Genomic DNA, 135057 nt, shown 5'->3' on the forward strand with positions numbered 1-135057 from the left:
ATTTATGGGGAAGATTCATTGTGATAATAGTTTATAAAAACTATTTTAATAGTCAAAGTCTACAAGATTAAACTTTAGATATATCAGCAAGTTATCTTCATTTTCCTACCCCTTATTGAAGGAATCAGTGTCAGCAGACCTTTAATTTTCTTCAAATATAACCCCCAAAATTCACTTATTTTTCACTGATGACTGATCCAAGATGTAACTAAAACTCCAGTTCTGTTTAACGTTAAGAATAATTTAGCTTTTAGCACCATGTCAGTGATTTTAGCATCCAGCAGTGTTTTTAATGTTTTAACTGAACTGCCTCGTCTGCCAAATATTGTCTTTATTTGTTCTGTGTGAATCTGTACTGAGAGAAAAATGTGTTTGACTTATGAGGATTTTATTGTGTAAAATCATAACCGAATATTTAAGTGACTTAAGGATGTCTGGGTGGAGATATATATAAAGCAACAAGCCTGATTTGATAACCACCTAAGTTATTTTTCATTATCCCGTGAACCACTGTATATTTTGTAAATTGTGCAGTTTACTCTTGATTTTTGTCTTGTGTTATCTGCCGCCTGTTTGTCGAAATAAATGTTAATTTCAGCTTGAATATGATTGTGAATCAGGAAGATCAGATGAGACAGATAAGTTTTGTTGTGCCACATTATTCAGATTATTTAGTGTGAGAGTAGCATGAACTGAGAGATGAAAATGAGAGGTACAGACAATGTTATGATGAAAACTGTATTGATATTTTGACAGATTTGGTACTTTTGAGGACATACAACAGTATATGCTTTTAACACCTAAATTAATACTATTGTTGGTTGCAATTTGCCAACATCCATGCGTGTCATTTATTGCCTAAAACTTCTCTCAGTTGGTCTTAAAGTGTTGTTTCCTGAATGTGGTAGAATGAATTATGCTTTTAATATTGGTGTTTCTTTGTGAATGCTAACTGTCTGAAAACCTTTTTTTATTTAGTATAAAATTTATTTAATATTTATTTATTTATTTCATTTTCTCATTCAGATGCTGCTTTGTCTGTAAAGCTGATATTTATATTTTGTGGCCGGTTCTAAATGTTTATTGTAAAACAATCAAATTCTATACTAAGAGTTCATATATAAGATATATATATTAAATGGTATATGTTCTTATAATAAAATAATAAAATTGGAATCATTGTTATTTTTCCAAAACGTCTTGCAATGTGTAAATTACTCCATTGTATTAAACTGCTGTGAAGAGTCAGAAATACATCATGAAAGTGATAAACGTCAAGAGATCACCAGAGATGACTGTGTCGGTCAGTCCATCTTTTTAATCAAGACAAGCTATCTCAACAACTGATTGCTGTTTCCCCAGGAGATTATTCCCTACTTCAGTGGATTTATACTGCATCACTACAATGCCTGGATAGATCATCATGAAATTTGGTACAAACATCTGTCCCGCACATGATGAACTGGAATTATTTTGTTAATCTCTTATTTTTCCCCCCATAATCCGTGGAGGGTGATGAATTACTTAAGTATCAATATATAAATAACTATATATAAATATTAAAGCGGCTATTTGTCTGCAAAATCTAAGTGAAATTTAAAAAATCAAAGGGCCACACCGAGGCACCATGGGCAAGTGATGTATACAGGCAAAAGAAGTCCAATGTCTATTTAAACTTCTTGTGGTGCTTTTGATTTATTAAGCCCAAAGCAAGCAAGCAAACAAAAGAACAAAGGAATCATGGCTCCTGCTGACTCTCTTATGCTGGTAAAAAAAACCCATTTTGCACACCAAGGTGCACATGCTGGTCCTACCTGCCTACCTGTCTTTATAACCACGGGTGCCCCATATTACTCAATTCACTGAACCCCCCCTCCCCAAAAAAAGTATTTATGTAATGCTGGGAGTAAATATGCTGAACAAAACTACAAAAAAAACTAATTATAAAATAAACAAATAACTGGCAAAAGAAAACTATCAAAACAAACAAAAAGTTAGAACACTAAAACATTACTTATCTTGAGCAAACAAACAACAAAATACTACCAACAAATAGTGCCAACATATACTACATAAATATATGAAATACATTTATTCGCATCCTGTTTAATCACCAACTTTTATATATTTTTCTCTAATTTTTCAGGATTTAGTCTTTGTTAATTAATTCCTTTGTTTATACAAACTTACTTGATAATACTAGACAGTTTGTTCCAACCAAGCAATTTGATTGGCTGAGAGGTATTCCGCGAGTGTTGATTATATACAACGCAACAGCGGTGGGACTTTTAACTCTTCGTGTATCACTCCGCGTCACCGCTGTCTTAATTAGCCCTACATTAACGGTATCTACTGTACGCTACAGAGTAACAAACTGCTCTGAAAGCCGACTTTGAGTCCCTCTGGAGTTGCTCTACATTAGGAAAACAAGTGGTGTGGGAACTTCCAGTCTTTTTGGGGCTCATTGGTGGCAGCGTTGTTTTTCAACAACTTTCAACTTTTTGAGGAATTTTCTGTGGTTGTGTGGAGCCGTTACTCCTGCTGCTGTTTTTAGTTTAGCTGCCTCAGTATAGCTAGCTGGCTAACTACCGCATTGTGCTAGATTAGGAAAATGTGGCGCAGAGACCAGGACCCTTTTAAACCAGGCACCAGGATGTTTGACAGCCCGTCGCTCGGCAGGTACTCCACGGTTGACCTGCCCTCTCCTTTCACTGGAGACTGGAGCCAGAGTTTCCTCAGCTGGTGGCGGCGGAGGATGCAGGTGTGAGCCGGAGAGGTTATTCTTTGTCGCATCGGTAAGTCAAGAGAGACACACAACTAATTTAACTGGAAACACGCAGATAATTGTACATGCTACTGAACAGACCTAACCAGCAGAGAGTAGCTAGCTAGTTTGCAAGAAAAAGTTTTGTGTTGCCAGGTAACAGCTGCCACTTCCAGCAGTTGCGGAACTATTTGCGTCGGCAGGGCCAAAAAAATGAGTTATCTAATTAATGGTGCTTTTGAACCTGTTGTATGAATGTATTACCGCACTCGAGGTCGTGCTGTTTTACTGTACAAAACCACAGCTGCGATTGTCTTGAGTTATCATTACACCTGCGACACAACAGCAAGCCGCGCGAGCAACGCGACATCTGCTGTTTATCGGCGCTCATCGCTGGCACTTGCACTGTGGTCAGCGTCTGCAGTACCTGCAGTACACATCCAGGGAGCAGCAAAGTTTTTAAAACTGCTATCGCCCGAACAGGGACTTGAACCCTGGACCCTCAGATTAAAAGTCTGATGCTCTACCGACTGAGCTATCCGGGCTCACGTGTGTGATCAGAGCGAAGCAACGACTGGAGAGTTCAATTCCCGGATGGGACCTGTCTCTTGTAACTTTTATTACCGGTTGACAGTGTGTCAAATATCACTTAAATCTGACTAAAATTAGGAAAACAATTATTTCGTAGATTAAAAAAAACATTTTCACAGATACATTCTTTCTTTAAATCAGTTGAGGTGATATTTATTGAAAGTACTGCAACAATCTAACTGTCGGAATATACTGCATTCATTTCTTGTAGTAAAAATAGTTTGCGGTTTGTTGATGACTTTTCCGAGATACTTAGGCATGAATCAAAAGTCAAAGAGTGCTGTTATAGAAAAACAGAGATTTACTGCAAGACATAGGATACGTATGAGAAATACACTCACACATCCACCTTACTTCAGTTTTCTCAGACACATAATGTTGCATTTGTGCCTGAAACAAATTGGTTTGGTCCTGGCTGTGAATTCTGGAGAAAGATGTGAATGATTAAATATGATTTGATGGCTGCCATCCAGCTCACAAAGGAGAAGGTCTGTCGATCAAAACATTGTGAGTTTGATCCCCGAGTAAAATATGTCTTTAATACAACCAGCTGTTGAGAAAACATCACTTAATATATAATAAAATGTGATTGTTAATAATGATTAAGTACAATAAAATAGAATTACAAGATAAGGATTATTTTTACTAATTTAAGAAACATCTGTAACATTCACTAAACATGTAACCTTTATGTTTGTAATTTTCAATGTATCAAAGAAAAAACATTTTATAATTCATGTCTTTTACATTTGACATGCAAATATGATGTAATTAGCAATGAATGGGAAAGGTGGAGTATTGACAGTACTGCAACAATGTAATTGTCTTGTTTGAATATATTTGCATGCTTTCACGCAATGTGGTAGTGTTTGTAATCTGTTGATGTCCATTTACGAGAACAAAATCTGATCATTTCATTCTTATCCAAGTTATCTGAGTTTTCATTAAGTCAGAGATTGCTTGAACCTTGCTTCTACAATATATATGGTAGCTAAAAAAACAAAAATACTGTATAGATATACAAAAATAACACACCAATACAAAAATAAATAAAACATCAGCATTTGAGCAGTTTCAAAACATATTAGTATGCTTTCATTATGCATATGTGTGTTAACATTTACGGAGCCGCTAACTTGGCCCAACGCTATTGAAAGATGCCACTGACATCGCTGTAGGCGCCATACAGAAAAAAAAAAAAGATATTATTTGAGGATGGTGTTAAAACCTCAGCCCTCAGATTAAAAATCTGATGCTTTATGAACTGCTGATTTAGGTAACTAATATTAACATAAACAGAAAAAAATATATACAAAACTCAGTTGTTGAAGAGACAGAAACAGTGAGCTTACCAACCTAAAGTGACCTCATACAACACATTTTTATATACTTGCCTTTATGTGATGTTGTCTTTTTATCTATTTTATATTATTTTGTATTTATTTTACCTGATTCAGTTTCCTTTTTGTCATTTGTGGTTTTAGTACTTCAATTGCCGCCTGCCTATTTGTTGTTTGGGTTTTTTATCTTAAAAGGGCATTTTGTGTCCTGTATCTTGCATTATTTGTCCTTGTTTAATTTTGTCTTAACTCTACCTTAGTTTCATACGTCTGGCTTTTGTTTAGTAGGATTCTTTGGCTTTCGATTGTTGTGTATGCTTATATGTATCCCGTTTCTGCATTTGCTTTGTTTGTCAAAGCACTTTGTAAACTTTGTGTACAGGTGCTGTATAGGTACATTTATTAATATTATTAGAAGAGTACCAACAAACTAAAACACAACATGAGATCCCTGTAATATTCGTTTCTTCTCTACAATAATTAAGCTTTAGCTAGATAACTACTTAGCCAGATAACTAAAATAAAAGTCTGAACTCTAACATGTTATCTCAGCTAGTTAGACAACAAACTTTCTGTGCCTCCAGGTGGGTGAGCGACAGTTAACCTAGCAGGCCTGTTAAAGATGGAGAAGTTTAATGCTGTCAATTTTGGAGAAACATCGAAAGAACAAATTTGATGCCAGCCCATAGATAAACGTGATCATCCAGGTTTTATGACTGCTGTGTTTCCAGGCTTGAAAATTGTAACGCCCGAACAGGGACTTGAACCCTGGACCCTCAGATTAAAAGTCTGATGCTCTACCGACTGAGCTATCCGGGCGCTCTGTTGAGCATATGACCATCATACATTATATAGTGACAAGAAAAAATGGTAACGCGATTTTTTTTTCATAGTGATTAGTGCCATAGAAAAATAGAAGAAGTCACTAGTAGCGATGCCTGAGCTAACGTTACATTGTATCGGCTACTACTGCCAAATATGTAACTGCTGTCACGCATTAAGATAACACGCATACCTCAAAGGCAGCATTCAACACAGGAAACGCTGGTTTCGCGATAAAATAACATTTGAAATAAAGTGTAACTCAAATGCTTTAGAACGTTACTCGGTGTTTTTTTCTGAGGAGGGTTAAACGTTGAATGTATCAAACATTGCTTCACATTTATGACGCTACTACTGCATTTCAGCTAAAACGAGTCAGTCGGTTACCCTGCACCGGCGAAACAGGAAGGAAGTGGAAGTGAAGTCTCTCGCTGCCACTTCCTCCTCTAGGCTAGTGACGACAAGGCGTTAGCTTAATCCATGCTAGGATTGACCTTCCTGTTACGTTAGTAAATATTTACAAAATGTGACACAGTTTGTGTACAATTTGGGCAAAGCTGGCGACGTAATTGTCCCGAAAATGTCGAGCCTCGCAGCCAGACGCGCATGTTGTGGCGTGTCGCTGAAAATTACTCGGCCTTCATTTAACCTGTCAAGATACGATGGATGCTCACAAACACACGTGGAGAACTTGCACAGAAGAAGAAACAGATGCCTGCAGAGCTACACAATAACTGTAACTCGTCTTTTAAGCTCTCAACCACACAATTCAAAGGTATGTTAAAGGTCAGTTATTGTTATTTTAATTTAAGTTTCAGTAGCTAAAGCAGAACATTGACTTGTCAGTCTAATACTCAATGTGTCTTTTCTAATAGGTACCACAGGCTGCAACATGGAAACCAGTACCAGAGGACCAACTTCCCCCGGTAATATCCTCATGAGCCATGACTGATAGGACGTTAACATAATACTTTGCTTGGATTGTGTGAAATGGCCTAATGCCTTGACATTCATGTTAGATGTAGTTGAAAGCCTTGTTTTCAACAATAAACAGGTTAGGTACTGCCACTGAAACAGGTTTTGCTCGCTGTAATAATTCCCTTTACTCATAATGAACATTTAGAGATCCCTTCCTACTGCTTTTTCAGTGTAATTGATTCAGCAAGGGAGAAAATCCACAGTTCTTGTGGAAACACACAAATATATTAAGAAGTTTGAGTTGGACAACTCAAGTGGATATCTGCAGAACTTAGTGTGTTTATTTCCGAATTCCCTCCGCTATAAGCAGGAACATCTTACTAAATAGACTGTTCAGTTTTTGTAAGTTTTTTTTGTTTGTTTTGATTTAAAGGAACAATAAGACAAAGTCACACAATACCGTCAACAAAACAAATGGCAGAGCTTACCAGAGGCCAAAGATTATAGTACGTGGCATGAGTCATGACTGTGTTTGCTGATTAGAAGTTTTAAAGGATGTAATGACTTTACTCAATTGTAAGTTAGAGTCAAAGGTCCAGTGTGGTGGTTTTAGGGTTGTCTACAGGAATAAATGGTGGAATGGTTTATAATATTCAGAAATCTATTTTGATAAGTTTATAGTCGCTTGAAAATAAGAATGGCTTTGTTTTCGTAACCTTAGAATGAATCATTTATATCCCTATATAGAGGGGGGTCTTCTCCAAGCCCCCAGGAAGAGCTTTACAACTGGCTAAACACAGACTTACAACTTACAGGTCTGTCACATGATGCCACGAAGCCCAAACAAACTTTTCCTATAGACTCACACGATGAAAAACACATTTGTAAATTAGTGGATACATTTTATAAACATCCTAACCCCTGTAAAATGACTAGTTGCACCCTTGGGATTTGATTCATTCAGTATAATACAATTTAGAAAATCTAGAAAATGAAACCATTTTGTCCCAATAAGATTAATGGAGGGCTAAACCAGAACTGAGCTGATGAGCTGCTGTCAGTCTCTTGTGCACTTACTTTGGGCTTTTGTGCAACGTCACCGCAAGATGCCACTAAATCCTTCACACTGGACCTTTAAAGGCATTCTTAAGTGATGGTGGAAGGAAACTGTCAAACATACATTTTTAACCAACATGCCATTAATGTTACAGCCTACCCAAATCCCTGCTGACCTGGTGGACAAACTGGAGCGACTTGCCCTGGTTGATTTCCGCACTAAACAGGGACTTGACTGTTTGGAGAAAGCTATACGGTTTGCAGACCAACTTCATGTTGTTGACACGTCAGGGGTTGAACCAATGGATTCTGTTCTGGAAGACAGGTATAGTCTATACTATATAGCATTTCACACAAAAAAGCATTAAAAAGTTATAATAGAGTATGTTGTCCAAAATAGCCAAAAAAATGTATAGTTATAGTGTGTAACCTCAATAACATCAAAAAGTCATAGTATGTTGTCCAAAACAGCATCAAAAAAGGTCAAAATATAGTATCACTAAAAACTGTATACAAATATTTATAGTATAGTCTGTCATGCAACATAGCATATAAAAGTCATGATTTAGTATGTCATCTAAAATAACCTTAATAAAGTCCTGTTTTACTGTGTTGTCTAAAGTAGCATTTATAAGGTCCTACTATAGTATGTCATGCAAAATAGCATAAAAACATCATACTATTGTATGATGCAAAAAAAAAAGCAGAAAATGTCATAGTCAAAGTCATACTATAGTATGTTGTTCAAAATAGCATGAAAAGGGTATAGTTTTGTATGCTGTCTAAAATAACCTCTTAAAAAAAGTCAGGTTTGCTTTTATCATTTAAAACAGCACAAGGTTATTTTTTTATTATGTCCTCTGAAGTAGCATGAAAAAGTCATAGTACAGTATGTCATCTACAGTCTGTGGTAGCATAGACTGTCATGGAAAGCATCTTATTTGCATGTGGAGCTTTTCATCACAGTTAGAAAGAATAGTGGAAATGAACTGTAGCACTTTTGTGAAGCCTGTTGTATGAATGAGGTTATGTTTATCCGTTCAGGTCATTACACCTGAGGGACGACGCAGTGATGGAAGGGGACTGTGCTGAAGAACTGCTTCAGCTCTCCAAAAACACAGTTGAAGAATATTTTGTGGCACCACCAGGTAAGAAGAAACCTGAAAGCATTTATTTGGAAACAGCGTTGATTTTTTTTTTTTTATTTAGACAATATATGAATAAAAAATTATTGTCTCTGCCTCACTGGTTGATGGATTACTAGTAACACACTACATACCTTTGCCTGTAGGGCACTACACATGCTCTTCCCTTACATATTCATACTGCTGTCTATATTTGTACTTAAACCTGCACGTCACAAGTAAGTCCTAAAGAAGTCATAACACGCTTCACCAACTGTTTTAAAATTTTCAAAACAGAGTAATAACATGTTAAATTTACAAAAATCATATAATGCTTTTTAAAATATTTATTTGTCAAGACATGTTTGTTGAAAGTTGTTGCATCTATGTAATTTTCTACCCACATGTTTTGCATACTGCAATTTTTCTTGACCTCTGCATAGTTTTGTACTCAAATGAAACAATGCAATAATAAAAAAAAAACCCTGAATCTTATAAAAATCAAGTCTTAAAATTTTAAAGAATCTTATTAAAAAAGATCCTAAAAATAACAGGACAGCTAATCTTAGATGCAATATTCAAAGGAAATAATCTGCCCAATTTTAATCTAATTTGCTCGTTATATACAAATTTCCTGAGGGTACTGTATCTGTCAGTCGGGGTTCGTCAGTTTACTCTGATAGAAAAGGGGTCCCTTAAGGCAAAAGGTTGGGAACTGCTGCTCCATACATAATGCTGCAGTGAGAAAGCTGAATCTAAAATTAAAGATGATGTACTTTTTTCATGCTGTTTGGTCTGTAATTATGAGGATCCTTAACTCTTATTTATTTTCTCACCACAGGAAATATTCCCCTACCAAAGAGGGAGGAGAGGGCCACCATGCTGAAGCACTCAGAGTTCTGATATTTATCCCAAATTTTCCATCTGGGAAGTTGTTTTTTCAAACAAACCAAAAAAAAAGAAAGAAAAGAACTCCATCTAACTGCTAGTCATGCATCCAGTTTTTGTATTTTTCAGTTTCATTTGACACCTGCTGTATAGTTTTCATTCTTTAGTTTCAGTTTCATGTTGTTGAAATTGTGAATGAGCAGTGTGTTGCCAACCTGTATTGCTTCTGGCAGTACATTGTTTTAATGTTATTTGTGTCTTGTTTTTATTCTAGTGTTTTTCAAAAAACAATACGTAATTTTCTCTTTCTGTTTTGTTTCCATAGAAAATGTCTTTTATGAACAGGTGGTTATCATGTCATGTGATGGAATGATTTGCATTCCTAGTTCAAACTAGACTGTCCTGATTTGACCATACATAAGATAATCCAGCCCTCTACAGTGGGAGTCCCCTGTTTGTCTTCAGTTTCCTGTCATTAATTCATACTACCTGCTCTTTCCCCACTTGTATGGCTAAACTTGATTTGAAAGTGGTAAATCTATAAACAACATAAGTATTTCATAGCCGAAAAGGAGTAGTAGGAGGTGAAAACTTATAAAATCCTACCCTTTTAAAAATAAAAAATAAAAAAACGAAACTTGTAGGCTATTAACCATACACACCTCGACCAAAACAAACAAAATTAAGCATTCAAGACAAAATAACACATCAATCTTAATAAAACACACACAAAAAATTATTTTATTGCCTTTCCTTCTCCATTCAACCAAATCAATATACCCTCAATATGTGTTTTAAACATATAAATTCCTCTCAAATCGTGTAAACTTTCTGTCATTTGAAACGACTTTTCTCACGTAAGTCAGCGTTAATGCTGATGAAAACATTGCTGCCCCCATAACACGAGTACAGCAGAGTCATGTTTGGAGAATGAAAACCGAAAGTTATGAGGGCAGAGGAGGGAAAACGAATCTTAGGTGAAGGGGAGGGAGTGTATCAGCTGAGGCAGACTATATAAACTGCGATGAGGCCAAACCACAGTCAGCTGCGGCTGAGCATCGTTTCTGTCCTGACACCGTCTGGAGACTTGAACATTTGGACGAATTTACAAAAGTCATCGTAAGGTAAGCTCTCTTTATTAACCTTTTTTTTTTCTCAGCGTATTTGCGAGGTTTTTCCCTTGAATAAGCCTGTTTTAATGATGTATTAAATAATCTTTCAGGACACTTTGATCATGGATATAACCGTGGTTAAGCTGGACGGGACTTCCCACACACTGAGGGTGCTCCCAGGGGACACAGTGGGCTCTCTGAAACAACGCATCCAGGAGAAATTTGGAGTTCCCTGTGAGAGCCAGAAGCTGATGTTTGTTAACGGGCAAAACATTCATCTCAACAACGACCTGATGCAGGTCAGCTCGTACGGTTTACACAATGGGGCCAGGGTGTCTCTGCTGGTGATCCAGCCGCCGACCATCCAGGTGTTTGTCAGAAACGAGAAGGGGAAGACAAACACCTATGATGTCAAATCCGACGAGACCGTGAACAACTTGAAGAGCAGGGTCCAGAGCAGAGAGGGGGTCCCGGTGAGCCAGCAGAGGCTCATTCACCAGAGCAGAGAGATGCTGGACGGTAAACTCTCGGATTACGGCGTCGTCGCAAACAGCACCATCGACCTGAGCCTCCGCCTGAGAGGAGGCTGAGAACAAACCTGGTTATTAGATCATAAAATATTCTGGAAATCATTGTTGTAATATTTGAAAGTTAATGTTCTCTACACGTTTTGTTTTTTAAATCAGCAAGTTATTGTTACATAGTCTTTAATAGTTTATTTAATATAAATAATGAAACTAAATTATAGCAAATACCACATTCCCTACTTGTGTTTTAATTTTTTTTTTTTTAATGCATTCCTTAATGTGTAATCCTGTCATTTCTTCAAAACCTGTTTCGGGACTGTTATTTATGAGAGGGGAAGGCGTTATCCCAAATGATGAAGGCGCAATTTTCTTGGTACTGGGGAGGAAGTTATGTTTTTTGATTTTTCTCAGGGAAGGGACATCCAGCCTTAAATTGTCATATTTTGTATTTGTTTTAAATATATTTAGAGCCCCAAAACCTGCAAGTGGGGTTTGAAAAGCGGGCTTTCTTGAAAAACTTACAAAATCACATCATTTATCATAGCCACAAACTGTGGAATTTAATTATTTTGGAAGGAGGGTTATGCATTTTCCCCAGTTACTTAGGCTCAAGGAAAAATATCAAGAGCCCTGGGTAGGGTCATGATATAAAAAGAAAAAAATCATATACTTTCCAAGCCTCTACTCTGATAAAGTACAGTCCCTTATTTTATGAAGTTATTATGAGGCTGTCTCTTTTATTTAATCTGGATGAAAATCTTAAAGTCATAAATTACATATTTCTTATTTGTATTGTCACTGGAAAAAATGATGCATTCCTTGATGTGTAATCCTGCCACATCTTAAAAACTTGTTTAATTGTTTTATTTTGGCAGTACAAATATGTTTAACTCACAACATGGCATGTTTTCATTTTATTTCAAAAAATACACAATTGGGAAATGTTAATTTGACACAGTTTTTAAAAGATAATAAAGTTTCAAATGTAATTTTGCATGTCTCCTCACATTTCCTGTCCCACTTCCTCAGCTCCAGATTAGAGCTACACCCTTTGCATTTCACAACAGCTAACCAGAAAGGCACATATAGGCACTGATTCAAAATTTACATTATTCCAATATTTAAAAGATGCTGTCTCGATCATATAATTAAATGTTTACTACTACATATTACAATACTTTGGCAGCATTCTGTAAAAAATACATTTATTATAAACTACATTTATTATGTTCTGTAATTACAGTAATTTATCCAAAATATAGCAGCATGTTATAATGGCTTCAGCTCATTGTAAAGGCTTGTTATGAATTTATCAGAGAAGCCACAGTGTGAGAAGTACTGTCCAGATCAGAAACAGGTCATCAGTAGTGCAGTAAACTGTTAAATGTTAAAGCCACTGTGAAGAAGCAGTTTCCTCCAGATTAGTTTCTCAGTGAGGACGGCTTCATTTCCTCACAGATGCAAGGTAGGCGTACCAAAATAAGGCCACCATGTTGGCAAACAGCACTCGGAACTGAAAGCACAAACACACACAGGAAACATTTAGTGTCAATATGTGACTCGTCAGTCGTTCGATGACAGGATGCCAGTGAGATGCCTACCTGAACAGGCACAAAGTTAATGTTGATGAACTGGAAGGGAGTCCACACTTTCCAGTTCATCTTTAAAGCAGTCCAGTAACTTCCTCTCATCTTATTTTCAAAGTCTCTCCAACCTTTGGCCTGAAAACAGATTGGGACAATTAAATGCTTGTTTATTCATATATAAAAACCTTAATGATGTGTTTAATACTGTAGATATAACATGAAGACAGGGAACTAAATACTGTGGTAAAAATCCAGGTTGAAACATGGATGGCAGTACATCTTATTTAAAGGGGCAGTCCACCAATTTTACACATCACACAAGTCATGAGTCCCCTTTACATGACTTGCTCAAGACAGGATGATTTGTGTTGTTATTGCGCCTCACCTGTGTAAAAGGTATGCCTACAGAATAGGGGGACAGAGTTGTCTCGCCTTTAAGGCAGCAACAGACGTAGTACGGCGCCAAAACGAGGTCTGTATAAAAGTGATGGCCGGCAGGAAGGCAGCATGTGCAAGACAGGTGTGATGTTTTGATGGCGTGTTACGGTGCGACCAATGGCTGGAGTTTTAAAAAGCAGATAACAACAACTGGCAGCTGACTCATAGAGGAGGAACAGCAGCTGAAAATGTCCGCAAATTGGGGAAATAATGAGACTTGGAAGCTCCTCACCTGCTGCGTCGAGGACAACATCAGCTACCAAATAACAGAGGTGGTAAATGACCGTTGCTACCATGTTGCCTTTGTTATTATTGAGAAAGGGTCTCCAACTCATATATGTCACAACAGAGGCAAGCGTTGTTGTGTTAAACATCACGCCTGTAACACCTCTTTTGTTTCCGCAATGGCAGCATGCTGACTTTAATCAAACACTTGATGCTGTAATTTGGTTCTGTGTGAAACTGCAAAGGCGGCATATAAAAGGGACTTTCTAGCGGTCCAAAGTGTGATCTCTGTGTAAAAAGGGCTACGGAAAGTACTATTTCATTTGTAAAATAAGAGGGGCACTAAGTTTGAAAGAAATTGTACTTCTCTGGCCTAAGGGTTTCATGAAACACTCTATCAAGTTGCATTTTGGGAAGCGAAGACAATTTTTGACCAAAAAGACTCTGGATATCTCGGCCTCTGCTGCAGCAATTTTGACCATTCTTTGTAAAATATGTCTCTTGCAAGCCCCCCAATGTTGTGTCAGTGTGAGACGTTCAGGAAGCACAGCGTGGGAGATGACCCACCTCCAGGACGTTCATAACAAAGTAGAAAAGGAGCAGAAAGCCAGGGGCAAAAATAAGGCGATCCAGTAGCAGACGTTTGACTATGCAGAGCGGGTCTGTAGTGGGCATCCACACTTCCATAAGCTGGTAGAAGTAATGGCTCACCGGTCCGGTAATAAACAACCTGAAATAGACAGCAAGGCATTATATTACTAGCAAATCACTGTCTCACAGTGTCGTCTAACTGGAACACACTATTACATTCATTTTCTTGCAGTAGATGAGCCATGAAAAGCACATCAGCCCTCAGTTTTCTTTTCTATATAATGTCTCACCCATAAATGGCATAGCGTGCAGCTCCAGCTGTGTCAATCTCACTGACCGGGGCTCCATTCTTGGCCTTTTTTCTTGCCTCCAAAGTCTGAGACAGAAGATTTCCTAAAGCGGAGAGGATGCCACTAAAAACATCAAGCACAGACAATAAACACAACTCTATCAGTGTGCATTCTCAGATCAAATAAAATCAGTGTGACAGACTTGCTGGGGGAGGTTTTCTGTGCAGATGCTGATTGGCTAAAGCCAGAGCACACACAAAGGGGCAGTTTGTGGTCAGTGCAAACAAAGTGGCCTGAAAAAATACACGTTAATGTCAACAAATCAATTCAGAACTGCTAACATATGGCGATTTGGTTACATTGTAGCAAAAAATAACTTTTAAAAATACGATGATACGACTTTAGTAGTACTCTACTGAAGGAAAACGTCTCATTTTTGACTATCAAGCTGAGAGATACGACAGAAAAGAAGCACCAGGCTGCAGGAAAGTGATAAAGCACTAACAGTCAGTGAATAACCGAAGTTACAGACCTCGTGACAGACTTAGTGAGGATCGGGTATTTCTTCAGAAGAACCAGATACTGCTGTAGTAAGCGGAACTGAACGGACGCATCCCGGATTGGCAGGCTCTCCACAGGCATTGTCAGTAATTCAACTGAGCAATCATCACCGACACACAACTGACAGGGCGAAGCTGAGAAGCAGCCGCCCAGTTCTTCCTGGTTACGTCATTGCGTCACTGGCGAAGCCACGCCTTCAAGTCGACGTCAACACCAATGTAGGGTATCATCTGGAGTTTAGGTTTAACACACAATAAGTTAAACAAACTGTATGTCATACTTTTCCTTGCACAGTGTTGGGGAGTAGCTTGTTACATGTTCTATAAACTGTGTATATATATATAATGTGTGTGTGTGTGTGTGTGTGTGTGTGTGTGTGTAGAATAATGTATGATAAAATACAGGGGTAGGCCACATGCGGCTCTTTAGCCCCTCCCCAGTGGCTCCTGTGTCTCTGACTAAAAATTATATGGAAATGAATGGCGATTACTTTTTAAAAGATTTTCATTCAGTTTTTCAATTGCAAAAATATGTAGCCTGTACACCAAATATGAAAATGTATTAGCATTTCATTAACTAAAATATGCTTCATATTTCTGTGGCCTTGGTGCCTTTTCTGCTTAATTTTGCCAAATTTCAAAAGCGGTGGATGCTCCTGAATCAAAAAAGCTTGACTAGCTATGGATTCCAAATCCAAGATAGAAGTCTCAGAGGAAAATGGAGAAGTTAATAATACATATAGATAATAATAATAATAATAGTGCATGGATAGATCTTTTAATTTTTACCACCAACACTGCAAAGTTAATGTAACAAAAATAATAAATAGTGGTAAAACATATTAATGAATGCTCATATAGACCCATCAATAATATTGATAGGCTAGTTTGACTATGTGTTGTGTTACCTGCGGCTCCAGACAGATTTTTTTTTTTTGCTTGTTTTGGGCCAGAAATGGCTCTTTTGATAGTAAAGGTTGCCCACCCCTGATATAATACAATGCAGAGGTAGATTTGAATGAAAATTAATTTAACTGTATAGCAAAGTTAACTTTTCTTAGCCTTGTGAAGCATACTACAAAGGATATTTGTTTTTTGTTTTGGCTTATCATCTGTGTTATTCTGGCCCCTCCTGGTGGCATAACACAGTGACCTCTAAAAGTATTAAACCTTTCTCAATGGCATACATTTTAGCCCTGTGTTGTAGGAAAAGCACAAGAAAAATGCCAATCTTAATAACATTTAGCCAGCTTTCTCACTAATAGTGCCCTGCTAGCAAACAGAATGCAGCCAATATTAATGCCACACAAGTAAAAATGTCCATCATGAGAAAAGTGTATGTGACACAGTAAGCCATATAAATACTAAGTGGTCATAGCACAAACACATTGTGTCTTTTAGTTCATTTCTAACTCTCCAGCAACTCCTGAGTACATTTGGAAAAAGCCACTTTCTGAAACCACTTTAATAGAACCAACCTTTTAATAAAAAAGTAAAAAAAAGAAAGAATACAAACATATTTACAATGTTGAAACAGGAGTCTGGGAGAAGTCAGAGTATAGCATGAAACACAACAGTTTAAACTGCCAACATGAACTCTTTTATAAAGAAATCTCTAAACAACAGGACAATGTGAAAGCTTATGGGTGGATTTTGGTCTGTAGTTTACCAACATACATGTTCAAAAACATGCACAACAACTTAAAGTGCTTTCCAGTTTATGGGAGTCTTCCCGGATTTCTCCAGCAGCTCGTTAGCCTTTGAGAAATGCTTGCACCCAAAAAATCCTCTATGAGCAGACAAAGGAGAAGGATGCACGGTCTGGAGGACATGGTGGCGTTTCTACAAACACAGAGAACATAATGTTAGACGCATGAACACGATGAAAAGCTTTGGTTTAAAACGACAGTGCACACGCACCCTGTTGATGGAGGCTCCTTTCTTCTGTGCGTATGATCCCCACAGCATGAAGACGAGGCCCTCCAGGTTGTTACTGAGCCACTGCACCACAGCGTCAGTGAACGTCTCCCAGCCTTGGTCTTTGTGGGAGTTGGCCTGGTGTGCTCGGACCGTCAACACAGCGTTGAGCAACAACACACCTGAAGAGCGAGGTCACAGATGGAGAGGACGGCAGGTCAGTTAATCACCAACAGCGCTCTTGTTGTGCAACTACACATAAACATTAGCCCCAGCTGAACCCGGCATCCCAAGACAGTTTCAGATTGTAGACAATGGACCTTTTTTAATTAATTTAATTTCGACTCGTCTTAATATGAAAAGCACAGGTGTTACTAATGATGGCTCTCTTCTATGGGTGTGACAGTGAGCATGCACGCACATACCAGGACCCTACAAATCAAAGCAGCTAAATGGAATTCAACCATCATTAATTTCATTATTTACACCTGTGCTTTTCCTGCTGTGACTTGTTAAAATGTCTCCTGTGAAAAAGGTCCATAACATTTCAATGTGAGCTGCACTCTTTGCACAATGAGTTTCAACTTCTCCCCTCCGGACAGGTTTTTAGACTCAAGGTGTAAAATCCAGTGCTCTAAAAACAGCTTTGTTCCTGCTGCCATCACACTGGTAAGCATTTTGAAGCCTACATTTAGGATTCATTTATTTATAGTTTTTGGATTGTTTGGTTATGTGGTTTATTGTTTTTGTTACAAATTTTACATTTTGATAAGCACTGGGGCACTTTTATCATTTTATCTTGCATCCTCTCGTCATTTTTTATCTTGTATGTTGTCTGTGGTGTCTGAAACTGTCAGTGGATGCCTTGTACTTTTTACTGCAAACCAAATCCACCCACAGGTACAAAAAAAGTCACACGAACCTTAAACAAACTGCTCATAAAAAAAAATAAAATAAAATAACAATAATAAAAATTTTAAAAAACCTTGTCTGGACCATCCTGTTAGATCTCCATGTCCAGGATGCTGAAAGCCTTCAATGTCGGACATCAGTTCTTTGTACATGTTCTCCAAACTGGAAACGTAAAGAATCGGGTGTGATAAATATGTTAAAGGATTGCACAACACTGCGCTGATTTTAAGATAGAAAACTGACTAGTTGAAAAGGTTTTAACCTGGGTGGAGGACGCACTGGTCTTTTGACACTAAAGCACAGTCCATGGGCCTGGTTAGGACCGTGATATGGATCCTGGCCAAGAATCACCACTTTGACCTGGAATTAGAGACACATCTTCAAGTTATGTAACTTCTTTTCTTTTAAACTGTGAATTGTGGTGATAACAAAACAAGTGAAAACAAGTAATATAATATAGAAACAGTCAAGGGAGACAAACTATGACACACAGATGGTGATGAAGATACCAAATAAACAAACAGAAAGTAAGCACAGACAGGGCAAAAACATGCAAGTGTGTGTGTGTGTGTGTGTGCATGCATGCACATGAGTGTGTATCTGTGCGCTCAAGAGAGGGTTTGGGGTGATGAGTCTTTGTTTGGGAGATGAGGATATGTATATATTAAAGTAAGAAAGAAAAGGAAAAAAAATATGTCATGAATCAGTTTTTATGAGATGTTGGTGTGTATGTGAAAAGAATGAGAGGATAAAAGTGTGTGTGTGTGTGTGTGTGTGTGTGTGTGTGTGTGTGTGTGTGTGTGTGTGTGTGTGTGTGTGTGTGTGTGGTGGAGGGTGAAGTTGGGTGCAGCGTACTGCCATGGTCTCAGTAGCATCATATTTGTGTTTCATTAGACGGTTGAATGCGTGAGTTGTAGATGTGATTATAATAATGATAATAACAATAGCAATAGAAGCAACAACAATAATAAATACATAAATCATGGTGTAAGTGTAATGGTGGAAATGTAATGGGTGTCCATTATGGATGAATTTGTGTATGTGTATGTATGTGGCTTGGTTTTAAGTTTACAATTTTGACAATTAATGCCAAACTAAACTTAACATATTTCAGTTTACTCCCATTTTATCCACAAAGCACAGACTCATCTGTGCCACTGACCCTAAATATGTATTATGAGGTTGTTTGTTACCTGCTAGCCACATATTAACTGTGTAAAAAAAGTTTGCAGTCTCACCAACTAACAGGGGCATTTATTGGTCCCATTTGGCACAGAGCATTCCTGTTCCTCTGTTTTCTCTATTCATGTATCATCAGTTTATCTCTCTACTACATTAAAAGCCCAGTTTTATGAAAAGACCACCTTACCAGCAGTGAAATGCTTCTATAATAGAGACACATGCTGCCATGCATTTACATACTAAATTGGCCCAAAAAGATCTAAAATGAACTTTGAAATTTTCTAACTTTATATATTTACATATCATATAGTGTCTGTTTAATTTCATTTTTCTTTATGCCATAAATGACTCTGCAACCTCTATTTTGAATAATTCTGCATAAAAAAGTGTTTGCTTGTTTCTTTCAGTATAAAAGCTTTGTACTTTGTTGTCAAGCACAATGTCACAGGTCAGGGACAGTCCCCAGTGCAGTCAAACTTACATCTCGGATGTCACACATCTGAGTCCAGCTGAAGACTTGCTCCGCAGGAGGGAACACAGTGTGGCGTTTTCTCTCTTCAGCCACATAGTTCATCAACTGTGGCAGAGAAAGTTCAGTTATTGAACACGTTAAAAAAGCAACAGAGACAGAGGCGGGTGCAGTGTGTTGACTTGTCCTCTCACCTGTTTGAAATAGGGCTTTCCAAACTCGGTCGACAGTCCCCGTCTCCAGCTCTCACCAAACCCCGGAGGTGTCTGAGCGGAAGCGAGTCTTTCCAGCGCGGCTCTCTTGTTGCGGGCGATCCGGTCCAGCAGCTCCGGAGACAGAGGAGCTGGAGACGGACTGGACGGATCCACCGACGAGGCCTTCTGCTTCTTCTGCAAAATTTTGATGTATTGAGAAGAAAAGATAGCTGGTAAGAGGCGTGCAGCCGCAGGTAAGCATGGCTTCAGAAATCGTCGACAGCGCAAAACAAACATGCTCGTGCTCTGAGCAGCACTTTTAACAACAAGCAAGAACACAGCAGTGCTTTTGAACGCAGCATGGGGTTACACTGAATTGTCGCGGGAGAGGGACAAATCCATCTGTGTTTGAAATAGTCCTACAAGTACCATGTAAATTAAGTTTTAATTTTAATAACGTAATGTTTTAACAGCGTAAGCTAGACATGTGGCTAATGTTTGCTGACAAACTGAAGTAACGTAGGGACGCTTACCGGGTCTTTGGCATCCTCCTCGGCTTCAGTTATATCCGAAGAAACTCTCTTTTTTGAGACAGGCGAAAAAAATGAATGAATAGTCTTTTGTCCTATCATTTTTCTGAAAAATACCGTGGCGCTAAGCTGCCGTAAACTAATTATCTTCACTTACTAGCTAATGTAAAAGCGCAGCGGCGGTGGGCTCCTCAGAAAACCTGAAGTTTGTGACTGGGATTAAGATGTATTTGGCGCCAACATACAGTGACGACACAGTTATGATAATGAGCTGAGCTTCGTTCAAGACAAACTGTGAATAAGTGTTGTTTAAGGTTTGTGGGAGGTGAAGCACTTAGCACTCATATGAGAGAAATACACGTCTTAACTGTAACTATTGTGTATATATACGATATACTTGTGTATGTATAGATATATATTGTCCTTTTTGTGTGATATGTTATTGTATAAAGGCATAATGTAAGGTCGTTGTTGTCTATACCGTTTCTGTAGAGCTAAAATAAACTGGTTGCTTGAGTGTTTAGGCAATCGACAAAACATAAATTGACAACTATTATGTTAAAAGACAAATCACATGAGTCGGTTTTTGGCTCTGTGTTCATAAAATATGCAGACTTGGTGCACTACTGTGTCTTCAGTGGTTGTAAATTGAATGGGACTGTGCTATAATTGTTAGTTGCAACCCTGTATTTTCTGAAAGGGTCCAGAATTCAACAAAATGTAACAAATTTTAGCACAAATTTGTGAAAATTGAAAAGTGAAAATATACTGAGACGGTTACTAAACCAGTGCAGTACCACCACAGACCCATATGGAATATGTTTGGGTTTTTTTAAACCCATATTTATTAAAATCTCAAAATCAGTATTAAATGTCTTGCGTGTAGGATTTAGGGGCATCTATTGGCAGAAATGGTATATGATATTCATAACTTGTCATGAGTTTATAGTCACCCGGAAATGACTTTTTTTGTGTGTTACCTTAGAATGAGCTGTTAATATCTACATACTAACATATTTAGGCCCCTCAGAGATCAACAGACAACAGGTTACTGTAATGGAAAAGTTTGTGAGAAAATGCACCAACGATGCCAGAAGTCCACAGAAGAAGATCAAACTGGAGAGAGATGAGCGGATGAAGCAGGAGGAGGAGGAGGATGAAGACGAGTTCTCCCATCCTGTTCCCTGGCAGAAAATAGAGTCAGAGGGACTGGACTGTGATTATGCTCTGCTGTTCTCCAAAGAGGAAGCAGACCGCCTTTTTAAACAGCTAGAGGAGGAGGTGGTCTACTCAACAGGTACGACATCCAACCTTTATCTGTAACGCTGTGACTAGGAGGTGCAGTGTTGTTGAATGATTGTTGCTGTTTGTGTTCCAGGAGAAGAAGCACAGGTGCAGATTTTTGGAAAGGTACACAATATACCGAGAAAGCAGGCCACATATGGAGATGCAGGTCTCACCTACACTTACTCTGGAGTGACGCGTTTAGCTTGCCCATGGACTCCAACTTTGGAATATATTCGGGATGCTGTCACAAAAACAACCGGACAAACGTTTAACTTTGTTCTGGTCAACAGGTGAGAAAACACTGAATACAAGTTTTAAAGGTCACAGTTTGGTGTTTGTCTCCCTGCTGAAATCGTTCTTCTCTCCTCCAGGTACAAAGACGGGCAGGATCACATGGGTGAGCATCGGGATGATGAGAAGGAGCTGGATCCCCTCTGTCCCATCGCCTCTGTCTCTCTCGGAGCGCCACGAGACTTTGTCTTCCGGCACAGGGACGCTCGAGGAAAACAGAGCCGCAGACACATTGATCCTGTGAAGCTGGAGCTCGCTCATGGAAGCCTGCTTCTCATGAACTCGCCCACCAACACTTTCTGGTACCACAGCCTCCCTGTTCGGAAGAAGATTTCCCAGCCTCGCATCAACCTCACCTTTAGACGCATCCTACTGGACAGAAAGAAATGACCAAGCATGGATTATCATCGGGGTCAGGGCGTCAGCACAGTTTCAAGGAGGGCACCAAGGTCAGTTTCACCAACCCAGTATCTGACCAAATGTCTCCCCTTTTGTTCCTCAGATGTTGAATATGGACAGAAAAGTTTTTTGCAGAACATATGATGTCACAGTGAAGTTGACATTTGAGCATTTGAACATAAAATGTCATAACTTCATTTTATCCTAGTAGACGTGTGTGTGTGTGTGCAATTCTGCGAAATTAGCAAATTAATTCTTGAGTTATGGCCAAAAAACATGCTTTGGGGGGGTCACAGTGACTGTTGATGCCCACCAAAAATATAATCAGTTCATCACTGAGTTCAAGTGCACGTCTGTGCGAGATTTGAATGAATTCCCTCCCCTGTTAACGAGACGGGGACTTACAGATGGAAAGCCCAGCACGAAGGCCTAAAAAAACTCCAAATTCCACTTTTCTTTCTTTATCTTTTTTAATACCTGAAAACAATCAAGTTTTACAGATTGCACACAAATACAAACAATTTCACATGAATATACATTAGTGCAAATCGCAAACATTAACGAGGAGTTTTGCACCAGGCCATGTCTCAATTTAGTTGGTTTGGTGGGAGCAGAATGGCAGCTACACAGAACTGAAAATATTCAGGATAACTTGCCCAAATAATCTGCAGCCATACTGTGGCTTTATTAACTGAGAGCAGATCATTAGTAATCTGTTCAACTGTTTTACATCAACACCATGCCGGACGGCTCTGATGCATCATATTGTGTGTTCACGTCAGTTGCAGCACACGTGGCTTCATGTGTTAAAAATCTCGAACGTTGAAGACAACATGGCACTTTAATCTCTACTCTGCAAATCATGACAGTGTAAGGATTACTGGACACATAGAAAAATATCAAATTCAATGTCATTAAAATATTAATTCCAATACAGTTTTACAAACACTGCGAGGAACGATTAGGCAAATTAAATGATAGAGAACCAGAGTTAAGAGAAGATTCTACCTATTGGACTTTATAATATGTAACAACTTTAAAGTAACATCTCCAAGAATTCCTAATCAGCTATTTCTGTGTCTGTAATGTGCAGGCAGAGGACAAAATAACAGAAACACCTTAACGTTTATCGTGTTCCAATTTAACACTAAATAACTACAGCATCATAACAATGCCACAGAGTTGAGTTGACAAAAGCGTTACACATGAACAGTTTTTTACAGGGCTGTTACGTCAGAGTGTACCATATTGTGTGGTGTTTCTGTTTTTTTGTCCCACTGAAGCCAGGATGTTACATGACAGAAATTGTCACACGTGTCAAAGTAGTTTACATGAAGATATTTAACGAAAAATCCTGCAGGTCCATAATCTTTGGGATCGAGAGCCTCCTCCTCTGGATCAAAGCAGCAGGCTAAGTGTCCACTCCTGAATTATTGTCTGAACTCATTCAATGACCTTTAGCATGCTGCTGTGATCCACGACGCAGAATCATCCCGACAGTAACTCTACAGTAGGATGGCTTTCCTCTCTGGTCTCATCGTCACAAAGTCGTAATCCACCTGTCGGTAACCAAGTCGTAACTGGCACATACAGGTGTGACAGTTTGACCGGAAAGGCAGATTTCAGTCAGGCTGTGAGGTGGTAAACTTCTGGTTACTCCTCTGAGCGCACAGCGAGATTCAGTCTTCGGACTCTCTCATAGAAGAGCATGTAAGCGTTGGAAGACAGCACCTCGTGCAGGCTGGCTTTTCGTACCGAGTCGTCCGACACCCAAAGCCACTGGGAGCTGAAGGGTGAAGAGGTGCGAGGTGAGGAAGGGCTGCGGCGGTACGTGACGAAATGTCCTGAGTGCATGTCACCGTGATGAACCAGCACAGCTGTGAGCTGGAAAAGGTACTCTGTAGAGCTGGAAGGAAAGACGCTATGATCAGATGGTGCCAAAAAAAAAGGAAAAGGCAGCTTTTCCAGCCAGTAGTTTCCAGTAAGGCTTAGTTTCTCCAAGTCTCTGAACTCTACAGCTTTGATTACCACAACATTGAATAGCTTTATATGCATGAACTCCTTTTAGGACTGGGTATCGTTTAAAAAAGTATTAAGCCACTACACTTAAGATATCAATACAAATAGAGTGCCTCCTTTAATACCCATACTGTGAACAAGGAGCTGAACACTTTGGTGGTATTTTGGCTCGCTGAACTGCCAGCTCTGTTAAACACACTGTGCTCGACTTCATCGCGCCACAGACTGTTTGCAGGTATCATTTGACTGGAGACATTTCATTACTACTTGGTATTGCTACCAAATACTGACACCAAGCCCTAGTTCCTTCCATTGTTGCGCCTTTGACATTAATTTACCTGTAGTCATATGCAAGGCCGAACTGTGGGTTCACACCAGGAGACTGAAGAAATACAGACGCACACGTTCCGTTGGAAAAAGGTTTGTTGTTGTTATTACGATGCTCCGCTTCTGGAAAACAAAACAACAACAAATACATGATGACAAAAACAATCTGAGCGTGAAGCAGAATGATATCACAGAGGTGACAAACCCAACACACCAGTGCCGTTAGCAGAGGGCTTCCCCATGCAGTCGTCTGAACTTTCTGCCTTTATGGGGTTCGGCGCACATTTGATCCGCTGACTTCGCTGTGTGGAGGCATTGTGTTTGTAACGGTCCATCGATAGATACTCTGTGAACTGCACGTGCTCCTGTCTTTTGATGGGGGTTCCTTCAGCCGACCACGTCAGTCTTTGTAAATGGATGCAGAGGCACTGCGGGAGCTAGCACAGGGAGGAAGACATTAGACAGCGAAAGCACAAAACAGTTCCCGAAATGTAGGAAATAAGGGTACGTTTTGATCTAGCAAACATTTTACAGTTAGATTTCTCTTCCTAAGTACACAAAAAAGCTATGGCGATATACAGATTTTGTAACTCTTGATTAACATCTTAGGCTTTTGATATTTAACTAATGACATGATAAACAATAAACAGTTACCTTTCCCAGTTTTAGCTGTTTAACAAAAGTTGTCCTCTGGCTTTCTAGAACTTGGCCATTTACTGTGCTTCCCTGTTGAAGCTGAGGAGAAATCATCCCACACAGAAGTGAAACAAAATCAGCAAAACATCTCTGTAAAGAAACATGTGGGCCTTTCTGGTGTAAAACATACCAGTCACATGAATGTAAATGAAAGTCGCATCATGCTAGTTTTTTCACGGCTTTCTGTCTATGTAAACGTACCTTGGTGCAGTTTTCACACTCCACTTCTTTGATGGTTTCTGAGGAGATGAAATGCTGAAGACACTGATCTAGAGAGATCGGTCGACCCTGAGGACAAACAGAACAACAATGTATATTTAGCAGTGATGCCATAATACCAATAACTTTTAGTATTCATGTGTTCTGACATTTCTGCTTACCCACTGAGGTAAAGGGATGGAAAGGGAGAGGCTCTCAAATGAGTCGTACCGCACTGGACTCTAAAGCAGAGCAGAGGTACAAATCACCTTGAGAAACTAGCGTTACCATCTCGGGATTGTACACAGTCAAGATGCAGTTTACGTCCATGTCTGTCCAGACTGACATACTGTCCGTACTGAAGACGTCAATAAAAGGTATTAAGTATATATTTTGGTGAAACACACATCTTCAATCCAACAGCACAGATCTATTCAATCAGCAGTTTCACCCAAGATTAGTGTCACCAATTGAGTATCAGACCAAATGTCTCCTCCTCTGTTCCTCAGTTAAAATGTCCAGAAGAGTGTTTTTTTTACTGAACATTATGATGTGATTGTGAAGCTGACCTTTAGGGTAGAAAATGTCAGCACTTCAGTTCTGTATCTTTTTAGATATTTGTGTAAGATTTTGTCAGAATTAGCACGATTTTTTGAATTATGGCCAAAAAACACTTTTTGTAAGGTCACAGTGACATTGGACCATGAAAATCTAATCCCTTCATTCTTTGTTTGATGTTTGTGTTCATTTTCAAGCAATGCCCTCAAGGCGGCATGAACAACCTGAACACACAGTGCCTCCAACCACAGCTGTCACCATCGCAGAGGCATGACAGAAAGTCAGATTACACAGACTGGCTTGCCTTTCACTTTCTTGGCAACAAACAAACAAACTCACTTGTTGTTCGCAGCGCTTGCATGACATATTGCTTGTTAAACGACCATGAAAAGGATGATGACACTTCCAAGGACTTGGTATCGGATGAAGGGGGGCTGCAAAATGAAAAATGAACACAGATTAAATATATTCCTCGGTGGTTTGATATTCTAGACTTCATAACATCTTTGTCTCCATACCTCGACTTCTGCAGGTCATAGTTTTCTCATCTTGATCAGGGAGGCTCTGGTATAAACAAACATACACAGAGAATAACTGGAAGTACAGCACCAGATTTATCATTTCTGACTCTTCTAAAACACTGGCTACAGTTCACAGACTGAGACTGACTTCGATTTTAAAGGGTGTGGGAGGCAGAGTTTGGGTCAAAATTGTGTAAAAACATCCCTCCAGACAACATGTGCTCCAAACGGCTGAGCTGAACTGTAGTGTGTACTGGAGGCGTCAGTATGCAAGAGATATTTGTGGGGATATGATAACTTGCCTCGAGGGACTGCATGTCAAATAGGTGAGCAACTTTGGGTTGACGATCCCGCTCCTCCTCCAAAGAGGATGTAAGAACATGAAAAAGTTCATGCGCATCCTGAGAGGAAATAAATCGACACAGACAGACAACTGTTAAGACTTTAATAAAACACTGCACCGTACAATATATATAGAAATATCAGAAAATACCCCTCAGCAGTATTAGTGACTAACCTGCTCTTCAAATGAACTGATGTGCCACCGATACAGTCTGAGAACATCCAGGAGGCAGCCGGCATCAAGCACATCTTCCTCCCCGGGCTCGTCACTGGACAGAGCTGTCAGTGCAGAAGTCATTCTTGTCAAAAATATAAATAAACACTTCATTTCCACTACACTCTGGTGACTTAGACTGGTTTTATCTACCTTTGAGAAGCTGAAGCAGTGTCGTAGACAGCTGGTTGTCTTTGCATGCCTGGATCACAGGCGAACCCGAGAAAGTCTCCAACCACCTGACAAAGGACGGACATGCTGCCAAACCCTGAAGCAAAGAGTTCAAGAAGCAGGTGTTGCCTAAGTTCAGCAGCCCAGGAACCATACCTGAAGGGAAACATAGGTCACTGAAAGTTGCTGCTTTACAACAAGAGCCTTACATAAATCTTTGTTGCACACTGTCACACTGATTCTTACCTCTCTTTCTCTTCTTTCTCTCTGTAATTGGGCCCCACAGAACGTATACTCCAGCTGCAATTGCAGCAGCTATCCCGCCAATGACGCCCCAGTTTTTTATCATCTTGTTCCTGAAAGACGAGTGGGAAAGCAGGATTTGTTGCAGGGACTGTTGTATTAGCTTCAGTTTTGCCTACCAAACAAACTGGCAGTTTGTTGTGTTTTTGTGGCTTTGTATTGTTATTGTGCCTTTGTGCTTTACTGCTGCTTACAACAGTTATAAAACAGTTAGTTCACACCAAGCAGTTTGATTGGAGTCAGGAGACATTTCACCAGTGCTGATATCACACAGTATGACCGCAGTGGGACTTAAAACTCTTCATGTATCACTCCGCCTCGCAGCTGTTCCTAATTATGAATTAGGCCTACATTAACAGTCCATAGTTATCTAATGTTACTGTAGACTGTAGTGTAACACACTGCTCTGGGGGGCTACCGTGTGTCCCTCCGGAGTTGCCGTAGAGTAGGAAAAAAAGATGTGGGGGGAACTTCCAGTCTTTTCGGCGCTCAGGCCTGTGTGGGGATTTTGGCTACAGAAACTTAAAGGGCAGCAGTTGCTGTTTTAGCGGTCACATGGTCTTTCTTCTCGTTTATTCTTTTATTTGTTATCCAGTTAGGTGAACCCAAGAAACTACATTGGTAGCAGCGGTCTTCTTCAACAAGCTGCTGTGAGGACTTTTCTGTGGACCTGTGGAGCCGTTAGCCGTGCTGTTGTTTTTAGCTTAGCTGCCTCAGTATAGCTAGCTGGCTAACCCCGCAGCGTGCCTCAAGACGGTGAACAAGTATATTACAGAGATGTGGCGCAGACAGGAGGACCCTTTAAAATCAGCCACGGGCATGTTTGACAGCCCCTCGCCTGACAGGGACTCTACCGGTGACCAAGCTGAAGGCGGCGGAGGATGCAGGTGTGAGCCGGAGAGGTTCTTCCTACTCGGTAAGTCAAGAGAGACACATGACTAATTCAACTGGAAACACACAGATAATTTGCAATGATACTTGGCAGCTACCCTGTGCACAGCATGAAGACATACCTAACAAAAAGTAGCCAGTTAGGTTTTTTGTTTTTTTTTTGTCCTGCTAGTTTGCAGGAAAAGTTATGTGTTGCTAAGCAACAGCTTTCACTTCCAGCGGTTGCGGAACTATTTGCATCGGCGGATAAAAAAAAAACCAAACAAATCATTTTCATAATCATGATCATTTGTTGTATAAAAGCAACATCCCAGCAGAGGGAGTGCTGTTGTGCGGCTGTGATTATCTTTGTGATTATCTAAGATCGAATAACAGCCCTGATCAAACACAGTACAACAGTACTCCGACTATCTAGTGTTATATTTTTTTAAACGAAAACGTGTTTTTCTGGGTGAAGCATGTAGAATGGGATTATAAATGGATTTGTGGTTTTTAGGCAGTGATGGCATTTCTTCTTTCATTACAAAATTTCAGGTCATTTTCGTGTACTTTTTTACAAGAAAATTCACTTTTCTTGTTAGCTTTTTGGGTAATTTCTTCTTTATTGCTCATTGCCTTCTTTATGGTAGAAATCAAGCCAGTTTGCTCGGATTCCGAAGGGTTAAGACACAGACACAACAGCACGTAATGCAAACTAAATGCATTAATAAAGTGATCCATTAACCTCTGAGCTGTTTATCTGAGGTAAAAAAAGACATGACGCGACTCTAGATCAAGCAAAGCCTCTTCCAACTTAACATATCTGGTACTGTCACAGTTAAATCTTAATAGTATTTTATTGATTATGCTATTTTCTCCACTCCATTGATATGTAATTATATGTAACCAGTTCACACTACCATTACAGTAGAGGAGCTAGCTTTAGCTTTAGTGCTAACTCACCGACAACACCGAGGTTAGGCTGTCCTCGGTGTACTATGTCGCCTCCATTGATAAATATCCAAGCTGCTATCTTGAAACAAAGGTACGATTTCTCATTGATGCGTGTCTCCGTTAGCAGGTTTAATAACCGGACTGACTCGGTGTCTGTTTGTCGTCCCGTCTGCGCACGTTACACTTTGAGTCCAACGTACGGCGGCGTCATGACCCGCTTTACCGCTGACCCCGTGCACTAAAAATAAGCTTTGGTCAGTTGTTGTTTGCCAGCGGAGAGGTTTTACCTGACAATGGATCCAGTGCCAAGGAACTCCCCAACAAGCTTATCAGAGCTCTCTGGTCTGCACCACAACATCCTGCTCTCTTTGGAGGAACTCCCGTCTGCCGGGACATGTTTCAGGACGGACCCACGGGAGAGTGGACCGGTGTGCTCATAGTTTACAGTCCGACCAGCTCAATGTTTGTTGCGCACATTTCTGAAGTCACGTGGATTATCCACAGCCAAAACCTTCTCACGGTAACATATTACAACATATGGCCAGATGTTAACTTGAATATATTGTGTTTTGCCGTCTTCTTAAATTTCTTTTTTGTTTTTTGTTTTTGTTTTTTTGCTATTGTTTTAAATGTTTAAAAACAAACAAAACAAATAGTACTCCAAAGCAACATGAGTATAAGGAACTGTTTATTATTTATTTGGATGGCTGGATATTACCTTTCTTTAATAATTCAATTTTTTATTTATTTTGAATGGTTTGGTACATGGCAGGTTAACATATCTGCAGAGACCCCCCCCCCCAAAAAAGGACAAGACAAATAAAATAGGACAAGACAAATAAAATGAATATAAAATCTAAAAGAATAGGCAGAGGAATACAACAATAGTCATATTTCAGGGTATTCAGACAGTGTAATATAATTCCAAAATCCTCCCAGATTGGTCCCTTGGCATGATTTCCATCAGTCATCCTGGCCAGCATGGATTTATACGAGGTTTTTTTTTTCATATAATTTTATTAATTGTTTCAACTTTGGGGGTTTAGTTGATTTCCAGTACCTATATTTTTTGTTGCATATACAGTTTATTTATATATATATGTGTATATATATATATACAGTATATGCGCGTGTGTGACCTTCTTGTGCCTTTTTTGGACGACATATCATACTATGACTTTTTTTGTGCTGTTTTGCACGACATACTATACACTTGCCTCTGTATTTAAATGACCTTTCTTCAAGAAAAAAAAAGTCAATTCATATTTCATTGACCGTCTCAAAACGTATTATGGATAACATTACATCATACCAACAGGGCTGGATTGCAGGTGTTCATCAATATATTATTTTTATAAGCAAAATATTACAGCACATTTGCACCATCTGGGCCCAGCTGCTGTTGGGTTCATCAAGTCTGTTTGAGTATTGGTAAGTCATGTGGAGGAGCAGCACAGTAATCAGCATTCATGTAGTGTCAGATCCTCCTGAGCTCATCCTATCCACTCTCCCTCTGTCGGCGTCTCGTGCTGTGACTCGCGCAGGGCGGCCTGTGATTGGCTGCGGGCGGACACCCCGGAGCAGGTAGCTCTCCTCGGTGCTGAAATCGCTGCTCGTCGTGATAATGTAAACGGCGATGAGGCCAAACGGAGCGTCAGTCAGTAAACACCAAAATGGACGATGATCTGTTCCAACTGAGACAGCTGCCGTGAGTAGACTACAATCTGCACATTAACGCCTCTTTGTTTCTGTTCAGCCCGTTTAAAACCGTGACAGCATGTTTGGCCGACGCGTCGCCCTCTGACAGCCTCGCATCGTCCGTGTTTGATTAGCCTGCTGGACCACAAATAGCCTGTCATTCCTTAAAAGCAGTACTCACTCAATAACAACATCTATTCAGTTTTTTTTTAACCTAGAAATGTTGTTACATTGAAGGAAAATGAAAAAAAGCAACATGGCATGTTCATACACAGCTGGTTTGTTTACAGTCGAATAGCGTTTTCCTTAGAAGGTTATTTTCTGTTTATTTATTCATAGGAGGCAGGTTTGCTGTGATTTCTAAGCTGTTTCAGCTTTCCTCCCAAACTTGTTATTGTGTCTGCTGTCATGACTCAGTACCTAACGTGATTTATTTCAACGTTTGCTGTAGATACATTAGGCTAAAGGCTGGCCCAGCCTGTCCGAGGGACATTTCTCAAAGACAAACAATAAAATAATGATATCGGTCGTTTTACGAGATTTACATGAAAAATAATGTCACAGGTGTATCCCAAATGTACTGTTATTTTTAATTAAATTAGTACCAATCAGGGACTGTTCCTTATTTTTCAAAAGAGGGTTTTTATTTTATTTTATTTTATTTTTTTCTACTCTCCTCAAAGCAACAAATATTTTTGCTTGAGCCACCCGGAGTGACTTGGAGAAAAGGCATGACTCTCCACCATGAATTAGTTGTTATATTTTTAAACTTACCCCCTGGTGTTTGTAAGTTAAACGTTGAAGAAGAAATTGTAGAGTAAAAAAACAACAACAAAAGAACAACTTGTGAATAAGTTAGTTTATTTTTAACAAAATTTGGAATGAGGAAATATCACTATTTTAAGCTTAGGTTTGGTGGGGTTTTTTTTGCCTGACAGAAGCATTTGTGCCACATAATGTGTTCAAGGACAATCAGAAATTTCAAAATCAAACAACAATTTCTAACAATAATTTCTGTTTGTTCTGATTGGGTTTTTTGTGTTTTTTAAAAACAGTTTCTGACCTTGTTAAATGGTGTAATTTTGGTGATTTTTAAAGGAAACATACATGTTTTCCTTACAAATCTTCTAAAAAATGTCTTTAAAAATCACTTGTGGGTTAAAAGGCATGCTTTATTTAAAAAACAGTGGTAAAATAAATACAAAATAAAGCCATGACAATGATAGTGGTTTATATTACAAGACAGACATTTGTGGACATCTCACAAACTCAACTGCACCACTGATACTTACCATTGCAAGTAGTCTAAGTTGTGTAATTACAGTGATTAAGACATCACTGGCACTCTCGTAGATCTCGTATAGTGTTTCATCCCAAATGAACCATCGATTATGTGCATGTGGGAGAAGATTATACCTCCCATCTGTAGACAACATGCACATCTCTGGGTATTTAAGCTTGTCGAGCAGTAAAGTGCAGAGCTGTCAGTTGTCCTGACATGGTTCCCCCACAGGACGATATTACCACCCATTCACAAAATCACAGCCAGAAAAAGCTCATATCACCTAGGCAACAGCCTCCGACTCTTGTTTGCATGCAGCTTTGCCCCAGCACTATTGTTCCAAAACTCCACTGACCAGACATACTGTACAGCTGCTGATCCGTCTGAAGACAATTGTGTTTATTGTTTTTTAATATTTTTTTTTTTGCAGTGTTGTTCGCTTCCGTCGCACTGGTGAGAGCACACGCTCTGAAGATGATGTCGAGAATAGAGAACAGGTTATCAGGATCGCAGAGCAGACTGACTTGGAGTCTGTGGCACTTGCAGACGGAGCTCCTGTTCCTCGGGAGTTTGCCAATCCAACTGATGGTACAGTGTGGCAGGGCCTCATTTTATACACCCGTAATAAACTCAGTCACCCCACAAAAGTAAAGATTTTAGTTCAATTATATCTTTTATATCCGTTTCCAAGGTCAAGAATTAATGTTCAATCGCAAAAGTGATTTTGCGGTTTTGCCAGAAAATAGCAGAGGCATATTGATTAGAGGTGCACATAGAGGTGCTAGGAGACAACAGCTAAAGTTTCTTATAGACGTAACAATTGACAATAAATATTCTTAACAGACCCTTTTTCAACATAAAATGTTCCATTATTTTCCACTAATAGTTAACTTATTTCAACCAAGAAATTGATGGTTAAAACACATTTCATATATAGTCTATTAAATTTGTCATCACGACACAAAATGTCCTTAATTTCTGAAGTATTTCCAGAAAACAGTGTGTTGAAAACCTCCTGAGATTAATATTCTGTGAACGTAATCAAAATTATGCATTATAGGCTGATTGTATTATTAGAAAATCAAATCAGAACAGTATTACCCTGTTTAAACTGTATTTCCCCAGTTCATTATCAGATCAACCATCTATTCCAAACGTTGAAGATTTTTGCAAAAATCCTGAGTAAAAGCTAAAAAACTTTCACAGGACATTTTTTATAGTATAAGTAATGTAACATCTTATGTTTACTTTAAAAACACAAATTATGTACTTTAACATGATGATTAATAGACTGACATGTGCCTTTGCCTCCTCATTTCATCACCGTCAGCCATGCTCATTAAAAGGGGCCATGTCTCTACTACAGTCCACTTCAGATGATGTAGACCTTGGTGAATGGTTTACAGACGACCCATCAAATAAGTTTGTGCATTTGGGTGTAGTCAGATGACAGTAATCATAGATATAGACTTCCTAGAAAAGTTATGTCCAGTGGAATGGACGGGGGATCAGAGTGGGTTAAATTTGTTTTCATTCCCTCAGACACATTCATGGTAGAAGATGCCGTCGAGGCCATCGGCTTTGGGACGTTTCAGTGGAAACTCTCCATCCTCACTGGTCTATCGTGGGTGAGAATTGCTCTTTACTGAAAATACACCATTTCAGATAGTGTGTGAATGTTACATCACATCGTGTGTCTCTGTGTTGCTTTCTGTTTGCTCAGATGGCTGATGCGATGGAGATGATGATCCTCAGCATCTTAGCTCCACAGCTCCACTGTGAGTGGAGGCTGCCCAGCCTCGAGGTGGCACTGCTAACATCGGTAATGGCTCTCTAATGTCTGTAAAGTGCTCTTGCATGCGGTGCTACATGACTGCCCTGATAGTTTTTGGTTAAGTGCTATGGGATATTTTAAGTGCTCGTATTGAGCAGTGACATCCATGTGGGAAACAGCAGGGTGTCTAATGTCATGCAGTTTGTATTGCAATATTATGATGTAAATGACTATCAAAAGCATATTTACTTTTCTGAGGATGATAAAAAACAACAAGCAAACAGGGGAACTATATTAGATTTTACTACAGGTATAGTAAAATGAGGCTTTGACAGGGCACATCTTAATGATGTCACTTACTTGAGATGTATTTACAGCATCAGTAACACTTCATTAGAACCATAATTAATAAATTGTACACTGGTGGGTAATTGAACTTTAGTTAATACTTTTTTTTACTATTAACAAACAATGAAATGACAAATAATGTTTACTAATTTTGAGTAATGCTATGATTTATGTTATATAAATAGTTTTTTTTTTGTCGCACACAATAACTTTTTATACGCATATTTGATTTGTTTGTAAACTGTCTATAAACATTATATGGATTTCTACTATGAAGTTGTAACTGATGATGATAATAATACCTTGTGAAATGATTAATAAATACAGTGTAGTGCATAATCAATATCTGGGAGGCTATTATGAAAATGTTAAATTTAAAGATGCACTACCCAGTATTTTTTAACCATTTAACAACGTATAATAATAATCAGTTGCAACTTTACAATAGCCTTCCAAATAATGTTTGCATATAATTTACAAAACCAATTATTTACCATTTACAAATACTTAATATAGTTTATAAAAGTTATAATGCATGTAACAATACACTGTTAAAATAACATAAATTGCATTACTCATGATTAGTAAACATATTCATCATTTCATTGTTTGTTGCTGTTAAAATAACTATTAACTTAAACTTAATGAAATAACTAAAGTTTGCTGTTTATTAAGGATGGTTATTATAAAGTGTTACTGAGCACTTGGGAGAAGATAATGAAATATATAAAACACATTCACTTCTATTGGCTCACACCAAAACAAAAAACGACAGTTCTGTCTAAACTTTGAAAATATGCATGACAGGATGTGCATAAAATCAGTGATATGTGGTGAAATTAAAGTCAAGTGCATGTTCAAGCTGCTGCAACCCCATCATTGTTTGTTTGTTTTTTTTTCATTGATCCAGGCAGTGTTTATTGGGATGATGATCAGCTCCTCTTTGTGGGGAAACATATCAGACAAATACGGCAGAAAGACAGTAAGTTCAATTAAAGCCTGTGTTTGACATGAAGATGATTTAAAATACTGTTTCATGTATAACAAACACTATAGTTGTTTAAAGTTTAGTTTTTGGGGTTTGCGGATTGAAAAAAAGTGATAGCAGACACTGTAATTTGAGCTTCGTCAGACCACCATCATTTATTTAGAAGCTTGTTATGTGTTGATTGTATGTACACACAGGGTCTCAAGATGAGCGTGCTGTGGACTATGTTTTATGGCGTGATGAGTGCATTTGCACCTATTTACGGTTGGATCCTCTTCCTCCGTGCATTGGTGGGTTTTGGCATTGGAGGAGCCCCACAGTCGTGAGTAACCCTCATTCCTTTCTCTAAAAAACAGTTCTGTGACAGTTAATAATGGGAGTTAGGAATAACTGTTAAATGTCTCTCCTCATAAGGGTGACACTGTACGCTGAGTTCCTGCCTATGAAGTCCAGAGCTACATGCATCTTACTGATCGAGGTATGGATTACCTATCATCCACCTACATGCAGCCAGAGAAATGACAAAACATGCAACTATGACTGCATCGAAATGAATGAAATGCTGTTTTCCTAGCAGGATTTTATATCATTGTGTCCTCGTCTCTCAGATATTTTGGGCACTGGGCACTGTGTTTGAGGTCCTCCTAGCGATCCTGGTGATGCCCACTCTGGGCTGGCGTTGGCTGCTTGGCCTTTCCACAATTCCTCTCTTCATCTTCGCCATACTGTGTTTTGTGAGTACAATGTTATCAGACGTTCTGCAATATTTAAGCAGAACAAACGACAGCTTTATCAACTGATGTGTCTGTTTTGGTGTGGGTGAGAACAGTGGCTGCCAGAGAGTGCTCGATATGACGTGCTGACAGGAAATCAGGAGAAAGCTCTGGCCACTTTGAAGCGCATCGCTACAGAAAACGGAGCACCCATGCCACTGGGAAAACTTATTGCTGCCAAACAAGTAAAAGCCAATTTCTGCAGAACATAAAACACACTGCATATTATTCATATGCGCTCCCTTTTATGTTGTTATTCCTCTGTTCTCTTAATTAGGAGGACCGTGGAAAGATCCGAGATTTATTTTCATCACACTTTCGCTGGACAACAGTTCTGCTGTGGTTCATTTGGTAAATGGAGTGAATAACAATGCCATCCACTCATATCCTGAGTCATGACTCACTGATTTCCTTTCCTCTCTAATGCTCCAAAATCTTAAAGGGACAGTTCACCCCATAATACATTTTCTTCCTCTCACTTTTAGTGCTGTTTATCAACCTAAGTTGTTTTGGTCTGAGTTGCAGAGTGTGGGAGAGATCGGCCGTAGAGATCTCTGACTTCTCTCTAGTGTAATGGAACCAGATGCACTCGGCTTGTGGTGCTCAAAATACATTTGAAAAACTCAACAGCAATGTCTCTTTCCAGAAATCATGACCCGGCTACTCAAGATAATCCACAGACCTTGTTGTGGACAGTTTAATGTAGGAACAATTTTCTTTTGAAAACTACACCCATCAATGGAATCACCAAGCAGAAGGAATTGTGCATCGACTCATGTACAGAGGCTCCCGCTCTTAACGGTGCAAGATGTAAGAATAATGGCGCCCTCCTCAGCTGAGCTGTTATGTTAGTTAGCTCAGCAGTGCTAGGTAAGCAAGCACTAGATACAGGCCTCCCTCTGTGTGGTGATATGGTTGGCAGGTTTAGTCTGGTAAGAAAATAGTTCCTACATGAAATTGCTCACAATAAGGTCTGTGGATTATGGAGTGACCGTGTCTTGATTTCTGAAAATAGAAATTACTGTTGAGTTTTTCAGTTTTACTAATTCATTCATTCATTCATTCACTTATTCATTTATTTATTTGTTTGTTTGTTTTTGATGCCTTGAGCGCCACAAGCCGAGCGCCACCTAGATCCATTATATTCAAGAGAAGGCAGACATCTCTACAGGCAATATCCCAAACACTTGGCAACACATACCAAAACAACCTAGACCGATAAACACCTCTTAAAGTAACAGGAAAATATGTTGTTTTTATTTTGTGTTGAACTGTCCCTCAAAGGTTCTCAAAAAGCGTGAAAACATATTAGTCTGTGTCTTTTTTAAAGTTTCACACTTTGTGTGAATCAGCATGCGTCTCTGTCACCTCAGGTTCGCCAATGCCTTCTCTTACTACGGACTGGTGCTACTCACTACAGAGCTGTTTCAGGAGGGAGGTGCTTGTGGAAGTGAGTCACTGCTCCAACACCCGACAGACGCCTTCACACACTCAAGGACGTGCACACACACTTTAATTTGCTACACTGATAAGAGACTTTGTGGTTAATTGACTTGTGTGTTGAACTTCTACAAAAACGTTTCCTCAGGAGATAAACGTACGGCATGGCTGCTTCAAGTAATCAAACAAAGTCATTACTAACGTTGTTAGTCACACCAGTGTTTTTCACCTGAGCCAAGTCTTAATGTCTGCCACGAAAGAGGTCTACATGTTTATGTCGTTGTTTGTTTGTTTTTGCAAAATTACAGGTTGAGCTGCTGGGTGTGTATACTATTCAGTTTTCTGTTGTTTTATACCTCCCTCTAGTGTCCAAAGGTAACAAGATGGAGCCCCGCTGTAGCTTGGAGTGTAAATATCTGAACTCTGATGACTACAAAGACTTGCTGTGGACCACCTTATCTGAATTCCCAGGTAGCATCAGTTCATTTGTCCTCACAAAGTCAGTCAATATATTTCTCTTCATAAAGCAACTCTAGTTACTTTTGGTGGGAAGTTTTTTTCCCACTGCACGTGGTTTAGTACTTAATATTTCCCACAGGACTGCTGGTGACACTGTGGGCTATTGATAGACTGGGAAGGAGGAAGACCATGGCGTTGTGCTTCTTCGTCTTCTCGATGTGCATCATTCCACTCTACGGCTGCGTTGGGAGGTAAGGTGAACACTAATGGGACTGTTAACCCCTTAAACCTGAATCAGCATCAGTTTTCTTGTGTTGTGTTCAGATGCCCTTCACAAGCTATTTAACCCTTTTGAAACCCGAGCAAACTGGTTTGATTTCTTTCAAAAACATGGTGGTAAATAGGCTATGACCAACTTGTTACTAAATTTCTCACTAATTGTGAGGAATTGGTAAAAGGTTACAAGAAAGTGATCTGAAAAATAGTTTTTAAAAAGATGGGAGGATTATTAGAAAACGCAAAAAGATAAAAATGCAGAGAAAACTGTGTTTATAAGTATTATATTATATACTGTGTTGTATTATAGGCTATTTAAAATTCTGTAATAAAACAAACGTGTATACGTATATCTAAATATTTTTAATTTTCATCCCTTTTTGGGGTCATTTGTTTGTTGTTTTTGTTTTTTACTTTTCTTTTTTTTATGCTTATTTCCTGGTAATTTTCTTGTACGTTTTTACTTATTTTAAAGTTTTGGGCCATGTCTCGTTAAATTGCTCATTGCCTTTTTCCCATGTTGGTGATAGAAGTCAGGCCAATTCGCCAGGTTACAAAGGGTTAATGTGAAATTATGGATCCACCATTTATTCATCAGCATTACTGGTTTCTCTGTTGCAGAGTATCCATGACAGTGTTGATATTCATCGCCAGAGCTTTCATCGCAGGGGGATTTCAGGCTGCCTATGTGTACACTCCAGAGGTCAGACATCCAACCAGAGCAGTGTTTACATTGTCATTCAAATCAATAGCCAGGTAAAGGGAGCACCAGGACAGCCTACTCAGTGTTTTCTGAAACTTTGCAGGTGTACCCAACAGCAACCAGAGCGTTAGGTCTGGGAACAAGCAGCGGAATGGCCAGAGTCGGTGCCCTCATTACACCTTTTGTTGCACAGGTTACGTCCTTCTATCAGTTTTCTCCTTTAAATACTTTCATATGGAAACCCATTTCTGCCAGTGTGATGAAAATAGGTCATCCTAATGACAAACTTTCTCAAAATAATTTGTCTAAAAATATTGACTTAATACCTTCAATAATGTGACAGCAATACTGGGTCAAACAATACTATCTCATTATTTTTGATTAGAATGTTTCTCATTTTGAATAAGTTTCTTATTATTTTAAGGTACTAAGTCATTACTTTGAGAAAGTTTCTCATTTTGAAATGAGTAAGACATTTTTTAGTAGTAATAATACAGTTATTGAGTGCTTTTCTTGGTACTCAAAGACACTACATAAACTAGAAGACACTAAAGGAAGTTTCTCATTATTTTTAGCTATTTCGCACTTTTTTTGAAAAAGTTTCTCACTAGTTGGCTTAAGTTTCTCATCATTTTTAGAAAATAAGTCATTATTTTGATTTTCATTGTGCAAGACTTTCTCATTTTTTTGAGGTACAAGTTTCTCCTTTATTTGCGAAAGCTACTCATTATTTTGAAATGATCAAGTCATTACTTGAGAAAGGCACTCATTATTTCCAGATAATTCCTCATTATTTTGAGATGTCATTGTGTCAATTTTGTCTGTTCCTGGGCTTCACCCTGCAGGTGATGTTGGAGTCATCAGTGTACCTGGCTCTGTCCGTGTACTGCTGCTGTTGCCTCCTAGCTGCCATCGCCTCCTGTGCACTGCCAATTGAGACAACAGGCCGTGGCCTGCAGGAGTCCAGCCACCGCGAGTGGGGCCAAGAGATGGTGGGCCGGGCCTCCTCCCTCAGCTCAGGGGGAATCCCTCCCTCCAGCTCCGGCTCGCAGGGCTGAGGACACGTCTGCTAGAGGACAACTGAGAGAGGTGACCACAGCGAGGAAAAGAGGCAAGGACAGGCAGAAAGAAGCTGGACCAGCTTTTTGTGTCCGTCTCCAGTCCCATCCTATGACTCCTCAATTTAGGCACCACAGTGGCTTCAGAGAGCCAGGCAGCACCATATTATATATTATATTATATAGTCTTCAACCACCATTGCTGTCACAATTTTGCCACTGAATAACTGCACACAGGGTAACTGGAAAGACCAAACGACCTACATGAGTGCAAGATTGAGAAAATAAATGGTGGATGACGTGCAAAACATTCTCGGACAAGCAAGAATTCAAACACTTCAAGTAAAGTATTTGAATCCTGCTTTTCTAATGCAAGAGTAGCAAAGGAGAGTACAGAGGATAAAAGTGCGAGCTTCAATTAACCATCCTCTTTTCAAAGAGCCTTAAAAACTACCTATTCTGTTTGTGTTTGAGAGACCCTCTCAGAAAGCTGTTTGTTAACAAAGAGCATCATCCTGTGCACAAAAATTGTCTGTTTGAACACAAAAGCTTTATAAAAAGTGCATCACTGGAGTGAGGAACAGTTCCACATCATCAAATCGACAGACAGTTAGATTAAAATAACAATAAGGTCTGGGGTTACTTCATTTAAGATTGACCTTTGTCAAGGCAGTGAAGGACATACTGCACAGTATTCACTGTGGTAAATCCTGTGTTATTTTTTTCTTGTGTCAGTATTATTTCACATTTCAGCATGGATTATATTTGTTTCCTGCTAAAGAACAGAGGATTATTAGGTGACCATTTCATTTACAACAACCTGAGAAATCTGCCGAAGCCTTTATCGGAGCATAATGACATCATCCAGTTGACGATATTTCATAATTATAGCACAACTGGAACGAGTCCACAGATTCTGAGCTGCATTTAAAGACAATATTATGTAGTTACTGTTGAAGTATTAGGAAATCTGAGTATTTTCATCACCCAAAGCTGACAAAAACTAGTAAGTAACATGAATTGAAAAAAAATGGCATTAACTCAATCCATAAATGCAGCATCTCCACTGCAGCTCCACTGCACACATAGACCTACACATACACAAGCATCTATCAGGATGCTACATTCAGTCTCTGTAAATAATGTATCAGTACCTGGTTTAGTTGTTGTCTTTGCTTTTGTTTGTAATAAAGGTGATGTGGAGACGGACTCTGCCCAGTCTGAATGACACACTGAGCAAAGTTTTGTTAAAAAAAGAGAAAGACTGACTAGTACAGATCCAGCAAGCCGACTCTTTACCGGCCAGTGTTTGAGATATAGTGCTGCGTTAAGTGTCTGTGTGCACAGATTCTTGTCAATGCACTGGATGTAAATGTGTATGATAATATAGTAAATAATCTTTCAAAAAGAGCAGTTGATTCCTGTTGTTGTTCATTTCTAAACAGACTGACTTCATCTGTTAAAATCATTATCAGTACGTTTCTACATTTACTGAGAATGTTGTCAAAGATATGTGTACTTTATATACATTTTTAAATGAACTGATCATATGGATTTAATTATGACTTTGTTACATGTTAATGAGCCAACTGTTACTGGTTGATGAACGGGAAAAGCATCTGGAGCTTCTCTTCTTTCAAGTTACAAACATTACACTGTTTCAAAGTGGTATGTTTCCCCAAAATGAATTTGGATCTGAATATACGTTTGTTTGAATGTTAGTTAAAAACAAGAATAGTGTGAGATACAAGGCACTGGAACAAATTTTGAAAAAAGGAGTGAACCAATCACATCTGCTGCACTTTACAAACGAGCTTTTGGACCTTTGCCCTTTTGTTCCACAATCTGACCGAAGAGCCTCGCCGCCTCCTGGGCGCAGCCTCGGTGAATGGTGAGTCCGAAACCTCCGTGGCCGTAGTTGTGTATCACCTGATTGAGAGCCAAAATATTATATATATTTTAGAAGTCGAATGACCAAACTTTCTATTTAAAGTACTGGCGAGGCGTCACATTTTACCTCTATTTTAGTTGCACCGGACTGTATGGTCTCTCTCTCCAGTCGCACTTTGCTGCGAACAGGCCTGAGGCCGGCCCAGTCCTCTACTATCTGGGCATGCTGAGGTAAAAGAACAAGACATAATCTGTCTCAGGCATGACTTGTAAATACTGTGTCAAATTAAATTTAAAAAAAGAGATTACAGTTTATTTGTTTAGGCCATGGCCGCACGTGTCATAAACTCCACTTCTTTCATTGAAACAAATGGGGCATGGGCCAAACTAAAAATTCAAAGACGGCCGACAAAGTCAAATCAGTTTTTCCCATAGATGGTTTCTGCCGTTTTTTTTTGTAGTTGTTATCACACTGATGTATATTCAAGTGTTTGTTTTTCTAATAGGTTTGGTTTTTATTAGTTATTTGATGCTAGAAAAAAGGGGGTTTGACATCATGATTGACAGCTCTGGGTGCCAATCGGAGTGCTTGGGATCAAAGCAATAACCTGAAGAAATGAAAATGATCTAAAAGGTGCTACAATATTTACACAATATTAGCGCATGTGTTTTATTAGCATCAATATTTTATTTGGGTTTTTTTAATATAACTGTTATCAGGAGTACCATTATATTGCAACACTCCTACTTTTGGGGCTTTTTGGAATAGGGTTCGCCTTCAGATTTAGGTATTTTGCCACCAAAATGCTCCTTGTTGCCAACATGTTTGAGGACTGAATACAGACTGCTAAATATAGTTTGCAAATGAGCAAATGTTAAATACTTTAGCACAACCGAGAACTCAATGTAAATAATTTATTACAGTTGACACAGAAAGTCTTTTTTATGGGCTGTCAGACAAACATTTTGATATCACCTTACCTTAAGACTTGGCTCGAGCTTGCAAGCATCCTCCCAAATGTGCTTATGGTCAATGGAGTTGTTCTGTTCACTCCAGTTTCCTAACTGGAAAAGCCCACCAACTGTCACCAGACGACTCCTGCAGACACAGAATAACAGCTCTGGCTTTCTGGCTACATACAAAAATCTGAAATTACAAATACTCTGACAGAAAACAACACCAACAGTAAAACCACTGCAACATTTGATGGTAACAAATGTGTATGTAATGTAATGTGTATGATACTGTAAATTTACAGTGCTCCTATCCCTCATTACAAACTCTACAGGAGAAGCAGCTGTTTGTTCATAAAGAGTGTTTTGTGTCACTAGAGCTACCCTGGAATGATGTATGGTGAATTGTAGGTTCCTTTTGTAAAATTGTGGGTAATAATCCAATGCTTTAGCCACGGTGCATCCACCTATAAAACAAAGGAGTAACACAGTTTAACCATTATTTTCATGCTGGACTTACAGCTGGTTATATAAACAATCTACAGACATTTGATGGTGTTTTCTCTCACCTTCACGATCTGACCGCGGCCTGGTTTGAGGTCAGGGTCCTGCTGGAGCTCTCCTGATCTCACCCCAGTACAGTTTATTACCACATCGGCCCCACTTTCTGCCAACTAAGCACAATGAAGCATGATCAGAGATAACAAATACGACAAGAGACAGATAACATTACAGATTCAGAATTAGAAGTATACCTAGCATACAGTGTATGCATACCCAAATTAAAAAACATAAAACATAATAATATAGAATTTAAAAAAAAAAATACATTGAAAAGCCTTTACTCACCTCCTTGAAGGACTCTATTTTCCTGTGATAAAATTTCACACCTCTTTTTTGCAACCTGAGAGTAACACAAAACCAGGCTTTTATTACAAGCTCTAAAAAAACGACTTTCTGACAAATAAACAGAACAACTTTCTGTTCAGTAATGAACAACGTGTCCAGACTGTGTCACATATGATTCACTCTTTTACTATTTGTTACACAGCTAAAGGGAAATGTGTGGCGATGACAACGTAGTGTGTCAGACGGCAACATTTACAAAACATTTCAGATACTAATCAGGTCATTCCCATCCAGCAGCTGACTAAATATACTTCTTTCCCGGCTTGCACAATCAGCCCGGTCCTCACAATAAATGTTGGCATTGCACATTTCTGCACACCATTAATATGTTAACATTTGTATGTTTCATGTGTAAGACATAGTTCAGATTACATGTATATGAGCTCATTTTGTCATCAGGAGAAGGAGACTATCAGGAATGACCTGATGGCTGGCAAGCGGGTATTTTTAACAACTCGTGACATTTCCAGGCGTGTTTGTTGTTACAAAAGGAAATATTTTTGCACATGACAGGACATTTCCAGGCATGATTGTAGTGACCAAAACTGGCATTTTTGACGAGAGTTTAGGGCATTTCCATCCGTGTTTGTAGTGAGCAAAGTGTTTATATTTTAACAACAGGTTGAGACCTTCTCTAGGCATGTTTTTAACAAATAAAGCAGGTATTTGAGGCCAAAACATGCTTTCTGAACACTAACCAATTGGTTTTTGGGCCTAAACCTAACCACACGTAAATCACGTCATTGTCACGTCATAAAACTAAAAAATGAAATGTAAAGAAATGTGAAGTTTTAACATATCTGCTGCATATGAAATGTACTATGTAACATAAACACCATAGTTTGCAGAAATGTACAATGCCAGCAATTGTTCCGGCAACCGGGTTTGCACGATGCATGGTGGTAGTTAGCTCACAGTTAGAGACCACAGGTTGTACATTACTTTTTAATTTGCACTGTGGGATCATTTTAGTACAAAAAAGATTTTAGACAGACAGACTGGCTAAACTGAGACCATGGGGTGTACTTGTAAGATAAGATAAAACTGAAGTGATCCCAGAGGAGAAAGTAGAAGCTGAAATTAATACCATTTTTATATGACTAACAATCAGGTGCTTCATATTATCTTTTTATTGTGTAATAAACTATGTTGCAAAAACAGGTACTACGCCTATTACAGGACATAGTACAAGTCAGGGCTTGTTAAATTCCAGTAAAAAATCAAAGCTGATGCAACATGGGAAGTTACCAGAGAGATAAGCTCATCATCACTCACCAATCCATCAGCCAAGGTAAGTATGCTTTTCCTTCCACCATGAGAGCCGTGTTGAACCACCCGAAACTGGACAAATAAAACACACATGTTAGAGTGTGAGAGCTGGACACACAGAGTAATCAATCCAATTATAAATATTTTTATCTTTTATTGGCAACCCTGAATATATTCTTAAAAACAGAAATAGATGCAGAGGGACTGAGTTTTCATGTATAAAACATTCAAAGGTCCTGTGTGTGGGATTCAGGTCATCTGTTGGCAGATATTTCTTATTATATTCATAAATATATCTACAGCAGATTCTCTTCCATATAGTCCATCATGTTTCTACAGCAGCCCAGAACAGACAAAACGAACACTGGCTCTAGATAGGGCCATCTGCATTTTCGCAGCAGCAACCATAGTTCACCTACACGCTTGGTACATGGGAGAAGTTTCAGTTCTGCAACATCACCGCTAAATCCTGCACACTGGGCCTTTAAGTTGCTTGTAGAAAATGAAGGAGAAGATGAGGGGGAAAAAGCCCTTTATCGGGATAAAAATGAGCACAAGAGTTTATTACAATTTTATGATTTATGTTTTCCCTTTGGCTTTCTATATGTGTTATTGAACAATGTCCTGCTGTATTCTTAATGTTTGACAGTATCTTATAATCCCACGTGGGAAGGCTCAAATGTTTGGCACATGAAAATAGATAACCACCTAAGTAACTAACTATTCGCAGCTCTGCTTTATGTTTTGTCTCTGCAGTTTCAGCAAGAAACCTACGTGTAACCAGGGAACATCTGCAGCTCTCGCTCTGTGAGCCGTCGGAAGCCCAGGACGGTATCTTTAAATGAGGGATCCTGCAATCAAAATTAAGTCAAGATCAAGTCATGTATGTCCTAAACATGTGCTGGCTGTGCTAGTTTGCTTTTACAGTAAAGAATCCCAATTAACCCCTGAGTTTGAACCCTTGATGAGGCCTCTCTGTTGTTGCAGGCATCCATCTTTGTGTGACTGAACAAAGCTCCACTTTCACTCAGCCAGGACAATAATGGACTTTTTTTTTGTCGATGTTGCACTGGGATGTAATACATTTATGAGTTACATGAGGTTATATTTTAACTATATCTACAGTTGCACAGTGCCTTTGCTCTTACTTGTAAAGGGCTTCCGACACAAGGTCGATTCTTATCTTTGCAGTCAGATTGACTGTGCGGTCTGCAAAAAAACAAAGCACTACTCACTGGGGCTGGTTCAGTGCAGAGGTTGTAGCCAGACTGAAGGAATACACCCATTTGTATAGAATCTGGTGAACTGAGGAAGCTCAGCAAGTAGTCAAATGTCTCTTTATTCCATTTTCTAAATGTGAGGACAAATGCAGCATTAAAAGTTTGACCACTTTTTTGCAGATAATGCGGAGAGTAAAAAGAGAGTTGATGCACTTACGTCTCCTGGACATTGCCCTTATCGTAGAGGTACGGCTGCCAGAAGCCAGCAGCTCCATCACTGGTGGTCAGTGGAGTGAAACGGTCTGCATACACCTCAATGGTCAGTGGGCTGACGATGGAGTGATACCGCTCATAGATGCTCTGAGCTGTTGACAGGCCGATAACTCCAGCTCCAATCACTGCCACCCTCATGTCTGGATGAACAGGAGACACAACACAATCTGATACTCACTCAGCTACAGTAAGTAAGTGTCCCTTGTATTCTAATACACGATTGGACATGATTGGATAAAACATAAGAAAATAATTATTCCAATTTTATTTCTATATCATTGAACAGCGCATTAGTCCTACTTAAAATCTGTAGTAGTAGTAGAAGTAGTAGTAGTAGTAGTAGTAGTAGTAGTAGTATAGATCTGTTGAGAAGAAAATGTTAGAAGTTTGCAAAGTTTTGATAACATGAAACCACATATTACCCAGTGTGCCTGCTGGGCAGGTCTAGCCGCATCATACATCTGAGTAAACTTTTGCAAAGTTAATTTGGGATAATTTATTATGTAACAAAGCAGGCAACATGCCGGAGCATGCATGAATAATTAATTTTAGTTTAGCAAAGCAGCAAGTCAGATCAAATCGCTGACGTGGAAAAACTTCAATACGTAAATGCTACATAACACAGCAGATCAGATACAGATACTGTTCCACTCACAACTGAATATGTATCATTTCCAAAAAGTTTCGCTTTACCTTTAGACTAACGTTGAGCCACCACTGCACGAGCTGTTGAAGTCTGCCTAAACTCACAACCGTGTCTCACCCTCTGGTCCAACTGTCACATGGGCTGCGAGGGGCGGAGACAGCAGCTGCTGCTCTGGACAAGGTATTTATTTATGTCTCCAAGTTCAAGCCAAATGTATCAGTGCCTCCTTTATAGTGCGTGTTAGTGGACATGCACATTGTTTTCTGTGTTGTCAGGGAGGCCTACTTTATTATTGTAATGGGGGAGTTTTGGGTGGATTGTGTAAGTTATAAGAATTATTATACTTCTGAAAATATTTTTATTTACCCAAATGCATATATTTATATGCAAATTATACTGCTATAACTTGGTCAAACAAGTAAAAAAATCAGTAAGTAATTAATATTATTATTATTATTATTATTATCATCATCATCATCATCATCATCATCATCATCATCATTATTATATTATTATTATTATTATTATTATTATTATATACCAATGTTACTACTACTATTACTACTACTACTAATAATAATAATATGATAATAATATCACCACTGTGCTATTATATTAGAAATTATCAACATAACTCCTTTGTAAAAGGCCACAGTATTCATTGCAGTCCACCTAATAATCTCCAGTTATATCACTACACCTCCTCATTCTACCACACAATGTTGTGGAATAACTGTTTTATATATATATATATATATATATATATATATATACACACACACACACACACATATATATATATACACATATATATATATATACATGTAAGTATATATATATATACACATTACACAATGCATCCACAAGCAGGTACACAGAAAACATAACAAATATCACAAATATATCCCCAAGGATAAATACATAATGAACAAAAAATAAATCCCTAAATCCATACACAGAAATACATCCAGACAGTGTACAAGATACTGGTGCGTCTTCTGTATTATTATTATTATTATTATTATTATTATTATTATTATTATTATTATTATTATTATTATTATTATTATTATCATCGTTGCCTTACTTTTCTATTTGCCTGCATTTATTTTATTGATATTCTCTCTTTTCATTCTTATATTTTCTATTGTATCCTATTTTTCTTCTGTATTTAATTCTTCTATCTTGTTTTATTTTGTTAAATCCTACCCATGAGTGTTTCTCCAGTAGCCTATCATGTCTTAATGGCCTTTAATGTCTTACACAAAGCAAAGGTCGCATTTAAATAAACTTGCATTGCTTTAATATTATTCAGAGATTATTATTTTATCACTTTGTAATTAGCAGGGCCATCAGGATGGACGGCGCCTTGGAGGCAGCACTTCCTGCACAGACAGCCCTGCCTGCAGGATAGCGCGGCTGCTCTCGCTCCATCCATCCATCAGTTGTATGTGTCGTTAGCTCCGCAGCTAGCCGCAGCTCAGCAGGCCCAGCGGCCGGCCGGCGCATCCACAGCTTCCAGCCATGGCGTTGGTTACTCTGCAGCGGTCCCCGACCCCGAGCGCCGCATCCACCGCCAGCACAGCCACCACGACCGCAGGGGAGGTCAGTTTGGTCTCGGGTGAACGAAAAACGGTGGTCCGGTGTGGTGAGGTGTAGAGGCGGAGGACGGGGGTAGATGTTGCCGGAGAAAGGCCCGCTGATTGAAGCTAAATTAGCACCGTTAGTTATCGTGTTATGCTAGCTAGGTCTGAAGCTAACGGTAGCAGGCTAACGTCTTCGTTACTGATAACCAGATATTGCTGGCCACTGCATTTGCAAATACGGCTTGTGGATTTGTTAGTTTTTAATTTAATTAAATTATAAAAAAAAATATCTTCAGACGTCTTTCATTTCCCGTTTATTTTACCGCGCCGGTTGAGTTTGACAAGTGCCTTATGAATGATAAAAGCTGTAGCTAACGTTAGCTGGTTATGATGTGACTGACATTGAAATTAACGTGTTTTTCATCAACATTATAATCGTTTTAACACAGCTTGTCTGGCACACCACCAGCATCACATTAAAAGGGTAGCCACGGCGCTGCTATAGTCCAAGCACTGCTAAATTTATATCATTTTGCTGATACAAAATCTGATATTTTTATCTTTTAGACTGGTGGCTGGATTTAGCTCTTATTACCAGACAACACATTACGGACAGGCAGTCAAACACTCTGAATATTTATTTCAGTTTCCAGTGTCCTGTTAGTCCTTCCAGTAAGTACAGGGAAGTGTGTGATTTCCAGTCATGTTAACAGTCATATAGGTAAAAAGACCTACCTATATGTTTTGCTTATAGTTCTTCATCGCAGTCTAGTCACAGTTTAAAGTGTTATTTTTCTGGGCTTTCATAGCAAAAACCAGTGATTGTCCATGCCTCAAAACTATAATAATTTTAAAGATAACTTCGTTTGCTACTTTCAAGTACAGATATTTTCCTGGCCTTCACTGCCAGAGGAGGGCGCTATCCTCCAGCTGTAAACAGAAAAGCTCACCTTAGCCTGCTCTGCATGACCAGATCAGAGGAAACATACATGACATCTATAACTGGGGTTATTTATACAGCCATTGATGTTTGGGCTGGAGATGGCAACTCTGCTTTTCAGAGCTTGTTCAAAGCTGCACAAAGGTCATATGTTGCTGCTACTTATTGCAAATAGATTGCTCCTTATAATGGAGTTAGTGTTGGTTTGACTGGGTTTCGTCCCTCCGTGTCTCTCTGGATGGTTGCTGTAGTCCAGCAGCAGTGGTGAGGTGTGACAGATAAAGCTGGCAGGAAGCTGTTGCAGCTATGATGTCATCTACTCGCGAGGGGTGGGTGGGGTGGTGGAGTACTACTGAAGGAGAGGGAGGTAAACAGATTTAATAGATGCTGGCATGAGGCAGTTAATGTGTGAGATTATTTCACCTAATGCACAATAATGGAAAGTTAGTCATGCAGTGTGAAATGCTCCTCTTTCAAAGTCATTTTCTCACATTGAAAGGTACTCATTTTTCTGCATGCCATAGCATTTCTCTTTTTCCCTGCAGAGTGTACTTGACTCGATGCAGCTGTACATCTGTGGCTATAGACTTTCCTTGACAGTGGCAAGTGCCAGTTTCCTGTTCCTAAATGACTGAGTCTACTTTTGTTTAAAAGCACTCATGAATTTTGACTCATAAACTGCTAATTTTGTGGTTTGTTTATTTATTTATTTTTTAAATTGTCACCTCTTTATAATTTAAACACCAAAATTAATTATAGTAAATCCTAATTGTGATTAATCAGATATGGTTTGGGGTCTCTAAAGTCTGTATCTGCTATATTTTCTGTACTAAGCCACCAGACAAAGCAAATCACTTAACATTCTCCTGCATTCTCCATCCTCCCTCATCCTCCCTAACGCTTATTCTGGCAATATGCCCTAAATTATATTAAATGTATTGTGTTCTCTTCAGGCAAAAAAACAGGTTTGTGACCAACCTAAAGTAATGCAAGTAATTTCTTGTCGTGTAATTTGTAGTGGACTGTGTTTTCCTCTAGGCAGCAATACCTACTAGTTTTAATATGCTCACCTCTTTTGATAAGGTGTTTTCCAGTTCTGTCTGCGCCCTCTGGGTCTTGCGAGCTCCTCCAGGTGGTGTGGATGCTATTCAATGCATATATGTAATGCACACCTGCATTTGCAGTGAATGTACTGGTATTTGCTCACAGCACTGAGTTTGACAGCCATGTAAGACAAGATTGATTTCGATTAGAGTGTCCTGCCAGATTTAGTTTTTCTGCTTCCCTTGATGCTAAAATCAAACTATAGTCTTCTGTGTCTAAAATCCCCACTGAGAAAAAACATTAGTCTTCACTTTATTTTCAACACATAGAGCAGTTCACTTTTTCTAAAGGTTGGGGAACAGGTGAACATTGGAGGTTTTATATTGCTGTAAAATCACAACTGTCCTACAGATTATTCAATCACAAGAGTGGCAGCTTGTGCCATTAAAAGTACACAAACATTAAAATTTAGCATTCATATTTTTGGCATCTTACTGGTACGCGTTCTTGTAATTTTTTTACCAAAGATTATGACTGGTAAAATATAGACAAGTACATAGCTTCTTTTTTTAATTGTTTGAGGCTCAAAATGTTTGTTGATAATGTCAAAATGGCTTCAATATGGTATTAATTTTTCTCTTATCTGTATTGCAGGATTTTGGGAGTGAAGATGAACGGCGAATAAATCAGAGGTAAGTTTACTCTAGAGTTTAGTTTGGCCCTTCTGTTGCATGGTACGTAGCAAAGCAGGACGAATTTTATACGCAGGTGTTGTTGACTGATTGGCTGCATCTGCCTTTGAGTCATTTGGTGAAATCTGGAGTGGCGGCAGACTAGCTGGCATCAACAAATGAGGACAACTAAGCGTCAGTGTTATAAAACACCTGTCTGTCTGTCTTGTTGGCAGAGTCATCAATCCCCCAAGAGCCAACTGTGAAACCGTGTTTTTCTCAGTAGTGTCTCTAGTAATATGTTGACAGATGTGCCTGTATTTCTTTTACCAGCTCTTCATTGACAAACTTGTTCTTGAATTGTACATAATCAGTTGAGTCACTTGGATTTTCCACAACTTTTTTAATTTAGAATGACTGGACTGCATGGGATTCATTTTGCTCAGAGTAAAAACACCAATTTTTTGCTTATTATCAACAGTGGAAAAAAGCACATCCGCACACTCAAATCCATGCACAATCATGTTTACCATGCAAGCTTTTGGTCAGAGACCTTCTTCAAGGCATGTTATGACTCATTATTATGGCTTCAAAAGTGAACATTTGCAGTTTTCTATCACCCTTCAGTCAAATCAACAAATTAAATGATTTGTCTCCCAGCAAATGATGAAATGTTGCACTGTACTGGGCCTGTTAACTGTAAAAAAAAAATAATGGACGCAGCTACTGTGACATCACCCACTGGTTTGTAGACTTTTGTTTTGAAGCCTTGAATTACAGCCATTGCCATCTTAGGTTTTTTGGAGCCAGATGTGACCATATTTTGCGAAAGGCTGGGGCTGTGTAAGGCTATTCAAAGAGGGCTTTGACACGCTATTTGACCCCATGGGTTATCACACATGCACCATGTACCCGAAGCTGCGATGTCGGAGGGTTACATCAGACGCTAGAAATAAAGGGATGGTGTCCACTCAGGTGCTCTGTGGCCACGCTCTTTTTTAGACTCCTGGGGTGTGCTCGGTCTGACAGAGCTTTTTGGGTACACTTGAATAGATGGTGGCTCGATGTAAGAGAGCTTTTCATGTTTGTTTTTGATCCTTTATTGAGGCTGTTTTCACCTATTGCAGAATTGCAACTTTCACCCATATTTTAAAAAATATATTCCAACCAAAGACTGACGGCTGAGGCCTCAGTGAAACGAGTCAGTTTTTCCCATATTCTATGATAGTGCACCAGCTATTGAGCTTTCAGAAACTTCAGACCAGGTTTTACCGTGCATGCGTTGTACCCCAGTGAAAAGACGCTGTGTCTTCTCCCTTTTCAACCTCTTTGGTGCTGTGGAGAAGCTAAGGGTGGATCTGGCCGAGAAGCAGAGGACAATATCGGCAGACAGCCTGTCACTCAAAGCGGCCAGCCCTTAAATTTGCATTGGTTTAAGCCTTATCAAAATATAAACAGGTGAGTTATATAGACCTCTCACCCCCCTTACAGTTGAAGGGGGAAATTAGCTAAAGGGATAAAAGGTTGTTGTTTTTTTTCCCAGGCTGTAAACATGTTTATTTCTGCTGTAAAGTTTGGCATTTTTTTTATGAGGGTCTGTGACGATTGCCTGGCTTCCAGAGCCAGCCTCAAGCGGTCATTCAAAGTACTGCAGTTTTTGGCTCTGCGATGTTGGCTTCATTTTTCAACACGGAGGTTGCTGCTTGGCTGTGGCCCGTGGGTTTAGACTTTGAAGACAGGAATTTTAGTGAAAAGAATTTGTAGAACAGCGTCAGAGTATTTGCACAGTAAACCCTTTTCATCCTTCAAGTTCTGGCAAAAGGCAGCTATGGTTCTACTAGTGAAGGCATATTGTGGATAAAATAAGTCAGAAAATGTTCTTTCACCTCTGCCAGCTGCGTTAAAGTATGTAACTTAGCATGACTATCCAGTCAGTGCATTAAAGCTCTTGAGGCTGCAATCAATGATTTTTCAGTCAGACATTTTTATATTGATATTTTAAGTGTTCCTGATTGTAAGATTCATATTAAATTTTTTTTTAAAGGAACCGCTTGGCTCCAGTAACATGCAGATTTTGCATTTGATGATGGACAATAGGCGCAGCCCCAGTACGTATAGTTTTGTTATCTTTGGATAAGAAATTGTTGATTTATACATTTTGACAGAATGACTCAGTCATGCTAAAACCTGATGAAGTCAGTTTTATTTAAAAAGCTGTATCAGAGTCTCTGGGGAAGTTACAGAGTTATAAAATCTTTTTAAGACAGCAGTATAAATGTACATTTGGGGCAGTAATATGATGTTCACATATGTAAATGTTATTTTAATTTAATGCTTACTAAAACGTTTCTCAGGATATTAACTTACAAAAAGTCAGTATAATGCATAGACCGACAGAGATACAGAGTTTTGGATGAAGAAGCACCCAGACTCATGCTTCTGTATTATGCATCTGTTCAACAGGTGTCTGACTGTTAATACTGAATGTTCTGGTCTTAAATATTCAGCTTTGGAAACATTCATTCCTGAAACGTATCTAAACTGTTCAGCATGAATTAGATTTTTGTAACCCGACTGCAATGAGTTTGTTTTCTCATTTAATATCAGATCAGATAAATGCAATAGCTTTTGTAACAGCATGCATGTTTTTTCAGCCCACATAATATGTATTGGTTTGTCAACATGGTAGCAATGCTGTGAAAGTAGGTCTTAATGTGTCATTCATTTTTGACAGTATTTTTTTTTTCATTTGCTTTTTGAGATTTGTGATTTTTCACATTTTAATTTCTCAGAACTTCACTTGATAATTGCAAACTGGAGGAATTTTTGAAGAAGCACTTATGACCCTAAGATAAGCGAATGCGTCACTCTACGGGCTCAGTTTCTCTTCCGTTATATAACTGCTTTTGCAATACCCCAAAGCAATACATGTGTGTAAGAAAGATCCATGCATGATGCGAGTCCTGTCTTGACTCTCCGCTTGCTTCGGGGTTTGGTGAGCTGCATTATACAATTAAAATGCCAGTAAATTCCTGTTTCATAACATTATGGCATATTAAGCTGTCTTTTATTTGACAGACATATTTCTCTTTAGATCACGGTGTACTGATCTAGTGCACTCGATACATAGCTACATCTGTTGATGGACAGCCATACGACTGCCAAGAGGGAGTATTTGCGCTTTCTGTTCCCGATTGACCTTGATAACGATGACAAGCCCAAGGGGTTGATGGAGGCCGACATAAACATCGTGCAGGTGTCGATGGCACTGAACCAAGGAATGATTTAATCTTACCGCCTTGTACACAGCAGAGTTGGGCAAGAGGCTCAACCGGACAAAAATGTGTGTTTATGTGTGTAGATATGGGGTTCAGTGTTTGGAATGAGGAGGAGGGATTCAGCGCGGAGGGTCAAACGAAGGATCTGCAGATTATTAGCTCCGCAGAAATGTGAAGTCTATTTAAACGCACTGCAACATGGGGCACCTGGTGGTTCAGTTTGTGGGGTGGGCGCCCCATGTGCAGAGGCGGTGTCCTCACTGCAGCAGTGTGGGTTCGATTTCAGCGTCAGCCCTTTGCTTCATGTCGTCCCCTCTCTCTCCCACTTTCACACTTGAGCTGTCCTGTCTGCATTAAGGCAAAAAAGCCTGAAAAAAAATCTTAAAAAAAAAAAAAAAAAAACTTCACTGCAACACTTCCTCGCTCAAATAGCTTGCCGGTCGAGACTGGAAGTCATTTTTAATGCTTTGAAAACTGGAGCAACATCACCTTTCTTGTAGACACCTTTTACAAGTAATTGAATCTTGGAATCCTTAGCAAATGGCTGCAAATTGGTTTTTAAAAAATGGGAAAAAGGCAATGAGCAACTTGGTATGTTCCACAAAATGCAAGAAATTTGTAGATTTAAATAATAATTTTCAAAAAAGCTAGGGAAAGATGTCTAGGGAAAAAAGAGAAAAAAAGCTAGGGAAACACAATATTTTTAATTACCATAAATTCATATTTAAAATTATGTTACATAATTGTAATTTCAGGTAAGTACTTTCTACTAATTTCTTGTTATTTTTTGGGTTATTTCTTCTTTTCTTGCTCATTGCCTTCCCATGTTTTTGAATGAAATCAAGCCAATATGCTCAGGTTTCCAGGGTTTATAATGTGTCATAACACTCACTCGGGATTTAAATGTAGAATATGGGTGAATAAAAGAGACATAGGCAGTCAAACTATAGCAGAAGCACCATCTCTGTGTCTTTTGTGTAGGTGATTTTTTTCCTCAGTGACATGATGATGTCATTTTTTCCCAGCACAGGCCCTCCGTGTCCCCATTGACACCTGAGGAGGTTTGTTCCTTCCTCTCTCTCTCGCTCTCTCTCACTGCCCTCTTTCAGTGGTGTAAATGAGAGAATGGCTGCATTATGCAACTGGCAGCCCCAAGAGGAGGCTTTTTCTCCTCACTGTGTTGCTGGTGTGTGTGCAAAACACTCCAAAACTACGACTAAAACAGTGCGGTAACTGCCTCTGTGTAGCCTCTTTTGCTGTGAGTCTTCGGTGTAATCCAGCACACCTCTCACATACCGAAACACCTGGCAATTCAGAGCGGTGGCTTAAATGACACCTGCTCGTGTTTTGCCCCATCAGTGTCCATCTGGCTACTGCTGCAGCAACAATCTATACCTTACCTCACATGACATCAGTCCTGCTTCTAAAGCTTGACCTCTTATGCAGAGGAAGTTTCCTTCTACATGCACCTGACACACTGAGCTGTCCAAGTTTCCACCTGACTGAACCCACGTCAGCTTGTAGAGTACAGTGTCTGCCAGTGACCGAGTGTTGTCCTATTGTTGAGAAGAATAGGAGAGCTATCTTGTTATCCGTGTCGCAGAGCTATTGTTAACGTCTGTCAGCAAATCCTACCAGATTAAGGGAGTCGTGCCACTTCATTGTGCGTGCGTGGAGGTTTGAATGCTGAGTGAGAGAGGGAAAGTGAGAAAGAAGGTTATAGCCTATATAAGCTTTCAACCCACTAACAGAGGCTAAACTGTGGGCTCTTGCATGATTGTATTTCATTTCAGTTCTGCATTTTCCTTTCCTCCCATGCATCTAAAGAAGAGTTGTTGCAGATCCAGTTTCACATCAGACTCTGGGCTGATCAGTAATATTTAGCTAAATATTATTGATCCTGATCAGTCAAAAAAATGCAGCGATCAGCCCAGAGTCTCATATGATCCTTTTTTTATGTAACACAGGTATTTAATTTAATGTATAAAATCACAGAGCACACCGTTCTTCCACTCTCCTCCACTCTGCTGTCAGTCTCTTCCCTCTATGTACTCTGAGCCCCGCTTGCCATAAAGCACCATAAACAAAAATGCACTATCGGACTGTTTATTACCAGTATTTACCAAAGTTATGAGCACTCGTTTCATTATAACTCAGTGACAGCCTTGTGTTTTGCCTTCAGTTATGGCGCATGGTGTTTCTCTGCCTTGCTTAGAGGAGAGAGGAGAGCAGTGCAGAGCTTTAACAGTGTCACTTGCCACTGCATGTACAATTAAAGCCAACATGGCTTAAGTATTAAAGAAGCATAATCCGCCCAAAGATAAAAAAAAAAAAAATAAACACTTAAAAGAATACAGTACATTCAGGTAACTCAGACTGGAGAATGCTCTCTTAAAGGGACAGAGGACATTCACAGAGACATTTACTTGAGACAGTGAGGAGGCCAAAAAGATTAAAGGAAGGGTTTGTCATTTTATAATTTCTTTGGTGAAATAAATAAGTAAATTAGTTAATAACACTAATAAGCTAATGCATTGCAGAGGTATTCGTTTATTCACATTGCAAAGCATAGGCTACACCATGGTTTACTTGTCTTAACTTTAAAGAAGCCTACTTAAAGTGTGCACTGAGCAGCTGCATTTAGGAAGTTAAAAGTATTGAATCGGGACTGGGTATCTGTAGATACTTAATATTAAATGACTTGGATCAGGATAGAGGGCAAAAAAATGTGATCGGGACATCCTTTTAACCTATCATTGTACTCTCTAATAATCCAATACATTGCAGTTTGTCTGTGGTACATCTGAGTGAGTGACAGCCAGCGCTGGCCACTTGAAAGACAGAGACAAGATAATCCCTCCTTTATAAGCCTGAGTATAATGAGATCTGGGAGTTTTGGGACATTGCCAGCTCTCACTGCCCTTTCCACCAATGCTTGGCCCATGTGTTAAGCTCCCTGGAGGCACTACCTTGGAGTCTGTTGACCCTTAAGGTGGCATGCACATGGAGACATCCCCTCAGGAAGTTTTGGCCAAAATTCTTCAGTCTGCTTTTTTTAGTCCTTCTCCAATTGAACTTGTGGTCTTGCTTTCCCCCTGGAAGACAGAGAGAGAAAACAGCACTCTCAGTGGGTTTTGGAGAGACGGTTTTTGTTGGACAGCAACACAAGATGCTGGAAGTGGACATGTTTTGCATCGGCTAAAGAGGAAATCTGTTGTTCACTTTGTACTAAGTCAGACCTGATGGATGAGGAAAGTAAAGGATCACGGAGTTCAAGCTGAAGGAAGGGGAAATCCATCTCTTGAATTTTGCTGGACTCATTGTTCCCTGTCACCTGCTGACCTTTTGCTCATGTGTTTGTTGAGAAACAAAAAAGTATGTGAGTGACTTTGTGTCTCTTTAAAAATGTACAGCTTTTAACCATGAATGAAAGAGTGAAATTTAGTCTTCTGTCTCATGGATGCGAATGAGTAACCTGCAGTATTCTGTAAAAGAGTGACACAGACAGAACAGACTGAAGGCACAGTTGTGTGTGCCGGAGGCAGCGGGTGGAGACTGCAGTACGTCCCTCCAGGAGTCTGACTCGCACTCAAACACACACAGACTCTCGGCTGAGGGAGGAGGACGAATCAGAGGGAGTGGCATCAGGACAGACAGCACTTCTTCACTGAGCAGCACAGATGAGTGCAGCCTGTCACTCAGTCTGTCACTCAAACGCGGCAGACCAAGACCTGATACAGTCGTCCTTCTTCTTCTGCACTTTGCTCCTTCGCTGTTTCTGGATGCAGATGAAGAGGAGGTAGCTCCTGGCAGAAAGGCCTGGGTTTCTTATCAGTCTGCAGGATGCATCTGGTTGTAGCGCCCATTCAGGAGGCCGTGATGAAGATGATACCATATTTTGTGGAGAATGCTGTGCTAACCCAGAGTGAGATAAACCGCATGTGAGTTATGTTTTCTCTTCTGAAATGGGGTTTAAACTCTAAGAATAAGGTCTCTCACTGATGTAATTTGAGCTCAAACACCTGACTGAAGTTTGGACTTCCTGCTCAGAGGTTATGTTTTTGGAAACATATTGGAAACAAATTTTAAATCATGGGCTGTCATTTTGTTGTATTTTTTAATTAGTTCAGTGTAAGAGTTTAAATGTTGGCTGGGTTATTTTGCATCAGATACTATGGTGTCATTTGAGGCCAGAGCACTGAATCAATCGCTGAATATGTCCAGCTGATATGAGACAGTGGACATCAATCAAAAAAAGTCAGCATGCACTGGTAGCTGAGATTTAGTGTTAGTATTTATCCCTGTAATAGTTCATCTTTGCCTTTCTGTCAGTAAAGGAGGTAAAGTTACTGTAGGTTGTAATTGTTTGGAAGTGAAGCTGTCTCGGAGGCTTTTCTATCATCGTCTTTGTTTGCTTTGATACCAGATGTATTTTTAGCTCTAGTGTTTGTGGAGAAGCTGATAGCAGGGCGCCGCAGGGCAAGAGACAGTAGAGCTGAGGCTGTTTAATTAGGACGTCTGAGTACGGCCTGTAAAGCAGTGGGACAGCACTTGATTTACACATATAGACAAGTCTCAGTTTTAGAGTGCACCTTTAAAGGGAAGTTATCAGGTATCACAGGCTAACTGAAGGGCTTAAAGTCGGGTCACTAGTTGAAATAGGACAATTGAGCAGCAGGGATTTTTGTACACAGGACTGTGTAGTTATGAAGCTGTAGCCCTCTTTTTGCTCTTGCCACCTTTGCCTCATATTATCCATCATTCTCTGACAGTGGACCTTCATGACGGCCTCATAAATCTCAAACGAAGAGCATAGACTGAAACAGAAATCCACCAAAGTGAGACAAAAGCTCTTGTTGAGAAGTGTCCGCCTCCGTGCTTTGTCACTTGTGGAACTTTTTGTCTGTGGTACTGGGGGCGGAGGGAATTTATTGTGAGGTGCACAAAACGAAGTCCATTGTTCCCACAAAATCATCTGTTTGGCCTCGGCCGGCTCCTCTGTATGTGGGTTTTGAAAGTCTGATCAGAGAGAGCTGAGGGAGGGAACAGTTTCAGAGCTGGATGTACAAATGTGTTACTGAAAGTTTCAGGACTTTTATTAATGCTGTTTACACTAAAGGTTGTTGGTCAGTGGGTTGTTTGTTTGAAGATGTAGGGGATGTATTCATATAAAAAGATTCAAAGTTTTTGGGGCGCCTGGTGTGTCAGTGGATAGAGCGGCCCATATATAGAGGTTGTATCCTCGCCACAGCGGTTCGATTCCAGCCTCGACCCTCTGCTACATGTCGCCTTCTCTCTCTCCCCCTTATTAAAGGCAAAAAAAAGTTTCACATTTTTTGAGGTAATGCACCAGCGTAGATTATGATGTTTAAACCTTTTGTTCTCATTGTAGATACTTCTATCCTGGGTGTCTGCTTGAACACGTTTACATGCTTTACTGTTCAAAAAGCACTTTATTTTCCTCATACTGTCTGTGCTGGATCACCTGTATTCACCCTCTGACTGAGATACTCCGTTTTAGCGCCTGTTTCTTCAAACCCCCCTCTTGATGTAGCCCAGTCTGCTCTGATTGGTCAGCATTTTGCAGGTCTTTCACCTCTGTGCTTTCGGAGCAGTGGTGAAGTGCACCTTGTGGCAAACTGTCATGCAATGGCTATGGAGAGCTGTGGCAACCAGTCCAAGCTGGGACCATTTGATTCCATGGCATGAATCATTAGCTGTAAATTGCGGCCGAAGAATACCGATAAACATTGTCCTCTGACTTCTGTGGCATGTTAACTTATGTTACAAAGAATTTCTTCCCACCTGAAACACATGAACACACATGAAAATGTCATTTTTGCGGTAAGCTGTACTATGCTGCTGCTTGGTGTGTTTTTGATATTACAGAGAATTTTGCAGGTGCCCCAACTGATCAAATGGTAGAGCAAGGACCCCATGTACGAAGGGTGTGTCCTTACCATAGCTGCTCAGGTTCTGTTTCAACCTACGACCCTCTGCTACATGTTCTCCCGTGACAGAAAAAAAGAAAAGCATAATAGGTCCCCTTTAAGATAATACAAATAATCATCTTTTTCCTGCTTTATAATAATACAGCATATATTAGGCTGATACCAGTCATGCTCTTCAAAGCTGAGGTTAGCTAATACAGTACAGTTACATTGGTTTCCTAATATCTGTATTTAGAAACAGGTCTATTTTTAGTTCCTGTTAGAATTTTGTTTTGTTCCCGTCCCCCTTCAGTTCTGTACTTTCCTAATGTTGCACTGGTTTGCCAGACTGCACAATCTGAATACATGGTGCATGTGCTCCACCCTGCTGCCAGGTAGACGAATGAATGTGCTCACATTGTTTTTCAGTGAAATGGTGATGATCAAATTCAGCCGAGAGGAAACACCTCACTTCTTTCTTTATTGCAGTTCCCTTCTTATGTCATCTGTTGACAGCTCCAAAGCCTAACCTGGAAAACTCTTTTACAAGCAGGCAGGTGCGGACTGGTAATTGCTGCTTTTCGGCAATTGTGAAAGTTAATACTCACAAGCGACTGCAGTCAGGTCAGTTATTTAGATTTGTGTTGCATTAAACCAAGCCAGCAGAGACCTGACAAGTCAAATCTGAGTGCAGCCCATGCAGCAGAAAAAAGACAGATAAGCATTCAAAGCTTGATTCATGGCTGCTGCAGACCTGAGGTCTGTGTCTGTAACGTGGCAGCTGGGCTTTTCCACTCAGCTGTTGAGGTAATTCACCGGCTGCAGGCAGCCATGATTTATGCTCATCTCACTGGCTGAGTCTACTGAGCTGAACGGCCCTGTTGAAACTGAATATTTCATTTGTCTTGTGTCCCACCTCTCAGCCTCGCTGTCCAACAAACAAGCTGGAACGATTGTGCTGAGCTGTTTCTCTGCGGCATGGTGTCTGATGTACAGTGTCTATGTTTCAATGCTTTTAACTCTTGTCTCCCATTTGTTTTGCAGCCTGAGTGAGAGCTTCTTCATGGTGAAGGGTGCTGCTCTCTTCCTGCAGCAGGGGAGCAGTCACCAGGGCCAGAAAGCACATCCTCACCACAAACATGCAGGTGAGAACTACAAAAAGCACGTCGATAACTACATAATTAACTCAAACGGTAGCTTTGAGCAGACTTCTCATTCAGGTTATGTAGTGCACTGGTGTGATGAGTTGCATTCCTTAACACCACAGCAGATTTTGGTAGCTGAGGTGAGAAGGATGGCGGCTGCTTCGTTGATAAGCATGTTCCAGACGTTTAGCTTAGGCAGATTAGTGTTTAAATCCAGCGCATGGTTGCACTGTGAGCAAAACTTCTGTTGACGATTAAAGGAGGTACTTATTGTTTGCATTACATCTTGTGTCCTCTGGTTTTTTTTACACTGACCTAACTTAACTGTGTAAAGGGTAAATAAGGTAAATGTCAGTGACTACTCTTAATCCTCAATGACTTTATAGCTTATCTAACTATAATGGGAGTCTCTGTCTGTCTGTATGTATGTCTTGACAACCGTTCATCAGCTTCATAGTTGGGGGGTGTATTGCTGAGGACCAAATGAAGTGCAGTGCCAAGTGTGAGATCTACAGGACATATTAGCAGTGCTTTATGTACACTGTAGTTTATTAAGAGGGGACCACTATTAACTGTCGCACAATCGAACAGCATGCTGGGTACAGCTCACTCTGCATTGCTCCACCATACATTCAATAACAGATGAAGAAAAAGAGACTGGAGACTCAGAGTTGTTGCATTGTAGCAAACTCAAGCATTTGACGATCCACAGTGTATTTTTCGGAATTAACGCTTTAGTTCCCGGAAATAGCCTGGTCGCAAAAAGCTAGCTATTAGCAAATGACATAATTTTTTTTAATCAAATTGAGTTTTATGGTGAAAGTGTTACCATCATATAAATGAATATCACAGGAATGCAACAGTATTGATAATTGGTAGATGGCCTTGCACATTTATTTTTAATGTAATAAAAATTCCTTGCACTGTTCAAAATGTAAGTGTTTTGGTTGGTGGTTGTTTTAGTGTAATGGGCAGTTAGAAGCTGATGTCTACAGCAGCTTTTGCTTTACTTAATGTTGCCAACTTAAACCTGGTGATTACCTTTACCTGTATAGAAAATGAACACATATGTAAAGCCCTGTTTGTATTATTGATCGAAGGCCGAGATCACATGACAAGTTGGATTGAACAGTAAACGGGTTGGTGTCTTTAATCACAGGCTGTCATTTGAAAGCCGCATTTACTGTTTTAAAGACATAAGGCTGACCTGACAGGTCACTGGCATGATGGGAAATCAGCACCAGCCAAAAGCCAAAAATGCTGCCAAGTCATTTGGCATGTCATGGCGTGGTTGGCAGCTGTATCCATTCTAACAGCCACTTTGTCAGGTATCCCACATTTTAGCTGGTTCCCAAAAACATTTGGCCGGGCAAATAGTTGTATCATTTCCCAGCAACCGTGGCCCTGAGTAAAAAAGATGGTGACTTTTAGTGCTTGATAAAGATACTGGTATCCTACCATCAGTGACTTAAAGAGGATTCAGATATCATCTGGCCCCATAAGCCAGTTTTATGGAAACAGACATGACACTGCAGAGCTTAGAAATACAAAAAAACCCCCAAAAAAACCCATCTGTGAAGCCAAACTTAATGTGTGCTGACCAGAGCTTTAACATTTATGACATTGTGTGTTATAAAGAGGAGACTTAGTTTGTGGATGAATCTGAATGTCATGTTTTACAGACAAGTGAGCTGTTTAACTATGATCATTGATTGCCCATTAATATAGACTAAACTGTTATCGGGCAGTTATGCTTATCTCTAGGTGGAGAGTCAGCGGTGTCAATCAAGGTTATCAGTTGAACTGGTTTGAACCTCTCACATCAACACAGACACATGATACATCATTCTCTGCAGATATATTTATGTTTCTGTGTGTTGCTTTCGAATCTCGCAGCTGTTGTTATTCAGAGCAGATGCCTACCTGGCTGCCATAGACCTAAGTGAACTAAGGCCACAAACTCACTCGAGTTTTTACGGTTTTACACTAACATGATTTTTACCTGATTTTTTCTGCCAGCACCTATGGACAATAAACTTAAAGTTTTCATTGCACCCATCAAATAATGGCAAAATATGTTTTAGCAGGACAGCATATTCAAACAAGCATTATGGTACCTTGATAATGGGCATATTGTTTTTGAATTATATTTCATCAGTTCGTGTACAGAGCTTGAATTTCGCTCCAAGCAATTATAGAGGAGAATAAAAATCATGTGCTGAGTTTCAGCTATTTAAAGGTCCAGTATGTAGGATGTACTGGCAGAAAGGGTATACAAAAACACTAATTTTTGGATGTGAAATGGCTGTATTCAGTGTTTTTTTTTACTGATTTAAATCACTGCATCCTCATGTTTTGGCGAGGAGACCTCTGTCGATAATTTGGCTCCTGGTAAAAACTTCTGATCATCTTGAGAAAAAAGGTAAACACATAGCAGCAGGTGCCAGGCTAGCAGCCCGTCACCGACAAGCCAAACTGCATCGGACAAACACTTTTTAACAGTTTCAATCACCAGGTCTATTGATCTGGAGAAGTAAAAACTTCCAGAACAATAAACACTGAAGGAATTCTAACTGGAAGAAATTTCAGCTAGTTGCAGTCTGTAATCCTCACTGCTGTACGCCACTAAAATTCCCTAAATCCTACACACTGGACCTTTACCTAGTAAATGGTACCACAAACTTTTGTTGTCAGCCACTTTGAAGCCATCAATGAGGCAGGAAATGATTCGCATATACTTTGTTAATGCTATCCATATTGACTGAACTAATCCACAGCATCATTTAATGTTTTTTTATTCTCAGAACATCTAATGTATGTTTCATCATTTACATGAAAATGATGACTTATGCTACAAGAATAACTTTACTCTCTAAATTCAGAAGTAGTGGTGAGGTAGTTATTGAACTTCTGAAAGATTTATGTATCAGCCATTGAATTTTGTTTTCATATGTTTCATTAATTTGACTTAACATATAGTACAAAAATATATTCTCCAAACCTTGACCAAGATGCATTGTGTTAAGACAGTGACACGGAGAGGAAGTGATCATTGACATGTGGGGAAGCTAATGCAATGCTACTCTAAGCATGTTTTCAGTGTGATGTTACTGGAGACATGCGACTGTGATATAAGACACAAAGAGTACATGACCAAGCAGAGAGTCGGGCACTTTCTGTTTCTTGGCAGTCAACAGCTGTTAGTAAAACCAGTCAGGATGACGTGATTTGTCTACCTGTTTTGACATATTTCAACATAGTTGGCTCTCCATCAGCAGCTACTTTGCATTGCCATTGGTCCACCTCCACGCCCTGTTTTATTATCCAGCTTCACTGACACGTATGGCATCAGATCTGGCACAGCGAGCACTGAGGAATGTAAAATGAACAAAGACAAGCCTTTTAATTGTGGTTTTGTGGCTAACAAATTTGCTCATAAAAAGTTGTCAATTCGTATCTCTTCAAAGAACGCACATCAGCTGGTTTAAAAACACATTATTGTCACAAGGAGTAAGGCTTTAGTGTTAAACACTAGGGTGCGGTGTGACTTTAGCACCTCCACTAGACCACAGCAACAGATCTTCATTATATAAGCTCATTGTGTCCCCAGAATGCATCTTGTTTTCATTAATATCACTGTTGTCAAGTGCTTTATTTCAAGTCAAAATGTATCTGTGTGTATGTATGATGCAGATTTACTGACAACCATATGGCCTCTGCTTGTCGATCGATCTTCTGCAGGTGACTTACCTCAACACTTGCAGGTGATGATAAACATTCTTCGCTCGGAGGACAGAATCAAACTGGTGAGAAACAACATAAGTATATACATGCAACAAAATATGCAAACACACACACACATACACACAAGCATGTAACTAACAACTTGGCACAGCAAACCCTCCAGAATGCATTTTATTGTGCACTTACTACGCTTATTTGTTCACTGTAATTATTAGCTCATGAGAGCAGGTTTGAACACACTCAGGAGAGTATTACCTAATATTTCCTCTGTGTGTGTGTGTGTGTGTGTGTGTGTGTGTATGTGTGTGTGTGTGTGTGTGTGTGTGTGTTATGTCACTTTATGTTTACCGGCTCTGTGTTCCTTTACATCCTGGGGACTCGGTTACCCTATGACATCAAATTTGTACTTCAGGTTTTTTTTTTTTTTGCACATCCAGCTGTGGCACTTTGTTAGGCACACAACAAGAGCACCACTGCATTGAACATTTTCTCTTCTCTAGGCGTTGGTTGTTGTGTACCCTCAGAATTTTAAACTCTTATGTAATTGGGGCATCAAAAACACAAACCTGCCACGCTACATTTCTTGTTTCATGTTTTAGGTGTGAAACTACTGACTGATGTTGTCTTGTATTTAACATACTTGAGGGGAAAGTTCAGCGTAATCTTTTCCTCGTACCTGTAGTACTATTTATCTGTCTAGATTGTTTCGATGTAAGTTGCCAAGTTTTGTCAGTATTGGCCGACGGCCGTAGAGATGTCTGCCTTCTCCTCAGTATAATGGAACTAGATGGCACTTGGCTTGTGGTGCTCAAAACACCAAAAAATAACATTGAAAAATTCAACTGCGATGTCTCTTTCCAGAAAGATTATCAAGAAAATCTACAGACCTTGTTATGAGCAATTTCATGTAGAAACTATTTTCTTTCTACTAAACCTCACCTGACCACATTAAAGTGCAGAAGGAAGCTTGCATCTACTTGTGGACTAGAGGCTCGAGTTTGTGACAACGCGAGATGTCAACTTTAATGCCGTCATCCTCTGCTGAGGAGTGACGTTAGTTAGCTCTCGCAGTAGATACGTACCTCTACGCATGGTGATACAGTTGGCAGGTGTAGTTCGGTAAGAAAATAGTTCTTACATGAAACCGCTCCAAAACAAGGTCTGTGGATTACCCTGAGCAAACGGATCATGATTTCTGGAAAGAAACATTGCAGTTGAATTCTCCAAATGTATTTGTTGGTTCTTCGAGCACCGATATCTGAGTGTCATCCACTTGTTACATTATATTGGAGAGAAGGCAAACATCTCTACCGCCGATATCTCACTCTGAACCAAAACCACTCACACCAAAACAATCTAGACTGATAAAAAGCTCTAGAGGTAAGAGGAAAATTACTAAATTTTCATGTTGGGTGAGCTGTCTTAAAATAAAGCAATTTTGTGCCAAAAGTAATTACATTTCAGAAAAGGTCTTCCTTAAACACCAAAGTTAACATAGTTTGCCATCAGGTACTACTACAAAAACAGGAAACAGGACTTCTTTCTTACTCTTAGCCAAAGAGCTCTGGCTGTGAGTTTGAAGTAAATTGTCTGTATTCTGTCCAGGCGGTGCGGCTGGAGAGTGCGTGGTCAGATCGTGTGCGGTACATGGTGGTGGTATACACCAATGGGCGACAAGACACAGAGGAGAACATCCTACTGGGAATTGACTTTACAAGCAAAGACTGGTAAGAGAGTGTGTGTTTTATGATCACTGCTTGCCTGACAGAAAAAACAGCCATCTGTTGAAAGCTACCAGAGTCCCATTTATGAATTGGTATTTTTATTTGCTTTGTGTTACGAGTGTTACTATGAACAAATCTGTACTCATGAATGTAAGCAACACTCCCCCACAGATTTCAGCCTTGAACTGGACCTGCTATAAATTAACTGTTCAATTTGAAAGTGTTACAGTTTTTTGTTTTCTTTTACCAAATGAGAAAGTGAGAACATTTTCGCTCGTGTCCAGTTAATCTCAAGTGATTTATTCTCTGCTCAAGACTGTTTACTGCACCTTTAAAACAAGCATATAAATTTAGCCCTGCCTTTTCTTGTTTGCCCAAGAGTTGTTTAGATATGCAGATATCCATTGAGTAATCTTAGCAATCGCAGCAACAGAGAGTTTTAACGTGGAAAAACACATTTATTTTAATCGACTTTTCACATGCATCTCGTCATTTGTTTTTGGATTTGTCCAGTGTTTCATTTTCGCTCCTTCTTTTCAGCAAAAGCTGTTCGATCGGCATGGTGCTACCTCTGTGGAGCGACACAAAGATCCATCTTGATGGAGATGGGTGAGTCCTCTCTGCTGGTGTGACCCCTGCTGATCAGCTGCAGCATTTAACCCAGTGATGTTTCCCTTTGTGCCCAACGCGGCAGCTACACCAGGACACTCGGGATGATACACACATAGCTACACTGTGCTCAGGGGAACAACCATCTGTTTTTTTTGCTCCTCAGGGGCTTCACTGTGAACACAGCAAGTCGGACTCATGTCTTCAAACCCGTGTCAGTGCAGGCTATGTGGTGAGTAATGAACAACCGACAGAGCCACCGTGGCTGTCTAAAAAAAAATGTGCTTTCATGACACATCACAATAAATCTCCTGATAAACACTGGTGCGACTCTGCTGCAGTGAGAGGCAGGTTGAGGCAATGCTGATTCACTCTGCCACCTGCTGACATGAAGGTGCATTTGCAGAGAATTGCATAGGCCCTTAAACAGATTGTTAGTATTATACTACTTACACTAACATACTGTTAGTATTATACTTATACGTCTCACAAAATTAGACTTTTACTTTCATCATCTACATCTATGACCTTTATCTTTCCAAACAAATACAATCTAGGTCAGCCCTGCAGGTGATGCACAAGGCATGCGAGGTGTCACGCAGGTATAACTACTTCCCTGGAGGCATGGCTCTCACCTGGATGGGCTACTACGAGAGCTGCATAGCTTCAGACCAGAGCTGCATCAACGAGTGGAACGCCATGAAAGACTTGGAGACAACACGGCCAGACTCACCCACCATGTTCGTTGACAAGTCAGTAAACACAAAATTAAATTGAATTATTATGTTAAGAATGAAACTAACCACGTCTTCGCCTGCTTTTGAAATAGCTTGACATTTCAGGGATGACAGCAGTTGTGCGAGTGCTGAGATTTTAATGAGACTTTATCTTTGGTAGACCTTCAGAGAGAGAGAGGACAGAGTGCCTTATTAAAGCCAAACTCAGAAGCATTATGACGTGCCAGGACCTCGAGAACGTCACCTGCAAACAGGTAAATATGCAGTCATAGTAGAACACACACACTTTACATTTTTTCGTGGTTTTATTTACAGTGGCTGCATTTACATTTCAATCTGAAGATGGAGACACAACTCAGTTTTCTAACTCGTTTTCAAACCTTTTACTTTTATGAAAGTTACTGTGCTAATATTGTTACAACACTAGAATTTAACATTTTGAAACAAAAATATAATAAAACACAAATAAACAAAGAAAACAATGCACAATATCTGTAATATCTAGTTTGGTACCACAGCAAAAAGAAAATTAGGTCCCAGATACACAGAATATAATAAACTGAACACATATAGCAACACATTTGTTGTAATTTTAATAGCAATTACAATTATCTTTACTATTCGTAAATGCTTCCCGACTTAAATCTGTTTTTATAGCTTCGGTACCTGCAGTACTATTGAATGTGTGATTAAGGAGGGATGTGAGTGATCACTCTACTACTAGATTAAATATAGCTACACTCGCTCGTCGGTATCAGAAACACTAGTCGGTTAAACTTTTATTGAATTTATCATTATTTATTGTGTTTGTGTTCACGTGATGAAAATTCTGTTGTAATAATCAGCCATGTTTCCTAAATAATTATTGAAGGAATTTTGATTTATATAAATGTCATTGAACTTTTTAATTGAGTCATTGTCATTTAAAATATGAAAAAATAACTAATGATTTCCAAAGGCTCTTATAATATAAGTCATATTTTTTCAGACAATTTCTAACCTCATAGGTTATTTGTGCTCAATTTTGACTGTTTTCTGAGTCTTTTTGCACTTTTAGACTAGTCAACTAGTCTAAGTTTAAATTTCCAGTCAAACGTCAGTGAAATTAGTTGTCAGGGACATCCATGGACATTGTATTGTTTTAAACATGTGTTGCAAAAGTATTTTTGACAGCCATACTCTGTAGATGTCCCCTGTAAAAAAAAACATAATAGTTTATATTAAAAGGAATCGTATTTGTACTATTGTATATTATAAAATAGCATATGAATATAATAAAGTATCACCTGTCAGTGTTATTCTATATTTAAAAACGTTTTACCCACCTAATCCCTGGCGCTGTTGTTTTTCAGTCTTCTTTTGATAGTTACATAATATTTGTATAGTTTTTAGGGAAAGAATTCAAAGTAAATGTATCCCAGTGATTGTGATGAAATGCCTAAATAATACAAAATGACCCTCCACACATAAATCAACATTTTCCTGTCAGATCCGTACAGAGTTGGAACAACACATGAACTGTAACCTGAAGGAGTACAAAGAGTTCATCGACAACGAGATGCTGCTGATCCTTGGCCAGATGGACAAAGCCACGCTCATCTTTGACCACGTCTACCTGGTGGGACAATCAATACCGTCTCTTACATTAACCAAAGTATTTGTTACATCTGTTCTTTCCTGTAAATGACTGAGAGAAAACTCCCTTTCTTTCCATCCCAGAGGAAGTCTGCTTCCATGTGAAATGATTGTTTTTGGAGAAAGAAAAATCTTACAAAGACTTGAAAATGTACTCTGTCTAAACATTATTTTCCTCCATTTGTTTGTAGGGATCCGAATGGAATGCGTCTAATTTGGAGGAACTGCAAGAGTCTGGGTGATTTATTTTATAATATGAAGGAACTAAGATAACCACACACAGAAAAAAATATATTTTCATTATGATTTGATCAAGAAAGAATGTTGTTGATGAGTTAACATTATCTTTCTTCCCCAGGGTGGGCTACATCCTCAACGTTACCAGGGAGATAGACAACTTCTTTCCAGGCACATTCAGTTATCACAACATTCGCGTCTACGATGAAGACGCCACTGACCTGCTGGCTCACTGGAATGAGACGTACAACTTTATTGTTAAAGCAAAGTGAGTGGAAATGAAACAGAAAACATGTTGCTCATATATCACGTTAAAAAGATAGTGTCACAGGAGAATTGTGATTATTTCTCTGACTGAGTGGATGGCTCCAGTATTTTCTCACATTTCACTAGTCTTTAATTTAATACATTTTTTGTAGTATGCTGTAACTTTGTCAGAGTTAATTAGCAAACTTATATCTTGTGGACACATTTTAACTGTCTTTATTGTTCATTTTATTTTTTACCTTTGAGGCAGTGGTTGGCAATATATATATATATATATATGTACATTAACTCAGGGTCCACTTATGAGCTTTTTCTGAAGCTTTCAACCTCATGACCCCCACTCTTCATGTATTGTAAAATCACTCGGTACCATGTGGCTGAAGCTCTTTACTTGGGTCACTTTATAACATCTGAATTTTTACCAAGACCACTAAACAAGTTATTATATATACAGCATATATCCTTTTTCTTATCCAGGAAAAGAATTACTTAGATGAAAATCTCTTTTATAAGAGTGACATGGCCAAGAGGGCAGCATTGAGATTGTTACAACAACAATAAACACAAGCATAGAAGTACAACTGTCACACACAACAAATGTCCAAGCACAACATCTAATTAAAATGCAATACAAAAAAAAGTCATGTTCTTGAACGTAGCACACAAATACATCAATGATTAGTTGTCAATTAAAGTTGAGGTACTATGACTGGTTTAAAAACACTGCAACTGTGGCTCCAATCCAACTTTTTGGAAGAGAAGTGCAGATCAGGAGGAAAATATTTGTTGAAACTGAAGTAGACAACAATAAATTGTGAACAAGTGCTCATGGCTACGTGAGGAGCACAAGCAGGTCTCCACAGCATTTACGTTGGACACTGAGTTGAGTGGAAGAGTTTGTCTGCCACTCTTTGTACAATGTGGCTGTGGCTGACAACAATCAACAATAAATAAAATAATCTGCTGTTTAGGAGTAAGCCTGCCTCCTGTGTAAACTGTCCGTAGCTGAATAGGGTAGGCTTGTGCGACCAGATTTTGTTGTGGGTGATGTTGGTAGTCCTTGACTTTGGTACTTAGGTTTGATATAAAAAGTACACTGGTCTTGCAAAAGTTATTTGGTGTATCCTGAATTAACATGTATTTTGTCAAACTACATCTTTCTGATATTTTTTTTAATTTGCCTCCATAGAAAGAACCACTCCAAGTGTCTAGTTCACTGCAAGATGGGTGTTAGTCGGTCTGCCTCCACCGTCATTGCTTACGCCATGAAGGAGTTCGGCTGGTCGCTAGAGAAGGCTTACAACTTTGTCAAGCAAAAGAGGAGCATCACACGACCCAACGCAGGTTTCATGAGGCAGCTGGCCGAGTACGAGGGCATCCTGGACGCTAGGTACGGCTCCTTGTGTGTATGTACAGTGTTACTCTCTAGTTGTCTTCTCTCAGTGAACCTGTTTTTTTGACTTCTGCTCTTCTGCTGCACTCTTCATTTGCATATTTGCAGTAAACAGCGTCACAACAAGCTGTGGCATCCAGATGGAGACTGTGAGATGACGGAGGGGCAGCAGGGGTTTGGTCAGTGTTGTGGAGGGGAGGAGGGAGGCCACCTGACTCCAGAGCCAGGGATGTCTCCCTGCTGTGAGGAGGCACTGGCTGATAAGGGGGCTGCATGTCCCTCCCCTCGCAGGGCTGTTGCACTGGAGATTGACCCTGCCTATAACAATTACTATTTCCGCCGGCTCTCAGACTCAGCGCTGGACAGTGAACCATCAACGCCTGTGCGTGGCCCTCCCCTCCTCGGCATGGAAAAGGTCTTTATAGAGATTGAGGATGTGGAGCGAGACGCTCTGCTGGATGACGAGGCCTTTGATGGCCGCGAAGGCCTGCCGCTCCCCCACTTCGGGCCTACAGGAGAGGGGACCGCTGCCCAGACAAGCTCTCGGGGCCCTGAGCCCCTGGAGGAGCTGCGTCTGAGGCTGGAGTTCAGCACAGTGGAGGAGGAGGATGAGGAAGAGGTGCAAAAGGAGGAGGCAGAGATGGAGGTGCTCATGCAACCAGATGATGGAGGGGGTGGGGAAGGAGGGGGAGGAGAAGAAACACAAGATGTGGAGGTAGAAGGGGATGCAGAGGGTAATGGGATGGACCTGGCAACCCTAAATGAAAACTCCAACAATAACAACCACATGAGCGCTCCACAAAAACTCACTGTAAGTTTGAGTTATTTGGTTAACCTACATTTATGATGAAAATGCTGTTATTGATTTTGTGAATCTTGTTTGACATTTTTTTCTTTCTTCTCTTTATTTAGGAAAAAGCTTCCTCCCTCCCTCCTCCAGGTGATGCTACCACACTGTTCTGGAGGGATTCTAAGTCCAAGCTGAAAGAAAACTCTCCACCCCTTGTTTCTAAGCTTTGCCTTAACCCCAGTCCTCCTGCAGTCCCAAGTGCTTCATTCCCACTGTCCCATTCCTCTTCTGGAGGCCTCACGTCTTCAGTGGGACTGCTGCGCCCCTGTGGCCCTCTGTGTGACTGTGCCAACTGTGCTGCGTCCCCGCCCACAGCTCTACTTGACAAAGACAAGCAGCCAGGAGACTCACTGCATTTACCAGGGCTGAAGGACGATGATGACTTGTTGGAAGTAGAGGCTGAGAGTCAGAAAAGTAAATCTGCAGCTGCCTCTGAGGCTCTCCCCAAGCTGATGAGAATGGAGTTGGAGGAAGAGAAGCTTGCAGTGGCTTGCCACATTGGCCAACAACAGGAGACGCTGTTGCAGCTGCAGAAGTCTGGGCTGGTCCGCCGGCGTGCAGAGAGACTAGAAAGACTTTCAGGTTTATCCGAGGAGAACTTGCTCTCTCTGAAGCCTTTGCACGCATGCCAAAGCTCCAAAAACAGCCCTTTTCACACTGAGGAGGAACAGGAGTTCTCCGGCTTCCCTAAATCTTCTACACCATGCCAAGTGCGGTTAGATCCACTGGTGGTGCCACTGACCAATGAAGCCTTGTTGGGGGTGGTGGGGTCTGGGCTGCTCACACCCACCTCCTCGCCCCATGGCTCCACCCTGACACGCAGCTCCAGCAGCGACAGTCTGCGCAGCGTGAGAGGGAAACCTGGCCTCGTGCGTCAGAGGGCGCAGGAGATCGAGACCCGCATGCGCCTGGCAGGCCTAACGGTGCCCTCGAGGCTGAAGCGGTCCAACTCGCTGGCCAAGTTGGGCAGCCTCAACTTCTCCTCGGAGGACCTGTGTTCCGCCTGCTCCTCAGACGCAGGAACACTACTGCTCCTCTCACTGTCCCCTGAGCCAGACCCCGGCCTGGAGTGGGACTCCTCCACCACCTCTCCTCTGCCCCGGCCCTGCAAGGACACTCCAGAGAGAGCACTACCAGGTGAGCCCAGAAGCTGACACATCAAGTGGAGGTCATAAACACTCCACCCATCCCCTCATCTGTCACCCTACAGGGCTGGAGAGTCGAGTCAAAGAAAACTAATCAAAACAAAAAAAACAATGCCAACTGTTGTTAGGAGGAGTGTACGCTCTCCTTTGCCACATTGTTTCTCAAACTGCTGTACACAGTGATGAAAGTCATATTGCTGTATCTGACAAGTGTGTAAAGCCATCAGTTCACCTCTAACTTGGTTTGATTCACAGACAAACAAGTGCCTTACCTATGAGACCAGAGGCACAGAGCTGTGTGTTAGACTGCAGGATGAGACAGTATTCTATAACCTTTAACTTCACAGCTGTTAGTACCTGATATGTACCAAATTATGGTATCCATTGGCACTTAGATTATTTTTACTGGTACAAAGTGGTAGCCTACATTGATGAACTTCCCGCAGTGGAGCTCCACAGAAAGCAAAGTGTTAATAAATGTAGAGTTGTTTACCGCACAGTTTATGTTTTAGATGCTAGAGGGTTGTAAAATTAATGGTTACCTCATGTTGCATTCACAGAGCTCTTTCTCAGATGAACACCGGGCTAGAGTTTAATTCAGTTCATTTGCTGATGTCGACTTAAAGTGAGAAAATCAGTTTCGAGGTGTCTGTTTATGCATTAATGCGTGACTTTATGTGTGTGTGAGTGAGTGAATGGGATCAGAGTGACAAGAGAAGGTTGTGACTTTGTTTTGCCAGAGGCATGCTCACTGTTTTCAACAAACACAACAGAAACATTTCTGCGTTTGTTGTTCCTTTGCACTGCTTTTTTTTATTGAGTGAATACTGGTACGCAAGCAAGCTATCTTCCAAAATAACATCAGAGTAATGTTATTGACCTCATCATTCCCTACAATGTTCGTGGGAGAGCAGAGTGAGGAGTCACGCTGCATGGCTTAAAGTCATAATACAGACGCGTAGTGTGACAGAAACTGAGGATTTATGGCTGTCAAAACATATAATGTGTGTAAGGCTAATGTTATCTGAACATTTTGACAATATATGAACATAAAACATTTTCATCCAAAACCTTCTTTACCTTAAATCAGCTCGTCCTTGAGGGTTGCCAACATTTTAAACTCATTTGTGCTTTTTTAAAATGTGAAAGACCAAAGTTCTTTGGCTGTCTCGATAAAATTGGAAACACCATTGAAGCTGTACAAAATATGTGAACCATAAATGTCAATCAATCATGTGCGTATTTAAATGCTGTCACATCTTTTTTGCACCTTTTGGGAGGAACGAAAGAGACTCTGCGAAGTCATCGGGCTCATAGCTGTTCAGCTTTTATGCTCAAATCATAGGTGAGCTTTCAAAAGCTTTTGTCACACTGACTCGACAACGATCACAATAGGTTACTTCACAGTTTTGTAACCATTTTCTTTTTATATTTAAGTATGCAGTAACTTTTGTACTGTACATTGCTGTAGTTTGAATGCATATTGCACTTTTTATGTTGGTCAAAATAATGTACTGTACGTGTTAATTATGGAAATAAACATTTCTTTTACATAATACAACACGGATCTGCGTTACTTTCTTGTGCACAAATTATTCCAAAAGTACACTGAACAAAAATGTCATTTTTTCCAGGTTTAAGTTCAAGCTCCAAGACTTTTTTATGCACTCAATAGATATATTTTTCCCAAATTTTGGTTGCAAATTTCTTTTATGTTTAACGCAAAATGAGCAGTTTGATCACACAACACAATGCCAAAGATGTTGCAAGTTTTCAGCCGACTACAGGAGATTCCACCCGAGCATGTAAAAGCTTAATGTTCATTTCACTACCGTAAGCCGTCTCCGATTACGTTTCTGTGAATTTGGCAGTACATTCAAGTGTCCTCATAGCTGCAGATCACGTGTAACCATACCCGATCAGGACCTCCACATCCAGCGTCTTCACCTGCAAGATTGTCCGAGGCCAGCCAACCGAACAGCTGGTGCGAAAGTTAGTTTGCACAACTGAGGAATTTCTGCAGAAACTGTCTGAGGGAAGTTTATCTGCATTTTCATCATCCTCCCCAGGATCTTGACCTGACTGCAGTTTGTTATCATAACCCACTTGTGCCTTTGTGAGACCGGTTGGATGTACTGCCAAATTCGAGGAAACAACAAGTCTTGTCAGGCGAGTTTATTATCATGGTAAAGAAGTGCTCAGTAATGTGGCTTTTAACAAATTTGCAACCAAATTTTAAGAGAAACATTTATCAGGTGTGTAAAAAAAAGCCTTAGATCTTTAACTTGTGAAAAATGGGAGCAAAACAAGTCGAGCATTTAAATGTTTGTTCAGAGTAATAGTGTTGGTTGTTTGAAGTGACTGAGAGACGAGAAAACATAAGAGCTATTATATACTGTATCACCCTAAATGTTATGGATGCTGACCTTCCTGAATGGGATAGATATCCCAGGCATGACTGAATATCTGTGCAGTGACTGGACTTTGATGGTGTGTGTATCCTGAAATTACATCACCGTGGCCCCATCTGTATGCTTTGGCAGGAGAGCCTTTCTCTAACAGCCAGGTTATATAACGTTTGGCTTCCCGTCACTGTTTGCATGACATCAGTGAATTACTTAAGTTACACGCTCTCCTTTCTCCTGTCCTATATGACTGTGCGTGTCTGTGTAATGAATGGTCGGCCCTGTGTACAGTGTAGCATGTGGTGGGGCAGTGAGGCGATATAGATGTTATTTAGTTGTTTGTGTGTGAATCGATGCTAATCTAAAGCATTTGAGCTGTTTTGGGGGGCGTGAACATGAAACCTGAGACTGTTTTTTTCCAGAAATGTGAAATGGAAATGTGTCTGGCTACTGTAAACTTGTAAAATGTTTAAATGACTGAGGGACTAAATAAGGAGCTTCGTAACACTCATTGTGAGAGTGCCAAAAAGCCTGTGGAGTCTGTTTTGAGTTAGTGATGATCTCTTTTGTCTAGACATGCTTGAGAGCGACCTGTAATACTTTTCAAACACAAGAACACGAGGACTGCAGTCCGCCTGTGTCAACACAGCAGCCTTCACAGGCCACAGCCTCTGGGTGTTGGCCGGCCCCTCTTCCCCTTCTCCTGCTGGTGAATTCTTGGCTGACGTTCCTCCACTTTTGTTTTATTATCTTAGAATGTATCCTGTTTTGGACGTTACTATAGAGACCAAAAGAAACAAAAGATTACGGTCAGAGCTATTTTTCTGTTAATTTGCTTCGCTCCTGCACATACACAGGTTGGCTACAATTACCCAACAGTTATCCCAGACACAAGCATTCTTTTACCACCTCCAATTTATCTTAAATAGGTTCCTGGAGTGAAGCAGTATGAACTGTGCAGCCCATGACACCACCAGTGTTGTATAATGGACAGAAAAAAGGACATTCCTTAAATTCAATTATTGTGTCAGAATCTGCGCTGGTCATTGACCATATCGTCCACTTTTATTCCTGTTCCACTTGGATACAAGGTGAAAAGATTACCATTACGGATGATAACGATCATTAAATCTGTTGTCAAGAATTTGATCAAACATGTGACATTCAATCCCAAATATAAATAATGTGTGTATAACTATTTTTTGACAAGATTGCCTTCTTGAGGTCTAGAGAAAGACAGCTTTTGAAATTGAGGCAAACAATGTCAAGCATTATTTAGTTATATTCAGTGTGTTTCATATGCCTAAACCTCACATATTTATATGTTTCATAGGCTATGCCAAATTTTTATGTTTTTTCCTTCAATGATCATTCGATTCATTGATTGTTAATGTTGCCAATGATCCAATACAGAAAGTGCTCACAATTTGCAACCTTGGTTACCATTATGCGTCTCAAATCTCAACACTTTAAAGACATTCTCCATATACCTGAATCCACACAAGCCAAAAAAAGGGCTGGAGATATTAAAGTTAACTTCCCTATCAGTGTATCACAACATCCTTTGATATGCAGGTACTGGAAAAATATTGCTCAGGAGCTTAACTCCCTTTTCCATAAAACAGTAAAGATTTTATTTTCAAATGTATATGTATTTTATTAACACAGCCCGTGCATGTTGTCTAATTTATTTATTCTTCTGTAATTTGGCAATAGCTGTGCTGTCTGGTTCTTTGTGTAAAGAAAAACCCTAATGAAATATTAAAAGACAAAAAAAAGAGAGAGAACTTGTCCAATATTTCTAAATACAGGGAAAGTAAAGCCACAAGTCCAAGTTTCCTCTGATTGTATTAGTCAAATGTGCTGTGACATCACATGGATGTAATATAAGGCTCCCATTGCTTGTGCATTGGAGGGAGGACTAAACATCACCAAACAACCAACAAAGAGCACTCTGTCGGTCCTGAGGGCGAGCAAACGACTCGGCTACACATCTAACTGGTAAGTGTCTGCTGTAACATCTGATAAGAGATAAATATTATATGAATCCTTGTGGGGAGCCGTCATTAGCCAGGCCTGTGCCAAGATTATTGTGTTGTCCTGATCAGAGCTCAGGAGAAATGATCAGTTGTCCAGACGCTAAAACTTGCAAAAGTTCCTGCTTCACTGGTTTGGCATTCCTGTATGTCTGAGTATGTTGAGGCAGCAGAGCACATGGTGATCAAGTGATCAGTTTGGGGCATTCAGGGAGGATGAGACGGGATAACAGGGCAGTTGTTAACAGGGAAAGGCTGCCTTAAGGGAAGGGGATCCTCACACTGATAGAGTAGCTGGAGGAAAATCAATGAGAGTAAATTCCACTGATCTCTATGATGGATTCACCCTGATGAGTCCATGTGATGACAGATATCTCTGTTAGTTGTTTTATTGATGTCTCTACATTTTATCTTTTTGTCCTGTCATGTATTTCTGCCCTCTTTTTCTCAATATCACAGCATGAAAAACAACGTATTTGTATCTCCTCAAACAGCTGTGCCACCATTGTAGGGTGATAACATTAGCCATGTGTCTGGCCAGTGTGCAGGCCTGTCAGATGATAACACAGCAGCAGTCATATGTTGTTACACAGACGGGGCATGTGGCCTTATAGACAGGAAACAGACTCATGGTCCGGATCATTGTTCATTGTGCTTCACTATTTCTCTGCTTACTGCTGCAGATTAGTGGGTGAAAACATATTAAACAATTAGACAATTAGAGTCTCATGCAAAAGTTGGTCTCTGCAACATGGTGTTTAGCTTTTTCCTTATGTTCTGCTTTTTTGTAACAAGTGCTCTCATTTCACCTCCTCCTACCGCTACTACTAACACAAGAGCAACTGCAGCCAACAGCACATAATAATGTTCCACCAAGGAGCCTAAATACAAAAAATATCCAAAGTTGGATTACTACTAACATCATGTCTTCCTCCTTCATGTAAGATATGGGACCACACAAAAAGTGGACTGACTTGTGCTTTAGTAAATTACTAAATACAAATCAGAAAAACATTCTCACAACTAAAAGTGTGGCATAAGAGACTGACTTTTGCAAAGCAAAGTGCGGGAAAAAGATTTGCTGACAGTCATGAGACTTTGTGAACCATCAATGATAACTGAGAGGGATTAATCAATTGGTCAGACTCTGTGTTTCTGTTGTCCCTGTCTGAAGTGATGCTGATTATCCCAAGTCATTAATCACGGATTTTTGTCATATCAACACTCTTATTCTGAAGATGAGGTTTCATATCTTAAACACTGACGATGCTGAGTCACTTGACAGTCTGCAGCAGTATCACTTGTGCATTTCAAGGGAACACTTCACCGCCAAACTGATGCTTTGTATATTGATACTCACCAATGTTCTTTTGAGTTTAAGAAAAGAGAAAAAGTGTTTATGATTTGAAGACATAGGGGGCCACGTTTAATAACAGTAAAACCTTATCATAACATCTGTTTGTGCAGTATAATCCAAGTCTCGTTTATTCAGTTGTATGCTCAGTACTTCCCAAACACATGCATTTTCACTAAATCGTTACTATTTGAGAGACTTCTGTATGAACAGTGCACTCAACAGGTGCACTATTTGTCCATGCCTGACACTGTTTATGCGTAAGGCATTGGTAAAAATGCATGTGTTTGAAAGCACTGGGCAAACAACTAGATCAATAAGACTTGGATTATACTGCAAAAGTTGTGTAAAAATTTGTAAACAGATGTTTCAATACTTTTTCTGTCTATCACAGCTGTCCAATTAACAAAAGGCAAACAAAAATGGACAAGTGATATTGCTGCAAAATCTTGTGACTGTAATTTGCCTCAAAGTGTAGCGACTGTGGACATTGCAAGTGCATGAATAACCCAACAGAAAGTCATAAGATACTCCAATTGACCACTTACATAAAAATAGCTCCTTTGTGATTATGAGTTGTTTGCTTACACGGCCTCTTCCCAAGACTGAGACCCTTTCTCATGTGTAGACAGTGATGTGAATTGCAGCTGTCAGCTCATTAATTCCTCTTCTGTTTCTGCAGCTTTTTGGTGTATTATAAGTGAGAATCTACAGGCAAAAGAAACCACCTCTGGGTTGGCATTCCTAACGTGTGGCATGATTTGGGAGGAAGGTCTTTTGTTGTGAGTTTAACACGACGTTTTTCTCTACAGACCAGTATGGGACAGAACCAGGATAAACTAGAGGAGCAGGCCCTCGGTGAAGGGTCAGAGGAGACAACGCCAAACCCTGACTCTGGAGGAGCAGGCAGTCATACAGGTGATGTCATGGAGGAAAGAAGCTTCTGTGAGGAAGAAGCTGGTAACACCAGGGAAAATTCATGGGAGCCAGACGCTCAGGATTTGGATGGGAGCCCCGGCCAGGAGCCAACAACACCTTCTAGTCAGAAGCACATAAATTTGTCGGTGAGCCCTTTCGCTGCACAGGAGGTGAGACAGGGAGGGGCTGCAGGAAAGGAGGGAGGAGGAGGAGGCAGGACCGCTCCGCTGGATCAACAGGAGACGGACAAGAACCAAAAGAGAAGTGCAAGGATTGAAGAAAGAGCTGGAGCACACAAGCTGTTTCATCAAATCAAAAGAGAAGAGAAAAAGACTGAGGAAGAGCTTCGCACATCCTTAAAGATCAAGATGGAGAATCAGGATGAGGAAAGCGTCCAACATGAGGAGACCCATGATGAAAACTTCTCATATAAAAGGTCTGACTCTGCTGTTGCCTCAGAAGATGCAAACTCAGTGATAACAAAGATGGGAAAATGTGGAGCTCATGCAGGAAGTGAGCTGGTGCCGTCTGTTCAACTAGATCAGTATGACACTGTCATAGCCGAAGCTGAAGATGTTAAACTCTGTACAGGAACAGTGGGCCACTTCAGTGAGAGGAAGGAACCGCCTACAGCTCAGCCTCAACATCCTTTGAAAAACAGTCTGCAGAAAGAGTCTTTATTGGAAGTGAGTGATACCATTCACTGTAGACCTCCCAAAGAGAGAACAGATACAAAGGAGGAGGCACGTAAGGTAAAGCCAGTTTGGAACGACTTCTCTTCAACAAAATTAAAAGTCACTGACGCTGATGATCCAGCCAGTGAACCCAGTTCTATTTTGGAGAAGCTCCTGAAAAGAGATAGAAAGGAGACAAACCAAGCTCTTTCAAAGATAAAAGAGGTTGACATAAATGACAAAGATGTCACTGCAAAGAAGACCCTTGATAACACAGAAACAGAGCCATCGGCTGATAAAATCCATCAGTCAGATTTAAATATGCCTTCACCGGTATGTGACGTGAAGAGGACGAAAGAGAAATCACCCAAAGAAAAGAATGCAACCAAAGGTCATCGCATTAAGGATGTGGACATGAAACAGATGGACGCTGCTCATAGATCTCTCAACTCAGATTGTTTTCAGCCTGTAAATACTATGCATGAGAGCTCGCGCACAAAATCCAAATCCAATTCTTCCAAAGCTGACTGTCAGAGTGCAGAGAACATCAGCTCAACAGATGCTTCAGTCAGTAAAGATGTGGAGACAAAACCAAACATGCGCCCCTTTAAAAACCTGTCCTCAGACAACATACAGTCAGCTGTCTCACTTGAGAGAACGTCATGTGAGGTTAGTGATGTGATCAATGAGAAATCTGCACCTTTATCAGAATCTGGTGTGAAGTCCTCACCCACAAAAAGTGATGGACAAATTGCAGACTCATGCCATTTATTTATTGCTGAGACAGCAGACACCGAATCTATAAGACTACCTGTACAAATAAAGAGTGACAGCGAGCGCACAGCATCCTCAGATTCTCAATCTGTGAGGAGGAAGAAGGACTCCGGTGAGGACACTGCTGCAACAGCTGTGGATGCTGGCTCAGTTTTGGTTGCAGTCGATGCAGTCCCCTCAGAGGAAAGCCACCAGGCCATGAGGCAGGATCTCTATATGACACGCAGCACAGACAATACAATGACGCGCCAACCTGATGAACAACCTGGCAAAGAGGGAGATGACAGAGTCATAAAGAGAGATAAATCCCAAAGCACTCCTAGATCCAGGCCGGTGTCTGAACTCATAAAGGAGTCCATTCAACTGCATGAAAAGCTGCAGCACCAGGAGAGGCCAAAGCCAGCTGAAGTCAAGCCTGAAGAGCAGGGCCAGTTTGTGAAGGTGGCACAGATGAAGGCGGCTTTCGACTCAGCTCAGAAATCCCCAGACAAGGCTATTGAAAGGAAGCCATCGGTGAGAAGAGGTAAGGGTAAAATCTATCTCACAGCAATATATATATATATATATATATATATATACACTGTATACTGTAGTATCAAATGTGTTTAATCTGTGGAGGACTCATCTTGAGGGATAACAGGTAAATGAATCAGTGAGTCATTTGTAATTTAAAGAAAAAAATAACCAGTGAAGTCTGCTTTCCTGACATGACAGTGTGGGCTGCCAGATCCACCACAAACACTTGCATCAACCCTCATCTACAGGGCTAAAGGAGGGTGAGGGAAAAAATAGATTAGATGATGGAATACAGCTGTTTTCTTCTGTCAAAGGTCTGTATCACTCTGCATGTGTGAAATGATGCCATCTTGTGGCACTGTAGTACACTTGTGGTACATTGTGTTCTCCAGGAGAAATGTAGGAATGTTTTTGAAAATGATATCAAGAACAAAAATGTTGTGCAAGGATGTTCTATTATTTCACTGTGTGTCACAAACTGCATATTGTAGCTCATTCAAAAGGATATCCCCCGTGCACAGCACTGTTAGTCCTTATAATTTGGTGCAGGTGATGGCATGAAACATCAGACTGATAGTAAATAAGTAGATTCACTGCAGAGAGGAAGGCAGTCTTCTTTTAAAACAATCAACAAGCAATTTAACCTTCTTGTGTACGGTGAATCTACTTATTTACTATCAGCATATTATATAATATAGCATATTATAGCTGTTGTATTATCATAGACAATAGAAGTTAAAGAAATCGGCCTTAAAAAAAATCTAAGAGAATAAAGGAATCACTTCCTCTCATAGAATCACTCAGACATGTACACTTGTGTTAATATCCAAATATCTGGTATCCATAAATTCACACCCACTCACTCAAAGCTGCATGTACATGAACAGATGCATAAACGCACTCTACCACACAAATCAGTATAGCCTCAGCTGAATTTAGAATAATGTACAATATATACAGTGTATGTCATGGGCCCTCTTGGCTTATTTAGGGACTTGTTTTGCACCACCTCCTCCATTTTCACAATTAAGGAACAGTCCCTTAGTTGCTCCATAATGCTGTTGGATAAGAATATATGTATATATTTTGTGTGAGTAAAAGTGCACTTTTTCTAAATGATATGACTGCAATATAAGAGGGAGATAATAGTAAATAAGCGTGTGCTTGAGGCAGGGAAAGAGAATAAGTTCTGTTCCAAAGAACGTTGTATCTGTCATGTGACACTAAACAGATATTGCAAAAAAATAATTTAATGAATGAATAAATTGTATTAAATAAACAAATAGGCCTAAATGGAAAGCATGAGAGAAAGAGGATCAAAACAGTTGCCCTGTCTGGGATATCACAGCCATCAAAAAGTCTTCAGTACGCAGCAACAGGATTTATTTTACTGGTTACTTGACTGAGGCAGCAGACTTGACTTTTGGACTCACTCCATGTGAGGTACTAAGCATCTGATAGGTCCACATTAGTGAGTTAGACCTAGTATGATGTGGTTATTAGTGTATGTGTTTGTTTAAGTAAGTGTATTTTTGTTTTATTTTTGTGATTTTTAATACTTCACTCTTATTGTTAAGACATACCCCAGGTTGTGTAACAACTTACACAATTAGTGGGGCAAGTTAGTGGGATTTTTTTGGGGGGGGGTTTCATTTTCTTTTTCCATAAAGCAGACACTCTGGTGAACATTTAGTTGAGCCACTACTATAAACTGAATGCAAAAACTGAATTTGAAAAAAAAAATGGGGAAAAAAATCATACCAAAAATTCATTGATATTCTACACTGAAAGAATAAGTGGATTGAAGTCTCATCATCATGTCCACAGATAGAACAAGAGTTATCAACATCAACATATCTGGAAATTATAAAATTCACTGGAAAGATTTTAAATTTTTGGTAGCTTTTTTTTAGTTCTTTTTTTTTTTATTTTGATAACTGAGAACCTGAAGACAGCAGGCGTGAGTCCTGCTTCTTGTTGTCCAATATGTCACTGTGATTGGCTCTTAGAGCTGTCCGTCAAGAGCCACTGATCCACTCAGGTCACGCTAAGCAAAGTCAGGGGGCGGGACTAGCGTCAGAGTCGGGAAAGAGCTCACAGCTCGCGCGGTGTCAGCAGCATAGCAGCGGCTCCGGCAGAGGGAGGAATCAGTGGTTAAGCGTTGGGCTGTGTTATATCATTCGGCTTTCGGGAATACTTTCATTTTCCTCACAGAAGGTAGGTTATAGATTATGTGGCTTGTTTGTCATGTGTTTCTTTGCCCTTTAACTTTTAAATCGGTTTCAGCGGTTTTCGTTTTTCCATGTTTCAGCCGTCCAGACAGGAAAGTGCATGCGCTAGCTAAAATGAATCGGGATAGTCAGTGGGACTGTTTTTTTTTTTTTTTTTTTAGCTAGCACTAGCTTTCAACGGCGGTTAACTGACAATGCCAAAAAAGTTTCTAACCGATTACGAAAGCAAATGCTGGTTTCAAGCGAGTTTTTTTGCTCCCGTTTGTGGGGTTTGGTGGATAATTCCCGACATGAATGTGTCGTTGCACGTTATTGAACGGGGTGGGGTAGCTAACCACAGTGCGGCAGGAAAACTTATCTCAGAAACGATAGATCCACATACACGGAGGTGCAGGCAGCACAACCGCGCCCTGGCCCCTGGCACCCTGAATGAATACTGGCTGAACAATCGCCTCCAAGCATACAAATATCCAAGAAATAACTCTTTATTTTGTAGAGACAAATATTTTTTTGTCAGCTCTTTCATTTAATTCCAATATCCGCAATATTCATCCAGATGCCAGGTTCAGATTTGACCCACTAACACACTGGTATGGAAGATAAATGGGAAAGGGTCATATAGCATAGTCGCTGCTTTCATGCTAGAAAATATGTTACCCAAACGCATTATCACCATGTCCTCCACCAGCTCTGCTTGTTTGGTCTGAACACGTGCCGAAATGTTAGCATGAAGTTATGCAGAATCTGTGCAGATAACCACCTTAAGCTTTTATAAAAGTTATAATTAATGACGGAAAGCAGAAACACCGCTGTACTGCACCTGAGTGTGTTGCTGAGTCTATTAGTGTCACGTAGACAGCTGTTTTTAATTAAAGTCATTTTGCAGCAGAACAAGAGTTTAGTTTAATTTTGTTCAAGTCAGATTAATGCAGGGTAGAGTATTTACTATCAGTGTTGCTTGTATTCAAAGTCACTTTATTGCCAGATTAGTCTAATCTGCGTAGTGTTTTATTAAAGTTTCCACAACTGGACCACATATGTTGTTATTAAATTGAGTGTGACTACTAATGAAAGTCCTGACAGGGAAATAATCTCGGAGTGTGTCAGTTTAGGGCTGTCTAATCAGTATTATTAATTATTTGTTTATTTTTTGATTAATCATACACTATCTACACTTTGAAACCTGAGCAAATTGGCTTCATTTGTTTCAAAAGGCAATGAGCAACTTAAGAAGAAATGACCCAAAAAAGACAAATAAATGTTAGAAAGTTGCAAAAAAAACCTACCTGAAAATTGGCCAAAAAAATCAGTTTCCTCTGATTTTTATTAGGATTTCTTTTTAATTAAAAATAACTTTAAAAAAGGGAAAAAACAATAGCAAAACAAACAAGGAAATGACTTTAAAAACGTTATTCTGTAAAATAATAAAAAAAATTATGGAATTATGATAATTGTAAATATTGGTTTCTTTAACAGTTTGTCCTGTCTTTTAAAATTTCTGAATCTACTCAATCTTGCAGTTTGCAGGACATTAGATCAAACCAGTGTGCTTGGGGTTCAAAAGTTTAAATACTTGTGAAAGGTGTCTGAACACAGCACAAAAAAGGGTTAAAGGTGAAATAAAAGGATGTTGTCCTTCCAGAGCTATTACTGCTGAAGATGATGTCTTCAAATGCCCTGATTTGCCAAAGCCCATACATATTTAAGTAGCGTCATGATACAAAACAGAAAAGCAGCAAATCCTCACATCTGAGTAGCTACAACCAGAGAGTTGGCAGTTGATAAAATGTCTGAAATAATCTATTAGTTCATTTTCTGCTCCTCAGCTAATCAATTAATTGACTAGTGACATGGTCACAAGTGTTGCCTTTGCTCTGCCTTTGTACTGTTAGTAATGTGATTCGCAAATAGCAGCACCATTCTGGAAAAGCAATTTTTAAAAAGTATCAAAAACAGAGGGTTTTGGGGAGATCATTACAGGCGTTTAAGACATCTTAGTTGTAAATAGTCCCTGCAGTGGCTGGGTGATGACCTAAATAGTTCTCTGTGTGACCCCTCCATCTGTACTCCACCAATGACCATTGGTTGGTGTGCCAAAAGGGCAACACAATTTGCATATTTAGCCCCTGTCTTGAACAAGGTTACTTAGGGTCCCTTGTGTAATCCGCTTTGGGGTTGCGGGAGTTTCCCTCGCCGAGACTCGCAGTGGGATGCAGAGCAGGTGAAGGCTGACAGAGTGACCCCAGGGTCGACAGTCAGCAGTATTACAGCTGTGTTTGGGCTTGTTAACCATTCCAGACGCATCAACCTCTGCTGGTTGTGCCGCAGTACAAGGCCGTTGGAAGTGTGTAGCCTGCCTTCATATGGCAGAGCAGAGAGAGGAAGTGGGTCAGGAAGCAGAGGGAAATAAGCATGAGATGTGAGAGTTGGTTCCTATCAGCTGAAGCAGAGAATGCTGATGTGGGCTGTGGTGAACTCACGAGTGCATGTTTAACATTTTGAATTGGTTTCAGGAAGATTGTTAAGATTTGTCTCCAGTATCCAATATATCCATTCCACTTATTCCATCAGTGTTGACGGAGGTCTGGAAAAGCCCAGCTGTTCCCTCATTGGCATGTGAAGTTATTGTTTATTACTGAAATAGTCAAAAGAAGTAATGCACAGATATAAAAAAAAGGGCCTCACATAAAATTAGGCCGTTTCTGCAGTAGAAAGACACAATTAGTTTTGATATTGTTGATACATGACCAGAGAAAACAGAGAAAAAGGATGCTTCTGCTCAGGTGGTAAAAATCCTACAACTACTGGAATGCTGTGCGCCTGGCGTTATGTTGAATGGTCCGTGTGAAACAATGGCGGCCGTCTGGATCTCGTATTACAGTTAAACGGTAGACTAAAACATGTGTCTGAAAACGTTTGCGGCAAGAAATATGCAAAGCAGTAGCAGAATCTTGGTTCATATTTGATCATTACCACCTAGTTTTACAATTTGATCTCTGTTTTTTTGGCTTCCATTTTCACTGTGCAGGAAGCAGTGTGGCACCCACTTCCTGTTCACAAACTCTTGCCATTACAGCGAAACGGGGTGTTAAAATATGTTCCTGAAAAAATGTAGGCAAGACAAAGACTGTGCAGTAACAAAATCTTGACTTATATTCGATCAACACTGCCTAGTTTTACCGTTTAATCAGATTTCAGTCCGAGTTTGAGAAATAAAGAGAGGGGCCGGTGCGTCTCTTGATCAGCTGTATACTGTAAATGGTGGCAGCAGCAAGGTTGGCAGCGGTTGGCGGACACTAAGAAATGCGGAGTCCAGCCTGTATTTCCAGCAACATACCCAAGAATCAGCAGAACTTCTCCAAATGAAGTAAATAACGTAATTTGGCAGAATTTCACCAAGGGGAAAGGAGGGATATTTGGGCACTGGTGAGATGGATGAAAGATTACCACAGTTCATCTACACATATTACCCAAATTAATTTATTTCAAAGCTGGTTTAAAATTGTTAAATTTTCCCTTTAAGAAGTGGGTTCAGGCTTGGGCTCTGGTTTGTGGACTAAGGAATGTGTACGTAAGATAGAAAGTAGTCCAGCAGCAGTGTGATATCGGCCCTGTTAGAGTTTGTCCTCATATCCGTCTGCTGGGGGAATCCGTAATCATGTGGAAAAAAAATGAATATTTGATCAACAGTTTGGCATCTTCAACTCAGATGGACTCAAAGTGCATTCTTTTAACATGTCTGACATACCTCAGTTTGTGTCCAGTCCTGTCTGGGCAAGATGTTATCTCAGTCCACACTTTCAAGAAGAGTCTGAACGACTGGCCACAACTCAAAAATTCAACAGATTTATGATTAATTTTAACTATGGGTTTTATGTGCTACAGTTTTTTCCAGACAAGATGTCCGATTGTTATCTTTGAGGACAGGTGGGAAGAAACATCTTATTATCCAACCACCTGCTTGGCATGTTAGTGTGTTTGTTTGCACCAGCCTCAGGATGAAGGGGATCACATGCCTAAATCTGTGCTGCTAATTGCTTGCACAGTAGACAACAAACAATTTCTTTTCAAATAATATGGAATTGTTTAAGAATATGAACAGTGACCGTCAGTTTTTGCATTGACAGTAAAATTTAGCATTGAAAAAAGAAACAGTGCATGTGAAGAAAATTTCTACAGAAAATTAAGAGGTATTGAAAATTATATTACTTATATATATTCCTGTATTGTGATTTAAGTTTTTATTTATCCTGATTATTTTTCAGTTTGCCTACTGTTTTTGCGTGGGTGGAGGGGCAAAGACAGCATAATTTACATAAAACCTCCCAAAAAGTTGTTCAAAAGTGTCATGATGGAAAGATCAGGAGATAATCATTGTAATACACATAAGTATATTTTTTTAGCATTTAATACTTCAATTTTCAATGTCTGTGCTTTATTTTACAGTGGAACTTTTTTCCAGTGCCAGTGTTTCTTTTTTCAAGGCGCCAAATTTTATTGTCATTGCCCAAACTTAGTGTCACCATCAAAGGTCTGTAAGAATACAAACCCATACCCCATATATATGTTAAATATATAAGTCTTAATAGTTGTCCATCTCAGCTTTTTTGTTTCACGTATGGGGTGTATGATTTCCCCCCTCTTGTATTTATGTCATTAGGGTTTATAGAGACATGTTTGATAAAAATTTCAATCAAAGATGAAGTTCAGACGCCATCTCCTGTTTTGATCAACCTCTTTCAGCATCGTAGCGTTGCAGCTCCAGCAGATACACACAGCCTAATACCATTTCTTCCACTGGTCTCTCCCACCACAGCTGACAACATCTGCTGAAATGGAGCACTGGTTTGTACATTGCTCATTGGGGGAGGGGGAAGTAGCTGATCAGGAAGAGGACGGGACATGCTTTGTACTCTCAAGCTGGAATCTTTAAAAGTTTTTTTGTGTGTTTTATTGAACAATAGGTTGGGTTGTTTCATTGTCCTCTTGTGGTGTTGGTTGTGTTGATCACCTGATAGGAAAGAAGCAAGCGAAAGGCAGAGGTTAAATGTTCAGGTTGTGTTGCTGTAGATACTAAAGTAACCCGACACAAACACTCATATGAAACTAGAGCTTTTCCTGTTGTGAGTCATTTAATAGGATTTTAAAGTAGTCTCTTTTTAAACCTTGACTTTTAAGTAGGATAAGTAGTTTAGGAGTTAGTCTTTTAAGTCTCACAGTTGGGAGAAGGGTTTGTGCTGGAGTACATTTTAAGGCATGGTCAGGATCACTCTAAACATGCAGACATGTTCTGACATTTATGTTTCCTATGTCTGAAATCCAAGGAGTCTGTGTTCCCTGTTTTGGAATTAGGAAGTTGGCCAAACCTCATCATTCAAACTCTGGTTTTGAAATACTGTTTTCTATAAATGTCTTACACACTACTTGCTATTATTGATATGATGTTCATAACCTTTACCCAGAATTTGATTGGACCTGGTAATCGGTCTTGTCTGGGTCTTACCGAGCAATGAGTTTGCCTTTTAGCCATGTTGCTCCCCTGTCTGCAAATCTCATTTCCTATAAAGTATAAAATAATACAATAGCATTCCTTGAAACACTGGTGCGTGATGTATTGTGTTCCAGTGTTATTTAAATTGAGCAGAGCACAGGCTGCATGGTCACTTGGGGTGGAAGAGAGGTGAAAAAACAACACCTTATCTCATTGTAACAAAAAAGCACTGGAATGTAGCTGGAATCTGATTACAATGGTGGTCCGTGGCCCTGGTTACAGGAAGGGGATTTAGGTGGCGTCTCATGCGGTCTTGGTGACAAAAGGCAAAAAGCAGCCAGTGTATAGGGAGCACTGAGGCGACATCACTCGTGTGTGTGTGTGTGTGTGTGTGTGTGTGTGTGTGTGTGTGTGTGTGAGTGTGTGTGAGTGTGTGTGTGTGTGTGTTGGTGGCGTGGGGTGACAGGGATAGAAAAGTGTGGGAAAGATAATTCTGTGACCTCTACTGGCTGTTAAGTTCTAATATGAAACTTTTAAACAGTTAAATACTATGGATGTCCCCATCTGATCTCAAACATCAGATTGGGGACCATTCAATATTTTTTTTTTATTTTAATCGGGAATGTTAAGCTTATAGAGCATCCAATTCTTTCTGTTAAGTCAGCTGTCAGACAGATGTTTATATGCAGAGCTACACGAAGCGCACCCTGCAGTCTGTCTCTCCTCTCTGCTGAATTTAGGAGAAGCATCTCAGCCCTGCCCGCCCGACCTGAGCTTTAGACTCCATGCCATGTCAAGACAGTTGTTTTATTGCACATGTAGCTACCACTATGTCTTCAGCTTTTCTACGGCTAGGAAACAAACAAAAAGACAAACTGTTACTCTGAAAATTAGTGGTTTATGGTCACTTATTTTTCTTGTTAGTGTCTCTCTGGATTCACATGAAGGCTGTGGATTTTGCTGTCAAGTTAAGCTCAACCTGTTGTGAGAAACAGGTCTATGTTCTGTCAACATTACAGCCAATACCCCTTCAGGATAACAACCCCAGAAAGAAGTATCTCAAATATATATTTAAATGTGCCATGTATTATGTTAAAAGTTTATGGAATATTAATGGAGATACATAAATGCAGTTGTAGTATACAGAAGTACACAGTCTGCAGCAGTTTTCTAAAATAACTGTGTTGTGTAGACTGTTTAGGCTTTGCCATAATTCTGCTCTAATTCTCCTGTCCTGGCCCGCCCTCTCCCACATCAGCTCATCCTGATTTGCAGCCAGGATTTTCATGTTATGTCACATCTCACTCACCAAGTACGCAATGAAATCCCCCCCCCCGAACAAGGTGGTGAAAATGAAGTGTTTCTAAAGAAAGTTTGTCTATGCAAACACAGTTCACTCTTGTTTTGCAATTGTCCACAGCAAGCCATTATCTTTCAGTTTAGCAGAGCCGTAATAAGCAGTGAGTTTTAATCCTGGTTAGGCTGGTTATCTGCCGTACTAGCAGGGATCTAATTGTCTAAGTGTTGTAGGTAAGCGGTTTAGTAAATCTCATCTGTGTCCAGAAGCCCAAGTTTTGTCTTGTGACGTCTCTGTAAACAACAGTTTATTTAGTACTGCTGGGACATTGTCATCAGGGTGGGGCAATAACATGTAATAATGTCATTGTCTTTGAGCCCTGTCAATGAAAAACAGTTGGATTACAAATAGCTTTTGGCAGAATGGGGTTGCCCCATGTTTTAATTGGAATATGTGAACATCACTGAGTGTGGCAGGTATAGGCAGCATTAAATGTCTCCTGTCAGTGAGGATGCAACATATTACTTGTCTCTGCACATTCTCCAAATTTTCACTTAGGAGTGAAAAACAGCTTTTAATCTTTAAAGAAATAATCATTTCACTTTTTTGGTAGATAACTACTGATAGCGACCAAATGAAAATTTTCTATCGTGATAACATTTTTAGTTATATCGCCCAGCCCTAAGCACAACAATATAATGTGTTTGTTATCTTAAAGTATGGTCAGAATAACCAATGAGAGGGAAGTATGGCACTCAATTTTTTCATAAGACCCACATCTCCTCAACAGAATTGTCAGATGCAGTGAAGGATGCTAGAAACTGTGTCACACTGGTTCCATTTCCTGTTGGTCATTTCCTCAGGCTGTGGGGTCCTCCTTTTGTCTCTGCACATCAGGGTCAGCTCTGCTGGCTCAAGAGGCAATAAGGTACATAGCTCTCCTTCCATCTGATTTGCCCCAACAGATACTTGCAGTCTTTTTGCTTGAATTAGGGCTGGATCACTGAGCTGTAAATCTCAGGAGAGTGTCACTGAGAGTAGCCTAGCATTCCCCCAAGGTGTGTCTCCATCTCTGTCTCTCTATCGCTCTCTGTCTCTCTGTCTCTATCTCTCTGGTGTGTGTCTGAAGCTGTAAGACTGGTGCCAGCCTTTTTCTGCCTCGACACAGCCCCTGCTGACATTGTTGCATGCAAATGTCAGCCATGATCATGATGACGTTAATGTTTGTGAAAGGGGCTGGGTCATAAAAGATGAATATTAAATAATTTATTTGCAGGATTCAGTGTTGACTCTTTAATTTGGCTCCTGCCTTTTGGTTGAGGTTTTAGTGTTTTCATATAAAAATTATGTAGTATTGAGAGATAAAGATGTCACTTTATTGTTCAGTTTTTATCAGTAGAAATTATTATTAAGTATTACAGAAGTTTGTATATATAGATATTTCTTTTGCACACGTTTTTTTTCCCAGATGCGATTTCTTTTTAATTTTTTTATCCATCATCCAAAGAAAAACTTACGTGAACAAACCATGCACACTGAGTCTGATGTGTGCTGTTGTCTGATTTGCTGAGAAAATTTACAACACAAGACAAATTCTACTCCCCTGCTTCCCTCCGCTGAAGTTACCTCCCTGGCTGTCACCACTCTCTCCTCATGTCTTGCATTTGGCACTGCAGCTGAGGGGGCTGAGCTGTCCTCCCTCTCTGTCACCACATTGTCACAGTGCCTGCATGTGTGCGATCCACATCCTCCTCCTTGTAATAATCATCCACCTGATTATTACTACCCAACTTGTTGAAAGTAAGCAATCTGAGTTATGAAAAGATACTGTGTGCCCTGTTTTTCTCTCTTGTTGTAGACGTTCCCCACCAGGCTATGTGACATTTTCTTCACTGATTCATGGTCAAATAACTCTCTAAAGGCTTCCGACAATGCCAGAAAAATGCAGAAAACTTAAAATTTTAACAGATGAAAGTTTCCAAGTCAGTGTGAAAACAAGATTGACACAGTGTGAGGTTGTATTTACTTTTTAAACATGCAACAATTTTAAACAAAAACTACAGACTTGCTGCACAATGGCCGTTACCCTCTCCCTCTGTTTCATGTGTGCTTCTCTTTAAATCCTACCTGTTACCACAAAACTTTGAAATTGATTGTGACTAATTAAAAGTTCAGTTTTTGCTTATGTCTTTTGCCTCATAGTCTAGAACGGCACAGAACCCTGTAGATGCAAACACATTTTTATAAACAGAAGTGACATGACATTTTTAAAGCTTTGGTTGTGAGTGCACTCATTCACATCGCTGCCGCTGAGGTATTTCAGCTCAGCCGTGGCTGGAATAGGGCTTTACACAAAGCACTGTATCGCACCTCAGCTTGGTCCAGCTGCCACTTTGCTTCAATAAAATTGAAGACAATATTGGACAGCTATGCCTGTCAGTGGGTCTATCAAATTTTACACAATTTCATGCATTACCAGCAACTAAATGTGCTACTTTAAGGAATAGGTGTCCAACCATAAGCAAGCTTTACAACAAGCATCCACCTTCATTTTCTGCCGTCCCTGGTCTCTTTGTAGGTTTGCTTGTTGTGTCAGGCTCAGGTCATCAGGTGCGGATGAGAGATGATGATCTTACATAAGAGTCCTGCTGGAAAAGGGAGTTTTTGTTTGGCATTTGCCCATGGCTGTCTTCCCAGTGAGGGAGGTGAGGTTTGTTTGAAACCTTGGCGGAAGTTTTGCCTGGGAGGCTCAACACAGGTCTTGTAATGTGTAGCACTGAGGTGATGGAGTCTTGAGTGTTAAAAAATGAGTGTAGGTTTGTGTTGAGCCTTAAGTTATCAACATTTCAGCTTGAGTTTGTTGTAAGTCCCTAGTCCAGGACATAATCAGAACAGTGATTGGTTTATGTGCAGGTACATTGCTCTTGACCTAAATGTAATGATTGACATAATATAGCAAATTCCCCAATGGTATAAAAAAACACAATGTTATTTCTTCTTTTCTGTTGTTACTGTGTATCTTTGAATGGCTGCTAAGCATGGCTAGCATCCAGTGACTAAGAAATGGTGACATCTTCCTAAAAAGGATAATCAGGATTCACCACTACCACATAGCAAGGGTGTAAATCACAGGCATGACTTAGATGTTTTTTTTAAGTGACCATATGTGCAAGTCTAGTCTATTGGCACATGCAGCTAGTTGACCGTGGGAATGTCAAAGAAACAATAAAGTTGGCAAAATGCCTGGAAAATGTGTTTAATGATGTACTATGTAGCTGTATGATTATATAGTCCTACCCATTCCAAGATGCTTAAATAAAGTCATGCAAATTCTAATGGAAAAGTTTTGAAAATGTATTGTTAAAAATGTCTGGGGACCCCGCATTGAGGTTGTCACTTTTGAATCATTGATCATTGAATTGATATGTCAATCCTGATCAATGTGTTTTTACACCCCTACCACACAACAAGGCTAACTCACCTAGTGTTACATAATCAGCTGCAACCCCACCCAGTCTGCTCTAACAGACAGCGTGTTCGCTGATTATAGCCCTACCTTCTTGTCATAGAAGTTTAATATCCAAGCTGACAGTTTTAGTGATAATGTACAGTACTAATTGATGCCTTATTTCTGTAAATGTATCAGAGGTCACAAATTTAGCTATCATATTACACATATTACGACCAAACCAGCTTTAATTTGTAGCCTTCAGAGTGGTTGATATAGCATATGATATTTAGTATTTCCTACTGTTTGTGGAGCTTAAGTATGGTATGACTGCAGATCTTTGTGCAGGCCCAGACTTGACATACTCAAGAATGCAGTGATTGTTTTGTCAAGGCTACTCACACTATTGTGGTGATAAAACTGCACATTTTATAAAGCTCCCCTGCATAAAAGAGTGTACTATTCTGCTGCAAATTAAGAGCCAAGAACAGCAGGATAATTTCACTAGTTGTTCTGTTTTGATAATGGGAAAGGCTTAATAACATTTATGAGGGTTAGGTATGTAATCAATAAGAATTACTCTGCAGATGATGGGGTCAGACTTTATCCAACAAACTGATCAATGAAAAGTGCTCACCTCAACAATATCATCATGAAACTGCTGCACCTGTCTTGGTAAGGTACCATACAGTTTTACCACCTAGAAAGATATGGCTGTTTGGCAATGACACATTTCACCATTTCACTCTAGTCTGCCAAAATCTGTTCACATTTCAGGTGAGCAATAGGCCATGCAGTCATGCTTCATTTTATTTTTACTATGCCTAAGTAATTCTTCACAATACTCAGTAGTTCAGACACAGTGTGTCAGTGCTCTGTTAAAACTCCAAATAAAGCTCTGCTTGTTCTCATCATCATCTCAGTCTCTTTCCATAGTTTGCTGCTTGGTCCTACTTCCAGCTGTGCAGCACAGTTCATTGTCCATGAATGTTTTCCAGACTAAAATCTTGTAGGGCAACCTGAGCTTATTAAATTTGGTCTGGTTTTGCAGGCAATGAATTCTAAACATAGAGAGATAAATAAGTTTAACAGCTGTATGTATTTTGACATGATAAGTAACCTTTTAAGACATTAGTTTGTATTGCTTACTCTCGTATTATGTTTCTTTCCTGTGTTGGTATTTCCCTGATGTTGCTAAGCAGCATGTCTGTGTTGCTAAACATGTCTTGGAGACAGATTGCAGCCAACCAAACACCCATGCAGTTGCCCATGGCATAAAGTAATTTTTTGCTCTTTTATTTTTTTATTTATTACTTTGACACAACTTTGTACTGCTGAAAGTTTATTTTACAGTCGGCTTTACCTAATGCAGACAAGACTTGGTATGATACCCAGCACAGAGAGCAGCATGCCAAAGAGAGCAGTCATGAGACATTTTCAGTGATGCAGCCAGGCGGGGAGAGGAATATTACTACTCAGCCCTCTGATGTATACTCAGAGGTCAGCATTTATGATAGACAGATAGGCAGTCTCCATATTCATGATATATTCAGGTCCATTGCCACATCCTTAAGCCCAGCTCAGACCAAAGATTTGCTACAAGACGAGTAGAGACTCACAACTACTTGCAATGTGCTAGTCTGCAACGTCCTAAAAACCTGTCAGTTCACACCTCTGCAACTAGACAAGACAGTGTATCATCTCCATAGCAGCAACTTTTTGTACCTGCGTTATGATTTCCAGCTTTTCAGATTTATTTTGTAGCTGAATATAATTTGGAACTTCCTAAAATAAGAGTGAGGAATAGCAATGGTGAAATATATTCACCTTCACTGTGCTGCTAGTCTTTGAACAGTTGTTTCAGACAGAGTATGGGACAGATAAATTTTGTCTTAGTTACTAAATACGTTTTAAATTAAGATTTCTATGGTGGTACATTTCTATACCTGATTGGAACTAAAACCTTGAACAGAACATACTCAATTTTGGCTGTTTATCAACTCAGGTCAGACCTGAAGTCTTAAGACGTGAAGTCACAAGAAGTCAAATTCATGTTCTTCTGGGTTGTGTCTAACAAGGGTAGTTGGCTGAGGTCCCAATCTGTTCTGTTTCTGTATCTGTATAAGAGTTACATGTTTGCCAAGAGAATCAGTAGATACTTCATATGACCTTGGGCTATTCACCATTGCATCAGTTTATAGCTATGCGAGCACACCAGCATATTGTGTAGAGATGGCAGATGTACCATCACATCTGACTTGTGTAAATCATATAGCATTAGGGGTGAAAATCACCAGTTCCATCACAATACAATATATCGATTCTTTGGACAACTATACGATATGTGCCGATATCAAAAGCATGCCACAATACGATTTTGATTTGTTTTAACTTGGGGGGCCTGTGATCCATATGCGATGACTACTGCAAGCTGCGATCACTTCTCCCGTGGTGGGTCGCACACATAACATGAAGTCAAAACAAAACAGTAGTCCCACCCATTATCCCGCCCTGCTGGCTCTCCCTTTCACAAAGACCTTGACTCTGTGCTTTTAGTACCTCTGTTGTTGGCTCAAAGGTGACACCACTCTGGCACCCCTGACTCTGCGATCATTCTTTTAACACAGAGCAGTGAGGTGGCATAACGGTGCAATATTTCTGCCTTGAAAAGGCAATCTAAAGGGCCTTATGTCTCCCACAAGACAGGTAACTGATTTAGATGTCTGTTCCGATACCGCTTCTATTCCACCCAGATTATGTGACAAGTTTGTAGCTTCAAAGGTGAGCAAACAAGCCTCACTCCTCATGACAAAATTTCCCTTGCCTAAGGAAGAGGAACTCTTCTTCATCCCATTTTTGACAGACTTGAAAAGTAACGGATTATGTATGGTAAAAGTATGTATGTCAAAGTTTTTTTTAACCATAATGCATCTTCCCAGATTTCTGAATGCTGTTTATAATCGGATGTGGGTACATGGCTCTTGGTCTGCGTCAGCCTTTCCTGAAGGAATTCATTGCAGTTTCCTCAACAAATGCACTTCTGATCCAGATAAATTTAGAGGAAGATTTAGAGAATCTTATGTAAGTTAGTGAAAACTTGAAAATCCTTAATTAAAGGAAGATAAACACTCAAGTGTCATTAACTGCTTTATCTAATTTGAACTTTTTTTTCTTTTAGCTCACTGTTAGTGTTTGCAAACATCCAAACCAAACTGTTGTAATGACTGACGTGTTTTACAGAGAAGTTGTTAGGACACTCCCACATCCCGACAGGAAGAACTTCCTGCTTGTGTTGTGATCGTTGTCCTGTCGGAAACATGCCATACAAGCATTTCTCGCTCACTCACTCTTTGTTTCCCTCTTGCTCTGTCTCCCTCTCTCTCTTTTACACACACGCACACACTGGTGCGCGTATGCGCGCACACACACAGACACACAGACACACAGACACAGACACACACACACACACTCAATGAAAAACCACCTCCAAAACATATACCACATCCTGTGCTGTGCTTTTATCATGTTGGTGATTCAGGCTGGGAAACGGTTACCATGTGCTGTGTCCAAAAAAAAAAAAAAAAGGATTTGAGGAGCTTCCAAAACCACTTAAGAGCTTTTGTCTTTCTTCAGGTTGTAGGTTAGATTGGACCTCAGTTCTGGCCGTTTATCTGAAACTGGCCAGCTTTCCATTATCTTTGGAAATGGTCTGTTATTTTAAGCACTGCACTTGGGCTTGTAGCTATTCAATGGGCTTATTTTTCCTAAGCTCTTTTGTCTGCCAGCAGATTCTTGTCTTGGTGAAGATTTTAGCTGAAACAGCTACAAAGTCTGTTTTTGTTTGTTTTGGGTATGTCCTTTTATCCTTTGGAAGTGGCTCTTTTTTAAGTGTGCCACATGTTAAGCGTGTCAGTATTTCAGATGTTTAATATTTGGCTCAAATTAAGATGAAAAGAAACAGGCATATGAAAATAGTAATATGAAATATCATCAAGCCTGTGTTTGCTCTGTTGTTGATTGTACACATGTTGCATCTTTATGAAATCTGAAATAATCTGAACATTTTAAACTCCTTTTGGATGTTAAACATTTTTTGTAGTTTTGTCATTAAGTAATGAGTGCATATGCACCACTTTCTAAGAGATAAGTACTTTGTCGGAATTGCCCACCAGAAAATACTGTCAAACATTATCAAAAATATTGTTAGTGAGCCATGGTGCATTGGCGCTTTTAATTTATGATTGAAGAAACTCTACATGCTTGCTGTGTGATCACTGAGGTTAGGAGAACCCACATGGTGGATAGTAAATAAAAGAGAGTGTTGTTTGGAGGAATGGCTCATGGCTGGCTCAAACTTATCATATTTTATTCTTTTTACCCAAAGGAGGAATTAAGGGTAACAAAGCAAAATGTGGAAAGGTCTGCGTCAGAGTTGCAATGAAGCTGCACCATCATACACTACTGTAACATTATCACCCCCTTCCAAAATCTGATGTTAAATTCATATTCATAAGCTACAACATCTGTTGGTAATATACTTCTTTGAAACTGTCAGCACCATGATGCCCAGAAATTCCAGGGAGACCCTTAGAGTAGCGAATTGTAGTGGTTTGTAACAAAACACCCTCAGAGTAAGAAAGTACAACACGTTATGGAAAAAAACTAACATATGATCTAACGGCTTTGCTGCAATGTGTGGATGGGATGTATTATGTTCTTGAAGTCTTTCAAGTAGTCTGTTGGTTCATATCGCAGTTCTTAATCCTGTATACTTGCATTCTTAAATTGCAAACTAGCATGTTAAATCCTCCTCTCTGCTCTTTGCACAGATATGAAACGTGTTGTGCGACAAAGCAAATTCCGTCACGTCTTTGGCCAGCATGCGAAGAATGACCAATGCTACGATGATATCCGGGTGTCAAGGGTCACATGGGACAGCTCCTTCTGTGCAGTCAACCCCAAGTTTGTTGCCATAATTGTTGATGCCAGTGGTGGAGGAGCATTCCTTGTTCTCCCTCTTCACAAGGTAAGTTTATGGTGTATCACTTAGTAGTTAATGCAACAGTGGAAAAGCAGTGTATTGTGTGCTTGGAGAGGGCACGTTAATCAGAGCTGCCCTCTACGACCTTTAAGTGCAGATAAACCAGGTGTGTAAGCACGTTTGCATTTACTGCTTCTTTATGCTATTAATAGCTCACACAGAGTATCTAACAATGCATTAGTTAATCACGGTTTTTTGGTAGTTTGTACATCTTACTCGGAAATTAAGTTGGCTTCTTTGTCTTGGTTACTTTGGTGCATGAGAGTGACAAAATGCTTACCATGTACCTGTTCTATCCAAAGCTTTGAGTTTGTGAAATAAACATTTAATTTTACTAAAAAAAAATGTTTTGATATTACAACACAGCCAGTGGTTTTGACCCACAATAGCTGGAAAAATTCACCCAGCTCAGACACAAAGAGGAGGGAATGAAGAAAAATAGGAGGCTGTGAACTATGTTCAGAAAAACAAACTTTAATGCAACTACCCTGTAATGGGGCTGCATTTTGGTGATGCTTAAAGGCTCAATTTGTATCCTGTGAACTATTTCTTTTTTCTTTTAAAAGGCATAGTTTAGATTTTTGGCACTTTATGTGTATATTAGTGTATTTGGCTGCGGCACCTACCACCACCACCACCACTGCCCTATTTGGTGCCAGGAAAAACCCTGAAGTAATATATTCCATCTTTATTCTGAAAAAAATGGTGCATTGAAATGGTGTATTGCTAACCTTTTGAAGGCATTGTGTGTCATTTGGGTGCAGTTATGCATGTGATGCTTTGGTTACAGATGATTAAAGTAAATCAAATTATGTCAGGATATTTTTAGATGGAGGAATTATATTGTTTTCACATCAGTGATGACGTAAAGAGAAGGAAAGCCATGCTCTCTGGGATCACATTTGGACTGACATGGATGTTGAAAATAAAGCACTTAAAAGGTCGAGAAAGGGTTCCCAAAGTCATAGAAAACCTAGAAAAGTCATGAAATTTGTAAAAATCAATTTAAGTTTTGGAAAAGTATTTCTTTGGAATACAATTGATTGTTACAGTAATGTTGTGTAGATAACCTTCCACGTCCAATTCTGAGTCTTAATTAGTGTATGCTTGTTTTCCAGAGTTGCATCCAGAGATGATCTTAAAATCAAATGCATCATGAATACACTGATAGTATAATAATTTCCGTTTTCCCCTAATGCTTGAAAACTAGGGGACTCATATACTGTAAGTGCTTGGACTGTAGTTCAAATTATTAGAAGTAAATATGAACAAAACCAACTATTAGAGATTGGAAAAGGTTGCTGATAAATGTTCATACAGTAATCAACTTTTGAATTAAAGTATACCATACAGTTCTGTTCCTGTTATAGATTGTGAATGGTCTCAGAAACATAATAATGGGTCCTTTAAAAAGTCACAGAAAAGTTTTTAAATTTTGTCCATGAAAATATGTGGGAATCCTGTAGAGAGACTTGAGTTGATTTCCCCCCTTTTACTTTGTGAAAGTAACTAACAGCCAAATTTCCCTGTTTCGTGTATGAAAAATAATAGTTTGCATTGAAGACCGTCTCTTCAAAGCAGGACAGATGACTCTACGTGTCAGTGTGCCTTGGGATTAATGTTTACCAGTGGGCTGTTTCAAACACCCTCATGTGTACAACAGAAACTCCTCCAAGCCCTGGAGCGAGCAGTCTCCTGATCCTTGCCTCCAAATAAGGACTCGCTGCACTCCAACTAGAATTACTTTTGGTTTGGGAAAGACGGCATTTGAAGAGTGTTAGCTGTAAACAAGTCAGCTTGGTGAATACATTCCCCGCTTTTGTTTTAACCCTGCTGTCATAATGGGGCTAATTACAGTTCAATAGAGGTCAGACTGAATCCAATGGGGGGCTCTTGCATGTCCTCTAGAGAGCCCTTGGTTGCAATTATGGTTGATAGTGGTGAATTGCTAGCTGCTGTTGTTTCTGTTTGGCAGCTTTCAAGCTGTAGTGAAGTGGCAGGTCCTGACACTGTGAGTGACATAAGTACTGTGAGACTGTTGACAGATCTAACCTGGGCCTGTAATTAGTGTACACCAGTACGTTGCCATGTCATCTGAGAATTCTCTGGCATAGGGGACCGGATCCTCAGACCTGTCATCGCACAGCTTACACCTCTCAGCACCTCATTCAATACAAGGCTTGCACTGGAGGTGGGCTGCAGGCTCGACCAGTTTCACACTCCTGCCCTCCTCTCTGTGTCTGTGTTTGAACGAGCTGCCCTCTGCATGCCATATACCAGCACAGTCATGGTGTGTCTACTGAACAAAGTCTACTTTCACTACTGAACGAAAAGGTTACGAGAGACTGAGGTCATTCTGTGCAGAGCAAACCTCGGGCAATTTCCCCAAGTGAGAGATTAAAAAAGCTCTCTTGATTTTTAGATCTTCCCACATATGAGCTGGCAGGCGTGACACAGACTAATCCTTCAGATATAGTGTTTTCCTCATTTCAACAGGCCATGCATTGACACACTGAAAGGGGAACACCATGCTATTCAAGAATAATAGTGTGTGTTTTGTGTATGTATGTTAAACGTTGCACAGTGTGACCAGTTTGTATTGCCTCCAAACCTGTTTTGCTGTGTAGAATTAAGGGGAAAGTCAGCTGTTGGGACATAGGAACAACATATTTGTGCTTATTCTTTTAACATCTATTTTTGGCATTTATCACCATAGTATTCCCAAATGATTTTTTCTGACAAAGCTGGTCCATCTGGAAATCTCAGTATAGCCTCAGCTGGCAATGCAGGTCTCAAAAGTGGGCCGAGTCTGCTCTTGCACACGATATGACAAGACCGCAATGCAGTGGATCAGCAATAGAGTTGCTTTCAGCATCTAACATTATTTCTAATAAACTGAATCATGATGTTGCCTCTTAATTAGAAAATGATTAAAATAATGCGTTTGTGAATCAGTGTGCTTCTCCATTTTCTTAAGAGTGCCCCAGGGATGATGTTTTTCTCTAGGTCGACCTGGAAGTTAGCTTTGCCCTGGTTCCCTCTTCAAGAAGCTAATGGGATTTTTTTTTGACTATTGCAGAAAATAAGCTCTGTGGTAAACAAACTTTTGATAATGTCACGTTTTGTTCGGCAAGATAATCTTTTAGGATCTTTGAAGCCTAAATGCAATCGGCAGAAGTTAAAAGCTGCTGCTAGGCTAAAACGAACTACACTATGGTTGCCTCGCCACCGCTATGAGGCTGTAAAGCCATATTCGGAGCAGTTTGGCGTGATGAGGTTCTGTAGTGTCATTTAGCTACTTGTTAGCAACTGACACATAAAAGCCTCAGAGTTTGCGAGTGGGGTATTTGCTGACATATTTTATGTTGTAGAACAAACCACAACCCTTCCCAAAAACACTGAGATGAGGGAACCAGAAGTGCGAAATGCCAACAGAGCACCGAGTTTTAGGGCTCATTATGGGAGTTCTCTATGCTCTGACTGTACAAAGTGTCTGTTGTACTTAAACTTTTGTCAGACATGGTCCTGCTTTGTGGATAAAATTCTGTGCCTGAGTGAAGGAGACTTGCATTCTGTATCACCTGGATCTAATTTCATTTTTGTTTCAAGGGCACACATCCCCTAAACGCCCGCACCCTCCCACCCCTTCCCATCTCTAATGTGAGAGTGCATCTGTCCGGCTAACCCATCTGCCTATGCTGTGTTGCTCCCAGTTTCTGTTGGCAGCCAGCTGCTCAGGGCCTTTGTCCCACGCTCACTCTCAGTGCGGTCCTTTGTCATTACCACACTTCAGCTGGGGGGAGGCAGAAGTGTGATGATGCTCCTTTCCCCTTCACAATTAAGCCATATGCAACTGTGCACCTTCTTTGTTGAATTATTGAAATTATGAGCCTTCAAAAAACCATTGTACTCCCTCTGCTTATAATCTGAAAACCCACTGTTTGTCATAATTTTATATATATGGAAATTAACTTAACTGTCTTGAACAAAACTTGATACTTGAAGGAACTTGATAATTTTGCACAATTCATCTCAAAAAGGCAGCCATTGTAAAAAATAAACCTGCTCAGCTGTAGGTTTAAGTTAACGCTGGTTCACAGTTTAATTTGGAGTTTAAATTTTTTGGTGTGACAGAATTAAATTGAATCTAGATTTAGAGCAAAAACTAAACTGAGCTTTAAAGAGAAGTCTAAATGTAATCTTTAGTCTTTAATTTAATCTAAATCAAGTTTTAAAGCGTGGTGCAAAATTTAAACTAAAACCATGATTTAATCAGGTTTTAGAGTTAATCTTGTCAGTGCAATCCAGCCTTGGAGTTCAGAGGTTGACTTTGTGGTTCTGTTACTGGACCTGAAGTCTGAGCCTGAGTTGTCAACCAGTGGAGTCTTGTCTACGTGTGACTCAGTAGGGTGAGGTTAGTGTGGCAGGCCCGCAGTGACTCAGCACAGCCATGTGCATTGTTGCTTCCTCCTGTCAGAGCACAGAGATTTATAGAGGGCATCAGATGTCCAACTCAACACATGTCATTCCCTTGCCTCATGCTTTCAATCTCTTCTTTTCTCTTTCTTAGCAGGATGCCTGCTAATTTATTCCTTGATTTCCATATGAAGGAAGCTGTGGGAGTGAATGCAGCAGCTAGCTAGTGTTCAGTGAAACATTCCTGATAATTCCTGTCTGTCTGCTCAGCATATGAGAAGGGAAGTCTCAGTCCATCGTAACAGTTGCTATGATTTATATCCCTCAGCTAGATATCACTTTTGTGATTTATCAAAGCATGCCATAGTTATACTCCTGGAAACCTTAGCACATTTACTTGATTTCTCTCAAAAACATGGGAGGAAGGCAATGAGCAAATTAACTGGAAATGATTTAAAAAAACAAAACAAATAAGTAACATGTTACAAGAAAATTAACACAATAAAAGAAAGTAAAAACAAACAAACAAAAAACAAGGAAATGGCCTCAAGTGAAAGTGCTAATATATATATATATATATATATATATATATATATATATATATATATATATATATATATATATATATAAATATATATTCTATAAAATATATTGGATAAATGATTATATTATTCTAATAATCATAAATATAGTTTGTGGACATTTTCTCTATTTGTTTCTTATAGAATTCTCGATTATTTCTCTCTATGTCCCTCTGTCTCTCCTTTTTTTAAACATTAATTTTCAGGTTTTTTTTCTTGTCACCTTTTACCTGTTTCTTGCAAATTGCCCATTGCTTATCGCATATTTTTAAGAAAATATAATGTTTTTGCTCAGGTTTCAAATGTTTAAATACTTGTGAAAGGCGTCTGAATGTAGCACAAGTAAAACTGATGTCCTTCCAGGTATCAGAGGATTAAAAATCCATGCTGTCTGTCCTGATGTAGCCATAAGCATCTTTATTTTCCATGCACACTGCGTTTTAGTCACTTTAATTGTTAGCATCTTTCATTTCCTCTTTTGTCCAGTTCTTTTTTAAGATTTACCCTTAACTAGAGCCTCAACAGCACATAGTGCATTGCTTAATGTAGAAGGCATGTTCCATGTTAGTGCTTCAAACACTGCCTCTGTACAGAAAGGATGATCAGATGTGGAGTGTGTGTGTTTGATTTGGATTCAATCCCTCAATGCACCATTCATCCAGTGCTCAACCTTTGCTGTTAGTAATCCCTGGGTGTGTGCACAGTGACACATTATTTCTGATCTGTCTCTCATATACCAGTTTGGCTGCTAACTGATCTACGCTCTGTCTCTGCTCACAAAAATACAAAGGGTGTGCATGATATCCAAGGTCTTTCCCCATACTTTGGTCAGTTTGTGTTCTAAGACCTCTATACTGCTCTGTTGCCTCTGCCTTTGCCGCCTCTGCCGCTCAGTCCTGCTGACTGCAGATTTTACCATATATGGTCATTCACTGCTCCCTGCCTGACAGCCTTCCAAGACCATTTCCTCCCTGCCTTGCCATTGGCTGCCTCATGCAGTGTCGGCACACATGTGAATTCTGGGATAGGCCGAAATATGAAGAGCGGCCAAGATGAGAGAACTGGGTTAGAGTCAGATGTTGTCTCTGTCACAGAGTCGCTCGCTGTATCCAAGTGCCATATTAGAATAATTATTTTAATGTGATAATTGGGATGACTGCCAAATAACTGAATAATGTTTATAATCCATTAATACAGAGCTATGAGAAAGAAATAAAGCAGACTTTCTTTTTTACTGCAGAGCTTAGAGCAAAACTGTAATACTTCTTAATAGTAGCTGATAGTGTATACAGTGCCATTTTTTCATTTTATGCATTTAAAATCTACTGCAAGAGCAGTTAATTCACAAACTAGTTGTGGTTGCACACAAATTCATTCATCTGGCACACAAAATCTTTATAGCTGGGCTGCATTTCATATGTTCTAAGTTATTTCTAAAAAATTATTTTCATTCATAGATTCTCATTTTCCAGTTGATTTTTTTTTTTTGGGCCACAGGTACTGGACTGCATCACAGCATGTGACAGAAGTAAATGACCCTTGTTATATTCATAAGATGTCTTGTCATAGATTTTTTTAAAAGCACTTGCGTGGACCTAATCACTACGGCCGCAGACATACTGGAAACACTGATTCTGTGTCATCATTCATCAGCAACCACCAGCCGGTGCTGTTCAGTGACCTGTTAGCAAATATCTTGTGTTGTAGAAGCACATGGATACTAATACCAGATGTGGCTTAAAATTTCAGCTGCTCCAAATACTTCCTAACTGGCAACAAAACAACCAGTATAGTAGTAGTAAATAGTGGACGTGTCTTAGATGCTATCTCTAATTAATCTTATGATGTTTCACTAGCCATGTAGCAGAAATACGCAGCACTACAGTCTATCTGTAGTACATATCTGTACAGGTATGTCTACTTTATCTCTTTAGCTCAGGTTTCAGTCTGAGATGTGTTGCACTCTGTTGTGTTTTATGCTTTAAATGCGCTTTTATAATTTTACTCTTCTTGTTTAATATATCTTTTATATTTCTACATTTTATTTCTTTTATTTATTTCCCACCGCTGACCTGTTCTGCAACCCACTGCCTGAGCTATGGTATACATGTGTTGTATAATGATTTTTAATTTTTTTTTTTAATCTTATTTTATTTGTGCATATGTGGGTGTCTATATATAAATGCTGTTTTTATGTGTTTGGTCATAGATTATATATGTATTTACATACACATTTCTCATGAATTGTCAGGTTTTACATCTTGTATGTAAAGCACTTTGAGCTGCATTTTATGTATGAAAGGTGCTTTACAAATAAAGCTTATTATTGTTCCTGCCCTATCATACAGGCTTAGTGACGTGAAAAAGTGGAAATTTCCATGGAGCTCTGAGCAGCGCCGGACTGCATGCAGACCCTTTAGTGCTGTGCATGTGTGAATCACATGTTGAGCTGCAAGGAAAGGAAGTGTGCAGGCCTCTGTGAATGAAAAGAATGTCCTCTACTGCCTTGAGGGATGTTTTTCATCCATTTTTTGGGCTTTCAGTGTTGAGCTTTGTATCTATCACTGTGTGATTCATGGTCATTTCTGCATTTGTACTTGTTGCTATGCAACTGGTTGTTTTCTAGGCATCAGACATTCCTCTCGAAGGATACAAATGTCTGTAGTGTAGTTATGGACATGTTAGGTATTCGACTGCTGAGTTTAGCTCCTTGCTGTTGGTGTGGGTGGTTTTGTTGTTTTTTTTTTTTGTTTTTTTTTTTGCACTGATACAGTTGATTTTACATCTAGTTATGGACATTTTCACTTCTGTGTTGCAAGTCTTGTTGTGGATGCTTTCTATACCTGTAGGCTGGTTGCCTTGGAGATGATTTTCTTGCTTGGCTGGTTTAGTCTGTTGGGGCCCATTTTTTTAGCAGTGTTGTGAAAGTGTGATGTAATTGACAGTCCTATGTAACTGTTTATCTGTCAGCATCATGTTCTTGCAAACCTGAAGTCCAATTACCAAACTGAAACAATCTCCTCAAGTAGACAAATTGAAACAGTGATAATACACCAACACACCCAGGTAACATTCTTATCCCTACATGTCTTACATATAAATATGAAGACCTATTGCAGCTTTCCAGCACTGTTGTGTATGCCAGTTTAAAGCACAATAGCATCCAAGTAAATGTAAAGCCACAATTTTTCATTAAGTGTTCATCTCTGTAATGTACCTCCTACTCATTTGCCAGCAAAAATCATATGATGACGCATTTCATGTATGAGACAAGCAGACAGAGCTTCTCCTCACAGCACTAAAGTGTCTGAATGAACAAACAGACAAACATTCAGTGGTGGAAAGTGACTTTTGAAGACCTCTTCTTGTTTCAGGTTTAGTCAGACTTTGGATGGAATCATTTAGAAACACCAGAATGCATCGCTCCATGTCTCATCCAGCCGCTCGCGCTGACCTCTCATTATTATTACCAGGGGCACATGCAATGATTTGGGGGCTTGGGGCCAAAGGCACATTCCCTTATTTTCAGTCTTTCTCTAACTGAGAATGTTGTCGGCTATAGAAGAAGTAGGCCTACTCAAAACCTTTTGTCAGTTTTATATTGCTCTTAAGATAACGAAACATATGCTTACAAACAAGTATTTGTTACCAAATAACTGTAGGACAAGATGATGCTGAAATTTTCTGTTTTGGCTCAAATTGCTAGAGGTAGGAAACACAAATTTCTTGTTGGTGTTCATGTTTGTAGATTATGGTTTAATAGAACTACTATTTAATAACACCAAGATATTGAGAAACAATGCTGTTGTAAACTGTCTAAATGAGTGGAAGTTTCTTTCAAGTGGCATTGTTATTTTTTTTTCAACCCCCTTTAAATCCAGTTGCAAGGATTGCTGTCCGATTTCTTTTGGTATAATAGACCTCTGATGTTGGGAACTCATTTGACACACTCTAGTGAACACATTCAACCTGCATTTAACTGCATATGAGGCTCCTGTTACAAGCTAATCCCTGGTCATCACTTTTCAGATGTAGTTCCTCACACTTCACAGCTAAACCACAAGATTACATAGATTCATATTACATAAAATATCAAATTAGGTTTCATTTTAGTTTGGTGACACTTCTCTTGTGCCGTCACTTTCTTTATTTCACAATTTTCCTTTAGTCTGAAAGGGTGAATGGTAAATGGACCTGTACTTGTATAGCGCTTTTCTAGTCTTTTCGACCACTCAAAGCGCTTTTTACTGTCTAACACGTGCTTGAATTGGTGTGAAAGAGACTGTCAAGATGTGTTTAATATATTTTTTCCAGCTCCTAACTAGTCTCATTTTTGGGAACACCAAAAGCTGCAGACATTGATCTGTTTATACTATAGTAAAATTTGAACCGTCTTTGAGCTCCACACTGCCACCAGCAGTTATGATGGTGTATCTAGTGTGTGACCTAGCCGCAAGGAGAGGCAGATACTGGTGATACATCTGAGTGACATCTCATTATGCTTGTGGTTAAGATTCTGGTGAGTGTTTGAGTTTAAATGCCTCTTCTTAAGACGACTACAGACTTGCAAATTTGCCTGAAGCTCTGCTTTCTCAGAGGGACAGAGGAGGGAATGCAACAAGTTGCTACAGGTTAACTTACCTGCAGAGTTTCACCCAGGTTATCTCGCTGCAGTGGGGTTTCAGCTACCTTGTGTACAGCTTTGGTTGTTGTTTTCAGTTAAACTGTTAATTGTCAGTGCAAACACTTACATTAATCCAACTCCACGTAAACTGCGTTCCTGCACTGAATGTCGTGTTATCAGATTTTCATTCTGGCTCAAGGCATGATCCACTTGTTTGCTCTTCAGACCCCGCAATTCCTAATTGTGTATATCATACACAACTACCATTAACGCCTCAAAGGGTGCTATATCTGACACCCTAGTAGCCCCCTCGCTCTCATTAGTCATACCCATACCAGAGCTGCCTAGGGCCGAGGTGTGGAATGTGAAGAACGTCTGGCTCTCTGGTCGAACTGTCGGTCTCCTCTGCCCTGCTTGGGTTGATCAGGAGGTCGAGCTCCAGAGCTTAGCTCAAGTGTCACTGGGGCTTCATGGTTCATTGCTGCAAGTCACCAGTATCAGCTATAATTCATCATGTATAGAATTCTCTCTTAGCGTACGCAGATTACTTTCTTTTAGTTTGCGCTTATGACTATAAAGTGTTGATGTAGAATTGTTGAATATGGAGACTAATCTAAGAGGTCATGTAGAAATCTTTGCAGCTTGTCTGAACTGGAGTTCAAAGTCTCTCTGATTGTTGAGGTCCTAATGTGGATCACTCCCGTAGGTGGTCTTAATCTTTGTGGACTCTGTTTACCAAGCTTCTGCAAGGACAGACATAAAACATGAATGTATGCTTATCATACATAAATGTTCTGTTTACATATTCCTAATTGCATCAATGAGCAAGCAACATTAAACCAGCCCTTTATTAGTAATCAACATCTTAATACACCAAATGGTTTGAGGACAGTCAGTTCAGAGGTTCAGATAAATACGTTTTACTGTGAATTTGTTGTAAATAGTGATAATACACCAACAAGCCTTGGTCACAGGCTATTCCCTTCTTCTCTTAGACATAAATCAGAGGATCTGTTGCAATTGTCCGGCACTGTTGTGTAGGTCAGTTTAAAGCATTATAGCCTTCAAGTAAACAAAAAACCAGAATGTTTTATTAAGTGTTGATGCGAGGTATCACATTTATCCATCTGTGTTAGAGTAGTGTACAGACACCACCACAGTAGCACAGCACCAATGCATGTTGAAATGGCATAGACGGTTTGGCATGAAAGAACTGGTTAGACACTGTTAATATTCTGAGTGAATGCCAGTTTTTGTGGGTGTGCACATTTTTTAACTAGACTGAACATGATCCATAACATTTTGATCTGTACAGTGCAGTGAAAATATTGTGAAGTAAATACTGCAGCATCATTAAAGACATAAAGCAGAACCTTTGAAGTGAAAGCTTGTGTTATCCCAGCAATTGGTTTGCTCTTTGTCAGACTTGTTTATGCTGCTCCTGCTGCTACACCTGGTCATCAGTCTGTAGTCTTCCTGCTTTACATCCTGTTTCTACTGTCTGCAGGAAATCATGTGAAGAAAAAGCACATCTCTACTGTATGACATGAAGTTAGTATGCACAGATAACATGCTTACTTCATAATGCCAATAGTTAATGTTGTGTGATCAACTAAATGAAATTTTAGAGTAAACTCAGCTGCAGAGGCACCAGTCTCATATTTAATGGGAATGTTATCTGATACCGGATGGTGGTTCAAGGATGCCTATTGACAGCAGTGTCAAAGTCTGCTTTCTTTTCACTCGGCTTCAGGGTAGATTTCAGGGTGTGTTCAGCAGTCAGGGTGAGGGTTAGACAAGATCTTGTGATTTTCACATACTGCACACACACACACACACACATGCAGAGTCCATTCTCTCACACACACTGGACTTTGATCTCTAAACTTGCAGTCGGAGTATGTGTCACAGCCCAACTTTGTGGCAGTCAGGTGACTGCATGGTGCAGGCCCAACATTTTCATAGAGTACATAGTCACTTCCTGTGATTTGTATAGACGTCCAGCCATAGTAGGACTGTGCTGACCCAGAAAACATCTGTTCAGTCTCACTGAATATGAACAGACCTCTGAGATATGAATCATGTCACTTGGTGATATCAGCCACACCACTGTGGATGTACATTGTAACAGCAGCAGGCTTCTTAATCTCCTGCATCAAAGACAGGGAAATGTCTAAGAGAAAGAATGCCTGAGCAACATGACACTCATATCTGGGACTAAACTGTTCCTCCAAGGCCCAAACCACCATCCTCTGTTTGCCTCTAGGTTTTTGTTTCTTACTGTTTTGTAACACAATTGAACATTTGATGTGAATAGGGCCTGTTAGCTTCCGAACTGGATATGATTCTTTGTTTATTTTCTGCTCTTTTTACATTCTGAACATAGTCATAGTGTGCTTCAGACCGTGAATGGCACTAGGAGCAGTGGCCCGAAATGAACCCTTTGACTCAACAGCTAAGGTGACTGGTAGATGAAAAAAAAATCCACAGGTCAAGCTTTTTTTTAAATTTTTAATCGGCCAAATATGAATTGCCTTCATTGCTTCACATACAGGCCTACATTTGTTTCAGTGCATTTAACTGATGCTCCTATTGTGAAAGGTAAGAACGGACGAAAGGGAGCATATGCGCTGCTGATGACAATGAGGAAGAACGTAAAGAGTTTGCTGTCTTAGTTCAAACCACGCCCCCTTTGCGTTATTATTTCACAGCCTTAAGTATACACACAACGCTAGGTTACAGCAAACTGGTGGCAAGTAATAGTTTAACGGATGCGCTGATGTTACGTACAGTAAACAGTGAAACAATGCTGCAAAACTAGAAACACGCAAGATGGTCAGGTTTCGCCTTACAAGCAGAGGGGTGTGCATGTGGGTGCATATGTGTGGGTGTATGTTTGACATACACACACACACTCACACACACACACAACACGCACAGAGACTCTCGGCATAGTTTAATCATATGACTGTTTAAGTACAAACATTTACCCGTCACTGTGGCAGATAGCCTTCTGAGGTTTACTCGTCAAACAAGATATCTATGTGCTTTTAGCACTTGGTGGACCCTGACTTGGAGGCTAAAAGGCCAATTTTTACCTCTTTCTATATTCATCTCTGTGACAGTCCCCTTCTTTAAAAAGCTTCAAGTCACATGTAATCATTTGGCTACAAAAGCCATAATGTACAATTTGGGGTGAGCTCGGTCTCCTCTGAACTCTGCCTGTCACTTTACTCACACCTTTAGCCCTGCCTTTAATGACCAGTTTTTACTGATATAAGTGACATACAGGTCTGAGTAGTTTAGCTCATTGCTGTTTGGCAAATTGAATAAGATTTGGCTTATTGTTAAACTGCTGTTGAAAATAGTGCTGCAAGTAAGTGCTACACTCAGTGGTGCTGAAGAATTAGTTTGTGTGATGTCCACAGCAGGTGGAGAAGCTAAGCTGCAGTGGGAACAGACACAAGTCAGAAGTACCGTTAAAACAAGACGTGGAAAAAAACGGGTCCCAGAGGCCACAAAAGAAAAGCAAACATTTACATGACATGCCGTTGCAGGTAGCTGTGGATTGGAGGTGGTGAAAATGGCTGTTGCACACACTGTAAAAACTCATATCAAATGCAGTGCTTCTTTTTGGTCAAAAGTAGCCATGTTGTTTGTGTGAACTTCAAGTGTGTTTGTGTTTGTCAGTGTAAATTCCTTGGGCATAAAGTGTGCATGTGGACATCTGTTGTTTAGATATATATATATATATATAAGTAATGGCTTAGAGTTATGTTCTCATGAGGTTTCAGTTTAGCTTTGGCTGTACTTCTTACTCATTACTGAATATACAATTCTTAGATTTAGTAGCTCTTCTCGAGCCATTATTGCTGCATGGCAGAATAGCTGTGGGCAATGAGTGATTCCTTTTTTTATATTAGGAAAGCCATCGTGCTTTAAATAGGGCTGCAGCAGCAGCACTCTTTCCACAGTCAGTGACATCATCTCTCCGGCCCCGCGGTGGTACTTGAAGTCAACACAGACTAGGGTGTGTCCCAGACACCCATCCACCACAGCGTGGGTTTGTTAAGTCACCTCAGCATATAGATACAGCAACTAGTTCTCCAGGCTCGTGGGATTCAGAGGTCAAATCCAGCTGCAGGTGGATTTTGGGAGGATAGAGGAGGACGCACAGCATAACTGAAAGCTGCTTGTGTGCATGCATATGTGTGTGTTTGTGTCCAGTGTGTGTGTGAAATTCATTTGTAGCCATCCAGTCCATTGGTTGCATAAGCAGGTTATATAAAGGACACAGTTTGATACAGGGTTAACATTTGAAAGTAAGGAGTTGCTGTGGAAAACTAAGCATCTGTTGGCATGCGTCTACTGTATAATGACATCACCACTAATAACTTTCTTAATTACTATGGGTGGTCCAACAGGGGCTCAAACTAATCTTAGTTTGCTTTTTTTTGTAGCACCAATAAAACCCTAGCTTCTTTGTTGGCTGAGTGATGGAGTTACAAACTAAAGCTGGTGATTCTCTCGCTTAAGGCAGTTCAGTTTGTTGGGTCATGTTAGAAAACTAAAAAAGAAAAACTTAAAAATCTAGTCTACAGCACTTGGCAGGAGTTTATGTGGGACAAGGATTTCCCCACATTTTAAGAACTTTACGACTCCACACAGTTGCTGTTATTCATATGGCGCTCTCACCCAACAGGAGGTAAATGTGGGTAAAAATGTGTCATGTTGGGTAATGTAATTATCCGAAACTCATTTCCAGCATGATTTGTTTTTTCGTTTTTTTTTAACATTTTGAACTACATTGGTACATCAGTTTGGTTATGGTTTCTTTAAATACACTTTCACATCACTTCATTAATTCATTATTTTACTTCTTAAATTATTCTTGGTTGATTTATGTTTATTTATTTATGTTTGTTTATTGACTTTGCTTGTTTACTTTTCTTGAGTATGTGACATTTGTATTTATTATCCTTATTGAGGTAAGATTTCTCATAAGCCCCAAAGGGGTTCTTAATCTCACCTGAACAATCTTCACTTATTTTGTATTTCTGTTGTTTTGTTTGGTTAAAATTGTAAAAAAAAAAAAAAAAAAAAAAAGCACTTAAAATTAAATGTATGTTGATCGACGTGCAGTGAGTTCTTCCCTCGACTCCAGTTCTCTGCTCAGGCTGTGTCACTAGCATGTAACTTCATTTTCTCTGTGGAGTGAATCTGTTAAACTGCCTTCTCTTAGATGTTGCTTGCCCGCGTGTATGTGTGTGTGTGTGTGTGTGAGCTTAATTTCTCAGGTGGGATTTAGGATTAAACTGTAATTGTCCTGTTTGAAAACATGCTCACTCTTCCAGCATGGACAATGTTCTCTGAGCAGGACCAGACTAAGACTAATCTCATTACTCTTTGTTGTTTATCTTTGTCTTTACAGTGTGGACGCATTGACAAATCCTACCCCACAGTGTGTGGTCACACAGGCCCCGTGTTAGACATTGAGTGGTGCCCCCACAATGATCAGGTCATCGCCAGCGGCTCCGAGGACTGCACAGTGATGGTAAGGTCTGCCGCACCCTTTACACCTGAACTCAGACCTCTAAATTGGGGAAAATGCAACACACATTCTTGAGCTGATAAGTGACAAGAGACTACTTGCTTTTATTGCGAAAGGCCGGGCTGTTGTAACTCTGGGATGGGTGCAGACCTCACCCTCTGGATTAGATTAGACTCAAATATGTGTTGCAGGAATCAGAGCTGGGGAATGATTTAGCTGTTTATTGAGCTGAGGTCACCGACTTTTTTGAGACTGTAGTTGTGCTTTCCTCCATATGTCCTTATTTGGGCCATGAAGGGCTGAGATAAGGGTGCAGCCTGTTTATGTTTGCAGCCACCACTTCCTCACCTGAAAGTCCTGACTTCCTGTTAAACCTACTCTGAATCAATGCCATATTTAGTTCATGTTTGCAGAAGTATTAGCTGTGTAATGAAGAGAAGAATCATCAATGGTTCCTCTATTCATAGCATTTGATCTTTAGAGGGAAAGTTCACAGCCGAAACGGACTCTCAGTGATGTTTAGTTTAGATTAGGTAGAAGAGGGCGGTATAACTGCTGACTGGTAGAGATATGAACCTTGACTTTTTCTATATTTTTTGCAATTAAAAAAATAATAATAATAATTGTCACATCACATAAAGTGCATAGTGGACATCAGTGCAGCTTGCTGCATGTTAACCAGTGCTGCTGTTAAAATGAGAGCATACAGAACTCTTTACATACTGGGGTTGCCGTAATATACTGGTTTTAAGGTATACCGTGATACTAAAGTTGACAATTATCATACCTTGTACATTTGCTCATCTATGATATGGAAAAAAAGCGTAAGGAAAATCTCACCATTTGTTTTAGTTGTTTTCAAAAGGGAGATTTTTTACACATACTTCCATTCAAACAGTTTTAAAGTCTTAATTATAGTTATAAAATATTTGTTCAACAAAAACTAAACTTCTGTTTTTATTCCTTTAAGGGTCCTTCTAACTGAAAAAATATCATACTGTTTGAACCCTAGTACATAATAAACAAGCAAATATTAGCATGTGAGGAAAGGTGGTTGAATAAATGGAAAAAAATGCTACAAAAATGAAAAAAGGAATGCTCCACTCAAAGTTTAGACATGGCTTGGCAGGACAAGATGTAATGCAATAGAATATGCAGGTGACAGTTTATGCGAGAGACATACAGGCAACATTTTTCACCGAAAAAGACAACATTTCCACAAATACTTAGTGTTTTCACAGAATGCCCTGCCCATGTAATGTGACATAACTGCAAATTTTCTGTAGCGGTCACATATTTGTGTGTGTAATGTTTTGTGTACCTTCACACAAGTTTCTTAATTTTCTCCCTGCATTACAGCCCTCCCTTTATGTATACTAGTTAACTGAAATGATGTTTTAACATAGTTTGAATCTGATATGTTTGAAAAATATTAGGTAGGTAACAAAAAGTATAAAAAGTCTTTAGTCTTAACTTTATTTGTGACGTCTTAAATGGCACATTTTATCTAACTTTATTTTTCCATCTATAAATTTCTTTTGTTTAACGTGAATTAAGCTCTTCTGTGTATAAGCCCACAAAATCTGATAGGGATCACTCAGTCTAATAACCATATTCCTAAATATACCACATATACACTACTTACCTTTATACTTACCTGTAATGCTTAAATAAAGGATGATTTTTCCAAAAATCTGTCTTAGATTTGGATCTTGAAAAGGTCTTAAAAAGCATTAAATTTAAGTGTCTGATACCTGTAGACACCCTGTTTCCTACACAACTCTGCATTTGATTTTTTGCAGTGGTATTATGTTTTTGATATACCACTTTTTTAGAAGGATTGGTATTGTACTATGGTTTGTAATAAACTTAACTGTGCTTTGTTAAATTTGACTGAATATCCCATCTGTCACTGAATTGTATACTGTTTGTAGCAACTGAACGCTTAGTCACTGCTGCCCCCCTCAGGTTCCTTTTGGTTACTGCCATTTATGGTGTACCATTTGCAGTTATGCAGTGGGTACGGTGGGGTTGATTGATTCACAGTAAAATCTTTGACAAAACTATTAATGTGAAAAAGGAGGTAAAAATGAGTGTCCCTCCAGCAGCCTCTTCTGTTGCTGACCTCTGTCTTGTTCATGTCCCACACAGGTGTGGCTTATCCCTGAGAATGGCCTTGTCACCAACTTGTCTGAGCCGGTGGGGGTACTGGAGGGACACTCCAAGCGCGTTGGCATCGTTGCATGGCACCCAACAGCACGCAATGTTCTTCTTAGTGCAGGTAAGAATCTACGAAAACTTGCTGAAGTTCATTTTCAACACAAATATTCAAACTATAACATCTCCTGGTGACAGCTGTCTTAAAGACAAAATATTGTGTGTGACTTGGATGTCCTGCTCACCTTTACTTCACTCTGTCGTCAGGTTGCGACAACCAGATCATTATCTGGAACGTGGGCACAGGAGAGGCTATGATCAGCCTGGACGACATGCACCCGGATGTCATTTACAACGTGAGCTGGAACCGCAATGGTAGCCTTATCTGCACGGCCTGCAAGGACAAGGCCATCCGTGTCATAGATCCCCGCAAGGAGGAGATCATTGCTGTGAGCAATTTTCATAGATTTCTTTATTGTGACTTTTGTTTATATATTCTATTGTATATGAGAGGTGAATATAAATCTGCTGTGAGTTGGGGTTCCAAGTAGGGAGACTGCTTCAGCTGCATACCCTGGGTTCAGCAACCTTGTTCCCTTAAAAATATTCTTTGAGTATGATGCCTAATTATCACTAGATTTCGGTTCATTTCTGTGAAGCAAATTCTGTCCTGTAAGCTGTGACGCACCAAGCTGACGATTGGCCGGCTGCCCACATTGGGCCAACGGCGAGCGCCCACAGCCCTCGTTGCTGCGGTGTGTCCAGCACTGTTGACCCTTGTCGACCATCAGTGGCTTTTTTTTTGTTGAATTGGCAGCAGCAGCTGTAGAGCCTGTCAGTGAATTAAATCACTCTGATTGTCTGTTCAGCTCAGCGCACAAGAGGAGAAAAGAAGGGAGGAAAGTAAAAAAAAACAGCTAAAGTTAAGAGAGAGTGAGGTCAAAACAAATTTGTAATATAATGTAAGATTGTGTTGTTAACCTCATGGTTAACCTGCTAACTGGCTAATTAGCAGCATGTTGGTCTTCCAGTTTCCTGTTTTGAATAACTATTACAGATGACTGCCATCTGCTGGTATGGAGGGGTATCTCTTCTCACACACACACAAAACATACTTGCTTGTTGGCAGCTGGTTTGGTTTGCTCCTATGCAACTTTTCGGCTGAGACACAGCAACATGACGACAACGCAAACTGGGCTTTTGTTGCCACTAGTTGTGGGATGTTGGTCTGGTGTGTAGTGACCTTTTGAAAGCAAACAAATAAAAACAATTTATTCTGAGCTGAATAAAATACTTTGTGATGCCAGTTAATAAAAAGTAGAGCTTACACTAAAAAAAGTAAAAGTGGCTGTAATAATAAACTGCTCAGGAAATAGTGACTTGAATACACCGGAGTTGTGTTGACCTGTCGACTACACTTCACAGGAGAAAGAGAAGGCACACGAGGGCGCCCGGCCTATGAGGGCCATTTTCCTGGCTGATGGCAACATCCTCTCCACAGGTTTCAGTCGCATGAGTGAGAGACAGCTCATGCTCTGGAATGCGGTAAGCTGCTTCATGTACGCTGACTGCACTAGATCAGCTCAGTGATTATGAGTTATACATTTCACACTATTATTATGTTGTAATTATGAAATATAGGTTGCGGAGTTGCCTTAAGAACTTGCAATACTTGATTTACACTACAGTCTATAGATTATTTAGAGAACTTTTCATGTAAATCAACTTTTAAAGGACCCATATTGTGAAAAGTCAGATTTACAAGTCTTCTTTAAAAAATAAAACAGATAAAGGTGCGAAATACATACTGTGAAAGAATCAAAACACTCAATCCACAAAGAAATGCACACAGTGGGTATTCAAAAACTCTGCCCTTAAATGAGCCGTCTGTGAATTTGTGATGTCACAACTATACTATACCGTATATACATACAGTATTTGTATTTCCTGAATGACATCAGTTGACAGAAAATAAACATGGACCCAAGCTGTTGCCTAACAATGTAATGCCAGTGAGACAGCCTATAAAGATAGAAAAACTGAGCATGTCAGACAGAGGGTGAAGTATGTTCATGCTGATAGTATGAGAGCAAACATTTGTTTTTCTGAGCATTAAAGCATGTAAACATGTTTTAATAGAAACTCAGAAATACAACATATATATGAGCATAATATGGGACCTTTAATTGAAATGGTATAAACAAGTTAAAAATAAAAAACCTTATTCAAAACTTAATTACTGTGAAATCAGCATCATTCATATCTATTTAAAGTAAAACCATCAAGGCTAGGAACCACCTCTTCCTGTTGTTTGAAGGCGGAGACCTTCTCCTCGATCCAGTTCTGTATTGTTAGTCTCGCCACAGAACTAATTTATCATCATTTATTGTGCCTTTTTTTTTGTTGTTGTTTTTTTTTTAGAAAAACATGGAAGAGCCCATGACTATGCAAGAGATAGACACCAGCAACGGAGTGCTATTGCCCTTCTATGACCCAGACACCAACGTCGTTTACCTCTGTGGGAAGGTAAATTCACTTCCTGAGCAACCAATAGTTTAATTTCCACACAGCTGAATACAGAAATTAGACACTATTTTATTTCTTTACAGGGTGACAGCAGCATCCGTTACTTTGAAATCACAGATGAGGCTCCATATGTTCACTACCTCAACACGTACTCCTCCAAGGAGCCCCAGAGGGGCATGGGCTACATGCCCAAAAGGGGCCTTGATGTCAATAAGTGCGAAATTGCAAGGTAGGTTAAGATGGAGGGCTAATCATCATCTTCATCACCAGGAATTGTTTTGAGGTTTGATTTTAGGCAATCAGATCTAACGTGGAGTTCCTAACTCTGCCACTAGGAGGCAGGACATGATCATGACATAATCACTAATCCCAGTAAACTGTCACAAAACACTGTTTGTTACCTTTGTTGTTTATTCAGACATTGACTTGTGGATAATAGTTTTGATTTTTATGTTGCCAGGTTCTTTAAACTGCATGAAAGGAAGTGTGAGCCTGTCGTGATGACCGTGCCCAGAAAGGTGAGTCCTCGTCCTAAATGGCCACTTTGCACCCAGTTAGCAGCCCTCCAATCTCTCTAGTCTGGAAACCTCACATAAAACATGCACAAGCTACACTAGCAAGGAGCATCTCAGTCATGGGAAGAGCAAGGCACATCTTGGGTCATAATGCACTGTGTGTTCTGTATTGTTCTCTTGTATTGCCTTATATGAATTACAATGTGGAAAAATTGGTTAATACTTACAAGAGCACCCTACATTCATTATGAGTTCTGCAAAAAAAGGTCCTAAAAACAGTGTGTTAGTGTGTTCATAGAGTTGTACATTATTAACTATCCGTAAGTCAAATGCCTTGAAGTTTATGGACCTAGTAGAATTTCAGACAGCACAGATAATGTATAACGGATGAAATAATTTGCTACCAGGCAATATACAAAAAAATGTTCCTTGACAGGGAGGGTGGTCAAGTTTTCAGCTTAACTTATAGAAACTTCATGCTCGTACAAAAACATAATTATACAGAGGTAAGAGAATGAGGAGAGACTTTGATGACTGTCATGCCTGTCTATGACACACTATGACATCCACGTTGTACGTACAACTGTAATTAATGTTCATAAACTGCATATTGTGTGTTTAGTTGTGTGCAGGTGCATATACGTATATGCACACATATTATGTTTAATATATATGAACATACATGTATGTGTAGCCTGTACGAGTATGATTGGTGGGATATATATATATACATGTTTTATGCATATATGTGTATTTATATCTGTAAGTTTATGGATACGTGTTTGTATGTATGTGAGTCTGTGTGTAAATGTACTTATGTTAGAGATGAAGTTCATGAATTAATTAACTGATTAGCTGAGAAGGGGTAGGAATTAATACGTTTGTACTTCCTTCTATTCCTTTTCCAACATGTACGATGCAATTTCTTGTTGCTTATTTGAATCTATTCATTGAGTCTGTCTGTTTTACATTTTCAAAATAAATATCTAGAGATTAGATATCTATCTAATCTGATCTGCATGTTTAATCACAGGCAGCCGAGTGAGGCCTTGTCTTATAACGTGGTGGTTATAGAGTTTTTCACAGTGTCCTCTCTTTATAGTCGGACCTGTTCCAGGACGACTTGTACCCAGACACATCTGGACCTGATTCTGCCCTGGAAGCTGAGGAGTGGTTTGAAGGCAAGAATGGAGACCCCATCCTTATCTCCCTCAAGAACGGCTATGTCCCAGGCAAGAACCGCGAATTCAAGGTGGTCAAAAAGAACATTTTGGACATCAAGGTGACCAAGAACACAGAGAACTCAAGCCCTGCCATCAAGTCTGCCTCACCAACTCCATCGATTGTGAGTATTTGCTTTTCCTAGGAAGAGTGTCTGATAAATGTAGCGCAGAATTACAATAAACGTGGAGCTGAAAATATCTTTTCTTTGTAGTGTATTCAATTGAATATAGGTTAAAAGGATTTTAAAATCATTGTATTCTGTTTTTATTTACGTTTTACACGACATCCCAACTTCATTGGAATCGGGTTTTGTATGCGTTCAGAGCAGGGCAGAGCCGCGGGCTGCCTTCATGAGGTGGTTTGTAGATGTTGTTCAACCCACTCTCTGACCCACAAACTGAGGGGTCTGTTGCTGCTCTGGGCGCCTGCTGCTGGGCGTCCTGCCGCACCTCACCCACAACACAGCCACCCGCCTGGGACCCAGCCCATGTGTCGCTCTGCAGTCCTGCTCTGTAATCACAGCCCACTGGGCTCCAGAGCTGGCGAAACATGTTAACCCTCTGAGCAGTCCAAGACTGTAGGTAGTAGCTTTGGGACAGGAAGTGTCTTGTGCACTATTGTGATGTACTATAGCTGCGTGGTTTTTTTTTGTTGTTTTTTTGTTGTTTTTTTTTAAAGCTCGGCGGTTGTCGCACTTTTGAGATAGAAGTGTCCACGAACATGCCAATAGTCTCACTCGTCTCTTATGTCTCCCACAGAAATCTGAAGCCAAGCTGGAGGAGATCTTGAAAGAAATCAAGTCTCTCAAGGACCTGGTCAGCAGTCAGGAGAAGCGAATCATCAAACTTGAAGAGCAAATGTCCAAAATTGCCATTTAGGGACCCTTTACCCAACCCGCTACAATTCAGGACGTTCCATTGGCTGGGGGGTGGGCGGGACAAGTCACTGCCTATCTCAATGACAGTGTTTCGTCTGAGGCCTGCCTAGCAAAGATCCCTAGCAACATTCCAGATGAACTTTTTCTTAGCCAGCCCCCGACCCTCAGTTTAACACAGGTGGAATAAGGACGCGTGGCAAATTTAGCTGAAAGTACTCTTTTGCTTTCTTTGGTGACCAAGGACTCTATACCTTTTATTGTGTGGCAGTCATTTTTTTTATTTTGTCTACTTGTATAAAAATTTGTCTCGCAGATCCCTGTGCATTTTAGAAATATGACCAAGAAAATTCCAACATCAGAAGTCCCCATTTGCTATTGCATTTCCAAATATTTTTTTAAGTAGTCAGTGTTTTCACGTTAATCGTACCCCAAAATTATAATGTTGCCAAATTTAACATTTTGTTTACACCTCCTCAACAGTATTTCTTCTCTCTTTGTGAGATTCAAAATGCAAACAGGGACGCTCAGTGTTGATTACATAAGGAGGTTGATGTTAATTTACTATAAAATTAAAATAATTTAAATGAACTGCCTAGTTATACCAAGACTGACATCTCACACTCTGTAATTAGGAAGAAATACATTCAGACTGAAGACCAGCTTAGCTGCCACAGTCTACACTAAGCACCGAGACATCCCAAAAATGACAGTTCTTGCCGTCTGTGTTGAAGATGCACAAATTAACTCCTGCTGTCTGTCATTTCTTCTCATTCCTGTCGCTTCCCGTCATTCTGACTGTGGACAATAGTTCACGTAAACATGCATTCCTTTCCGTCTTGCTTCATTAACATGCACAGCAAAGAAAAAGACACATTCCACAAATCTCATTGGCAAGAAAAAATCCCTCTATAAAGTTCCTCTTCCTGTGAACACTCACCTGTAGTGACTCAGTTATACTGGTTGGTTGTTTTTGCGACATCTACGTGCTCCCACGAAAAGACCAACCTCAGCCCTGCTTTGTTTTTGTGAGAGGTTCAGTCACCGACCTCAGTGTTTAGTGTCTACAGTCTAAGTGCAGTCAAGTGTTGTGGGATTATTTTTTGTCACTGTCCCTTGTGCATCGTCAGATGTGTAACTTCTGATGGGAAATGACACAAAGTAATCACACATCCACCTGACTCTTTAAAACCCTCTGGTGATACAACTGGAGCTTGCTACAGAAACTGTTCATGGTTTACCCTAAAGGCCCAGATTGTGTGTGAATATGTGCCTCATGTCTTTGGTCTTTTGGGTTCCTGTCACTCTGGATGTACCTGTTTTGTTTCTTTTGAGGGAAATGGACTCTCACTTGAACGTCCAAGACTTGCCTCTAACTTGGATGAATTGAATAGTTGGGTTATTGCTTCACTGTTAATTTTAGCCTGTTTCTTGTTCCAGCTGTGCTTATATCCCTCTTAGCACTTCCACTTTTGTTTTAATGGTTTATTTCTCAGATGCCCCCTGTTCAGTATAAGTATCACCAAATCAAGGAATTGTTTAGTCTGAGCCGTTTTTGATCAGACCGCTATGATTAAAGCTCCTCTTGATGTTTTTGGATTTGTTTCCCAGTGGGAAGCTGAGACGGGTAATGGTTCAGTCTGTTGTTTGCCTTTAATATTTGTTACCACTGTAAAGACCTGAAAGTGCCATAGAGGTGACCACGGAAGTGTTTGTAGGGGACTGTTGTGAGAGTAGACTTGTGTAGTAAATGGAAGAATCGATAGGTGCCCGGATTTAAAACCACTTTGAGGTGCTATGCGAAGTGCAGACACTTTGTTCAAAGGACCCTGTTGCCATCTGGATGACATCATAAAGTCCTGCCAGTTCATCAAAAATACACTAGGCGGCATTACTGATCGGGGTTTGTTCGTAAGCCACCCTGACACGTTGTACAACTCGGTACGGGTATTCAAAACATCTTCAAAACTGATGTCAAACCGAGAAGCAGCCTTTTGAGTCTTTGTGGCTTTGAGATGCAGTCTGAGCAGTGAGTCGTAGAATATTAGTGACAGGAAATCAAGAGTGCTACAGAAATGTGTCTGACACAATTTTACTGCCCTATCTTGTATATCAGACTGCCACTGTATGGATTCTTTGTAGCACTATTGGCACAAGAGCGAAGTTTCGAAGAGTAGTAGTGAATAGCGATCCAAAGGGACTCTGTAGGTTGGAGAAATGTGCAGTTGAAAGATAGATGTATGTTTGTAATTTAGGTCTAGAAAACTGAGTGAAAGCTGTGTAAATAACATGACCATATTTTCTGTATTTTCTTTCTTTTTTTTAAATTTCATTTCTGTTTTGTGGTTGTGCTAAAGAGGGTATTTGTGTGGGAGGTGGGTTTTAAATGTTTCCCCTTGTCTTTGTTCCCTGCACCTTGCCATAATGCATCATGAGAAAAGCAGAACCTCCGTTAACGTCGGAGGTCGTATGAATATCAAGAAAGTAAAATCAGACGTAAACAAACCAGGATGGAGCCTCGTGTTGGAGGTCTGCTCAGCATTTTTGTTCATTATTCTTGCTTCAAGTATCAAACATTGATTATAAGAAAAATTAATAAAGAATTTTTAAAATGGGCTTGTTGTATCTCTTGCATTTGACGATTGCTGTTTTTTTGATGTGTCATCTTAACTGAACAGAAACTTTTAAAACATCAGTAACAAAAGTACGTCTATTCTTTAGGTCAAAAAATTAAGAAAATTGAAAAACAATTAAAAATCGATGCAATATCAATATTGTAAAAAACAAGTGTATCCATGTTTTGTTATAGCCCTCCTAGGGAGTGTTTACGGCAGCAGCACAGTGTTTGTGTGATGGCCTCAAAATAAACTACAATGCCATTTTTTATTTTGTAAGGAAGGAAGTCAATTGCCGCCTTTTCATTTTAAATCAGATTACAATCCGTGAAAAGTAAACATGTAGCCAGGGTTGGTACAGATGACTTTAAAATATACTTGTTGAATTCCGATTTAATGGCAATTTTTGCAATTAGTAACATAATCCTTTGTCTTAAATAAAAGTAATATCTGAATATATTCACTGAACATACAATACAGTCACTGAACATTAAAAATGTACTTAATACCAAAAAAAAATTAAATCAGCCACAAAACCCATGTTCCACTTTTTTTTTCTCTCATTAAACATCTCAAATCATTTCAGTGCCATTAAAATGTGTTTTGTAGTCAGCATTTAACTACCCTCATTAACCTGTTAGATTGCAACAACAAAGTGGAGCACTTAAACTCTAAATGTTTTGATAGAGCAGTGGTTATCGTGAAAAAAGGGGAATTTACTTTAAAAATGTTATATTATAAAGATGTAATCAAAAATGTCATCAAGTAATCCTTGACCATATAACAATAATCTAATTACACTTTATTTTCAGCTATAATCTGCATCATTATAGTTACTTATTTGTTGTAATATGATTACATAATCCTTATTTCATGTAATCTGTTACTGTCTAACCCTGCATGTAGCCTATTATCTGTTTTCAATATTGCTGTTCTCTTGTATTGACTGAGCCCAACTATAATGGTGAACAGCTATAAAAAAAATGGTTAGATATAGAAAATGAATGGATTGTGCTGCTACTTGGATTCAAGCTTAAGTTAACAGAAGAACTGCTATTGTGTCACCAAAATAACCAGACACACTGTTTCAGCATGCGCCTCTCTGTTACATCTTAAATTAGAAACTGAACTATTGTGAGTCACAGAGCTGGTTATAGTTACAACAATGTGTGAGAGATAGTGTGAAGAATCTCTCACTCTAGTTTCTTTATTTGTCATTAACCTGGAAAATTACTGCCTTTTTAAGAAAATCTCATGCTGACCAGCTATAATACTAACATCTCACACCAGCTGTCAAAATAACTGAAATGAGAAAGGAGGCATCAGCAGCCTCAAATAGACGACCTGCGATTTAGAGATGTATCCAGAGACAAGTGCTGCCAAAAGACCATGAAGTTTATATATGTTCGCTCTGTACATGTGTTTTGGGATAAAAAGGGTTTCTTTCTCTCTGCGCTGGTCTTGTGTGCCCTGTGGAGACAGGCTGTAATCAACGGGACGTAATTAGAGAGGACTCAGTGGGAGGCAGAGCAGTCTTGGGACTCGCCCGCCAAGTACAGAAATACCCGTTTCCTTAAAACATGGGACTTGTGCATTCAGTGAAACATCTCTGCAGTGACTTTCAAGGCAGTACACTTCAGTTTAAATTTGATGAGTCCAACTTTGAACACAAATTTTGATAAATTAGACTTTCATGCAAGATAAAGACCCTTTCCATAGACAGTTTAGCGTTACTCCATGACTGTCAAAAGATCATCTTGTACATTATCACATCAACATGACTGTTGCAATATATCATATTTCAGAAAAAGTGCATAGTGAAAAAGGCCCCATGAGTGCAGGAGGATGAAGAGTGGGTATGAGAGGTTGAGAAAGAGGGAGGAGAGGCTGAAAATAGAGGGATGGACATCATTTTGCAGTGAGCAGACTTTTTAGAGCTCAGTAAAAAAACAGTCTGTGTTACTCAGCAGGGAGGGCGGATGCTCGGAAACTCTCTTTCACTCTTACTTTCCTCGCGTTACTTTGTCCCCCCTTTATTTTCCTCTCTGTTGTCTGCACTGTGTGGTGCTGCTCAGAAGATAAACCCAGGATAACACATTCTGTAAGTATATATTTATATTTGTAGATCATTTAAAGAGAGTGTTATTAAGCAAGTAAATACTGCATTTTGTTTATTTTAGAGCAGTCTGTAGATTCAGATTGACAACATACTGAGAAGAGTTGTAGCTCTTTTGGTATACACAGTTTTAAGTTAATAAAACTAACGTGGTGGAACGTAAATTGCATTTACTCAAGTACTGCAATTTTAATATATTTGTATCTCCCTTGAGTATTTCCACTTTAATCTGCTTTACACTTTTGCTTCACTACACTTAAGGGAGGGTTATGGTACAATATGATCCATTACATTTATTTTTTAGGTTCAGTTGTTCTGCAGATTCTCAGTTTATAATTTATGATGCAAGTTACAGATCAAATTACAGTACATAAAGTAAGTGAAATTAGCTTTAACTCCACCAATAATAGCCATTGATGATTAACAGTAATATCTTTTATACATAATGGGTACTTTAAGTACATTTTCCAGACTACAACCTTGTAGTTTTACTTAATAAGATTTATAATGCAGGGTTTTTACAGCCATATAACTGAAAAATGATTACTTTGTTTTATTGCTACTTTTACTTGAGTAAAAGAGCTCAATACTTCTTTTAACCCTTCCACTGTTGTTTTTTCTTACTTCTACTTAAATCATCATTGATGTAATTAATTTTTATCCTGTAAAGTTTTTTGTGTTCTCTGGGAAAGCACTGGTAAAACTTGTTCCCTTTTTACTTTGTCCGGACTGCAACTTTTCCAAAACTACCACATATACACAGACGTAGACTTTTATTTTGACTAGATTAAAAACATTTGTTCCATAAAATGATGCAGAAAAAGCACAAATTAGCACCTAAGAATTCACCAGAATGCAGGAAATTAAATTTTTGTAGCTCAAAATTTCCTGGTGGATGACCCCCAAACCCACCATTTCCCCCCTTATGTTAAAACAAAATATATGCCCCTGCGTGTCTGTTAGACTAAATTGTGGCTAAATGTGTAATAACTAATGGCCAAGTAATCAAGGACTTTTCTAATTGATGTAAATAGTTTTAGTTTTGTAAAGCAATAAAACATGTTGTCTTGGGTTTGAAAATATTTTAACTACTCAAATGTCAGAAATTGGAATAATTGCTTTCGTGGTGTCTGAAGGCCTTCAGTTGAAGGTAATGTAAACCCTCCAGTAAAACGCAGGAGATGAAATTAAGGCTGTAATTATGAGGATTCAGGAGGCAGTGCCATCCTATAGCCGTACATCCAAGGATGAAGAGCTGCCCACCATGTGGTCCAGCAGCAGAGGACGTACTGTATGTTTGACCACACAGGGAGGCGTTTCACACTGTGTAGTGTAAATCAGAGCAGCAGCAGGTTCACTGCAGCCTGATGCTGATTAGAAGCTTGTCTTTACAGCTTTGCACCGTGTAATTATATATTCTAAATGGTAACAGACTGAGCACTGCACCGCTGGGTTTCTTTGTCAAAGCTTCACACTGAGAAGGATGGAGAGAGGATAATGGAATAAAAGTAATATCAGGTCAGGAAGTTTATGCAGTCCGTCAGTTGTACTGTCAGTAAATGCAGGTTTTCCTGGAGGCAGAAATATCTTCATCAGGTCTGTGCTGCTGCGGGCTGGTGTACAGCAGCTGCTGCCCAGTGTAAATATAGAGGCCGCAGCCACAGGTCTCCCACGCCTCTGTGCTGCCCTGAAATATAGCTTCCTCCCGGCTTTGGTGTGGTGGATGGGTGGCCTCCCTCTACTTTACAAATTATAAGGCCTCCAGTACCAAACTCACTGTCTCCACCCCAAATAAGTAATGGCTACTCTGCTGCCTGCTAAAATAGATCTGGTGCAAGATGAGGAACTGCAGAAAACGTAGAGTCAAGATGAAGACTGGTTACATTTCAGATGGAAACATCCCTTAAAAACATTGTTTTACTTCTTCAGTGTGTCTGTTGTGTGAAACACTGATTGGCACTAGTCAGTATAGAGGTTTCCAACCTGAGGGTGAATCAGGACCCATCAATGTATGGCAAGAAAAATCTTGAGGCCCAGACACACCAAACCAATATCAGAGAACTACTGATGACAAAGGCCAATTGTTGCGTCACCTCATGTTGCCTGTGTCTCAGCCAAAAGTTGCACTTGAACACACTGCAAAAACTGTAGTCAAAAGCACAATAAAGCGTAGCTAAAGTCAGGAGGCCAGTAGCTTAGCTAATCACGAAGACTGGAAACATGGAAATAGTGAAAATAGCTTTGTCAAAAGTTTAAAAAGAAAAAGAAAAAATAAACAAAACACCACCTGCCAACACCTCTATTGGCTGTGGCTCAGAGGTAGAGCGGGACATCCACTAATCGGACGGTCAGTGGTTTGATCCCTGGCTCCTCCGGTCAACATGTTGAAGTATCCTTGGGCAAGATACCGCGCAATCAGAGTGTGTATATGAGTGTGTATCTGTTACTGAGTAACAGATGGCACCACGTATGGTAGCCTTGGCCACCAGTGTGTGAATGTGTGTGTGAATGGGTGAAGACTAAAAAAAGCACTATACAAGTGCAGTCTATTTACCTCAACAGCTTGAGTCTTGTCATCATCATCATCATCATCTTGAGGTTGCCAGACAACCAGCTGACTCCAGGAGGTCACTGGTCACCGAGAAATAGTTACAGCACATAACTCCCTCTGAACTTTTCTGTTTACATGTGGACTAAACAAACTGAAGTGTTCATTGCTGAGCTTCATGGTGCTGGTGGATAGATTTTTTTTAACCTTTTTAACCTTTTGAAAGAGCCAGGCTATCTGTTTCTCCTTGTTTCTAGTCTTTTGCTTAGCTAACCTTCTCCAGGCCCGGATTGTTCTGAGGTCTTAACCCACTGTGTTAGTGGATCCCTACATCATTAGATTTGGAAATATTTCCTCTTTTGATCCTAAATTCAGGCCTTTCTCATTGCAGGACTCAGAGGAGAAGATGGAGTCCCGTTTATTTTTTCTCGTCACCTGTGTGACTCTGATCTCGCTGTGTCACGCCACCCCTCTCGCAGTCATTGATGGCAGTGGTGATGAAGCAGAGCTGGAGCTTCTTTTTCCAACCTCTTTTTCCACTCGAGCACCTGTTCACATCTCTGCTACCACTGGAGCTCCCAGCCTCACCAACACCATCACCACCACCATGATCCGCCTGAAGGACTTCGTCCTCACTCGAGTAGTGGACTTCCTGCAGGAGAATCTGCTCATCATCATCGTCGTGACCTCTCTTCTCATCGTCATGGTCTTCATCATCTGCTGTGCCTCTGCCATGAGTCATAAGCGCAAGCTGGAGGCCTACAAACCCCCTCCTCATCCAAACAAGAAGTACATGGCTGACAAAAAAGCAGGACGCAAAAATTCAGATGAGCTCCAAGACAGGCCTTACGCCGTCGACCATGTCAAGAGGGTCCAGACTCAGAGCATGGCCTCCCCCAAGACCCTGCGTGTGCCGTCCAAGGCTCTGGTGGGAGAGAGGGGCAGAGATGTCAAGTCGTCACCCCGCCAGGAGGTCAGAAAGGTCAGGGCTGCAGAGGAGGTGGAAAAGCGGAGGGAGGAGCCCAGGCACAAAGAGCAGCCGAAGTACAGGGAGGAGGTGCACGAGAGATCCAGCCCGAGCACCAGCTCCGCTCATCCAGTCTGCACCTGCCACCTCAAGAAGTCCCACCACTAGAGCCCGTTCAAGGCTCATGTGGCAAAAGAAGTGAAATGATGCAACCATGACATAAAAACGAGATCAGTAAGTTTGTTTATACTGCACACATACGAAAAAAAAAAAAGAATACGTTGTGATGAAAATCAGAAATACCTTTAAACACCTGCCAGCAAGAAAATGCATTTGTGAGGCTCATATGTTCTTATATGAAAAAGAAAATTATCGATTAAACAGTTCTAACCTTTAAACTTTTAAACATTAAAAATCCAAACATCAATGAAAATATGAATGGATGAATCCCCTGATGTAAAAATGAAATGTAAAGATTAATGTGACTAAAAATAAAAACACTCAATTGTCTTGCTGCATAAATCCAGTCTTTATATGTTGCATCTCAAAGTTTTTGATTCATACAAAGATTAGAAAGCCAACACTTATTGATATGGAAAAAGATATGGCTGATTTCTTTGAACGCTACATGCCGACAGCCTCTGGTTTAAAAAGGCTCAGTGCTCAGTTGTCTCTAGTCTTGCAGCGGTCAACCAGTCGGTTTTATTATTAATAACAAAAGAGTTTCAGCCACCAAATATCATCTCACTGTGCTTCTGAAGTAGCGTCACTTGAAACAGTGAAATCAATGTTTTTCTTATAGATTGAATTTATATTAATAATGTTATAAAAAAAAATAAAAGATAAAAAAGAATGGGCAGCCTGTTATTCCACATTCTTTGCAAATATAAATAGCAAAAATATTAATGTGTTTTTAATATATTTCTCTATATGCCTGCCTAGACAGAGGAAGCTCCTCAGTATGTCCTGCTGTACACCGTGGCATCTTTTCATCATTTAGAGCAAAATCTTTGCTGCTGTATATAAAGCAGAATGAGACGCCAGTAAACTTGATTTGTTGGATAAAAAACAAAACATTTTCTTTATATTTACTCTAATATTTACTTAATTTTGTTTGCATAATGTTATTTCATGTCATGTTATATTGTATTTTAATTTAAGAACCTGATTCACAAAGCTTTACACCCAAAGCACAATTTGCATCTGTGTTACATCTGGAGAGTAAAAACATACACATATCTAATGTCTGTCTGCTTATTTATTTGGTTGGTGGGGAATTTAACTTTGTGTGGTTGTGTGTGTGTGTGTGTGTGTCTGGGGGGTGGGTCCAAGGTCAGACTGATGTTTTTATGGCGTAAAGCCCTCTGAGGCTAAGTGTGGTTTGTGATATTAGGCTTTATAAATAAAACTGAAGTGAATTAAAGTTGATCTGGCGTCAACATTACAACAGGTGGCTATTTGTATTAAAGCTTTGTGAATCTTTTTTTTAAATAATAACCTTTATGTATAAGATAAATTATGGGTTTTGTTTGTCATGTAATAGTTTGTAATGAGTCAAAAACTTGAGCACAGGGAGGGATTGTTGGCCTGTTTAGCTGGAGTAAAAAGTTTAATTTATTTTGACTCACTGAGCTAAAATGGTGCTTTAAGTTAAAAGCTGAAAAGTGTACATTTGTCATAATTTAATCTGAATAAAAATCCAGATTACATTGGAAAGATCATTTAGAAAAACTTTCCAACTCACTGCCCTAATACTCAAGTTAATGACTCTGAGCATCTAAACTAAATATGTGAGTTTGTGCGATTTATGGGCCAGACTTGTGTCGTGTTTAAATGCTCTTTAACCTCAGATTCCTCAGACGTTTCCACACAGACACTTCCTCTGTAAGTGACAGTTTTATTGTTTACAAAATGACAGTTTTGTTTTGCTAATGTTGAATAAAATAGTTGATAATAATGTTTCTGTCATTACTGAAAATGGTGAATACAGTTTTGTGATGAGAGACAAATGCAGCCCTGAAGAAACCTAAGATTACTGGAAAAGGTCTAAAAAAGACGCTGCTTGCAACAGTACGTGCACATTATGTTCAACTCAGGAATCTGTAATTTAGGAGCTGCGTATGCTCAAGAATCTTGGGTAACTATTTTTATGGTAATTACCCAAAAGTCAGATTTGTAATATCTGCTCTTTGGAAGCATGAGCTTTTAGCACACACACACAGTAACACCAACTCATCCACAGTTTTATGATTGGCCCCGGGGAAGCAGCTGGCACCATTACATCCAAACACAGGCCTGCAGAAGGTATCAGAGCCTGGAGATGACGGGAGACCCTTTTGTCCTTCACTGGCTACTGTACAAGATTGTTTAAATATTTCAACAGCAGTAAACCAGATACATGCAGAGCCCTTTGCTCCACAACAAGAGCTTGTGTATTGTCTACTCAAATCTTAAGACACTGATTTGTTCCACTGAAGTGAAAACAAAAAAAGTCATAATTTTAGGGTATTTTTAACAAGCAATGAAATACTGCCCTCATGTGAAGAGAGAGAAAAAAAAGATTTATCAGTTATTTATGTAATTGCATTTCTTTTTACATCATATCTGCCATATTGATATGGATGCATTCTGGCCACAACTCAAAATATATTTATTACAAATGTACTGAAATGTGATTGAATTTTAATGCAATGTCTGAAAGCAATTTTTAAATAATAATGTTTGATCTGCATCAGTGGGTCAACTCGCCACAGATCAAACATCAAAGATACGCAACAGCTCAAAGACAAGCATGACCCTGTGGTGGCTGAAACGTGAGCCCTGACAGAGTCTCGCACTGGGGTCAGATTCCCCGCTCTTTTGTCAATGAGGTGCTAAATAATTCGAGAAAATACTACCCCTTCACTTTCACTCTTCCCACCTGGTGACAGGAAGACACACGGCCGCAGGACCACCCAGCAACGCTCTCTGTCCGAGGCCTGTTTGCTGCTTTCAAAGCCTGTTTGAGTTTTAGGGACTTTGACTTTTATTAACTTCAGACAAGGAAATATTTGGGGTACGTATGTTGTTCCTTTTTCTTTTTCTTTTTTTTTTTTACACAGTATTTGTCACTGAAGTTCCTGCTCTGTGTATTTTAACCAACATTTTGACAAACAGGACCTCTCAATCAATTTGAATGGTGAAGAGGATGCAGAATAGGTAATACAGCACCTTAAGGCTGTCGTTAAACTTTGATGAGCATCTGCCTGGAATTCTCAACTTCTTTAAGAGAGAGGACGGATCATGTAAGGACCATGTGGGGACGAGCCTGCCCATCTCCTCAGAGGAGCAGATAATACAGCAAGAGAAAATGGTAAGTGATTGGGCCTCTGTTTCTTTATTTTCGGTGCTGCATTCGAATAAGTCCCCCTTTGATCATGAGCTGAAAATAGTGCTTTAAATTTCAATTTTGGTCCAGATTTCCTGCACTTCTCTTTTATAGGGTCAGTGATCAAAAAGTCTACCTGATGAAATCAAGAGGTAAAAAGTGTCTCACGGTGGAGATTTTTTTAAACAAATGAAATTCACCATCTGAAAACTTCTTTTCTTATGTGCCTCCACAGTGAAGGAAGAATCCAAAAATGGAGACAATTCTTGATGATTAGAAGTCATAGAGGGCCGATTGAAAGGGTCAGGTGAAATGTATCTATATGAATCAGGTAGGTCATTATTTTTTGGTTCACAATGCATTTTTTTTTTTTTTTTTGCTTTTATTTTTTACATTGGCAGGAGGAGTGATATGTGCATACGTGTACTGATATATTTTTTTGTGCCTTATATGGATATGTGTGGGCGCTTTATGTGTACAAGCAGTGCATTTATGAGTGATAGTCATATAAATATTATTGTCTGAGTAAGATGGTCTTTTTTTCTTTTTTCTTTTTTTCTCTTTATATTATATAAAGACGTCACAGGTCATCCTAAGCCAGGAGGAGGCAATAGACATAATAATACATCAAAATAATCAAAACATCCATTGACAAAGTCTCACACAACTCGTGCAGTATAAGTCTCATTTAACCAGTTGTATACGCAGTA

The 135057-nt window shown here is 39.7% G+C and overlaps 11 protein-coding genes and 2 non-coding genes across 18 annotated transcripts; 7 read left to right on the plus strand and 6 right to left on the minus strand.

Annotated features, from left to right (window-relative positions):
• Window positions 1-3236: 3236 nt before the first annotated feature.
• On the minus strand, window positions 3237-3309 carry trnak-uuu. The gene has a single exon. It is a non-coding gene; the product is annotated as a tRNA-Lys (tRNA).
• A 2132-nt stretch (window positions 3310-5441) lies between these two features.
• On the minus strand, window positions 5442-5514 carry trnak-uuu. The gene has a single exon. It is a non-coding gene; the product is annotated as a tRNA-Lys (tRNA).
• Window positions 5515-5948: 434 nt separating this feature from the next.
• Window positions 5949-9941, plus strand: gatc (glutamyl-tRNA amidotransferase subunit C). Its single transcript, XM_042487991.1, has 5 exons — window positions 5949-6292; window positions 6393-6443; window positions 7647-7816; window positions 8536-8639; window positions 9457-9941. The coding sequence occupies exons 1-5, from the start codon at window positions 6098-6100 to the stop codon at window positions 9516-9518; spliced, it is 582 nt and encodes a 193-aa protein (XP_042343925.1). The 5' UTR covers window positions 5949-6097; the 3' UTR covers window positions 9519-9941.
• A 575-nt stretch (window positions 9942-10516) lies between these two features.
• On the plus strand, window positions 10517-11586 carry isg15 (ISG15 ubiquitin like modifier). The gene is made up of 2 exons (XM_042487992.1): window positions 10517-10627; window positions 10726-11586. The coding sequence occupies exon 2, from the start codon at window positions 10738-10740 to the stop codon at window positions 11203-11205; it is 468 nt and encodes a 155-aa protein (XP_042343926.1). The 5' UTR covers window positions 10517-10627; window positions 10726-10737; the 3' UTR covers window positions 11206-11586.
• A 303-nt stretch (window positions 11587-11889) lies between these two features.
• pxmp2 (peroxisomal membrane protein 2) lies at window positions 11890-14983 on the minus strand. Its single transcript, XM_042487990.1, has 5 exons — window positions 14805-14983; window positions 14273-14395; window positions 13959-14121; window positions 12744-12863; window positions 11890-12655 (listed from the first exon to the last, which is right to left on the minus strand). The coding sequence occupies exons 1-5, from the start codon at window positions 14912-14914 to the stop codon at window positions 12587-12589; spliced, it is 585 nt and encodes a 194-aa protein (XP_042343924.1). The 5' UTR covers window positions 14915-14983; the 3' UTR covers window positions 11890-12586.
• Window positions 14984-16351: 1368 nt separating this feature from the next.
• Window positions 16352-20266, minus strand: unga (uracil DNA glycosylase a). Of its 2 annotated transcripts, XM_042488173.1 has the most exons (7): window positions 20040-20266; window positions 19507-19701; window positions 19325-19420; window positions 17924-18021; window positions 17735-17823; window positions 16753-16931; window positions 16352-16674 (listed from the first exon to the last, which is right to left on the minus strand). In XM_042488173.1, the coding sequence occupies exons 1-7, from the start codon at window positions 20136-20138 to the stop codon at window positions 16534-16536; spliced, it is 897 nt and encodes a 298-aa protein (XP_042344107.1). In that variant the 5' UTR covers window positions 20139-20266; the 3' UTR covers window positions 16352-16533. The 2 variants fall into 2 exon arrangements, with proteins under 2 accessions (XP_042344107.1, XP_042344106.1); XM_042488172.1 differs by lacking the exon at window positions 20040-20266 and having other exon boundaries at window positions 19507-19806.
• Window positions 19653-22166, plus strand: alkbh2 (alkB homolog 2, alpha-ketoglutarate dependent dioxygenase). 2 transcript variants are annotated; one of them, XM_042488175.1, is made up of 4 exons: window positions 19653-19739; window positions 21058-21333; window positions 21415-21613; window positions 21695-22166. In XM_042488175.1, exons 2-4 carry the CDS (start codon window positions 21093-21095, stop codon window positions 22002-22004), a joined length of 750 nt encoding a protein of 249 aa, XP_042344109.1. In that variant the 5' UTR covers window positions 19653-19739; window positions 21058-21092; the 3' UTR covers window positions 22005-22166. The 2 variants fall into 2 exon arrangements, with proteins under 2 accessions (XP_042344109.1, XP_042344108.1); XM_042488174.1 differs by having other exon boundaries at window positions 19685-19760.
• A 298-nt stretch (window positions 22167-22464) lies between these two features.
• Window positions 22465-29552, minus strand: usp30 (ubiquitin specific peptidase 30). Of its 2 annotated transcripts, none has more exons than XM_042487450.1 (13): window positions 29474-29552; window positions 27306-27415; window positions 27042-27215; window positions 26850-26953; window positions 26635-26733; window positions 26330-26375; window positions 26151-26245; window positions 25436-25495; window positions 25257-25343; window positions 25014-25094; window positions 24574-24796; window positions 24371-24482; window positions 22465-23919 (listed from the first exon to the last, which is right to left on the minus strand). In XM_042487450.1, the coding sequence occupies exons 1-13, from the start codon at window positions 29542-29544 to the stop codon at window positions 23667-23669; spliced, it is 1515 nt and encodes a 504-aa protein (XP_042343384.1). In that variant the 5' UTR covers window positions 29545-29552; the 3' UTR covers window positions 22465-23666. The 2 variants fall into 2 exon arrangements, with proteins under 2 accessions (XP_042343384.1, XP_042343385.1); XM_042487451.1 differs by lacking the exon at window positions 29474-29552 and adding an exon at window positions 29196-29456.
• A 1243-nt stretch (window positions 29553-30795) lies between these two features.
• On the plus strand, window positions 30796-40639 carry svopa (SV2 related protein a). Its single transcript, XM_042488381.1, has 16 exons — window positions 30796-30894; window positions 32597-32754; window positions 33709-33794; window positions 33890-33988; window positions 35199-35270; window positions 35474-35598; window positions 35691-35754; window positions 35885-36010; window positions 36106-36234; window positions 36327-36400; window positions 37423-37499; window positions 37856-37960; window positions 38088-38199; window positions 38846-38927; window positions 39031-39120; window positions 39773-40639. The coding sequence occupies exons 1-16, from the start codon at window positions 30860-30862 to the stop codon at window positions 39983-39985; spliced, it is 1647 nt and encodes a 548-aa protein (XP_042344315.1). The 5' UTR covers window positions 30796-30859; the 3' UTR covers window positions 39986-40639.
• Window positions 40640-41454: 815 nt separating this feature from the next.
• LOC121944554 (D-amino-acid oxidase-like) lies at window positions 41455-47269 on the minus strand. Of its 2 annotated transcripts, none has more exons than XM_042488384.1 (11): window positions 47194-47269; window positions 46445-46640; window positions 46243-46357; window positions 45782-45858; window positions 45014-45079; window positions 43679-43733; window positions 43399-43503; window positions 43214-43296; window positions 42857-42974; window positions 42003-42101; window positions 41455-41914 (listed from the first exon to the last, which is right to left on the minus strand). In XM_042488384.1, exons 2-11 carry the CDS (start codon window positions 46636-46638, stop codon window positions 41789-41791), a joined length of 1038 nt encoding a protein of 345 aa, XP_042344318.1. In that variant the 5' UTR covers window positions 46639-46640; window positions 47194-47269; the 3' UTR covers window positions 41455-41788. The 2 variants fall into 2 exon arrangements, with proteins under 2 accessions (XP_042344318.1, XP_042344316.1); XM_042488382.1 differs by lacking the exon at window positions 47194-47269 and adding an exon at window positions 46923-46937.
• Window positions 47270-48552: 1283 nt separating this feature from the next.
• On the plus strand, window positions 48553-75605 carry ssh1a (slingshot protein phosphatase 1a). The gene is made up of 15 exons (XM_042488653.1): window positions 48553-48751; window positions 51371-51408; window positions 61640-61740; window positions 65482-65546; window positions 67090-67211; window positions 67749-67817; window positions 67984-68049; window positions 68375-68569; window positions 68715-68808; window positions 70044-70172; window positions 70381-70427; window positions 70548-70694; window positions 71883-72083; window positions 72195-72897; window positions 72999-75605. Exons 1-15 carry the CDS (start codon window positions 48671-48673, stop codon window positions 74088-74090), a joined length of 3150 nt encoding a protein of 1049 aa, XP_042344587.1. The 5' UTR covers window positions 48553-48670; the 3' UTR covers window positions 74091-75605.
• A 5542-nt stretch (window positions 75606-81147) lies between these two features.
• Window positions 81148-125349, plus strand: LOC121944013 (coronin-1C-A). 2 transcript variants are annotated; one of them, XM_042487662.1, is made up of 11 exons: window positions 81148-82765; window positions 100055-100251; window positions 115319-115441; window positions 117590-117719; window positions 117863-118044; window positions 119021-119140; window positions 120017-120121; window positions 120205-120350; window positions 120582-120639; window positions 121739-121981; window positions 122619-125349. In XM_042487662.1, the coding sequence occupies exons 1-11, from the start codon at window positions 81163-81165 to the stop codon at window positions 122736-122738; spliced, it is 3027 nt and encodes a 1008-aa protein (XP_042343596.1). In that variant the 5' UTR covers window positions 81148-81162; the 3' UTR covers window positions 122739-125349. The 2 variants fall into 2 exon arrangements, with proteins under 2 accessions (XP_042343596.1, XP_042343595.1); XM_042487661.1 differs by lacking the exon at window positions 81148-82765 and adding an exon at window positions 84865-84975.
• A 1980-nt stretch (window positions 125350-127329) lies between these two features.
• On the plus strand, window positions 127330-131376 carry tmem119a (transmembrane protein 119a). Its single transcript, XM_042489074.1, has 2 exons — window positions 127330-127450; window positions 130405-131376. The coding sequence occupies exon 2, from the start codon at window positions 130420-130422 to the stop codon at window positions 131146-131148; it is 729 nt and encodes a 242-aa protein (XP_042345008.1). The 5' UTR covers window positions 127330-127450; window positions 130405-130419; the 3' UTR covers window positions 131149-131376.
• Window positions 131377-135057: the final 3681 nt, after the last annotated feature.

The sequence above is a fragment of the Plectropomus leopardus genome, chromosome 6, assembly GCF_008729295.1.
Source record: "Plectropomus leopardus isolate mb chromosome 6, YSFRI_Pleo_2.0, whole genome shotgun sequence".
Classification (NCBI taxonomy): Eukaryota; Metazoa; Chordata; class Actinopteri; order Perciformes; family Serranidae; genus Plectropomus; species Plectropomus leopardus.

Coding starts and splice junctions, on each gene's coding strand:
- pxmp2 (XM_042487990.1), bottom strand. CDS start 14,914: ATGCCTGTGGAGAGCCTGCCAATCCGGGATGCGTCCGTTCAGTTCCGC. Junction 12,864..13,958: donor TTGTTATGAACGTCCTGGAG/GTGGGTCATCTC, acceptor ATCTGTTTTCAG/GCCAAAGGTTGGAGAGACTT. Junction 12,656..12,743: donor TTAACTTTGTGCCTGTTCAG/GTAGGCATCTCA, acceptor TTGTGCTTTCAG/TTCCGAGTGCTGTTTGCCAA.
- unga (XM_042488172.1), bottom strand. CDS start 19,803: ATGTTTGTTTTGCGCTGTCGACGATTTCTGAAGCCATGCTTACCTGCG. Junction 17,824..17,923: donor CCAGTGCGTCCTCCACCCAG/GTTAAAACCTTT, acceptor TTACGTTTCCAG/TTTGGAGAACATGTACAAAG. Junction 16,932..17,734: donor AACAGGATGGTCCAGACAAG/GTTTTTTAAAAT, acceptor CTCGCTCTTCAG/GTGTGTTGTTGCTCAACGCT.
- LOC121944013 (XM_042487662.1), top strand. CDS start 81,163: ATGGAGAATCAGGATGAGGAAAGCGTCCAACATGAGGAGACCCATGAT. Junction 82,766..100,054: donor GAAGCCATCGGTGAGAAGAG/GTAAGGGTAAAA, acceptor CTCTTTGCACAG/ATATGAAACGTGTTGTGCGA. Junction 100,252..115,318: donor TTGTTCTCCCTCTTCACAAG/GTAAGTTTATGG, acceptor TTGTCTTTACAG/TGTGGACGCATTGACAAATC.
- alkbh2 (XM_042488175.1), top strand. CDS start 21,093: ATGGAAAAGTTTGTGAGAAAATGCACCAACGATGCCAGAAGTCCACAG. Junction 21,334..21,414: donor GGAGGTGGTCTACTCAACAG/GTACGACATCCA, acceptor TTTGTGTTCCAG/GAGAAGAAGCACAGGTGCAG. Junction 21,614..21,694: donor AACTTTGTTCTGGTCAACAG/GTGAGAAAACAC, acceptor TCTCTCCTCCAG/GTACAAAGACGGGCAGGATC.
- svopa (XM_042488381.1), top strand. CDS start 30,860: ATGGACGATGATCTGTTCCAACTGAGACAGCTGCC. Junction 36,235..36,326: donor AACTTATTGCTGCCAAACAA/GTAAAAGCCAAT, acceptor TCTCTTAATTAG/GAGGACCGTGGAAAGATCCG. Junction 37,961..38,087: donor CACCTTATCTGAATTCCCAG/GTAGCATCAGTT, acceptor TATTTCCCACAG/GACTGCTGGTGACACTGTGG.
- tmem119a (XM_042489074.1), top strand. CDS start 130,420: ATGGAGTCCCGTTTATTTTTTCTCGTCACCTGTGTGACTCTGATCTCG.
- gatc (XM_042487991.1), top strand. CDS start 6,098: ATGTCGAGCCTCGCAGCCAGACGCGCATGTTGTGGCGTGTCGCTGAAA. Junction 6,293..6,392: donor CTCAACCACACAATTCAAAG/GTATGTTAAAGG, acceptor CTTTTCTAATAG/GTACCACAGGCTGCAACATG. Junction 8,640..9,456: donor ATATTTTGTGGCACCACCAG/GTAAGAAGAAAC, acceptor TTCTCACCACAG/GAAATATTCCCCTACCAAAG.
- LOC121944554 (XM_042488384.1), bottom strand. CDS start 46,638: ATGAGGGTGGCAGTGATTGGAGCTGGAGTTATCGGCCTGTCAACAGCT. Junction 43,504..43,678: donor AAATAGAGTCCTTCAAGGAG/GTGAGTAAAGGC, acceptor CATTGTGCTTAG/TTGGCAGAAAGTGGGGCCGA. Junction 41,915..42,002: donor CCGGTGCAACTAAAATAGAG/GTAAAATGTGAC, acceptor GCTCTCAATCAG/GTGATACACAACTACGGCCA.
- isg15 (XM_042487992.1), top strand. CDS start 10,738: ATGGATATAACCGTGGTTAAGCTGGACGGGACTTCCCACACACTGAGG.
- usp30 (XM_042487450.1), bottom strand. CDS start 29,544: ATGTTGTGGTGCAGACCAGAGAGCTCTGATAAGCTTGTTGGGGAGTTC. Junction 27,416..29,473: donor GGCACTGGATCCATTGTCAG/GTAAAACCTCTC, acceptor CTCGTCTTTCAG/GAACAAGATGATAAAAAACT. Junction 26,246..26,329: donor TATGACCTGCAGAAGTCGAG/GTATGGAGACAA, acceptor TTCATTTTGCAG/CCCCCCTTCATCCGATACCA.
- ssh1a (XM_042488653.1), top strand. CDS start 48,671: ATGGCGTTGGTTACTCTGCAGCGGTCCCCGACCCCGAGCGCCGCATCC. Junction 67,212..67,748: donor GACTTTACAAGCAAAGACTG/GTAAGAGAGTGT, acceptor CCTTCTTTTCAG/CAAAAGCTGTTCGATCGGCA. Junction 70,173..70,380: donor TCTTTGACCACGTCTACCTG/GTGGGACAATCA, acceptor ATTTGTTTGTAG/GGATCCGAATGGAATGCGTC.